Genomic DNA, 144,179 nt, shown 5'->3' with positions numbered 1-144,179 from the left:
TGGGCTGGAGCGTTCCCTAAAGTGTGCTCAGGTTTTGTCTTGGAGACAGTGAGTTGGTGGACCGAACCAGCCAGGAAGCAGCGTGAATGGCAGGGTAGATGTAGCCTTTATCTTTATGTAATAGAATATGCGTGATTATCGTCGTACTCAAGTGTTTTGGTGAATTAGGAGTTGCATGCATGTAGCAGTTCTGAATGCAAGTTCTATGTTAACTTTGGCTCATCCTGTTGGTTTGCAAGCAGCTGTTCCAGCTGAATACAGAGGTGGGGGGTAGGAAGGGATTTGAGTGCTTGAATAAAGATGAAGGCAATGAAGTGAATTACCTGAGTGAATTTCACCCTAGTGAAATAAATTATATATGCCAAACTCCAAAGTTACAAAGATAATATATTCTTTCCAGTGCTTTGTTATGTAAGAGCAACAAGTTGATTTGAAAGAGCATGATAAAAAGCAATTTATGAGAAGTGCTGTTACTGGAAGAAACAGCTACAAGAGAGTTCTGGCCAACAGTTAGGGTTTTGCCAATTGGCAGACCAATTTAACAATAAAAAGGCTCTTAAAAGTATACTGAAATAAATTGTACGATTATGTTATCAATTTGATAGGAAATTAAACTGATCTTACTGTATCACTGTTATAAGTTGAGATTTTGCAGTCTTTCCTGTTTTACCTTACAAAATGGTGCTAATCTGCAGTTACGAGTAAATGATGAACTTTAATTACTTTTCTACAGATAAAATGTACACTTTTATGTACAGTATATAAAATAACAGGTGCTGCAGTGATGCTAATCTGTTGCTATTAGCTTCACTTCATCACCAGTTCACGGAAATAAGGACTGCATATAGTGGCAAGCATAGCTGAATTTGCAGATGAGCAACATGTACTGTAAAATTAAAAGACTGTAAGGAAAATCCTCAGAAATTTTTGAAGCTCACTTTCAAAATTCACGATCCTACTTGGTCCTTGCTCACTTGAAAGTTCAACTCCACACAGGCATTACCATGGAAAAATAAGCAACCTCCTTCTCAACAAAACCTCAGATCTGTTTAAAATAGGGGTTTCGGGTAACAAAGAGTAAGAGAAGAAAGGAAGTGCTGTGACCAAAGGCTTTTCCTGCAGTGGAGGCTTGCTGTCAGCTGCTGTGACCTCTTCCAGCAGATGTCTGTTTAGAAGCTTGGGCATCTGTATGCCAAAGAGCACTGAAGTGTTTGGTCCTGAGGAGATAGAGGTACCTGGTGGGCCTTGAGTTAGGTTACTGAATGTTAGAAAGATGTGGTTAGGCTTTCCTAGTGGCTTGTTCAAGCTTTGCAAAGCACTGAGTGTTTTTCACTGATGATGCAGCAAACCGGGATAACTATATGGGTGGACTGGTCTGATCTGATGTGACTGGCTATATTATTTTGGAGAGCTAAATGCAAAACGTGATTTTTTGAAACCTAGGGAGCTTCTTTTGTTCCTAATGCTTCTTATTTTTTCTTCCATTTTTTCTTCAGCCCGACATATATAAATTAGTTCCTATTAAAATACCATTCCACTTGACTTAACTGGATTTAGCATTGCAGCTATATCAAGACATATCTGATGTATTTGTTGTAATTTAACAGTGAATGTAATTATTGGCCTCTATAAATATTTCAGGTTGTATAATATTTTTTCAGGCAAGGCAGTAACATAAAGACCTGTCATACAGGGGATAAGAAAGAAGGAAAAGTAGAGAGATAGATCATCTTGCTCTGAAGCTATTTGTACAAAGGTAAGATAAGTTTTTTCCCTCTAAATTTTACTTTCCCATGCTACCCAGGGGAAAAAAAAGCTACTGGCATTAACTTTCTGTCTCTTAAGTTTCTATCTTTCTATTCAGTTTCTATTAAGTACTGTCAGGGTAGTCATATGATGTGTTCTGCATTTACCTGCATTTCCATGTTTGTTTGAGTTAACAGTTTATGATTAATATAATTTTTAAAATGTCAGCTCAGCTTTTAACTGAAGGGCTCATATCAAATTTGTTAACTAGAAAAGCAGCTAAAAGTATTTCATAGCTTCACATAATTGAAGGTAGGCTTAATCATCTCTAATGTTCCTTGCTGGAGAGAACAGGGGGACAAGTCAACTAGTAAAAAAATGAGTTTGGAAAAATGGACTTAGCAGGAACTTGAGATATTTTTGTACCAAAAACCTAGAAGTTTTTTATTCTAGCATAGATCACAGATTTGGTGATGGGGAAATTCTCAGTTCTTCGCTCTCATGGTTTAGGTCCTAAGGTTCAAATGCCTGTTTTGGAAGTTTTGAAGTAAGCTTTGATTTTTCTTTTTTCAATCGTCCTCCAACCCCTCCCTGCTCTTGTATTTGAACTGCATAAATCTTTCAGCATAAGAACAGAGATAGCCTTACTTGAAGTCAGTAGTAGCTGCTGAATAGTCATCTGTGTTTTAATATCTAATTTTTTTTGAATGAAAAATCTGATTTGGGGGTCTTGAATACAGTATTGTATACAGTCTACTAGAACAGACCTTTTCTATCTTTTATAGTGCGTAGGTGTGGATAGCTGCACAGTGTTTTATCCCTCATTTATGTGTTCAAGCAGAGCATCTGAAAGCATCAATAATGTGTTTAAAACAGAGAAGGGAGGAGATGGGCACTGAAACGTTTTGACTTCTGAACTATATGCTGTTGGTGCTACTAAAAGTAACATTTAGTGCATCCTTTCCCTGCAAAGAAGAATTTTTTTTTTTTAATCTTTCAGGGATCTCTTCTGAAATGGTTCTTGTGTTAGTCACTCAAGAGTTAAATGTAGCTTTGGATAAAGAGGACTGTTACTGTAAGGTTTTTAAACTAGACTGCTCTGAAAAAAGATAACCATTGAAGACTCTGAAAGACTTTTTGGATGGTAACCAAGTTAAGGAAGCTCTAAGGTTCTTTGGCTTTGCTGCTGGCTGCTCTCGCTCACCAGGATCCTGGCACCCTATCACTGTGCCCTCATTGCCGCCATCGTTCCAGTTCTCCCGTCAGGGAATGCCACCATACAATAGGTCCCTGGGGCTACTTGGATAAGTGACAACCAGCCAGCTCCGAAGTGACAAGTGTTTGAATGTCTAATTGGGTCAGTGCACAGGTGCCTGCTCCTCATGAGTGAGATGTTCTAGCTTTTCTCTATGACGTTCTCTTGGTTCCTCTCATTTTTCCTACAGTTGTAAAACAAAACTGTCAATATGTGAATGCGAGAGAACAGGCATTACGAAAGAAGAAGGATGATTTCCCATTAGCCTGTTTTGGTTAAACTAGCTTTACCACTTGAGTACTGACTGGAGGGGAGGCAAAGAAATCCATTAAAGTGATGGATGTTTGCTGATTCAAATGGACATTGTAACAGACAATAAAGTGATTTATTTGACTGGTGAAAACAAATACATGTTCTTAATCTCTATGTTAGGTAGTTCTCATACTGGTTAGACCTAGAGGCTTGGGCATCAGGAAATGTATGGGAGAGAAAAAGAAATTGTTTTCTTGTGTGTGCACAATTAAGCTTTTCCTAAGTCTAATAAAAAACTTGCCTTCATAGAATGCAGTCAGGTATAGGCAATTGATGTGCGAGGGAGCTGTTTTATCTTATTGAAGGCTTGGTCTGTGCAGAGAAAACAACTGACTTTAAGTCCGTAGTCCGTATTACTCAGATGTAGTTGCTCTCTTTTTGTCTCTTCCTCAAAGAACCATGGAATACCTGAGGTTCGAAAGGGTGTCTGTAGATGGTCTAGTTCAACACCCTCACTGCTCAAAGCAGGGTCAGCTAGAGCAGCTTGCTATTTGGACAACTGATTCAAGTGCTTGAACGCCCTTACAGTAGAGCAGTGCTTTCTTTTGTTCAGATGGCATTTCATCTGTTTTAATTTGTGCTCATTGCCTCTTGCCCTGTCGTGGGGCACCACTGAGAAGTGTCGTTTACCCCTGCCTCCAGCAGGTATTTATACACATTGATAAGATCTCCCTGAGCCTTCTCTTCTCCAGGCTAGAGTCCCAGCTCTTTCAGTCTCACCACATATGTCAGATGCTCCAATCCCTTAATCATCTTTGCAGTCCTTCACTGGACTCACTCTAGGATGCTTTTGTTTTGCTTGTACTGGGGAGCCCACGAGTGCACACAGCACTCCAGATGTGTCTCACCAGTGTTGAGTAGAGGGGAAGGATCATCTCCCTTGACCTGCTGGCAACATTTTTCCCAATGCAGCCCAAGATGCTATTGGCCTTCCTTGCTGCAAGGGTGCACTGCTGGCTCATGGTCTACTTGGAGTCCACCAGGACCCCCAGGTGCTTTTCTGCAGAACTGCTTTCCAGCTAGTCGTCGCCCATCCTGTACTGGTGCCAGGGGTTATTCCTGCCCAGGTGCAGGACTTTGTATTTCCTTTTGTTGAACTTCATGAGATTCCTGTTAGTTTATTACTCAGCTTTTCGAGGTCCAAATGCAACCAGCTGGTGTATCAGCCACTCCTCCCAGTCTGTGTCATCAGCAAACTGGCTGAGGGTGCACTCTGTCCCATCATCCAGGTCATTAATGAAGTGGTTAAACGGTACTGGGCCCAGTATTGATCCCTGGGGTACACCAGCAGTGACTTTCCTCCATCTGGGCTTCGTGCTGATCACAACGCTTTGAGCCCAGTAGTTCAGCCAGATTTCAGCCCGTCTCGCTGTCCATTTGTCTAGTCTGTACTTCATCAGTTGGTCTATGGGGATTTTATGGGAGGCAGTGTCAAAAGCCATGCAAAAGTCAAGATAAACAACATCTGCTGCTCTCCTGTCATCCACTGAGCCAGCCATTAGCTGGTCTGTTCTGCTCAGAGTGTCTCAGTCCCAGCAGGTGCTGCTGGCAGGGTTGTTCCATGAAATCAATGTCTCCCCAGTTCAAGGTTTGTTTAAAACAATACTGTCAGTTCTGCTTTGGCTGACTTGCATGTGTGTTTCTAAAATAATGCTTTTTTAATGGTGTATATTTAAAAGTGTGAAGAGTAGTCATTTAAACATTGTCAAGTTTGAAAGTATTCTAAGTGGTGTGAAGTCAGCAACAAAGCTATTGTCAACATTGTTTATATAGCAACTGTTTGTTTCTACCTTGCTGTCCTTACTAATAAAAAGACCTGTTGACAGAGGTGAAAAATAAAGACAAAAAAAGGTTTGACACAGTGTCTTACAGCTGTTTGCTATAAGATAAACAGACTGAAGAAAAGAAACTTTTAATTGGTAGGAATCAAATAAATTATTTATAAGAATAAGAGTAACAGAAGTACAGTTTTTCAAATTTACATTATTCCTTGTAAAACTTTGATTGTGAAAAATGTCCTCATTCTAACAGAACTGGCATATCACCTAGTTAAGTTTAGGAAACTTGACAGGAGAAATCATCTGGAAAAGAGAAGCATATTTCAGTAATGTATAGTTTCTTAACATCAGCAAAGAGAGGATGAAAAGGGTTTCTTATTCAAGAATGTAAATGTAAGTATTTTTAAGTGCCAGAAATTCCCTCTAGAAATCAGAGACATTTTTAATGGATTGGAAAATGGAAGGCTGTAGAAAGGGAACAGTGCTAGTTTCTTTTGTGGAATGTAGTAAGTGTATGGTTTCTAGGGTAATTGTAGTGTTCATATAAAATGTTAGTTTTTGCCCAGCTTTTTTTCTCACTTCAAAATCTCTGATTTCCTCATATGTAAATTGGTTAAATTAAATGGACCTCTTTCTTCAGATGTTCCTTTTTTAGCTCTTTTGCAACGTGTTTTTTCAATATGCTATAAAAAGACAGCATGTAAGGAAAATATATAATCATCAGTTGCTCAGTTACTGATGCATAGAGTCGTTTCACAAGAACTTTTGGTGATGACTTAGTATCACTTTCGTGCTACATGCATTATTGCAAACTTGAGTCGGTTCCTGCAGTAATCATGAATACAACCAAAGATGCCATAAATAAACATTTTATAACTTTTTTTTAACATAATGTTAAAAGGGGAAGGGATGTAAAGAAAGAAAGGAAAAGAAACATTAAACCATTCTTTGTTCTATTTTTTTCTGTGTCTTTGAAAGCTTTTTGAGCTTTCAACTTCCTGCAAGAGAAGCAATGGTGAAAGATCTTGGGAATATATTTGAGTGCTGTATTTTTGTTCCTTGCTGCTTATGCATTCACTAATATCCTGGCTGACTGTGAAACATAGAAGGCAGCAACTACAGATATTAAGACATGGATTTATTCCACCTCATTTTAGGTGCTTGGATATCTCATTTAAATTAACAGCATAGTTGTTTAATCAATGGGAATTGATCCAATTAAAGAGGAACACAATTTTTGATAGGCAATTTTAATTCTTTTTTTAATTTACCTCATCTGCGTATCTGTATGTCCACTCAAAAGCGTGCAAGCACAAAAAAGAGTTGGTGCATAAGTGCTAATAAGGAGCAGGGAAGGCAGTAGTAAGTAGAAGTGAGGGGGGATAGGAGGTCAGTGAGCTGCTGCAGAAACGTTTGTGGAAGTTCACCCTATGAATTTTATGCCTCCTTTCAGCTGTTCTTTTTTTCCAATTCCTTTAATCAAGTTAGAATTATTATTCCTCCTTTGAAAATGTTGTTGCACCCATTCTCACTATTGTTGTCCGTTTTTAAATATACTGTTGCTAGTATAAAGTGGATAGCTTTAGGAGAAATATTTTTTGTTAGTGTTGCTTCTTGATATTGAAACTATTGAAAAAAGCCAAAACTCTTGGAAAATGAAGTTAACGTACCTTGCTGTTACCATACTGGATTCTTTTATCAGAATAAAGTATTTATATGCACCATTAAAATATTGAACACAGTTAGCTATATTTATTTCCAAATGTTTTGACTCTTGTAACAAAATGAATGGTTACAGGATCACAGAATGGTTGATATTGGAAGGCACCTCATGAGATCATCTGGTCCAATCCCCCTGCTCAAGCAGGGCTACCCTGGGCTGGTTGCCCAGGACCATGTCCAGACAGCTTTTGAACATCTCTTAAGGATGGAGACTCCACAGCCTCCCTGGGCAACCTGTGCCAGTGCTCGGTCACCCTCACAGTAAACAAGTCTTTCCTGACGTTCAGAGGGAACCTCCTGTGTTTCAGTTTGTTTGTGCCTGAGTGATCTTAGTATGCCCAAATGATCTCAAAGCTTTGCTTTCCAGAGATGCATGAGTGCACCTTTTCTATCTTTCAAAGCTAGCTTTTAGGAGTGCTTGTAGTTCAAGAGTTTTATTTTAAAATATTATACTGTTGAGTGTACAAACTGGGAAAGAAAACCACATACCAGATGTTCTTCTTGAATACTTGGGCCAGGCCCAGTAGTAAGAAAGCCTTCCTGAGCTCGGAAACACTTCACCACTCAAAATTTATTTATTGGAAACTTGGGAAGTATTCTTTTTCTGGATCAGTAAGAGGAGCAATTTAATCCATTTTAAATGTTGAAGTCAGTTACGTACTTTTAAATTGGTACAATCAAACATCTTCTGTTATGAGTATGTCACTAGATAGAAATAGAAACAAAAGCCAAGATAAGGCACTCTCTTTAACACAAATGCTATTTTCCTTTTTTAGTTGAAAGTTTCCCAATGGTTGACCGTACTCCCTGTAGCTGATCCTGCTTTAATTACAGAACTACTAGATTCCATCTAGTTTTCTCTCCGTTAATACATTAACACCAGCTTGTGCATATCTTTGTTTTATAAAGAAACATGGAGAGGGGGATAGGGGAGAGGTAATGAAACAGTAAAGGTTACCATAAACTGTTTTTACAAATCTGACAGGATAAACCAAATGCTTAAGTTGACCAACATTAAACAAAATTTTTAACCTCCAACTGAAGAATTTTTTTACATGGGTGCATATAACTTTCATTTGTGACTTAAGTCCTCTTGAAGTTTGGAAGACAGTGAGATTTATATAGTTTTGTTAATAACTTCCCCCCTAAAATAATGATGCCTCAGTGGAAGCTTAGATGAAACTTATACATATGCTTTTACTTATTGCAGCTACTCTGTATGGCAAATATGTATCATTTGATCTTTAAAGACTCTTCAATTTATGCAGTTAGTAGAATAATAAAATAATTTAGTTTTTGAGGGTTTTTGGTGGGCCTGGAAGTCATCCAGTCCAACCTCCTGTTCAAAGCAAGGCAAACTTTAGAGTCAGAGCAGACTGTTCAGGACTTTGTCCCATTCAGTTTTAAAAATCTCCAAGGGTGGAGATTCTACAGCCTCCTCGGGCAACTTAACTGCTCTCCTTAGAGAATTTTTTATTTAAGTCTGATTGAACTTCTCCTTGCTCTAACTTGTGACTACCGCCTCTTGGCTTTTTGTTGTGCACCTTGAAGAAGTCTGGCTGTGTGTTTTCTGCAACCCCCCCTTCCGCTGTGACTTTAGGGATTGATATTGGGAATGTACAAAAGCCTTAGCACCACCCTAACTCAATACTTTGTAAAATACTAAGACACTGTTGGGAAGCATTATACTTACTTGTTTAAAGTCGAATTTTACTAAATATTGTATGGAGCATGTTAACATGAGAAATGGGCAAAGAAACATAGTACTGAAAAAGACTGCAGCATTGTACCAAGACCTTTTGTAATGAAACCCCAGAATACATCTTTTTTCCCGGGGTCTGTCATGTGGAAGGCTTGGAAATGCTGAATTTTTTGTGAGTGGTTTGCCAGCATGTAAGCTTATGCTCGTATTTTCAGGAGTGTGTAGAAATAAACAAAGAAGCTGAAACAAAGGTCATAATGAATATTTCAGAAAAACTTGTGATAATGTGTATGACACAAAAGATGAGCTTACAAAGTCAGTTAGGAAAAGACCACTGGAATGGATTGCAGCAGGATATAAAGGACAAAGGATAACAGTTCAACATGGAGAGGGATGAATTGTTTTTAAGTCACTATTTTTTTATTACTGTCTATAATAAAAAGAGAAGAGAAGATGCAGTTTCTTGGGTTTATTATAAATTTATAGAAGAGTTAGTAAATGTAATGAAGAGACATAATATTACTGGATGATCTGGACAGATTTATGTATCAATGAAATGTAATGGATGTAATAAAGGCAGCAAATGTGGTGCATTTTAATATCTGGAGGGCTTCAGCCTTTGTTGAAGGCCAATGTCCTTTTGCAGAGGAGTATAGGTAACCCTTAATTATCTGAATATTTTTCTAGTGTTTTGCAACAGGAGTGTATTATGTCTAAATGCATATGAATATTTAAGTGACTGATACAGTGTAACTTTTTTCTAATATATGGGTGCCAGGTTTTTTATTAATTTTTTTTTAAAATGAAATACTCAGTTCTTTGACTATTTTTAAAAGTGTATTTTAGGAATCTGATTTTGTATCTCAAGAAATGCAATGTCTTTCATTTCTGACCCATGCTATGTTACATATGAGTTCTGCTATAGTATCTGGACCTGTAGATTTCAGATAAGCAAGAAGTGGTAATGTGTTCAATGTGTATGGTTCTGCTTTCCATTCAAGACAAGTCTAACACAGAGATCCTTCTTAATGAACTTTATGCCTGCAAGGCAGGGATAGATGCCAAAGTTTTTTCCTGCAAGAAAATTTGCAGTTTATTAAATCTCTTTGCTGTGAACAGCGCACATTTCACTGTGCATGTGTGTGTGAAAGAGAGAGAGAGATACAATCTTGAAACCACAAGATTTCTGTGAATATAAGATGGTTTCTCCCTTCTTCTATCAGTGGAAGACTGAAAACCCAATCAGTAATGGATCAGAGGACCTCCCTGACTTTCATGTTCTTTCTGTGTCTCTTCTTGTCTCTCTTTTCCTTCCTGACTGTCTTTACCAGACATAAGAGGTGCTGCTTGCTTTTGTAGGCCTACAGAGTGTCCTTTGGGCCAACAGATGCTATACATGTTTGATAATTCTCAGTGGATATCAGCCTGTCCTATTCCCGAAATGAGACCATTTCTGAGCCATTTTTTAATCCTGTTTGACCTTGGATATACACTTCCAAATATCATTGATTTCACATCATCAGACATGATCAAAAGCTTACCAAACCTTCCACCCTCTCACCCCTAATATTCTGTATCTGTTATACTCAAGAGATTCTTTCAGGCTGGTTCAACAGGACACAAGAGACCTCACCAACTTTGTAGGCAATACTGTGACTCAGGCATTGGGGCATTCATGGCGACCAGGAAATATCCGAGTAATGCCTTAAAAAAAAAAAAATGTACATGCTGTGTTAGGAAATTATTGTGAGAGAGGTACAGAGATAAATTTAGAGAACGCAAGAAAGGCCAAAGATGGTAATGAAGGAAGGAGCTATATTTTTCTGCACAAAGAATGGTTTTCTTTTTTTCAGAGGTATTAACTGAGGTTAAAATATAGAAACCATATAAGAAAACCAATTCTTTAAGTTTAACGGTTCTTGGAGGATAATTAAAAAATATGACTTCCAAACTTAAGTTGCATTGCTTAGTTTTACCCTCAGAAACCCAAGCAGACACTGTACAGAATCCCAGGATTAAAAGTGGATGTGTCCTAATGGGCTATTAGGTCATGTAGCTGTTATGTTAGTGTGAGTCCACTTCTGGGTGGCAGACTAAGTGAGAATTTGGTAATAATTTGAACTTTAAAATAAAAGTTAAAATACAATTGAATCCAGTATTTATTTGTTTTTAAAATACAGCTTTCAATAGTGTCATAATTTTTAAGGTAAATGATACTTTTTTTCAGGCTGTGACTTAAGAGACCTGTTCTTGATCTCTGTTCTCCTTCTTTATCCTACAAGTATACATATATTTCACTATTTTAAAAAATTATAGAGACTTCAGATACAAAGATCTGGGGAATATAGAGCTACACAGAGTGGAGCTTCCAAAATATTTTTCATTTCCATTGTTTCTCCTAAATAATTTACCCTCTTTACAAATCTTTTAATGTCTGCTGCTCATCTGCTGCTCTGTTTTTTTCTGTGCTTTTCTAGCTGCTGTGTTGCTAGGACATGCTCAAGTAAATGGAAGGGTTACAATGCACTTAATGGGAGAAGCTTCTCAGTGAAGTGGGAAAAGCAGTAGAAAATAAATTGTATGAAAATCCTGAAATAAAATATAAGAAATAATAGTTGAGCTGTTGAAGTAAATCTTTAGTATGAATTTGTATTCAAAAAGCTTATCTTTAATTAAAAATGAAATAATGCAGTTATTTCATATTTCAGAAGGTTAGCCCTTCGTGATAATGTATTCCAACACCCGTAACAGGCCTGAGTATCTAGTGTTTACAAATCTTGATCTTTCTGAATTGACAATTTTAGAAGTATTCACTAAAATATTCATAATAAAATGTGTCATGAGTGATTAACAGCCTGTATTCTAGCATAAACATGTTTTTTTGTAAAAGAGTTGTTTCCAAACAAAAAAAAAATAAATAGATTATTCATACCGTGCTAGGCATTACTGCAATTCAGTGTTACCTCAATTTACGTTTTCCTGATAGATAACAGAGTTTCCAGAACTGCATGAGATACATAGTTTACAGTATTGTGAAATGATGTCAGCACTTTTAGGATTTTTACTACAGTTATTTGGCATTTTCTTTAAAAAGAAATTACTCTGTTTTAATCTTTGTATATGCTGTCTTGCAAGAATTTTGAGTCCTTTTGCTTTATTATGGAAAATTACTTATTTTGAGAAGGTTCGAAACTGAGAATCTAAAATTGTTTCAGTTACTAAAAAATATTTTAGTAACTTAATGCTCCTCTCCGCTGTATTTCTTATGTTGTGTCATCATTTGAACCTTGCCAACTTGAAATATATGGTATGTAGCCAATTTGGAGGACCTGCCAAGAACGGAAGAACCGTGTAAGAGAGACTAAATAACTGTAGAAGTTTAAATTGTCTAAGAAACACGTTTCCAAATATGAAGCGTTTTCAAATATGAGTTGTAGTGCTTATGTAGCTAGATCCACTAATTATCTGAATAACTATCCCAGTTCTCAAAAGTGTCGCTCCAAGGGAACTTCAGATTGTGTTTGCTGCTACCTCCTGTATATGGCTGTATTTAGCTCAGTGAACTTCATCCAGTCAAAAATTGATTTTTATGGTTGGAGGCCTGTAGAGCAACTCTGCCTTTCTCACTGACTGTGGAAAGATGAATTAAGTTTTACAGGCTGTTCCCTCTAGAGTCTCTCAGGGCTGGTCTACAACTTGAAAGTTTTGTTGGCAATTTACTGGGCAATTAAATTCTCAGGGAGTACTTCAAAGGAAAATGGATGTTTGGCTGGCAGGAATGGATGTTTACCAGCCAGAGAAAAGAGAAAAATGTTGCAAGGAAGATTTAAACCCTGTAGGTATTTTTTAAATAACCTACCACCAACTGTCATATCTTCCTACTAGTTTAAGTTTGTTCAGACAAGTTTCTCCAGTCCTCTACAGGAAATAGTAGCTCTCAGGCCACACAGGTTTTGAAGGTAGTGAAGCTCCTTCATATCTAGAACAGCAGACTGCAGAAGGATAGCATGCTTCCACCCGTTAATGTCTTTCAAGCAGTTGTAAAATTCATGAGATAGAGCCGTATCTTGAATGGTGATATGGAATAACATACAGCAGCCATTCTTCCATGTTAGTCACATGCTTAAAGGACAGTATTAGATGCCTTGGACTGTTTGCAGCACCCTGGAGAATGAGACAACTTCAGCTCATGCAAAGTAAATGGATTAAGTTTCTTACAGTATATTTTAACATCTTTTTCACTGTACTTCTCCATGTCTCATTGATTCAGCTAGCACAGTATTTGCTGTTGAAAGAGTAAAGGCAGTATTTTGTTCTTTTGGGGCCTTTGGGATCTTTTCCAGACCAATGAGATGGGTGAGGAATGTAGAAAAGTATAAGCATTTTAGATGTAGCACTTGTGATCTTCGGTTAGTGAAATGTTCATGAATTCAATTAGTTGATATAAAACGCTGGAAAGACACAAAATATTCCTGCAGCCTGCAGACGTTAAATGTGGTTGTGGGATTTAATGGGAACCATAAAAGAGTTATTTTTCTACATTAACAATTGAATCTTGTTTCTTTCCTTACACAGTTCCCCCAAAACAGTATCTGGTGTGAAATACAATTGTGATTCTCAACGTTTTCACATGTATGCTGCTCTCAGTTTTTAACTTACTTTATAAGTAAGCTTTTTAAGATGAAACTTTTGAAAAATCAGTTTGCTCACTACAGAAGTGTGCTTTGTTTAGTCAGTTGAAAATTAACACAAGTTTAGAAGAGCTGATGGGGCATTTTGTTTGACTCATTTTTTGGCACCGATGCAGAGAAGTGATTAGTAACTCGTGCCTAAACTATAAGGAAACTGGATCCACACCTGTTCTGTTAAAAACCAAAGTAGTCCTTTCAATGTGTTTGATGCTTGTTCACTGGTATCCCAAAAGTAAGTTATGAAATGGATTTTGAGAGCTTGATTCTTCATACTGCTGTCACGAAAATCATGCGGGTAACCTGTATGAAGTTGCAGGAGTACTGGTAAGTAGGAAGTAAAACTGGGAAGGGTGTTTGGCCCATATATTCTATTGAAACAATCATATTAAAGGCTTACCACAAACAAATGTATTGTACTGACTGAAACAGTCATCACCATCCTTGTGTTTTCCCAGCATTACTGCAACATCTAGATAATGCATTTTGAAACTGAAATGAGATCCATTTATTAATTTAAAGCCATATCTTTGGAGGAGCATTTTGATATGAAGAGCTTTACTTTAGTACTTAAAAGGGGAAGAGCCACAAAAAAGCTTCCTTAAACCTCTGAATGTTTATTGTGCCGTATCAAACTGAATAAAGATATTTTTCATGGATGTAACTGTTTGTTTTACTTAAAGGTCCAAGGAGGATGCTTAGTTTTATTCTTCTCACAAACATGCTGTAACAAGGTCTACACTTTACCAAGCAGGACTGAGAACTCTTAAGGATCAGAAATAGCTTCCACAAAACAGCAACTAGTGTATCAGAGTATTGGGTTCCTATTAGAGGGCAGCCCTACACAAGAAGATACCTAGATTTTGGAAGATAGCATACTGCTATTACTTCTTTGCTCTATATGCTCCGTAGAAGCAGTTACTTATGTTTTCTTGACTGCACAGTGGCCCAGCTTCAGGAGTAATATAAACTGCTGTGAGTCTCGTGATTATGGCCTTTTGCTAGCTTAGACCTGAGCTGGAAAAAGCCTAGTGTACAGGTTTCCTCCTACTCCATAGTTGCATTACCACACTACTGTGCAAAGTGTTGCTGCATTCTTCTTCATACTCAAAGTCATGGTATGGTCTCATGACTGCACAACAGGTTTTCAGCTCTGATTTCTGGTTTCATGCTGATATAACAGTACTTCGAACTCTCGGGAAAGACAGAATTTAAAATTTTTCAGTAGTTTCTGTTGGCTGTGATAGGCGTTTCCTCACTGAGATTGCTAGTTATTGTGAATACTGTGCACAAACATCTGTCTCTTTTGTGTTCAATGTAGTAGGGAACATAGATGCCCAAACCAACAATGTGAATTCTTCTCTGGAGCTAGGTGCTTATGTCCTTATGGTGTTCAGTGCTGGGAAGCCTGTGTCTGTTGTTTCTGGTTTTGGTCCAAGGTGCTCAAGTAGGATCTTGTGGCTTGCGCATACAGCATTTGATATTCTCCGGTTGTTCATCATCGAGCTATTGAATATCCCCGAGTATGACCTAACCAGTCAAGAACAAGGTTTTCTTCCCTGGAACAATACAAATAAATACTACAAACACTGAGTTGCAGACTGTAACAGCAAATGTTCCTGCACCCATGATTCTTCTTGCAGCTGCAGCACAACATCTCCTCTTAAGTGGGGGCTATGCTGTAGGCTATAGATCTTGCCTTCAGGGCTGCAGAGAACCTACAAGAAGAAGAGATGTTGCACAGAGAAGTGAACATATGAGAGAAAGGTTACAGAGAACACAGGCTTAGGACACAGACTGGAAGGGCAATGTGTGATATATGCATTTGTACCTTGACAGGTGTCAGCACTTATCTCTCTTATGCATGCAGTTACCTTCCTTGTCTGTTTAGTACAATAACTGCCTGTGACATGTTGTGTCTGACAGTAGCTTCTCTGTGGAGCCTGTGAGATGTGGTTTGCACAGCACCTTTGCTCTCAGGTGCTCTGTTGCACCCTGCTCTCTTCTCACAGACCTCAGGAAAGCGGATTACTTGACCTGTACTCTTCTCCTGAATTTAAAGCACATTACTTCAGCGTAATCTCCATTTTGTTTCCAGGAGGCACCTGCTTTGTACCAGGGTGTGTAGCTCCTTTGGTACTTGTACTCAACCAGATAATAACCTTATTTGATTTGAGGAACATGTTTGGATGCAATCGTGTCTAATTGAACTTAGCAGCAGAATTCCTATTGACATTACTAAGTTAGGATATCATTCGTTATCATTGGGCATCTGTGATGAGATTGCATTCATAGTGGTATATGAAAACTGATGAAATTAGGTTCAGATTATTTAATTTAGTTTTCTAGTTGATTTTTGTCAAGCTCTTTTCATCTGTACTAGTCTACACAGGTAGGAAGATCCATACAAAGATATCTATGCTTTTTAAAACTTAATTAGTTTGAAAGAGAGCGGCCATGACAGGATATGAAAAGCTTTCTGTGACACAGTATGTGACATTTCATACAGCAATACACTTGGCCCTTATTTGGACATTATCACTAAACAGCAGTTACGAAGCCATTGCTTTTTATGATACCATAATTCTTCACCATTCATTCACAATAGGAAATGGCTGAAGGAGCACACCATCCTGTGTTGATATAATTTGCTTTCTAACATGGTGACTTCTCAACTTAGGATGTAGACAGATGGGTGTTCTTCAAACAACTGAGCCAGCAAAAGCTCTTCCAGCATATCAGCCTGCCTGCCTTTCTCCCTGCTGATGGGTATTGCCTTCCTATGAGAGCCAGCTAAATCACTCATTTGATATTTTACCTGTTTAAATCTTGTTAATTCATTTGTTAATTGAGCCAGCTGGAAGAGGACATTTGTCCATAACCTTAGAGAACCTGTCGTGTGCTAGTGATTAAATTAAATTGGGCACAGACCTATAGTGTTGGACTAGAAGCCAGTATAACTTGATGAGGAGTTAGGGATAGTGGCTCTGGTTTTGCCAGGTGGATTTTTGGAACCTAGTCTAGCATATATAAGCCTAAGGATAGAGAACTAAAAGTTTTGGCCCTAAACTTATTAGGCAGAGGTAGGAAGAATAACCTCAGTTTTGAACAGATCTGAGCTAAAATCTCACTGACCCTATAACGTGATCAGTAAAGTACTAGATTGGGCTGTGTGGGCACTATCATCAGAGGGGAAAAAATGCCTACAGTATCACTTTGCATTCAGTTGAGAACAGTATTAGAATAGTAAAATGTAGCGGGTGATTTCAGACTTCTAATTAAACACCAGGGATTGCATTCCCTCTGTTGCAAAAAGGTGATATCTAAAATTTGCGATATGAAAATTGTACAGTTATGCCTTTTTTGCAACCCTTGTAAGTCCTTTGTGAAATAGAAAAACTATTGCATTTGGAGTAGCATCTATGGAGCATCGACATTTTCAAGCTTTTATTAAATGATTAATCTATATAGGATTTGTGGAATCCAAAGCAGAAACATGGTTAAATAATGCATGCTGAAGAGTACGTAATCTCATATTTATTCCACAGATGCTTTTGGTTTTGTTTTGGGATTCATGAACTCTCATGGGTCTTCTAAAAATTAGTAGATGTGAGTACTGTAATAGCTCAGTAATGTCATCTGTCTGGCATCAGGAGCCCTCTTTTGCAGTAGCTAAGTGTCTTTTGATATGTGACGTGGTCCGGTAATGTTGTAAAGCTCTCTGGCTTCACTGAAGAGTAAATGACTGAGTATCAGCAGTTTGTAAAGCCTTTTAATGCTCTTGAAAGAACAGATAATGACAGTGTACAGTGCTAGAACAAAACAACAAAGACTGGATATACAAATGTTGATGGCCACTTAGTTTCTAAAATAATTACAGTTCATGTGGTTTTGGCTTTTACAACTTTGGAGTATAAATCCTTTTTGTTGAATTTCTATAAAGTGTTATTCAGGAAACACATTTCTGCAAGAAAACTGTCAAATGTTTAGCCACAGAAAGCAAAAACATTTCTTTGAAACCTGTCATCCAGTCATCTGTCCGTATATTCATTAGTTTTTGAAATGCCACCAAAGCAGCCATGAATTAAAAAGGAAAAAGTTGTTCTGAAAGAGGATATATCCTTCTCATGTTAAAATTTGTACTAGAGTTTTGTAAGTAAATTACTGACCTAATCTAGTGGCAAAATGACAGAAGAAATTAAATATTCTGCCTGGCAAAATACAATAAAAATTGAATCTGTGTCTTATTCACAAAATGCTTTTATCCCTGCCTTGTTTTGTAATTCGTTTAAAGCAGGTCATGACAGCCTGGAAAAAGGATGGACAGGCTCTCTGGGAACAGTAGAAAGTCCCTTTTGTGTCTACCTACTGCAGCACTCGATCTCAGTCAAGTGGCAAAAGGAAAGGCTCTACCTACTCTTACTACCAGAGGAGTGCATTCACCTCTGTTCAAAAAGTATACTTTCTTTCATCAAGAAAGATTAATGTGTTTTTCATTGCATTCTGTATTCAATAAGATCGTGTGTAAATTAATTATGAATTTGTGGGTAGAGCATCTTTAAAACTACAACTAGTTTAGTAGAAAACTTCTTGTGAAAGTTCTTGTGCCTATAAACATCCTTCTACGATTGTTAGTAACACAGTTGGTACTTCTTTTGTGTTTAAAGTACCTGACTACCTTTAGAGTACAAAATAAATGGTTATTTATTGCCATCAGATGAAGCTTCTTGATGCTGATAGACTTAGCTACTGCTGTTTGTTGTGACAAAGCTGAGCAGAGCTAAATGCCTTTCCACTCAAAAACATCTTTCCACTCAGAAAAGCCCAAACAAATAAAGGATTCCTAGAGATTTGAAAAAAGGATACTTTGCATGTGCGTGCTCACTCACACAGGTAAGAATGAAATCTGTGGAAGACAACAACATACTGAAAGGGAGGGAGAAGCTTGGACACAGCCTAAAAAGTGTCAGTGCATGGCCTGGGCAGAAGCGGAGGCAGTGAGCTGCTCGGTCAGGGTGCTGCCTGAAAAGGTTATGAAGCTTTAAGCACAAAACCAGCATCTGATTTATTTTTGAAAGAATGTCACGTTACTCTCATACATGAATGAAATGCATTTTTAAAATCTCCTTTTTGGAATAACCTACACACCGAGATGCCTCTTGGCCAGCATTCATAGCAAAAGCAGTATTTCTCTTATTTTACTGTATTGACAGTGCTTTGAGAATTTTTTTTCTTTTCCTAAAAGTATACCAACAGTTGAAATGAAATTAGTAGCCAGAACCTCTCACAAATCTTTATTCCCCTATGAGCTTTTCTTTAACGTGGCACACAGTTTAACTGATTATTTAGCAAAATAGATTTAAAATTCTGATATAGCTTGGTGTGTTTTGATGGAGAATCTTGGGTTAATTCTCCCTCTGTGTCACATTCCAGAGTATTATATTAACCTAACAAATGTTCTGTCAAGTACCTGTCTTTGTCTGCACCCCTCTTCTGTAAATACCTTAAATATGACTTTTCAGTTTCCTTTTTAATAGCTGCTTTGACTTTTAGATAACCTAATGATTTCTATATCATTTGCAAACTGGTGTGCAAACAGAAAAGCTCTGTTGTGCCAGACATGTATTTGAGATGCAAGTGAGCACAGGAACTGTACAGTCAGGGTGCTTTTTTAAAGGAGAGCACTCCTCAAAGCAACAGGTTCTGATTAAGTTGAGAAATTCAGTTCTAATTTGTCACAGGGCAGACTAAATATTGTTTTCATATGTGTATGTGTGTGTATGTGTATATATACACACGTATATATTGCTAATTATGTAACTCTATAATTTAAGTAATTATATAACTTAGGTATACAACTAATTTTCCTATCTTTAGAAATAAAAGCCTTCAAATATAGAATTTACACTATTTATAAAATACATCCTGGTAAATATATGTGAAGGATGGTACTATGTTAGAATTATTTTGCAGGAGGCTGCATACATTGATGTATGGTAGTTGCCTACGCTTTTTTGAACTATTTTATTCCTGGTAAACCAAATAAATCTTATTTGAATAAATTAGTGTAAAAGGTTGGTGGATATAAAACTCAGTCAGGAAAATCCAATAAAGGTTTGACATTCCTTTTTACATGACTTAGGGAGTTTGCAGAATATAGCGCTTCTCTTCAGAATTAAAAATTCACATATCTAACAGCCTACACTAGGAACAATGCTGCAACTCATTAGGAAGAAATACAAGGACATGTTTTGAATCATAAAGATAGTAAAAATGAAATGTCAGTGCCAGTTTTTTTAATGGAAATGTGCAGTGAAATTTATGAATGCATCTGTCATCTTGTGAAATGTGTCTGAGACATGGTGAAAGAAGAGGCAGTATGGGCTTTACAGGCTGCTGTGCTATTGCGGTACAAATGTGTCACAGGAAAGCATAAGAGGGCAGGAGGTGCATTTCTGTTCTCCTCTTCCCCATGTGCGTCAGGAGTAATTCCACTGAGGTTAGTGCAGCGGAAATGAGGTAAAAGAAGTAGAACTCGGTTCAAGTTAGTGTTCTTGTTAGCCAGATCGTTACATCTGGAATAAATTTTCTATGAGGTAGAAATTTTAGTGCAGGATTTCGAACGGTAGGAGGACTATAGGATTATTTGCTTATTGCATCCTGCAGTTGAATGTATTTAAACCTGAAAGTGTTACCATCTAGCAGGAAATAGGATATGTCCAAAGAGCTTCCCTTTATGAAGGAAATGGGGGAACAGTCCCAAAGCCTTTGAATGTTAAGGCCACATCTCCATTGGTGTTCATGAAAGAAGGCAAGAGGAATTCAAAGACGAGATGAGGTTTAAGATGAAGTAGATCAATTCTGAATTATTACTTACATGATCTGAAGCTATCAAAGCCTATTCTGGACCTAATTAAATGTCCAGTAGGTAGGGAGAAGTTGAGCATCCTTTCCCATTGTTAAGTTAATCTGTTGGTAGCTTGCTGCTTACAGTCTAACCCTGTGTCGTGTTCTATCCAACGTCTTGTCCTGAGCATGTGAAAAAAATGTTAAAGACTGTTTGTGTGTATTTTGAAGTTGCTGAACATGAGACAAGGATTCCAACAAGTTACCTCTAAATAAAATACATCTCTTGTTTTTCCATAACTATAAGCATTAAATGATTGAATGGTATAAGATTCTGTTAAAGTCAGCAAATGGCATGCTAAAGTGAAAAGTAGTTTAAAAAGAAAGTATGGCTGTGAATCACAGGGACATGAAGAAACTGGGTCTTTGCTGAAGGCCATGCAAAACAATGGTCATATTGAGCAACTGATAATCTGAATGAAAAAGCTAAGTATAAATGAGATTTGAAGACTGTGACAGCAACATGACAGAATTCCTTGGGAAATGCAGTAAGTCTGCAATTCTGAGAAGTTAATTCTTTCCCATAGCAAAGTAGGTGAAAAGAAAGCCTATTTGGGAGGCTGTCTTTGTATACCATATTCTAACCTTCATGGACTTTGTAGAGGTTTGAAAAATCATGATGGATGTTGTTGACTGAATCATTCATTGAGTCAAATAGAGTAAGTCAGAGATATTAGGATCTTTCTGTGATTTTTTTTCAATTATTTTTAAGAAAAACAACTGTGCATAAATACCTCTTTTCAGATGTTTGACTCTGCTCTGAAGTAATTTTCCTTGGCTTTGCAGAGTATTCCTCACCAGTGCTTCAGTAGGGAGGAGCAGAGTCAACTTAGAGTGAGGGGAATACTTCCCTATGGCATTCACCCAGCTCAGATCCATGAACACTTAGGCTGGGGGTACAGTTTCACATGATGCTTTACTTTGTTTAATTTCAGGCTGTCATCCAAAAGAGGTAGTTCCTTTTGGGAAATCTCTGTCATGTCAGAACCTAATCTTTTCTTGCATAGGTTTGTTTTCTCTTGGATCAATGAACTGATGTAGCTCTCTGGGGATACTAGAGTTCTTAAATGCAAGGAGAGAGGGCAGGAACTTGCAGTGAAGAACAGAAGAGCTCAGGACCTCTCCATATCTTCTTGATAGCTACTTGTCATTAGATCAGAGCAAGCCTAGTGTGAAAATCCACCCCTAAATAAAGTACCAACTTTTTCACTCAAGTGAAAGGCAACGTTGGAGAGAACTGTAAGGACCGCTCTTGCAAAAAAGGGAGTATGGCCAGTGAATGGATAGCCCTAATTCCACCGCCTTACCCCTGTCCTGGTGTCACCACGACAACCCCCCCTCAGCCAGGTTCTATTTTAATTTGTGGAAATTAGTTAGCTGCATAATTCCATGACTCTACCCAGCAAACCAAAGAAGAAAAGTGGTTGTTCTAGTGTCCATGAACCTCCTTTTTCATACCTGCAGTTGTTTAGGATAGATGGAAGATTAAGTACTGAAATGTATCTTCTAATAAAGTATTTCGACGATCAAGAGACTACAGTGATTGCTGGCAAAAAAGAGGAAACCACTTTTCTAATCTGGCCCTTAATGCTTTTATAGTAGCAAAAGCAATTGTACGGCTAACTTCATTTCTACTCAGCAGTCAAGTTAGTTCAGGTTTAATTGTATTTGTTTTCTCAACTCAGATTTCACTGGGTGCTTTTTTTGGTGCAGGTGCAGGTGCCTTGACCCAAATACATTAGAAGTGGTTCATTTTGTTTAAAACAATATTTTAACTATACTTCTGTCCTTTTTCAATCTTTGAGTCTTTCCTTCCTCTTTCTTTTTTCCCCATGACATTCAATATCTCTGCTAAACCAGTGCACTGACTTAGGTAAACTTTCTCTGATTAAACATGTGAGAAAGCATATGTGTGAAGTTCAGAGCATCTCAGTCATGCCAACTGTTGGCTTTATGTCTGGAAATTCTGGTTTTTGATATTAAACAAAAGGTGTATCACACTTTTCCCAGCATATACCGATGTGAATACATCTTACGATGTTAAAAATAGCCAAGATTGTCAGCCGTTGTGGAAAAAAGGAATGTGGTTTAATTAACCAGAAATTTTATTATCTTACTTGGCAACTACCCAGCAGCAAGCATTATATGTCAAAATGCATGTAATTTGTTGGACCCAGCCTAATGCTGGGAACCCACTATCAAGATTAAAGAAGAGTGAGAAAAGCTCTTACTTCATCTTTACCTCCTCCACAGTTTCATGGAGGATGCTTCCAGGCAACTCTTTTTTTACAGCAACGAGCTCCTGTTACAGAATGAATTATGAAGTTAAGAACGAGACATGGGTGTGAATGCAGAGATCCCTATGATGCACTGTGAAAAACTGTAACATTTTAAAATAAATAATAAGGGGTGCAAACAGGTTGGCTGCCTTTGTGTTCCACTCGGTTCAAATGTAAGAAAAACAAAACACCTTAAGATGTGAATCTTAAAGAAGACACAGACTTTTTCCCTTTTCTGCTATTCAGGGTTATAAGAAAAGTATTCCTATGCCCTGCTGACAAGCCTTAAATATGTTGATGCCTGTTTTCTGCTTTTCCTTCTGGAAGAGAACGCTTGCAAGGGTTTCCTTGGTCATTGTTGTCTGGTGACTGCTGGACAGGCAACCAACATGACACAACCCCTTTCATGAACTTGATCCAATTCCATCTAAAATATAGCGCAAAAAGCTTGCTCCAGGATCTCAAATGACAAAAAACCAAAAACAAACCCACAAAAACTAAAAATAAAAAAACAACAAAAAAACTCATCCTTGAGACTTTTACTATCTGTCTTGATATGAAAAATATTGTTAGAAAATGGTGAACTACTTACCAGAACTTTGCAGTGAAACAGCTTGAGTCAAGTTCCTGCTAAGGAAGGAAGGAATCAGGGCTGGGAGAGGGCTCCCCTAATTTTGCTGCCTGGTATTATCAGCCAATCTCAGCTATTGTAACTGCCCTCTGTGAGAGGGTATTATTAATTTAGTATGTTATTGTTCTGACAGTAGGAAAAGCCGTATGTCAAAGCCTCTACTTCAGTATGAGGTAGATTGTTCTTATTCAAAGTCTGGTTGAGTTTTTTTTCCTTGATGGACTTTATTTCCCATCACCGTCCTTACCTTCATAGATAGCTACTCTCTCAGCAGTATGGAGAACAGCTCTTCCACCAGTCTGGTGGTGCCTGGCTAGCTTACAGCTTTTAGGAACGAAGAAAAGGCAGCATCTGTCTGCGAGAAGGAAGGATGCTTAGGAGAGATAAGGGTGGGAGAGGGAGAGCTGTAGTACATTCACAACTGGTTGTCTAAGGTCCTACCTTGATTTCTTGCCTCTTTTTGTAAGGAGGCGCTCTAATTTTGTAGTGTGCGCACACAATGGCAACCCCATAAACATCATGAAACTACATGCTGGGTAGAGTTGCCTTTTCCTTTTGCTCCGTCCACATGCCCAGTGAAGCGTTTCCTAGGAGCCCTACTTTAGGCTTCAACTTCTTCCCGTAGACCATATGGAAAATTTGGTAAGATGTCCCTATTTCCACAAGTCTTGCTTTCCAGAAGTACTGCTTTGAGAGACTTTATTCTTCTGAGCAAATCTGTATTGGCAGTTGAAGCTGTGGAACCCTAGGGAATAATGCCTGAAGGGAAGTTAAAGGTGAGACTAAAAACCAGGCTGGTTTCAGAGTTCTAAGAACAGGAGATCAAAAATTAATTTCTTCCCAATGGTGCAGTAGCTTCTACCTGTCCTTACAGACCCAATTAAAATAACATTTGATTAAAATGAATGCAACAAAGCACAGTTTTAAGTGGTACTAAGTCTCTGGATAAATTGAAAAACCAGCAAGATTTAATTTTATATTAAAGATTAAAGAGTACTTTCTGGTCTTAGTTATATTGTGGTTTCTCTGGTGTATAAGCAGTAAAGCAATTTAATGTAAAATTAAAAATCCTTGGACCAACAGCATCTCTCTCAGTTCAAATTAGCATGGCTGAGAAAATAATTTTAGCCTTTAATGTTGATTTATAACAATTTTGCATTCTTTACATGTTGAAATCTGGAACAGTATTATGCTAATACGGCTGTATCACCTGCAGGTGTTGCTTGAGAGTCGAGTGAGCAGTCCTTTGTATTTTCTTTGAAGGATCAATATTTCAAGATGTGTAAAGGAGAGGGGTCTGACTGACAAGCTGCCTTGATACACTGTTATTCTAACTATGACTGGATTGACTGAAAATTGCCTCAAAGAGTAAGATAATTTATAAAAACTATAAAGCATAGCCAAGTGTTTGAAGTAATCAAAGCTAATTAGGAATATTATTTATTTTCACTTTTAAAATGTCTTGCCTTCATTTTTATAGTTTATTGAAGTTTTTCCTTCTGAAATTTTTGTATTTTGTACTGCATTTGCATGAAAAATACGCATGATATGTTACAAGTATGCAAAAATTAGAACTGGCAAAATTTACTGAAATAATTTCTAATAACTGTGCTGCGAGAAATTACTGTTGAGTGTACCCATATTATTGGAGAGAAATTTGGTTTTCATTTTTTCTGCATGTCTAGAAATGTAGCAAATAAACTGGCTTAAGATAAAAATAATGGTAGTTTTGGAAATAAAATGGATGCATAACTATAAAACAATGTCTTTTCATGAGAATAATAATTCAGTTGTGGGGTGAAATCATGCTGCCTTGTTTCTGTGCCTAGATGTATTGTCATAAAAAGCTGATGTTTCTTTGGATGCCTCATTGTGTGATACAAATATTATATATGTATATATGTTAATAAGCTATTTTTATTTTTGAATGATTAAATGTAGTCATTCTCTAGTGTGGATAAAATAATACGCTTATCAGTCTGCTAGTACCAACATACAATCTGGATTACAAGTTATGTAGTAAAGTGCTTTTGCAGTACTGTCAGCAGAATTTCAGAAGGTTTTTTTGTAGTTATTTTGGGGGTTTGTAATATGTTTTCCTCTTGCAGTGCTATTTTTTCCTTTACCTTGAAGAATCTTTCTTTAATTCAATATTTATTATTAATTTTGTGGGAGGATATCATATGTGCTTAGAATAGTATTCATATAATGAGAAAACAGACTATTTGAAAGAGTACATTGAATGGAAAAAAGTTTTTCCTCATCCATTGATGCAACTGTGCAGAACTGCACTGAGCTTAATTTAAACAGCAAAAAAAATTATTATTCTTGCAATGTGTGCATTTGAGATCTTGATTTAAAGGATAAATTAGTTGTAACAAGCCAAGGAAAACAGTAGTAAACATGGTAGTATGAAAGAAATTTCTTTTATCTCCTCGGTGGTAATGTGAATGTGAAATTCAAATGAATCTGTGGACAATGTAAATTTTTACATCAAAGTGTAATGTTTACTTACATAATAGATATGAAGTTTTGGGTAAGATTTTTTGTTTTATTAATGAATAGCATACACATGCAAAAAAATGCGGGGAAAGCTATTTCCCAGTTAGGGAACAAACTGGCTTAACTTCTTGATGAATAAATGATCTTTTTTTACCCTAAAGGTTTGAATTAATGATTTGTATAAAAAAGCTCACTCAGGCTGTAGTTATTGGCTTTGTCCTATTTGCTGCTTGCTTAAATTGCACCTAAAATTGTGTTATTTTAGTGGTGTTAAGTGCCTTCTCTGGTTCCTTTAAACAGAAAATTGAAAATATTCTTGACATATAAAATATATTTCAAAAGAAGGGGCAGCAGCATGGGAATGTAGGTTAGCACATCTCATTTAGAAGGTTTCAGTTTGATAATGGTGTTCTAAAACTCTATTAGCAGTGCGAGATTTATTGTGAGAATTAAGCTGTAGGGTTTTATTTTTGATAAATTAAAATAAAAAATACATTCAATTAAAAAGGCATATTAATCCTTTAACATCATAATAGCAGATAAATTTTCCATATTTACATAAATGTGAAACGCATAAAAATAAGCCCTTCGTTTATATTTTTGAATTACCTTTTTTTTTGGCCTTTGGTAATGCAGATACAAGGAAACGGCTGGGGAACAGAGCTTTAACAGAATCAGCTGCAAGAAAGATTATAGAACAAATCTTAAGAGTTTTAATCAAGCCAAGTTCAGATGAAGCCAGTGGCAGATTTGGTTGAATAACGTGAGCAAAATGAGGGATTAATCCTAAAAATATGAATGTTAGTACATTGTATCTGTTCTTTGAAGTTATCCCACTAAAATAACAACAACAACATTGGGTCTATCCATTTGTGTATTTGGACAGATGAGGTTTAACAGTCAATGGCAGTAAAACTGGCTAAAATCACATAGTTTGTTTAAAAGAAGAAGGAAAATATAGTAATAAATGGAGTGAATGTGGTAGTTGTGGATAACAGTAGACTCCAGCGAGGAGTAATAACAGGTGGAATGCTGGTTCATCCAAAAAGTCATCTTTGCTTCTGATGGTTTCATCCAAGGCGCTTTTCCTGCTCTGGACTAAAACCATTCACTTTTATGTCCGGCTGGCAATAGAATTGACTAAAGTAAAGGCTGCATGAGGAGGAGGATACCCATGATTTGTACTTCAGAGTGAGAGGTCAGGGTGGTGAGAGAGTCACAGCGGTCTGTGCTGAAATCTCTCTGTATACTTCAGATTTTCTGGAGTTTGCCTTACGATGCATCTGCAGTGGATCCACAATGTGTCTGAAGCCTTCAGGCCTTAGTGCTTTTAAATATTCCCTAATTACTGCAACATTGTTTTTTCACCTTTCCCTTGTTTCTTCCTGTGAAATATCTGTAATGCTCCTGTAGCCCTTGTTCAAAGGTGAAATCTATGCTGAAATAATCCATCACTGTGAATTCACTGTAGAAGGGGGCAGAGCTGTAGCAAATATTCATGTGCAAACCACTGGGCTGTTACAGGGTCTGTTTTTTCCCCATCAGCTTCCAGATTGTGGTTTTCAACACTGCTGGAAAATTACTTTTCTGTTTTCATGTTAATATCATGTTGAATACTTTCAATTTCTCTATATCTGACTTTATGTATATAAAATTTTGACATGTAATTCCAACCTTAATGCCTTTGAATATGCACACACTTTCTTTCCTTCTTGCCTTTCCTCTCCATCTAACAAAACCCAAAAGATACTGTTTATCTGCTGTCTTCTCAATCCCATCGCCGTGTTTTTCTTCAACAGGTGCCTGCCCCACTCCTTCAGGCTCTTCTCCCCTCAGCTCCCAAGCTGAGGCAAGCGCCTGCCCCGTCCTCTCTCTGGGTCAATCTGCCACCTAATGGAGGACTGACATTATTGTTAGTATTTGTAGGCAGAAGACAGTGCATCCACGCTGCTCTGTGCCTGCTCATGGATGGTGGGAGAAACCCTGGCAGTATTTACCCATGTCGTGGTGGTGAGCGCCCCGTGTGAGCTCTTGAGGGCAGACACCAAGTCTCCTTTGCTGTCTCAAGTGCCGACCGAATAAGTCAGCTCTTAATGATGGAGACAGGCAGTGAGGTTGTGTCATTCACAGCGCGGTGTTGTACAGATGCAGTGCACGTCCTGTCAGGCCTCGCCCTGTTGTATACTCCCACTTAAAGCTTCCACAGTGTCCCCAAGAGCCTATATATTCAGGGAGCTGGAAGCTCCACAAGTTAATATTAAAAAAAAAAAAAAGAAGAAAAAAAGAAAAAAAAAAAAAGGAAAAGCAAAGGCAGCAGGAAAAAAAGGAAACTTGAATGCCGCCTTCCCTGCTTTACTTTATCTGTAGCATTGAGGTGGCCAGCTGCAGCATGCAGGTTTTATGAAGGTGAGGAAGCTAGTTAGCACTTTACATGTTGCTATGAATTATTTGAGAGTGAGGGGGAACTAGAGATGCTCATATAGAGAAGTGATAAAGTCAGAAAATCTTAAAATTGGCAAGTTCTTTCTGACTGTTGTTAAGGCACTAGTCATCCCTGCACGTATGATCCTCAGTAGCATACCTGAGCATGGTGACCTGATTATGAAATGTAGCACAACACTGGTGATACCTGCAAACAAATTTTAAGGAGTTGGTTCGTTTGCTTAAGTCTCACATCATTCTGTTGGGAACAGCGGCAGCATGAATTAAGTGTTGTTTAAAGCGGGGACAGACCTGATTTGCACAGCTGTAATCATCGTGAACATTATCAGCACTTTTAGAGAGAAAGGCAGGGATATTTCTAAAGCGTAGAAGTGTTTGTATCTGAGCTCTTGGTTAATTTCATTTTTTAATGGTGGGCAGAGATTGCAAGCTAACAGATGTAACTCCTTTAACAGAATTAATTAAAATTTAACCAGCAAACATGCTAACTTTTGCCTGTTAAATAGATGTTACACGTAAGTGGCCAGTCCCCAACCCCCATCTCCAAAAAATCTACCCAAGGCAGCTAGCTGGAGTTTGTACAGTTTGTTCCCTCAGCACTGTTTACCCTCCTTTGTTCATGTACTTGTTAGGGTTTTATATCTGACAGAATGCCTTAGTCCTCGGTTTCTGGCACTGTCCCTATTCTGAGTGACCTCCTCCCTAGCGTAACTATTCTGGCATTCCATGCTAATATTAGTGGTTTCTGCTCTACTTCCCAAAGGGAGGAGTTTCCCTGTCTTTGAATCAGATTCTGCTCTTTTGCACAGTATGCTTTTCACAAGAATTTCTCCAGGATTGCAGGAATACTTCTGGACAGATAGTGCTTTTGGGGTTAGCTGTAGGGATGCAAAGAAGGTAATTAACCAGAGTAATACAGAATGTATTACCTTCTCCTAAGCGAGCTCTCTGAAGCCCCTGCTCTGAATTCTGGTGGGTTAAAAAAAATAAAAATAAGAAAAAAGAAAAAAATCCCTTTCATCATACCTCCTGGGTAAAGAAGTTAACATTTCAGGGAGCATTTCAGCTGAGCATCCCATTTGCATATTTACAAGGAACTAACTGTAGTCGTTGAATTGGGAGTCTTCACTCAGGATGATGGTGCATTTTCCTTCTGCCCACTCTGCAGTTTTCCTTCTGGTTCTGTTTGCACAGTACGGTATAGCTGTCATAGCAGTCTGATGATTCATAGATATTTTTCTCATAAGCACTGTTTTGCTCTATTGCAAAACCTTTCAGAGGGAAAGAGAAGGGCTACTTGAAAACCTTTGTCTTGTTGAAGTTCAGTATGAATTAGATCTTCTGAAAGTGGACTTAATGAGCATCTAGATCATTTGCATGCTTCTGAAAATGTCAAAGCATAGCCTGAAGAACTATCCTAACGATACCGTCATGTGGGTACCTGTTTTTAACATCCAGGTGCTGTAAAAATGTCTTTTCTTAATTTGTTTTCTCTCGCTCACTCTGAATGATTTCTAACTTACTGAGAAATTCAATAATCAAGCTGAATTCTTTACTCTCCTCGATCACCATATTTAGTGATTCCCTTCAAGCCAAACTACATCTCTCTCAACCTATGCAAGTTGTTTTTACTCCCTCCTGTGTAAACCCATAGTCTTCAGCAGATTTGCAAAGTTGCACTCAATTCAAGCACTTCAACCAAGTCTTTGAAAGACAGCAAAGTACGCATACATGCATAAGAGATGAAACATATTTGTTCAGGCTGTAATGACTCTAAAGAAATAAATGGCACTAAACCATTATTTTTATGCTCCATTCCATCTTCTGTTTTAAGTGAGGAGGTAAAAAAGGTGAAAAAGACTGAATGCAGTCAAGAATTTAGGACACCAGAAAGCACCCAAGCAAGATTGAGACGTCTAAGTTTAAATTTGCAACCCAAAAATGCTGTTGAGCTGCTGATTTGACTCTGGAGGCATCTAAACTTGCCAGGCTTACTAGGCTTACCTCCCTGTTTGAGGGCTATCCACAGCTTTGCTCTGCCACGTATGTAATCGCCCCAGCCAAAGCGGTTTATAATTTAATCTGAGCAGGATCTAGAAAGTAAGTGCTCTTCTGTTTAAATCCTCAGAAGGGCCAAATCCAGTATAGGTCCTCAGGGAATATGTAAGACAACTGTAAAAGGACCGATCAGCCCTGCTCCAGTCTTTTAAAAATCAACTCTTAAGTGGCTGCTCTCAAGAGAAGATTCAAGTCTGTGGATCATGACTGAGTTTACAGGCTTACCTGCAGCCCTTAATTAGACATTTGAACTCCGTGCTTAGTTGGTTTTTTTTTTTACCCTGCATTTTTGGGCGCTCCTAGCATGTGGCACTTGTACTTACAGAGCAGACAGTTGAAATAAGACTTTGCTGAGTGGAATTTTTAAGGACCTGTATCCCTGCTTTTTTAGCTGTATCCCAGTGCTCATAGTGATTTACCAATGAGGTGCAGTTAGCAGCTATAAAATTTTTTAGTGTTCAGGGAAGAATAACACTAAAGACTAACAAAAGAAAAAGGGAAAAATATTTGGAGAGAAGAAAGTTTTTTCAAAAAAACAGAAACAAGTCAACAAGACAAGATCCAGATTGCCTATGCCTTATCAACGTGGAAAGATCAAAGCTGACCTGCAACCCAGGGTTTTCCTCCTCAATGTCTCCCATTCAATGGGCAAGTGGCTGCTGGAGGGAGGATGTCTTACAGAACTACCCGAACAGACATACCTTCATTTATAGCCCCACCTGCCCTAGTAAAACACTGATGAAGGACTGATCTGGTGTTGACCGTGCTTAGGTAGACCCTGAGCATTCATGCCCTTGGAGGACCCTGCTCAGTCCTGGCTGGGCCAGAGGAGTCAACCTCATGCAAGGCTGCATCAGCTGGGTGGGTGTCAGATGACCTGGTACAAGTGCCGTTCAGTAGCGATGAAAAATGGGTGGATACTGAAGCTGGTTTACGTTGCTAGTTGAGTAGTTGATACTGAAGTTACACTAGAAGCGGTTAGATCTCGTTGTGCTGGGGCTGTGCAGATGCGCAGTCAGTACTGATACTTGTGTGAAAGAGCTTCTGTTCTCATGACAGATGTGTTGGCCATTGCCATGGAGGAGACAAGCAGACAAATATTTGGTTTATTTTTATAGGACCAAGTCTTAAGAACAGAAACAGGATTAGCACTGTTTTGTGAGCTACTTCACAATCATTTTTTTCTCTTGCTGTTGATTTATTATTGCAAGTAACATGATGAATTGGAAGAAAAAGTGTGATGCATCGTGTTAGGATGGAGAGCTTTTTTAGTCATGGTAACCATTAATAGATAGTGAATAACATGTGTTGAAGATACATATGTTTAGTCAGCAGGTCTAGGTGCAATGGGTCTACCTGTGAGTTCTAGAGGAGCCGGTGGGAGAGATTTCTGGTTCACAGGTTTTCATTTTTAGTACATTCCTTAAGGCTGGAAGAAAGCTGGTGTTCTGCCCAGATTCACAGTAGACAAGCAGATTGAGCAGGGTAAATATAGCTGATATAAATCACAGTGAACATATGGAAAAAGCTGATTGGGGATTCAGCTGATAGGGAATTAAAGGCCATGAGTAAAATTAATTCTACTCAACATAGTTTTATGGAAAGTAGGGCTTGTAAAAAAAAATGATTGACAAAAACTTGATTTTAATCTTTTAATATTTGATAAAATTACAAGTTTGATAAAATGATGCTGTCAATGTAATAGACTTTGAAAAGCATTTGACTTATTGCCATGTGAAACTGATTAATAAAAATATAAATTGAACTATATAATGAAACAGACCAGACTTTAATGAATAACAAACCAGCTAGCAGGTCTTAATATAGGATTATCAATAAAGGAGTTTCAAGGACTAAGTGGTTTTCCCATAGTGGAAAATAGAGGATGAGAGTGGAGAGACTGGAAATTGTGTCTGGGTGGTGGGAAGGAAGGAGACCAGTGTGAATGCTGAAGTACGGTCTTGGAGCCAAAAGAGTAATGCCATGTGTAGGGGGAGTCCAGGAGCGTGACCAGGCTGATGATTTTTCACTGTATATAGAACTGCTAAGAATGTTTAGAGCGTGGCGCACAGCTTTGCTGTCTGCCTTTGTCAAAAAAGCTTAAAAATGGCTGAAGTACATATAACCATCTAACACTAATAAGTACCTGCAGCATCTGAATTAGTGCTGAGGAGTTCTTTGTTAAGTTCAGGAGTTCTGTCTGCATAGTTTATTCTTGATCCAGTCTTCTTTACATGGATGTCCCCATAGCACATATGATGTAGCCAAAAACAAAGCAATGGGCTTCAGCTTCATAAACAGGAGGTCAGAGAAGGCAATTTAGTATTCCCTGATCACTTTAAATGATGTGTCTATAGTAGACTGTGACAAATTAATAATTTGGAGGAAAGCAGTGTGGTGTTTTCCAGAGTTCTAGAGGATTAGAAATAGTTCTAATTTGGTGTATTTTGGAAAGTTTTAAAAATAATTTCTTTTTGTGTACACCTGTATTCAGCCATCCCAGAGCTATGTGTCCTGTGGTAAGTAGATTAAGACCACCTACCTGTAACCAGACCATACCTTGCACAATTTACATCTAATAGGTAAGAGATGGATGGGGAAAGCAAACCAGTGGAGGTTGAATTGACTACATGATTATTCAAGAGCAGAATTTTGAATAGGACTCAGGTCTGTTGACACGTACATGGGTGTTTAGTCTATTAAGTCATGCTACCTCCATAAAAATAGCTAGAATAAAGGCAATATCTAAGTAGCATTATTGTTTCTATTAGTATAGTGTCCATGCCACTTAGGTAGTATAACACTAAGTGCATTGTTACCTGTTTCTATTTGAAAGATTTTAAATGAAATAATTGTTTCCAATCGGAGTTTTTAATGTTACCTATTACTGTAAATGCTAGATAAGCTAAAAAAGAAGTGTGAAATTTGAAACCAGTTGTTCAAAAATATTTTAAATCATCTTATTGATACTTGCGTAGTTAGCATAGTTGTATAAAATACATAAGCCCTATAAAGATCTGTCATTAAGTGATAAGGGTATTGCAGTTGTCCTCAAAAGCAAGCACTTTGTGCTTTTTATCTGTTAAAAATATAAAATAAAATATGTGTATTATCAACACTCTTTTTTATGTACACGACATTAAATCCATTTACCTCATTTGAAATTGCTTTTCATGTTTCTATGGAGCTTTATATAAGGCTGCTTTGAAACAGATTTCCTTGAAAACTGTTTATTTTTCCTATATTCTAATTACATCTGTCTTTCGCTGTGAGAAAAAATACAGGTATTAGACAAATGAAGCAGAGGAAGTTTTTTGCTCAGTAGTAATTTTCCTCTCATTTGCAGTGTCTGACTTGTTCTCCATTAATTTAATCATGACTATACAGAAGAGAATGCTTTTTTTTCCTAATGTGCATGAAATATTCCAGTTGTTCTTTCTTGCAGTTTTATAACCCTTTCTCTTTTCTAACATTGACCTTGATTTCAGTTCACATTCATAGAGATCTTTTTGTCTTAAAATAATGTAATTGAGTAGAAATGCATAATCAGTTGATGCATCAAAACTCTGTGGAACAATATTACGTTTAGAAAATACTTTCTTTAACTTGGCACTAGGCTGAATTTCAGTAAATACACTCCCTTACACCTCTTACATCCTATTAAAGAAATATTGCAGCTGCACTTACAAGGAAATCAAAGATGCCGTGTGCTTATGTTGAAGATAGCTAAAGGAAAAGCGTATTCCCTCTGTCAACTGGAGCCTTAATTGATTAAACTTTGAAATGTCCATTGAGAGTGTGTCTGTCTGTATTAATATCCCATTAGGAATCAGTAATACTCAGTACTAGTATAGTATAGTAAAATATACCATACTGTGTGCATTCCAAAATCATGTATGCTGTTCAATTTTTAACACTATCACTGGCAGATTTTGACCTGAGCCAACCATAATTCTCCCAGATGATGCCTGGACATGATTCAGGGAGCAGCACAGTGCATAGGTAGTATGGAGACTTCCTTCAGAGGGACAGGATGTAAGCCATGATGTGTCAGTTTCTTCTCCCAAGTAGCAAGTGATAGGACGAGAGGAAGTGGCCTCAAGTTGCTCCAGGGAGGTTTAGATTGGATGTTAGGAAAAATGTCTTCACTGAAAGGGTTGTCAAGCATTGGAACAGGCTGCCCAGGGAAGTAGTTGAGTCACCATCCCTGGAGGTATTTAAAAGACATGTAGACGTGGCGCTTAGGGACACGGTTTAGTGGTGGACTTGGCAGTGTTAGGTTTACGGTTGGACTCGATGATCTTAAGGGTCTTTTCCAACCTAAATGATTCTATGATTCTATGATTCATTTGCTCTTAAGCTCTTAAAATCAAGGAGGAGGTCCCTGTCCCATTTGATTTATAGTATGAAAAGGAATCTTGGATTCTGCCTCCCAAATGATTCCTTCCATATGCATGCTGTTTTTCCTAGCTCTTTCAGTGTTTTCAAAGTATCTGTTTTTGTTGTTTATGGCCAAAAGTGTCCAGACATGTGAGTCACAGTGAAGAGATCACTGGCACCGAACTGTGTTGTGCTCCTGCCAGGTATTCTACCTCGGGCTTACTGGTGCTTTCATTCTTCCAGTCATGTCTTTCTGTAGCTCGTCTGTAAAAAGTAGTAATATATTTTTTTAAAAAAAAGTGGGGAAAAAAAGTGCATGTCTCTCACTTGATTCTTGTTCTTTTGTCATACATAAAAGACCTCCCTTTGAAATCTGATATTATACTTTGTGATAAAATATTATTATACTTTGCTTATGCATTCATATTTACCTTGACTCCTGTTTGCTACGCCATAGCTTCAACCTTTAGTCCATGTTTTTACTCACAATCAGCATCTCAGCAAGAAGCACAAAAGATATAACAAGTGATACTTTGTTATGTACATAAGAGGTATGTAGGTATAGAGAATCTTATTTTGTACAAATCAGTGAATAGACTCCTGAATGAGCTGTCACAATATATGTATTTTCCTGTGAAAAGGGTAGGACAAAATGTCTGAGTTATGAGAGATCTTAAATAAATTATCTGGAGGAAAAGGCAATCTGCTGTATAAATATTTCAAGTTTTGAAATTGAAGCCTTTACATTGATCTGCGCTTAGAGGCCTGGCCTTATTTTGTGGCAAATAATATTATGTCAAAGCAATGTTTAGTTCTACTCCGCAGCTGTTGTATTCATACTAAATTATGTCATATTTAATTTTGAATATATTCAGCAAGAGCACCCAGTTGTGCTGACAAACCTAAAATCATTTTCAGTTAAATATGTTCTATCACAAACCATTTGGGCACATTGCCTCTCTGAAGAATGACAAAGTCAGTGTGCAAGCTCAGCTTTATAATTGTCGCTGCCTGCTGAATTCCCATATTATATCCAAACATCCCAGCAGTAGACTCAGTAGGTATCCTACTGGAACGTTGCAGTAGCAGAGGTAGACAATGCGAGGCATTTTCTCAAGGGTATGACTTTCACAGTCATTTTAATTGCACATGCCTGATTCACCACTGCTTGCGTATTCATTTGTACTTGCTCAAAGGGAATGCAATTTAATTTTAAAATAATCTCAAATCACTACAATACTCATTTTACACAGTGAAAGAACAAGACAATAAAGTGGATAATGAGGTTCTCAGAGTTTCGTAAGGAGAACTGAAATTTTGCTTGGAGAAGAAACAATAAAAGTAAAGGTTCACTTGTAGAATACTTCAAAGAGTATCCTGTAAATCCTGGGTCGAACACATTGTACAGAGAGGGCACCTCATTATTTGCAGTGATGCTGTAATGAGGAGATGACATAAAGATCAGGAGAACAGTGTGTGAGAACCTAGTTTAACTGGAGAAGAGCAGACAGCTGTAGTCGATGGAACAAAATCAGCTCTTCTGGAGAGCACTTCATCGCAGGAAACATGCTGGAGTGCTCTCAGGCACTCTCAAGAGAAGCCGTTCTCCTTCCCCTTACTCACTGCAGCGGGAGCATAGGAAACTATATGTGCCAAAAGTGGGATGGAAGAAACACTTCTCCCCTTCCCCAGCTAAAGCCCCAGCACTTTAGGGTGCTCATTTAAAATGTAGGAAAGTTCCGTTTATTTTTGTAGGAAAGTCTGAGTACTTGTCATGCTTCCCTGCTGTATGCCTTAACCACTTTCTGGGTATTTTGGAGTTAGGCTTGCCACCTCATCTGCTTCTGCAGGTCCAGTTTGTATAAATAATTATACAAAGGCTAGAACTCAAGTGTACTCTCTTCTTATGAGTTTTTGTAATCTTTCTAATCTGCCAAGACAAATATTTAGTTGTTTTGTTATGGTGTGCAGTACTGTAGATAATTTTGGATGTGAATAAGCAATTTGCCCTCTCACATGATGCCCCAGTCAGCAGTTCCCAAGAGCTCCAAGGAGTAGTACGTCTCTAGGAGTTTAACCTGCTGGGATATTTTGATTTTGAAACAAACATTTGTGTTATAGATAGTGGCAGTAAGAATCAGGGAGTTTGATGTGCTAGGTTAGGATGAGAGGTTGAGCTCTACACCTCAGTTCTGGTTTCCAATTCCAGTCTCTGCTCAGAAGACTATACAAAAAGACCATTTACAGCAGCAATTAAGAGACATCATTTCTTCTGTAACCTGAAGATTGAGGGAAATTCGTAGCAGAGACTGGTTTAAGTAACTTCAGGAAGCACAAATAACTCTTTATTTAATATTTGTAAGGCAGCTGCTTCTTTGCAACTTTAACTCCTTGTGGACTTGATAGCATTGTGTTTCACATCTGTAGGCATAGCTGAGGAAGTGCTCTCTTCGAGGTAAATTAATGCTGATCACTGTGAACTTTCTGATCAGTCTGGCATCTGGGAAGTACTTTCTCAGCTGATGTCCATTTACTGAGAATGCATTGTGTAAGCACCATTTGGATTTCTAAGGCTGTATTCTTATAGCTCTTTGTAGGTCAGTGGTCATGATGATAGGGCTTGCAGGCAGCTAGTTTTTACTCCTTCACCATTCTTCTAAGTTAGAGCTTGGTCCTGAATGCAGTAAAAATAAGGAGGGAGCCAGAATCATTCTACCATGGCTAATATGATCTCTCATGCTTGGTCGAGGGGGAAAATCTAGCACATTTCAAAGAACAAATTTCCCTTAAGTTTCATTTCTGCCACCTCTTCACATAGGAAAGGAGGAGAAGAGAGTTTGATAGTGTGCTGCCAGTTAATTAGATTTTGGTTTCAAGCTAGAAATGACAAAGTATTTCGATGTTATGTATTTTGGATGGAATCAGAAATCCGGGAATAGAAGCCTAGGTTCTTGTACAGTACATAAGCTAGCACCTCAGCGTGGCAATCCATGAAGTCTTCTGTATTCAGTCTACAGCTGTCTACCAGAAAGAGTTCCAAAGCGGGAAGAAGCTAAGATACCTAACTCAAAGCTGCAGGAAGATCCCACAGTTTACTTAGCACACTTGTGACCAGACATGTTTTCATTGGAGTAGATGCCTAAAATAACCCTTTCCAAGAATTGTGCAGGATGTTTGAAAGAGAGACTAGGTGGGTATTCAGAGCTTTAATCTCCTAAATCTACTTCAGAGGACTATTATCTTCAGTATATACTGGTTTTTAACTAGCAGGACTGATGCTTTATCCTTCTTAGGAGAGACATTTGTATTTCCATTCAACAAGGTTATAGGAGTTGTTCACTAGCTTCCTTAGGAAAGTGTTATGATCTAGGTGTCCTAAGAACTTCTGGATCTCTGCTTGGATTTCATTGGAGCACATGGTGTAACTGTTACCCCTGGATATAGTATGTAGACTGCTGGTATTTCATAATATTAAGATGTGATCATTCAACTCTGCATAGTATCTACATATTGTTACTCTCTTATTTTTATTTACCAGGTTTCTTGTCTATATTTACATAACTATTCCAAGCTACCTAGTCTGATGAAGTTGAACTTCATTCTTCAAGTGTGATTTACTCAATACAGCCTACAATCATGATGAAAAAGAAGAGCATATCTGCAAGCAAAGCTTCCTTGGTCCTCTTTCTGTGCCAAATGATTTCTGCATTGGATGTACCTCTTGACTGTAAGTATTAACCTGCTAAATAAGTGCAGAATAATGGAAGATGAGTTAAATAATTTCTGTATAGGAAGATGAAGATAACTCCAACATGGAGCTAAACATGGAGTGTGTTTGCTCACTTCAGTCAGGACATTATGATTATGAATATTTACACTAATGGTTACACATGGTTAATTTAGTAAGTTTACTGAAGATTTTCAAAAACTGTGCATATAAAATGACTTACGTTGTTCACCTGAGAAGGATTAACGTAGGATTCTCACGAATACTGACACTTCAGCGTGCCTTTACTGAACACTTTATTTGATTAAAATGAAGAAGGGCAGAGAAGGCCAGTTAAATGCTAATTATTTGTGAGATTAAGATCATATTGACAGTTTGCTGAAAACCCCAGGACAATTCCTAGTTGCTGTAGACAATCACTCTTATCTTCATATAAGAGGTTTCCAGGAGCTGATACGAGATCTAGTGAAAGATTCAAATACCTAAAATTCAGACACTGGAAGCATCTTCCTTTTTGATCCAGAAGAGTAAGTCAGGCTCTTAGATTTCCTAAGCAGTGCCTGAAAACAGTTAAGTACCTGACTTCAAGTTAAAAGCATGTGTGCTGAGCAGGGCACTCTAGCATTAACCAGTAAGGAAACATCTAGAAGAGGGGAAATCCCAAGATGTGAAATTCTTGTCTAATATAAGACTGTGTTAGGGGGGAACCTCAAAGGTAGCACTCCATGCTGAAAAGGAAGCAATGGTAGCTGCTGCGGTTTATAGCCCTAATAGCTAATTTTATGAAATTATTCATGCTTCAGGTTGTTATTTTCTTCTTCAGATAAGCATGATCACATTTTCAGAATTCAGTGAACCATGTTGCACCTCACAGTGACTATTCATTTGTTAAACTAATTACCAGAGAAGAGAACATTAGGTCTGGTGTTAAACTGATGGATTAATACATCAGTAAATTGCCTATGATTCTAATCCGCATGGCTTTCTTTACCCCCATGTTTTTGATACCTTCCTACCTTTCATAAATGCATGTTTTTCTTTAATAATCATTGACATAAATCGCAAGTTCTTTGATGTTTTTTTGTCCATGCATATTTACAAGCCTCTCAAACCAATGACCTGTATTTCTGTAACAAGATCGATATATCTGAATGACATCAGACTTGTTGTGCTGTGAATGCCTTTAGAGCAATAAACTGTGGCTTAAAGAGGCCTTTAAAAGTTTGATGAATGAATGTCTTATGTTCTAAATTTAATTTTTCTCCCTAAATATTTTTGCAGGCTAGAAATAGTGTTTTAAACCCATCTTGTAGTTTAGGAACTAATATAAATTGTGCACCACTCATATACAAATATCTTTTGTATAGAGCAACACTTTAGGTTAAATTAACCAGAAATGCATCAATAGACAAAAATGAGTAGCCCTTTTAGAGGTATCATGTTAACTCTCAATTAACTTGTTCCCTACTACATAACGTTTAATAACTTTGTTAGGTTTGATAAAGTCATATACTTGATTTTTTAGCCAAAAATCATATTAACCAAAATTACACCTATAATGATGTTATTGCTTTCATAAATGATGATTAGAATGGGCTCTGGGAGAGCACCACAAGGGAAGGACTTAAATTTTCTGTGGGTCTTCCCTGCATACCCACCACAGAGACCTGGTGGTGAGAACATACTTGATTAGTTGAACCTTTAGGTTTCATCCAGGTTAGCGATTCCTATGTTCATCAGTGTCTTAAAGTAGGCAAGGGATGACTGAGAATGTAGTTGACCAAAAGCAGTTTGACTTGCTCTAAAACATTATCGATGAGGAGACGTGTGCAAAATATTTGAAGTAAGCAATAAAGATGCGACAACTAAGATGATTTTTTTTTTTGTTTAGTTATTTTTCAAACTAAAAGGGATTGCATGTCTGTTGAGTAGAATTAGGTGCTTTCGTCTTTGTAAGAGTAATTTTAGCCTGAAGCATTCTCTTTGTTCTTCCATATGATCATATGGGTGGATTGATTTTGACTGCAGCATGAGGGCAGTGCACTCCATTAATTCTGATTTGCTGTCTCCTCAGTATCAATGTTTTGTGTCCTTGCAAGGCCAAAATCACATACCACGGTTGCCCTTAAAAAGTCAACACTTCAGAAAACTTTCTCATACCATGAACTTTGAGATAAATGTAGTAATATCTGACACAATGGATTTCAGGCATTGCTGCATGGGTTACAGTGCTAAAGGTTTTAAATGTTTTCTTTTTAATGGTGACCAATGTACTTGTCAGAGATACTTATCTTCCCTCTCAAAAATGCTAATTTTCTTTTAACTAACAAATGTTTCTCTTTAATCTCCATTTGTCCATTCAACTGCTGATTCTGATGGGGGAATAAAAGCAAAACTTCTAGAAGAATGTAAGTTCCTGTCCACAAAAACTAGGCTGTGTGCTGCTGAAAATTAGTACTGATTTTGTTGCAAATTGAATTTGAAGTCCAAAAATGTGTGATTCTGACATTTTGTTGATAATTTGATTTGCTGTAGCTAGATGTTTTGTGCATGCAGTGTTCAGAAAATACTACTGTATGTAAATCAGTGTTCTCATATTTTGAACAAATTAATGGTGTGATTTTTGATTGTGTGCTATCTGAACATTAAAATCTTTACTCAATATCAGCATGAGCAATGTTGTATTACTACTTTCAGGAGTAAATATATTTGAAAAAAAATAAATTCATTGGAATATATGTACTTGTATACTATTTTACATGTCCGAGTTGGTGATACTTTTATATCCTTAAAAGCCAGTGGATACAGTTATTTAAGTAGACTTCGTCTTTTATGGGATCTCCTAACTCAGGTCTAGTGTCATGGTTAATTTAGTAAGTTTTAAGTGTAGTGCATAGCACAGTCGTGGAGACTTCAGGTCTTTGATGTGCATCAGATGGAATATCCTGTATGCTGGGCAGTGTTCATGTCATGTCCTTTTCAGGGTGTGTTTGCTTTTCCCAAGTAAGCATCTGACGTGTACTGACCCCGAGAACTGCCTCTGAGAGGGAGAAGGACTGTCTTCAAAGTGCCTCTCTAAAGAAATATACAAAAAGTCGTCATCACGTAGAAATGTCGCCTTCCTCTTTTAAGCACTCTTCTCTCTGCAGTGAGGAAGAGGAGCAAAACCCAGCTCAGCATGGCCTGTTCTGTTCTGCTTAGCTGCTATATCTCATTATGATTCCGTGATCTGATATTTTTTTCCTGGCTGTTTCTTGTGGGTAGGGCTTTACAGATGGCTGCCTCTTTCTGCGCAACAGAGTACTTAATGTATAATGGTAGGGAAGACTTAAAATAAAAATCCCAGTTTTACAATTTTAACTGGCTAGAGTGAGGCATGAGAACACAGCTAACTCTAATGATTGAAATATTTTGCTAAAATGGCTAGATGTCCCCAAAGTACTAGCAAAGTGTATTGCTGGCGAGACAGCAGTTTTTGTAATTTTTTACAGTCTTTTACTTATAACACATTTTTTACTCCTGAGAAGTAGCTCCTAAAAGCATGCTTTGTAGATTAATTCAATATGTTGAGCACAATAAATGTGTGAAAAGTTTACACCTGTAGAGAATTTGGAAACACATAAAATGTTCAGAAATACAAAGCAATGTATTTTTTTTCCTTCTGTGTGGTAAAAACATTTTGTGGGGGTATATGTCTCACAACTCTTCCTTCAGGATATGTTGGACTTAGAATTCAAATGTCCTTTGGTTTTGTGAAAATCTGTTGAAATCTGTCATATAGAAATGATATTCATTAAACTTTTTGGCCAAGATCTTCATCCATGGTAAATCAGCATAGCTTAGTTGGAAGTTAGTATAGCTACACTGATTTACAAGTGTAGAGGGCTTCAGCCTCCTAATACAAAGCATACTTTAATCCCACTATTCTGTCGATAATTTGGTTGCTAATTGCAATTCTGCTTTCTCTGCTTACAAAACTGTCTCGCTGTTACTTTGAAAATATTGTTAAATTCCTTTCTGTTTCTTATATTCCATAATGAAGTGTCGCAACCTCCTACGATAACTCAGCAATCTCCAAAAGATTACATTGTTGACCCTCGAGAGAATATTGTAATACAGTGTGAAGCAAAAGGAAAGCCACCTCCTAGGTTAGTAGCATTTTGTTTTGCTTTTGTTGGCCTAACAGCGTAGGAAAACTAGGAGAAAATAATGTACCTTTTGTAAACTAACAACTATGTGCATATGTATGTGCTTGCACACGCAGAAACATGCCTTTGTAATTTAAACAGCTACCAGATAGTGGCATAAATTTGACTCTTCTCATACTTGACATGTAAACTTTTCTATAGTCATCAAGCAACTGTAGTATTTTTTTTCTCCTCAAAGCTCTAGCAATAAAATAATACTCAATTATTACAAGAGCAGATAGGTAAATGTCCGTGGAAAGCACTAAGAGGCATGCCATACTATGAACTGGATCACATTCCAGATTTAGGCATAGTGTCTAAGAAGAATGGCCGTTGAATAAATTCAGAGCAACACTAATAAATTCAAATTTAATGTTTTGTAAATCATTCTGTTTCACGAGGCTCATCTTGAAATACATAAGCATTTTGTCGGAAGTTAAGTAATGTGTATCAGTTTTAATGATCAGTAGCCTTGATTTACCAAGTGTATTTAATAGCCTTAAGTTTTGGTTTTGGCAGAAATGGTAACCCTGTGTATAGATCAGTTCCTGATCATCTTCCATTTTAAGGCCCTGTTTCAGTACCTTGAAATATTTGAAAACTACTCATTTCAAGATACTGAGTACCTGCACTGCAAACAGCAGTAGTCGTGATGCATTCTGGCATTGCTAGTAACTGCTTCTGATTTCAGAGACTATGAAGAGAAATGTGCGTCTCTCTGCTCTCAGTAGTGTTGTGCTACAACTTACTAGCAAGGTCAGTCTATAATTGTTCATTCAGACACACACAGAGCTCATTAAATGTACTTCTTCTGAATAACCAGGGTTTTTTCTACGTTATTCCTTCTGGTTGCCTTGGGATCATGGTCATTATCATGCTGGGCAGCAGAATGGAGAAGGTGGTGATTATCTGTGATTCTGTCACCCTTTCTAGTGTTCTGTTCATGGTAGGAGTGCCATAAAGCTGCTGTGTTTACCAGCATTTTAATTTAGCAGGCACAATGCCATTCTCAAGAGTCTGGGTGTTGACCTGGAGGATCAGATGATTATTGTGTGCTTTGGGACAACTGTACTGCCTCTGCAGATGTTTCCCTTGAACGCCTTTTTTGGGTTGGATTTACCTGAGAGAACAAGAGCACTGTCCATGAGTCATGTGCCAGGGCTCTCTGCTGTACAGCCTCACCTTCCCCATCAAACCTGTGTCTCACCTTGTTCCCCTGCTACAGAGGAAGTGACAGGATTTAAGTGCAGAATTTTCTAATGAGTTTTGTAAGCTCGTGCTTAGTTTTGCTTATTTTTAAAGATACGACATCCAAATAATTTCTTTCAGTAGTTAGTCTGGTCCATCAGTCTTGATGACCTGCAAATGTATATTGGAACTTGAGCTGCCTCAGAGCTCTGAAGTTGAAGATGAACTTCCTCAGCCCGCAGTGTGAATTGTTTGTTAAAACAGGGTAACTTCTTATTGGTGAGAGCAGTTGGCATAAAAGTTTATGGATGTGCTGCTACCTATAACTTGAGCAGCAAAGATTCTGACGTTCATGTATCTCAAATTCAGGGTTTTGTACCGCATTTGCCACCTCTCCTTTGAAGCTACATTACAGTTCCCTGTATCCTTCAGTGTTCTTGGTAGCAGAGGATTACAGAAACCCCACATTCTGCAGCTTCACCTGCAAGGTCGTAAGAAACAGGTTGACTATTGGTTCACTATGCATGCTAGTCCTCCCAAAAACACTGCAGTGTGGTGCAGTGCTGCTGGTCAGGTCCAGTTCTTCTGCTCTCCCCCACCGCAAAGTGCAAATAGCGTGTCCAGTCTTGCCCTCCTACTGCAGAAGGTCAGAGCACAATTTAAATCACTTAAAATTTGAGCTTTTCTAGTACTATGTATGTTTATACTTTTAGGAAGCATTCTAAACAGTAAGTGTATATAGTGTTTGTGCTTAAGTTTATGAAGCTGAAATGTAACAAGTGCGAAAATTGCTGTTCACAACATTTGAACCTGTGAGTGCTCAGCACTTCACAGGCGTTGGTCTTGCTCTCTGCAACTATACTTTTGGCCATTAACAAAGGATAAGTAAGAAATTGATGTTTACGGTAGTGTAAGTCGCAGACTGTGAATCTCTGCTTTTTTACCTTTTTTTTATAAGTTCTAATAGTCTTCATTTTTAGTGACTACTTTTCAAAACATCTCTTGCTTTGAGTAACACCAGGATAAATTTACTAGATTAATTATGGGCTATCAGACTGCAAATTTCATTTAAAGAATCATGGTTGTTTGCGTTAGAGTAGTGAAAAGGAGTCAAACTCACCACACAGTCTTTAATTCACTTGCATAACTTTAAAATAGCCAAACAAATTAAAAGAAATGGTCTCCTGCTGGGACCTGAGATGACACATTTCAGCCCAGAGCAAGTTTTTAAAGGCAGGTTTATAAACCCTTTCAACAATAGGTTTTGTAATGGAAATGCTAATGCAGCTTTAGCAATATCAGTTCTCGCAGATGTTACTGTATCATCTTTAGTAGAAAGAAAATCAGTTCTTTTCCATATACGATTAACTTCAGAATCCTTTAATGTAATTTTTTAAAAAATATTGACTTTGAAATGGCTCCTGTTAACAAGTTCAGTCAAGCCTTTTATCTTAAATTATTGCTAGATTTCTTATATTAAAAAGTGCTTATTACTTTATTAGTTAATTTAGTTTGGGAACAAGTCTTACTTATCTGCTAAAGAAAAAATACAATGTATTATTGAAAATTACTTTTTTCTTCTTTCCCTCCATACAATCTACAAAAGGCAACTGAAGAAGAAACTTTTCTTTTTGTTTTTATTATTTTAGCTTCTCCTGGACACGCAATGGAACTCATTTTGATATAGATAAAGATGCACAGGTAACGATGAAACCAAATTCAGGGACCCTTGTCATAAATATTATGAATGGTGGGAAGGCAGAAGCATATGAAGGAGTATACCAGTGTACAGCAAGGAATGAACGAGGAGCAGCCATTTCCAACAATATTGTTATAAGGCCTTCTAGTAAGTGAAGCTCTTAATATTCATAAAATGTGAAACATTTCGGTTTGCTTATTTTCTTATGAATGTTTTGCTTTTTTCCCCCATCTTAAAAATTTAATCATCAAAGTGATCATGTTAGAAGGTATTGTATAGTTTCTGATATTCAGATTTAATAATGTATTACATGTTCTCTCCAATATTCCTTAGAAAATTTAATAACCAAAATGCTTTCCTAATTTTTTTTTATATGTCTGGATCACCTATCATGTTTAAAATTGGGTTGTATATATGACGCTACAATTAGAGTAAAATGTTTACATCCTTAATGCACATCATTGATGAGGACAATTTTTATTCTCTGATGCATGTATTCCATAGTTTTCATAATAGCTTTAATACAGAACAGATTGGGACCAAAAAGAAGATAAAGCTAAAAAATTTTAATTAATGGTAGACTGTTTCTACAGCTTTTTATGTGATTTTTATCTCAGATCAGTTTTTCAAGCTTCTCAGCTTAAAATGTGCTGTTCTCACATGTTTCAATAAAACTGTGTGTGTATAATACTGTTTCAGGAAGGTCTACCTTTTCTTCTAATTCAGTGCATCCCTTTTTTTTTTTTTTATTATCATAGTTAAAACTTTCCAAGATACTGTTATAGAACCTTTAGTGAGTAGCCAAAATAATTTGAATCAGTTGATTATACTTTCAGCAAATCATTGCTGTACAAAATGTTTTAAAGAAAACCTACTTTTCTTCCAAGAAAACATAAAAAAGAATAAAAATTAAATCTTTAGTAAACATGATAGGACTTAACATTCTGATGCATGTAGTTCTTCTGTTTTTCTGGAATATTATGTGCATTTCTTCCTTAAATTCTGGAATTTTTGTCAATCCATAGTTTGTGTGTTAAAATTACTTTCTATAGGATCCCCTTTGTGGACGAAAGAAAAACTAGAACCAAATCAGGTTCGAGAAGGTGATTCACTGGTACTACACTGCAGACCTCCTGTTGGCTTACCACCACCTATAATATTTTGGATGGATAACGGTGAGTTTGTTTTTTATGCAGAATTAGTTTACTTTTTGCAGCTTTTCTATGTAGCTGATTATTGCTTACCAAGACCACAGATGGTGGAATTTCCCTCTAAGTTAAAATTCAAAGAATTTCCAATTCTGTAGAAAGGAAGAAACAAGCAGACATGCAGCCCAAAAGCAGAAGCCAAAAGCAGCTGGAGATCTTAATGTAAGTTGTAGATTAACCCACTTGGGAAGAATGGGAAGACAAGGGAGCTCAAGAGGAGACTTAGAAAGGTCTATCTATTTACAAACCCACAAACAGCGTAACCGAGTGAATGTGGAGTCTGCAGATCATAATAATGGAGTGTGTATTATAATTGAGATAAATGTGTTCTTGTTTTCCCTTAGCTTTCCAAAGGCTGCCTCAAAGTGAAAGAGTTTCCCAAGGTCTAAACGGAGACCTTTATTTTTCTAATGTACAACCAGAAGACACCCGGGAGGACTATATCTGCTATGCAAGATTTAATCATACACAAACTATACAGCAGAAACAACCCATTTCTGTAAAAGTCTTTTCAAGTAGGTATTGCATTACCTGATTACATACTTACATAGTATTTATCCAGAATTCTAAAGTTATTTGCCAAAGTTAAGTAGTGTTATGCTAGGGAATTTTGTCATTTTAATTCTGACACATTCCTGTATAAACTTAAAATGTAATCTCCTGTTTTCCTGACATATAATTCATTTTAAAAGCTGTCATTTTTCCCCTTTGTAAGGCTTTGTCTTTTGAAAAAATGTTTTGTAAGATTGGAAATATTGAAAAAATACAGTGTAAAAATTAATAATTTTCAGATGGTTTTCATGTCCAGGAATATCATGTTATTATTGTAACTATTGAAACAAATTAATCAATCATTTGATTAACTCGCCGTGGCCATATCATCACCTTTTGATTCCCAGTACTTTGATTTATCCCTCTTGTATGCATTCTTCATGATATTCTGTTTATTTCAGTGGATTCATTGAATGACACTATAGCTGCTAATTTGAGTGACACTGATATTTATGGTGGTGAGTTACACTGGTCCCCACTGATACTCCCTGTTTCACAGTAGCATTTAGTTAACTAACTTCACCTCCATGGCTACTTAACCTTTTGCTCCCTTTTCAGTTTCTAATAAAGGTATCTATTAGTGCTGGTGATAATACATACTTTAGAAAGGGACTGCACAGTGTGATCCTTTCAAATATTTACTGTTTCAATGTTATTGTAACATATGGCTCCATAAAAAATATAAAATCTTATAATAAATGAGTCCTTTCACACTGGGGCAGATTTTAAAAATTGTCTATTTGATTGCTTCTATACTGTGTTGCTTTTTTATATTTTTCCTCCAGTTTACCTAGTAGTTTGATATGTTCATTATCACTAGGACTATTCAATATCACATGCTGCATAATAAATAACAACAATTAAGCATTTAACAGATGCACTTCACATTTAATAGCTTATTGAATATACCATTCATTTTTAACATATTTCATAAGTGTAAAACTGGAATTAATTAAAATCTAAACACTTTAATACTATCTGTATAAATAACTTTGTAGGGGAAAGATGAGTTTTGTTTGTCTGGTGTTTAAGCTGATCTTTATATTAACCTATGTTGAATGGTCTTTTGTATATTGTGAATTAAGTCCTCCTGAATAGGTGTATGTCTGTTTAGCGAGGCTGACGTTGGAGCAACACTGATACTGTAACACTTGAGGTTTTAGACTCTCCACTTGATATTATGTGAGACAGATAGAAAATACATTATATTTATTCTATTTTTGTCTTCTTCCTTGTCGAATGAGGCTTTGTACATATTAAACCATAACTTATGGGAATCTAAAATAAAACAGGGGCACAGAATATTTTAATTCTCTGCATAAAATTAAGATGTCATTCAGGAACAAACAAGAAATATGTACCTGAACACAGGATGATATATTAGCTACAGTTAGTGAGGAAAACACCATTCGGTTGGCTCACAACTCAGAAATACCAGAGGTAATTCTTCTGAATTTTCATAGTCTTGCAAAATGATTCAGCAGTCCTTAGCAGTGCCGAAACTGGGTGGATTAGTTATTGCCTGTGACTGTCAACTGCATTCTTGACTCTAGGCCGCCCTTTTCTCCCAACTTTAAGTTGTTTGCGTACTAGCTTTTAAGGAATTCATAGCACGTACTGTATTAAATTTAAGTGTTCTATTTATATTAATCTATCAGTAAATCCTGTACCCTAATAAACAAGAGTTTATTACGTTTCTGCTCACATTTTAAAAAAATACAATAATATACTGTAATGATTCAGACTGCTACTGCACTTTAGAGCAATTTAATCCTATATTTTAAAATTGCTATAAAAGAACATTCGAGTATTTACAGAAAGCATTCTGTTATTACAGAAAGCACTCTTATTCTGACTTCCATGAAGGCACATGAAATACCATAATACTTCAAAAGCCAACAGAGTATAATGTCAGAAATGGGGCTTATATTTATAGCTGTCTGTTTACTGTGGTTATTTCTTGCAAGTTAATCAATGGTTCTTTATTACCAGACTGGGGAACAGCTTGAATTAAAGTTAAATATATAGTAAGAGGAGAATACAAAGCTTAACTTTTGAAAAGACGCCTCACATTGTCTAGAAAATATTGAACAAAGCATATTGCAAAGTGGAGTGTACCTTTTATCCCCTTGGTTTATATTTCTGAATACAATAACTTTGCTTTATTTGTGTTTTGATGGAAGCCTAGAAATTTTTGGTAACTTTCAGTCTTGCACTATGACTCACATCAGTGACCTCTTACTCCCCGTAATAGTTCTGCTGAAGTGAATAGGGGCTGCTTAGGATTCAGGCTCAGCATCCATCCATCAGGCTGGAGAGCTGCCTGTGTAAAAACTACGTATCAATTGCTCCCATCTTTAATAATAACATTTTTCATGTCTGTGTTCAAAATTGTAGCATTTAACAGGTTGAGATATGTTATGTCTGTCAAAAACCTAATTTGTTGAGCTGTGTAGTTGTGTAACACGATGATTTTTAATTAAATGGCCAATGTGGAGCAAAATCTCTGTCCAAAATGTGAGAATGGATGTATGCATTTGATCAGTATTAAAATAAAATTTAGATATTAATTATTTTTTTTCTTGTTCCAGCAAAGCCAGTTACAGAGAGGCAGCCAATTCTTCTAACACCAACAGGTAGCACAAGTACCAAAGTGGAACTCAGAGGAAATGTGCTTTTGTTGGAGTGCATTGCAGCAGGATTGTGAGTTACTTTTTAGTGTTTTTCTAAATAAAAATACAGAAACAGAGGGAAACATTTCAGAGATGCTTAAAATGTTACCACTGTATAAACTTAGGTGTTTCAAAGAAACAGAAATGTAAAATGGAAAGAGCTCTTTGAAGGAGGTCCACCATTTACGTGGGCATCAGCAGATTTTAAAACTGACTATGAATGTAAGTATAGCCTCTGCCTTCTCATATCCCCAAACCCTATGCACAGGATTCAGGTTGTACCATTGTTTTTTTAAAGGACACAAGCAAGAAATGCCATAGGGTAAACTTGGGCACACATCTGCAGAATTGCAGTCAGGAATCAAGCCTCTGTGTTTTTTTTCCTGAAGTTACAATCATTAGGCTCTCAAATTATATAAAAATAGATAAGAATCTGCTGGTCTAATCTGAAAAAGCTGCTTACATATGCTAATAATTACTTAGTAGATCAGCTAGGTGGGAGTTGTTAGAACATATCTTCAGCTCCTTACATCCAATTTCTCATTGTAATTGAGTTTAATTGGTACTTGTTTCTTCGATGTAATGCAAGTTTGCTTCTGCTGGTTATTGTGCAAGTAGAAGGTGACTAAAGAGCAATTTAACTTCATGAATTAGTTTGATCTCAAATCAGTTTCGTTCTCAGGAAGAAATCTGAGAATAGATCGGTTAGTGCAGAAATGGAAAATTTTTAGTACCTATTTCAGGAACTGTAAACGTGTTTACAGTGCACAAAAGCATATAATGCAGAGTGCTCTGAGGTAACCATGAGGAAAGCCAATAATTGCAAATGATGCAGTACAGCATCATGCACGTGTGTTAACTTGTGTAAGCTCCATAGGGCATGCTCGTGCACAGCTTGACACAGCTTGATACAAGCATCAGTGCAGTGTTTCTGTCTCAGCTGTGGTCTGCTCAGGTATCTGCATCAACACCACTAGCAAAATCACACCTATGAGTGGGAGTAGCATCAGTTCAGGTAATCTTCATCTGCAATATAGTTACATGCTTTTTGACAACCCTGCAATAAAAGTATTCAGCGATCCAAACTCCAGTAAAATGACTGGATAAAAACAGGGAAGAAAATAGAATATTATACATTATATGGCTTTGTGTCTTTAGCTGTCATGTAATTTTTTAAAAAAACAATTCGATGAGGGAAGCTTACATAGTTGTCCACAAAGGGCCAGATTCAGATTTTGTTTAAAACAACTGTTCCTAATTACTGATACCATAAGTCAACTTTGCTGGGTGTCTCTGTTATAAAATATGTGATGTTAGACTGCTAAGGGAATATTTGCCTTGAGTCATTACTATTTGAGAGAGGACATTCTACTTAGTAAGCAACACCTTGTAATTTCCTGTAATTTTAAAAGTATATCTCCATGTGTTTGGACAACTTTCAACTTCAGTGGACAATATGGGGCATAGCCAAGATTTAGACATGGTGCAGTGACAAGTAGCTATATGTGACTCAGCACTGATGTTTTTTTCTTGATTTTTCATAGGAAATATTTCTGTCTCCTTACAGCTCGGCTGTAAAATTTATGATGTTCATGAAGCATTAGGATATTGCTCACACGAAGGACAATTATAAACTTGTCATTATCTAGAAGCTACCTTTTAAAGCACCATGAGCATCACTTTAATAGTATAAGTGCAATAAGATTTGAAATACACTTGTATTCATTTATTAATCATCAGCGTTTTTAGATTAATCAGCAGGCAAATGTAATCTATAATTATTAAGCCTACGAACAGATGGCCATTGACAGTGTTAGTGAGGCTTGTCATTTCCTAGAAACAAATGCTGGCATATTTTGCACATTTGCTGGACGTGTCCCAGAATCTGGGTAAAGGCTCTTAAAATAATTATTTGTAAAATATATGTTCAAAAAATTAATGCATTGAACTCTCATCTTCCTTTTCTCCAGTCCCTAAATTCGATCTGTGCTTTTGCTTCTCCAGACCCACACCGGTAATCCGCTGGATTAAAGAGGGTGGGGAACTGCCAGCCAACAGAACATTTTTTGAAAACTTTAAGAAAACTCTCAAGATTGTAGATGTTTCTGAAGCTGACTCTGGGAACTACAAATGTATAGCAAGAAATATATTAGGTTCTGCTCATCATGTCATTTCAGTAACTGTGAAAGGTAATACTAAAATAATCCTTAATGTAATATTGTCAGTGTCCAGAATGCAAGATTCAAGTAAGCTTTCTGGGATAAAATATAGCTGAAAGGATGAATGATAATTGTGAAAAAAAACCCTGAGGAAATGATCATTAAACCGAGTGAATTCTACCACTGGAAGGACTTACTATCTCTAATCTCTTTTTCTTTTTTTAATATATTATTTTGTAAAGCATCAGGCTAAATTGAGATTGTACTAACAGTAGTAAAGTAATTTCTTAGCTTGTACCAGTGCTACATTTATTTTAGATACTTCGATTATCTGTCATTAGACTGCTTCTTTCCCTTGTTTTTGTATCTTCCTCCCGTCTCTCTTTTTCATCTCCTTCTTATTTTCTCCATCTTTTCTGCTCTCCGTTCATATAGCCCAGATTCCTTCTCTTCTGTATTTTACTGTTGTCTTATGGTGTTACATTCTTCTTCCTCTTTCTCTCTTAATTGACATTTCTGGTTTTCTGTCTTCTTCATGTTTTTTACCCAAGATGATGTCTTACTAGTTCTAAAAACACTTACAGTATGTTTGTCCAAATAGGAATTTGAAGTATGTTTTGAATACCATGAAAAAACCAAACTGGAATGACAGCTAATTAGTCATTGAAATAATCAACTGTAGTGCTTACTTTGCATGCTAAATAGCCATTTATTTTGTTGTAGACCAGCATCATTTTATGATCACATTCAACCTCCTCTTTAAGAGCAGAAGTTTAATTTTCTGTTTGCATCTGTCCATCAGTCCAAAATCTGAAATTTAATTGCAAGATGTGATAACATATGCTATTTGTGGTTATTTATTGTAAAAGAGATGGAGACATAGATTAATATCTTTTGGTAAGGACAGTGTTCCATCCATTTTGATCTCTGTGTGTTTTCAGCTGTCTCAGGTAAACATCTCGCCCCACTGCAATCACCCAGTGAATTCAGTGAGACCGAGGATGTTGCCATTTCTAGATTTCACCCTTGACATGAAATCTTTTTATGTAATCAAACCTAAATTCATTTCTAACAGCCTAACTACTGTCAGCATGGATATCTGAAATTAATCAAAAGACCACTCTAGTCTCTGCAGATGCCATACTCAGATAAATTTTGCTTTCTTTAGGAAAGGCAAATTAGATTCAAAGCAGGCAACCCTAAATGAAACAAAGAACCTCTTGTTGCTTATCTCAGAATTTTAATGCAGCAGGTAGCCAATAGCTCAGTTTAGCCAAAGTATAATCTACCAGTTAATCATTGAGTATCACATAGATATATATAAAAAAATTAACAGTGTAAGTGTAAGTCTATATCTATACATACCTTGTTTGAATTATCTTCTGGTTACCATGACTGTGCCTTATGATTTTTTGTATATATAATTTTGGAAACCAATTGCTATGTTTCTCTTCCTAACCCCAGCTGCCCCATACTGGATAACAGCACCCAGAAACTTGGTCTTATCTCCTGGAGAAGATGGGACGTTGATCTGCAGAGCTAACGGCAACCCAAAGCCTAATATAAGCTGGTTAGCAAATGGCGTTCCCATAGCAAGTAAGATTCTTAATTACCTTACGGGAGGATGAGTAAGAGAATATGAGGAATATCAGAGTGTTTTTTTCAAATATACATGAAGACCATGTATTTGAGTAGTTTTTGCCTGACAGGTGATACTAAATTATGAATGAGGTGATAAAAATACTGTGGTTCATAAAAGTGGAACAACAAAATGTGCCTCTAATGTGCTTGAGAGCACTAAAATTTGTGACCGTACTCCTGGTTATTCTGTCTGGTGTTCTGCTGGTAGTATCCTTGTGGAGATGAGGCCGTAGTAACAAAGCTACACCATACCCCTTTTACAGGGGTATTGCTGGGGTGTAATTTTTACCATTGTGTTGCTGTGGCAGTCGTGTTTGCTAGATCTCTCCTTTGCCACCCCATTGCAATACTAATTTTGTTTAGGAATCGTAAAGGTGACATAAAAAGTCAAGTCCTCACATCTGTGGATGTACAGAGCACTTTTGCAGGATTTGCAGCTCAGAGTATGTTTGAGCATTCCAGGCTTCAGCGCTAAAAAGCAGCAGCAGCAGCAAAACTGACTGAATGCGTCAGCAAGTGCCTGGCAAACAGCTTGTGCCAAGTAGGTGTCAAAGAAAAGGAACCCCTAAGGCAGTGAAACAGCTGTTTCTGTGTGCATGGGTAAGAAAAGCAACCCTGAATTGGTGATTGAGTCACTTAATTGTTGCAGTGTTACGACTGGCAATGCTGTATGACAGACACAAGATAGCTGGTGTACATAGCACAACTTTACTTGGGAAGGACTTGCTGGAGGACACTGCAGTGTCTGTCAGTTGGGTTTGCACTCAGCATAGCCTGTACTGTAAAATCACACTTGGTTCTTCTACCTTTGTCCTTCCTCTTTCACAAAACGGTATTATAAAAACAGACAATCTATCCTGTTGACTCATGAGAGATGATGTGCTCTAAAATATTGGTCTGTGCTGACCTATTGGAAGTATGACAGTATAACTTTCAGGAGTTTCAGGAGATTTTTAAGTCTGTTGATGAAGTAAATGTCATGGAGTTTGGGACATGGAAGAGGATTCTCTACAGTGAGAATCTAGGAAATTGCAACAGGTAGATGAGAACCCTCATTAGATATATTCAAAATATTTGGGATAAAAGAGAGATTAAACTGAACTGGAGGGAAAAATATGCAACTTTGGGGGGAAAAGTAAGGGTATATATTGAAACAGAGAGAAATATTTAGCAAAGAACCTGTTTCAGGAATCCTAATTAAATGTAAGTTGAGATCTCTAGCCTGAGATTTAAAATGAGAGGTTTCCATTGTTTAAGTAAGTTATGTAAGCTGACATTAACCATCTCATGAAACAGTGGTATTACAGGAAAACAGGAAAATATCAACGTAATTTTGTATTGTATATATTGTATGTAAATATATTATAATGCATGCCTCATAATCAAAGTTTGGTACCTGTCCTGCTCTTTCCTTTCTGGGTTTTCAGTGGTCTCGTCTTCCTTACTATTTTCTATATAGTTACCATTAACTTTTTTTGGTTTGTTTTGAGGAGATTTTTATCCTGCTGTCCTGATAGTTTAACTCTTCTTTTCAGGCCTCCTGACTAGTAAAATCTTTTTCACAGGGCTATGAGATTCACCTTTGCCTCACACTGCTTTCTTGTCAAAGCTGTAGGACATGCTGTTCAAATGACAGACAAGTACATTTTCCAGAAAAGCAATGATGTGTTCTGCATTCTTGCAGGATAGCAGTAAACCATTAAGAAACAGAGTTTTCAGAAGCAGCTGCCGGATGCCACCGAATTTCCCAAATACGAGGGCAGCATATATTGGCTGGCTGGCCTTGAGGAATCAGTACACAGAGTCTTATTGAAGGGAACTCAGTAAAAATTAAGAGACTTTAATTAAATTACCCACTCAACCTCAGTAGGGAAAAAAAAAAGAACACAGGAAATAAATAACTGGGTAGCTCAGCCTTATGTTAAAGGTCACTTTCACTGCTGAGAAAAGCTGAAGTTTTATCTACCTTAAATATTTAAGTGCAAGTTGATTAGATGCTCCAGTTCGTGGAGTCTGTCAGGACATCTAAGGAAGAGAAGCATCATGATCACAGAAAGTGCAGTTCTTAAGATTCTTGTGATTTTGTATTATTCTGAGTTATCAAAAGCTGGTCTGGAAACTACCAAGTACAGTGTGCCCTTTTGTTCACTTGTTACTAAATTACAGAATTGAGCCCGTCTTCTTCCAACTGAATGATTAGTAAATCACTGTAAAAGGAAACTAAAGCAGCTGTTTCGGCTTCAGGGCAGTGCTGAGAGAGCTACACCCATGGCAGGATTTCAAAGAAAAAGAGCTACATTTGAATTTCAAAGCCCTGCTGTCATCATATATCCCACAATGTGCCTCCTGTGGCCCAGTAATCTGTTTGCAATACTTTAATTTTCTATTGGAAAGCACAACTGGGAGATGCTTAATTCTTCCGGTTTTGTTTTTCCATAATAGAGTCAGACAAGGAAGGGGAGAGTGTTGAAGAAAGAACTATTCGTCCATATCTCAGTCAAAGGGTGAGGCTTAAATACCAATAGGGAAAAGGGAAGAATAAAGAAAGATGTAGTGTGTCTTAAGCACCTATGGAAGAAAAAATGCAGTGGTGTAAATTTTGTTCCAGATTATATTAATCAGAGTAAAAAGATATTTTTAAAGGAAGATTTTAGGTTTATTTGAAATATTTTAATTAATTTTGTTCAACAATAACGCTTAAAAGAAAAACTCCAGCATGTCTGAAAAGAAAGCTGCTTCAGACATGCTGGAGTGATAAGGACCTAACCTCCTAACGTTTACTCAGAGGAGTAACTTGAACTCACATGCACAGTCCCGTTGAGGTCAATTAGAATTACTTTGGCGAGAGGCAATTGAAAGTTCAGGCCATGACTCTGCCTTGCCTTGTGCTTCAATTAACACTCAAGATCTGCATTATTTATACCGCTGCATAATCCGTTGTGTTTTACTGCTTAGATATTCAGCATGGTTTTACAAAAGGGAAACCATGCATAAAGTATCTCAACTTTCAAGAAAGTAACAACCCAGATTAATTGGGAAGGGGAAGCACTTTCATAATTGGACTTCAGAAAGGCATTGCAAATACCGCACAAAAGACTAATTTATTGGTTCAGTGGTTTATAGTTCATGATGAGCTATTAAATATTAAATACACACACTTAGATTTATACAAAGTAGTGCACTGAAAGGCGGTGTTTATCTTCTTTCAACATGTGCTTCACTTGTTTATATCACATTTCACATTGAATCTTAGGTTTTAGTTAGTCTCCATTAGTAACCACATTGAATTTAAGGGAGAAACATTAGCCCTTAGATTTCCTTCGTGAAAGGCCTTGATAATCCCTGGCTCAGAGGTTCGTCACCCATCATGTTCTCTGTGAGTACACACACAAGCTGTTCACTGCAGCCGTGGGAGGGTGGGGGAAAATCGACTGGACTCTGATGCCCCGAGGAGTTCAGTCTTGGAGAGGAGAGGACTGCCAGGGCAGACATTTATCCACTGCTTCTGCTGTCATTGTGTTGGAACTGTGCATCTGCCCTAGGAACTGCAGCAGATATGAAAACCTTTGATAATCGTTTTTTTTTATTCTGGACAAGATAGTCAAAGGACGGCTGTGGCTAGTGCAGGTAGTAACCTGTTGTCCCTTTGGAGGCAATAGTACTATCAGAATCAGAAGTTTGGAACAAGGATTTCGGTGATCACAGGAAAATACTTTGCTGGGGAGCAAGTGAGATTGTTAAGAAAAGGAAAAGGGCATTTTCTTCTATGTCCCATCTCTTCCAGAATTAAGTCTTTTGTCAGTTCACTGTAAGGAGTAGAGTAAGGCAAAACTGGATTACTTAAGTTTCTTCTTTTTCTTGCTTAGTTTCAGTCGTGGTTTGACCCTACGGGTTCTCAAGTGTCTGATGCACTATACTGCCCACCCTTACTATTTCACTACCAGTTTTGTGTTCAACTCCGTAAGCTTAGCTTCCAGCTCCCCCCCAAAGAAATAAAAAAGATTCTAGTCACATAACATTCTCTAAATACATAATATGGTATTTAGGCAATATGATCAGAGACGTGAGAGAACAGGTCTGTCTTGCATAATAGCCCCTGATTTGGGCTTTCAAATGTTATGAGGAAAGTCAGCTACAGCCAGAGGAATGTCAACAGGATGCTCATTCACAGACCGTATGGTTTATGACCTACAGAAAACCAGGAGGTCCCTCCATAAGGGACCTATCTTTTTATCAAGCCACCTCGATGAGTACACACTGAATGTTCCTCCCAGTTTTCTTGGCTGGTTGGTTGATAATGTTAAGTCCTGGTTCTATCACATTCTCCTGTTGTTGTAGCTAATCTATCTGAAAACAGATGTCCAAAATTATACAAATAATTCTTAAAAAAATCCCATTTCAGTCATTCAATTGTAGTTAGTTTTAACCACAGAAAGACCTTTCTAGTTTTGAAAATGGTTACTATATTCATAAATTACTCATGAATGTGTGTTTTTGGAAGAATAAGCAGGTCAAGAAGAAGGATAGGTTACTTCTAGCAACAGTTACTATAATGCAAGTGATCCTGTGATCCTGTCAGAACTTGAAAAGCATACATGAGCATCACTATACAAGGACCATATGTTTCTACATTCGTATCAGAAAAAAAGCACCTAACCTTCTGTCTTTGCTTTCTTCATGTATTTCCACAATAATAGGGTCTTCAAAGCTATCTCTGAAGTTAGAGTTGTTGAAAATTATGGCTTAAGAGCCAGTACTGATCTCATGTTCCCATTTACATTCACTATTATTTGTTGTCCTGGTTTTGGCTGGGACAGAGTTAACTCTCTTCTTAGTAGCTGGTACAGTGCTGGGTTTTCAATTTAGTGTGAGAATAATGTTGATAACACTTTGATGTTTTAGTTGTTGCTAAGTAGCACTTCTCCTAAGTCAAGGATTTTTTCAGTTTCCCATGCTCTGCCAGCAAGCAGGTGTGCAAGAAGCTGGGAGGGAGCAGAGCCGGGGCAGCTGACCTGAACTAGCCAAAGGGTATTCCATACCATGGAACGTCATGCCCAGTATATAAACAGGGGGGAGTTGGCCGGGAGGGGTGGATCACAGCTCTGGCATCAGTCAGCGGGTGGTGAGCAATTGCATTGTGCATCACTGGCTTTTTTCCTTCCCCCCTCCCTTCTTTTTTTTGTTATATTCCTTTTCATTACTATTATTATAATATTTCATTATTATTATAGTTAGTATTATATTTTACTTTAGTTATTAAACTGTCTTTATCTCAACCCATGAGTTTTACCTTTTTTCCCGATTCTCCTCCCCATCCCACTGGGAGCATAGGGGGAGTGAGGGATCGGCTGCGTGGTGCTTGGGTGCTGACTGGGGTTAAACCACGACATTTGTGCATAAACTTAAGGACAGAATTATAGTAACAGTAAAACTACAACAACAAATGTTCAGTATAAAAATCTGTCGCAAGAGAAGAGTCAGAGATCACTCAGATCTGATCTGATCTAGTAGTTAATTTATTGAGTTCTAATCAGTAAACTTAGGTATGTAAAATATTTAACAAGTACAGAGGGATTGGAGGTCAATACTCTACTATTTACTACAATTAAAGTTAGTACAGGATACAAAGATTATCACATAAGCATACTGTAAGTATCTTAAATGTTACATGCATGCAAAAAAATGTCACTTACCAACCCATTGATGTCTGGTGTCAGGTAAGGGATCTCTCAGCCTCGAGGGGTAACCTTGAGAGGCATCCCTACTCAAGGGGAGATCACTGCCGTGCAGCCAGCTGCTATGGAGGGAGAGATCAACGGGCCCTGATGGCTGCAGATATTTATAGCGTAAAGTGGTTGATATGTAGTCAGATTTTCTGCTGTGTTAATGCTGTTTCTGCCACTTATCAGCCCAGCCTCCAGCCAAACCGTTTTTTTGGGTTTGGTGCTGAGTCCTCACTGATAGCCTCACAGAATAGGATTAACTTTGATTAGGCCTCCTTGCTGAGCATCTGCCTGGACCAAAGTTCAGTTAGTTCAAACAGGAGGAGTGCATCCGTCACAAAATCTAAATCAAATAATTGCCTCAGCTTCTCTGAGAAACTAATATTCTGCTATTAATGCAAAATGATAGCTCAGCTTTACTAAAGAAATGAGTGACTAAGCACTGTAACACTTAAACAACAGACTTTATGTTACTACATTCGTTTTCCAACAATCATATATAGTCACTGTGAATGCAGAGCAGGACTGATTACTTTTGATTCATAACTTTGATTTGCTAAAGAAGATGCAGGCATCTAAAGACAGTAATGAATATTTCTGCTCTTTTCTAAAGAGAAATTATTCTCTGCTTTCACTGTGGTTTTTTGGTGACATTTTACTGGTCTAGGTAAGATTAGCTCTTACACATGCCGAAGATATATGTGTTCTCATTGACACAGGGAAAAGCAGTCAAGTCATTTTGTCCCTTTCTTTTCCAGCCTGTTTGCAGCCAGAAGGAATCTCTAGTACAACGTCTGAGGATGACATCAGCATTTTCACTATAGAATAGAAACAGTTAGTACTCACATATCCTACAAACTATGATTGTAATCCACAACGTGCTTCTGGAAAAAAATATATTCTACCTTAGGTTACATCATACTTCTCAGGCAACAAAAGACACCCTAGTTCAGTGCCCTCTGGGACCTGGAGTCTAAGTTAGCAGAGCTGAGAACTTCTGATGTCAGCTGGATCTCATACTCGCTTTATTGTATTTCAGAATGTGGTAACAATATAAGGAACTCTGATTTCAGGAATGATGATTTTCACATTATTAGCTTTTTTAAACAATAGCAAATTACAGAATCACAAACAAAGGTATATACGTCCTTCCCAGTGAATTATTTTCAATCTACGTTGTTTTTTAGGTTATTTTAAAACCACAGTATCACAGCATAGTTGAGGGTGAAAGGAACATCTAGTCCAACCTGCCTGCTCGAAGCAGGGTGTTACCTGCATCTGGTTGGTCAGGACTGTGTCCAGACAGACTTTGGTTATCTCCAAGGCCAGAGACTCCATCACCTCCTTGGGCATCCTGTTTCAGGGTCTGACCACCCTCACAATAAAAACTTTAAGTTAAAAAAACCCAGAAGTCCAAGCAATGGATTTTTTTTCCCAATTTTACACAGAGCTTAAAGATCTGAGCTAAAGAATTTAAAGTCAGTAGACCAATTTCATGTCTTAATAATTTTCTGGCCAAAATACACGCCTTTCTTACAGATCAGCCTGAAGTTTGTATCATTTATTTGGACTGATAACATTATATTATATACTGCATCGTCAGTTGACAGTTGTTCTGTTCTTCATTGTGTTTAGCTTCCTGAATTTGCATAAATGCACATGGACCAGCAATTAAAATTGATCAGGAAAATAAAATATTTCAACAGAAGAGGGTAAAACATCTCAACAAAATCTGGATTTTTTCCTTCCAGTTTTAAGCATAATAGTGCATTTTAACTGCTTCTGTTCAGAGAGCACATTTCATTCTGTCTTTTTTTTCCAGGAAAAAAAGTAATAATGGTGCCATGGTGATTATTTAAACATACTAACAAAAGTAATTGCTTGGGCCGTCTGAAGTTTTTGAAACAGATGGAAGTATGCATTCAGATGAACAGAAGACATTCAGGGTGCTGATGACTAACTATGACAAAAGTATCTGATGGAGGCTATACCTTCTCTGTACAGGAATATGCGGTACATGGCTATAGAGTCAAGAAGCTGTCTTATCATACAAAGCGATGGAAAAATTAGGTGAAACCAGGCAATCAGGTCTTTGTCCAGAAAGGACATAAACATGTTCATAAGCTGAGACTCGATGTTACTGGGAGTAAATGTTGGCTGTTACAGGGCGCATGTTCAACTGTCTGTTACAGCAGCAGAACTCCTATAGCAAATCCTCATCATTCATTGTCCCAATTGTACAAACCCATTTTAAGTATTATGTAATTCTTTTCTATTTGCCAATCAATCAGTGCCAAATTCAGATTTGTCAAACACGTCAAAAGCATTTTCTCCTTTTCATGCAGCTATCCTGTAATGTGACCACAGTCCTCGTAACGGCACACAAGCAGTGCTTGAGTGGCCCTGCCATCACTCTTTCCCCAGAAAAAGAAAAAAAAGGACATGGAAAGGGCTGATGTACTGCATGCCTTCTTTGCCTCAGTCTTTACTGGCAAGACTGACCTTCAGGAATCCCAGGTCCCAGAGACCAGGGGAAAGGCTGGAACGAGATGTACCCTTGGTGGAAGAGGATCAGGTCAGGGAATACTTAAGCAAACTGGACATACATAAGTCCTGGGCCCTGATGGGATGCACCCACAAGTGCTGAGGGAGCTGGCAGATGTCATTGCAAGGCCACTCTCGATAATCTTTGATTGATCATGGTAACTGGGAGAAGTGCCCCAAGACTAGAGGTAAGCAAATATTACTCCTATTTTTAAGGAGAGCAAGAAGGAGAACCCAGGGAACTACCAGCTGGTCAGCCTCACCTTGATCCCTGGGAAGGTGATGGAGCAGCTAATTCTGGAAACCATTTCCAGGCACATTAAGGACAAGAAAACCATCAGGAGTAGTTAGCGTGGCTTCACCAAGGTGAAGTCATGCTTGACCACCTTGATACGTTTCTATGATGAAATGACTGGCCTGCTAGATGAGGGGAAGAGTAGTGGTTGTTGTCTGCCTGGACTTCAGTGAGGCCTTTGACACTGTCTCCCATAAGATCCTCATAGACAAGCTGTTGACGTATGGGCTGGATAACCAGACAGTGAGGCGGACAGAAAAATGGCTGAACGGCCAGGCCCAGAAAGTGGTGATCAGTGGCACAAAGTCCAGTTGGAGGCCAGTAACTAGCAGTGTACCCCAGGGGTCAGTCCTGTTTAACATCTTCATTAATGATCTGGATGATGGGGCAGAGTGTACCCTTAGCAAGTTTGCTGATGATGCAAAACTGGGAGGAGTGGCTGATACACCAGAGGGTCATGCTGTCATCCAGAGGGATCTTGACAGGCGGGAGAAATGGGCTGACAAGAACCTTGTGAAGTTCAACAAGGAGAAGTGCAAAGTCCTGCACCTGGGGAGGAACAACCCCATGTACCAGTACACGCTGGGGGCCACCCAGCTGGATAGTAGCTTAACAGAAAAGGAGTTGGGCATCCTGGTGGACACCAAGTTGACCATGAGCCAGCAATGTGCCCTTCTGGCAAAGAGGCTAATGTTACCCTGGGCTACATTAGACAAAAGTATTGCCAGCAGGGCAAGGCAAGGGATCCTTCCCCCGTCTGGATACAGTCCTGGGCAACTGGCTCTAAGTGGTCCTGCTTGAGCAGGGGGTTGGACCAGATGACCTCCAGAGGTCCCTTCCAGGCTCAATGATTCTGTGTGTGTGAGTGCAGCAGTGCGTGCTTAAGATCATTAAAGCAGCTGGATGATACAGCATCTAACTTTTAGGGCCTGGCCCTGCAAAACACAGTGTAGTACATGGGCAAAGACGTGTAGGTTCTGTTGGTGTTGCATGGGAGGATGAGGCGTGACAGAAGACAGACTGTTGAATAGACACCAGTCTCAACAGGGAGCTTTCTAAAATCGGTGCCCTTCAGCATCCAAGTGGCTAGACCAGTCAAAAGGAAGCACTGACTAACCCGACACTTTCCTCAGTTTGTTTTTTTTCCTCTTGGGACCCACAGCTTGAAGCCCTTTTCTGAGAACAGGCACCTACCTCCTTTCCTTCAAATAACTGAAGAGGGATATCTCTTTTTTTCCTTAAATACAGCAGTGGGAAGGGAAGATGCTACCGTTCTTTTTATATGATAGTTTAATGGTTAGATCATTCTTTTAAGATCCAGTTCCTTCTTCAGTTATAAAGGATTGAACTAATGGCTTCCATCTCTCTGAAGGGGCCCTACCATCAGCCTATAAGGTATTATGTATGGGAGTGTGTGTGAGCGGGGGGACTCTGTGCACCCATTAAAGATCTGTCTGTGTGCAGAAAATGCTGCAGGATGCAGAGGGCCTGAGTGGAGGGAAGCCCAGAGCTGAGGGCAGGAAGTAGCTGTGATTGGAATGGCCGTGGGCAGATCTCCGACCTCCTGGGAGGGCAGCTGTGCATATTTCCCATTTAACGGTAATTTATATGCAGAAACAGACCACTTCTTACAGCTGACTGGCCTGCCTGCTGGGCTACTCACCTGCTCCGTCTATTTTCAGCCCATGAATCTTTTAATGAAAATGCCATTTACATAGAATAGGAAGCAATGTGAAACATGGAACACAGTAGGAAGTAAAGCAAAAGAGGAGAAAAATAAGTGCCAGCAATCCAGAAGTCCAGGAATTCCAGTAGTACCTTTTTCTTCCTTTCTGAAATTTTTGAATTTGTGATACTGATTTGAACTCAGAGTGATCGAAGATGAGAGTTAAAAACGGAGCTGAAAACTATTCCTGAGGCATCTGTTTGGAAATTGATGTAATTACTTTACATGCAAAATAGCCTTAGAGTTCACCCAAGATGGAAATACCCTTAAGCAGGGGCACGGAACTGTGGTCCCCTTCCTCTGGTTTCTTCTCTCAGAGAATTCAGTAATAGATACTTCAGTAGATTTGAGAAAATGTAGGAGAAATGTCTCCATTTTCTTTACTGATGAGTACGGAGGTATTGCCTGAATCAGAATGTTGTCACTTACAGAAAATTGATGTTAATTTAGTTAATTGATCTTTTCTGTGAATCCAAAGAAATGAGAAATGATTTTATATGAAAATGTCTTCCACAAATATTTTCTCAAGCTCCAATAAAATATAAGGCTGTCAGTTTTGATGATGCAACCAAACTATGATGCATTTATTTATGCATATATGCATTTATTTTTCATATTAGTATATCAATAATTTTACCATTACGTTTCAATATAAACAATATATTGATCTCTTTTTATTTAATATTTTCTTAAAATATTAAACTATGGTTTGTGCATTTTTATGCAGTGCACTGTTACAAGCTAAGTTTTTTCTCCATTGTACCTCTCTAATTCCATCCAGTTGTATCATAACTGACAGCTATTATTCTTCAGTAATATCTTAGAATTTTGTTTTTGGTTATATTCTCGATTCTTCTGGGATGCACGAGCTTTTTGACAGCTCAGGCTGCTACAGAACAGTTGAGGAAATGGCACTGTATAATTCTTACATAAGGGAAAGAGTGCCACCTACTGAATTACTATCACTGCTCTTGTGAAGACTGTTTCGTGATTTTGTGTGAAAGAATTGCTTATGCTTTACTCTGAGATAGTTTTCAACTGAGTAAGACCATATTTGTATTTGGAGAATTATTTATGGTATAACAATCGATTTGAAAAGCTGAAACTTTTAAGTCACAGAGGACTGTCATTCTAACAGCGTTTTCTTTTGACATTCAGAAATATTTCCTTATTTTTCTAGGTATTGTCTGTATTTGCCTGAATCTTGTCATATCAGTATTTTTCTTCTGTATTGCATGCAAAATATGATCTCAGCTTCACTTTGTCGAAAAACAAACAAAAAAGCCCCTCCAAAAATGGGAACTCTACCATCCTGAGTTAAATATTTGTAGAATTGGAAGAACTTCCCTAATCATATTGAAATTCACCTCTTAACCAGTGAACGGTCACCTAGGAAAATAGAAGAAAGGGCATGTTGGTCTTTCAAATTGTTTCTTCTTTTCAGAAGCATGAAACATATCATCCAACAGCGCTTTAGGAAAAGCAATTATTTTTTTTGTCTTTATACCAACAGTTGCCCCAGAAGATCCTAGCAGAAAGGTTGATGGCGATACCATTATTTTCTCACATGTGCAAGAAAGGTCAAGTGCTGTCTATCAGTGCAATGCTTCTAATGAATATGGATACTTGCTAGCAAACGCTTTTGTGAATGTTCTGGGTAAGAAACAGATTTTAATATTTTTCAGTTTTCTTGGGTGTTCCGTTGTCTCCTGCTACTACACAGATTGCATGCTCAAGCCTTGCTTGAGGTCTTCAGTGGGAATGGATGTATTTCCTGAGCCTTGTAAAAGGCAAGGGTATACATACCTTGTTTTTTGTAGGATATTCCTTTCACTATTCCTAAGTAAGAAGGATAGTTGTGAAAGCTGGAGAAAACTTGGAAGAAATTTAGCTCTTTTTTTTGTTTATGTAAATCAAGCAAACAGAAGCATAACAAAAAAGGCAGGAATTAATATCCTTAAGTTAGTATGTTTCAGTACACTTTCATTGATTGTGGATGTTTTGGACCAGTTAAATAGATGATCTCTAAATTGCTCTTGCAAGGGGACATGATTATGCATTTGTCTTGAAGGCTTCCCAAGAACGTGTCTCTAGTTACAAGATGTTGTGGCCTCTCTAATTCTTCTTGCTGGATTTAACAAAGCTAGTAGCAAAATTCTAGGCACAATGGCCTCTAAAGACTCTTCTGCAGGAACTGGCAGATCTTTTGATTGAGAGACACTGTCTTTTAAATGAAAGAAAATGTAGGTGTTTCACCAAAAATACATCTTAGCTTCTTTCTGCCTGCAAGTTTGTTCAGAATTATGTAGTTCAGCCTGTTCCCAGGAGTTTCTCTTCTTGAAGTATATTCTGATTTGAATTTTCCAATTGAAATCATTGCCTTTGGTGCCCATCCCTATTGCTTGTAAACAGGGAAGAAGCATTTGTTTTTCACAAGATAGTTCTCTTACATTAATGTTTCCTCAGGCTACTGGCAGTAGAACGTATTTGGACCTAGACTGAGACCAGAAATCACTTCAGAGAAAGATTTTTCCTTAGGCCGTTCTTGATGTCTTAGTATTTTGTATTTGCATCTTTGTATCTATGTCCAGATATCTTTGTCTTTTCAGCTGAGCCACCAAGAATTCTGACTCCTGCTAATAAACTGTATCAAGTCATCGCAGATAGTCCCGCATTGCTAGACTGTGCTTATTTTGGTTCACCTAAGCCTGAAATTGAATGGTAAGCTATAGTCGTTGTGCTTAAGTTATGTAAAAAGAGCCAGTTATATCTATGGAAACAAAAATTTAAAGCTTTAAAACTATTTTTACTCTATTTACAATTTTAAAATAGCGTATTTTTAAATATATGCTGATTACAATGCAGTAATACAATATTACATATACTTAATGTAACAACAGTTAAGTTATCACTACAGAGTCAAGTTTAAATTTCATTGTGTGATTCTGTCTGTATTTTCTAATGTGGCAGTCCCAAGTTTGCATTTTCTGATAATAAAATACAACAAAGTTTAACTATGATGTTGGATAATGATATTACTTTTTATATAAAGGTTTAAGGGAGTGAAAGGTAGCATCTTGAGTGGAAGTGAATACGTTTTCCATGATAATGGAACCTTGGAAATTCCAGTGGCTCAGAAGGATAGTACTGGTACATACACATGTGTAGCAAGGAATGAATTAGGAAAGATACAAAATGAGGTGCAATTGGAAGTTAAAGGTAAGAAATGAATCATTCTTTCATCACAGGTTAGTATAGAATTTCAGACTTTCTAAATATCTAATAGTCATTTTAAATTTCAGATCCAACAATGATAATTAAACAGCCAGAATACAAAGTGATTCAGAGATATGGCCAAGTTTCATTTGAGTGTATAATAAAACATGATTCTACCTTATTACCAACAGTTATATGGTTGAAGGACAATGATGAACTGCCAGATGATGAAAGGTATGGACAAAATAATTTTCCTTTGTTTTTAATTTTCTAGTTTCTTTTATCTGCTCCTTTTCCTGATCTTTGAAAGGAACATATTGACCTATTGACATTTTCCAAAGAAGACTGATAAATATTATCACTATCCCATATTTGGTGACTAAAGGACTTACCTAGTGTGGTGAAAATATTAAGATAGAATTCAAAATAAAATGAGATGTAAAAATTTTTAATTGTGCACATTGACTGTGTGTATCAATTGTAAGGAGAACATAATTGGCATAAGAAGCCAACCAGATAATGGAAGACTATTTTGCTCTAGATCACAGATAATTAAAAGTTGTTTGAGTATATTTGGAAATAAAAGCATGTTAGGATAGACAGTTACTGTGGAAGATGGTCAAAAGCAATGTAGAAAAGGCTGACATAGTCCCATAGCTTACATTGCTGTCTAGGTATTTGCTGAAATACACAAGTATATGGGATTTCGTAATGTCTTATGCAAGTTTCTTATAACAGTACCAGTTATTGAAAAATCAGTGGCTGAATCTATTGTATTTACAGGTTTCTAGTTGGTAAAGACAACTTGACCATTATGAATGTAACTGATAAAGATGATGGAACATACACTTGCATAGTTAATACTACTCTGGACAGTGTTTCAGCAAGTGCTGTGCTTACTGTTGTTGGTAAGAATACTCTCAAACTTTATGATAGCAGAACTGTGTTTAATTACTGTTAAGTATGAAAACAGCATTAGATTTAAAATGAAAAGCCCACACATAGTTTTGGTTTCTAGGACAGGACAAAGGAAATGCACCTATTTGTAAATGTGTTTCAGTTTTTTAAAAATATAGTCTTACCCCAAAGTTTGCCTTTGAATCAGCTACTTACAAAAGGGTCCAGTAGCTACAGGACACATTCAGTTTCATGCTGTATAGGTTTTTATTTGGATCACATCTGAGCTAACACAGTAGATTACATATTGCAGAGTATTTGAACATAAGCATGTTGTCTCAGGATTCTCTTTTGCAGCTAAACTATGCTTCAGAAAGACTGAGCATGCTTGGTTGTGTGACTTTTCAAGGATTTTCTTTTTAAATTAGTTTTCTCTGTTAAGTTTCTATGATTGCAGGTAGTTGTAAAAATATTGCTTTGCCCCTTCTCCCAATTTGTAAGAAAGTTTTAAGTAGATGTCCTGAATGATTCTTACCTGAGTTCAAGCTGAGATCGAAAGACAAGTATGCTTGTGTTTTAAAGTTGCGTTGTGATCTTATGCCTATCCAGGAATGACATATGCCAAACATCTAGTACTTATGTAAAAGTTTTTATGAGATTGCTTACTTTATTTATTTTCTTGATCTATCCTTATTAAAAAAATGGATAAAATAATCAAGAATACTTTTATAACTTTTCAGTGAAAAATTATCAATGTATTATTTAAAATCAACCATTTACTCTAAATAAGTTAACTTTTCTTTGTCTCTAATAATTATAGTCTTTAACTGTCTACAGTATTGTTTCTTTGGCTACTAACTGATTAAATCCTTTATATTAATGTTCTTTTCAGCTGCTCCCCCAACTCCAGCTATCATTTACGGTAAACTAATATGAAGTTCTCTTTCTACATCATCTGCCAGATATTTCTCATTTGCCTATTGCAAAGTGCAGCATCTTTTCTTTTTTTCCCTTTTTCCTTTCTGTGTGTGTGTGTGTGGTTTCATCCTGTTTTACCAACTGCTTCATTACTGGCGTACTGGACTTTGGAATTTTACAGTGCAGGCTGCTTTGTATTTTAGGGAATAAATGATTTTCAGAGATAAATTATTTTTAATTAAGGTTGGTTACAGTGATGTTTTTCTCATAGAGTACACTGTAATGCAAATTAGTTATATAATAAGTGAAAGATCTAAAAGATAAATCCAGCTGTTCGTTGAAAGCTAATTCACTATCAAAGAACTTACACCAACCAAATTATGGTATGTTTTTACATTGCTTTTGATTACAGCTTTGTAGGCCTGGTGTACTTTATTTCATAGTTTATCTTCATTTTACTTTACTCATAAAATGGGTAGGACCATATTGACCAGTTTGGTTTATGACTGATGAAATTGCTAATAAGGATTTTAAAATTGAAGCTGAAATGCCAAAAAAAATCTGTCAGTCAGGTACAGTCTTAAATTTGACAGTATACGGCCTTTAATTTGGTAGCATTTTTTCTGAATTTTAAAATGCAATATAATATGCCTAAAACACTTTTAAGTATGAGCGTCTTAAGCACTTTTATGTAAAACCTATCACATTCAGTGAAAATGCTTATATATTCTTAAATTAACCTACTCATTAGTCTTGATTTTTGTGTAACAAATCATGTAATGAATTATTTTCAGCAATTTGGAATGGACAATTACATCTTTATGCATTATAAGGATGTATATCAACAGCTTGCATGGTATTTCAGGATTTTTTAAAAGTACAGCAAAAAGTAAATTACTTAGTAACTTGCAATTAGTTTCTATTTGAACTATACTTGTTTTGAATTCACATGCAAAATATTTGTAGTGATTTTAGAAAAGCTTCTTTGATGTGAATGCTTCTTTATTTTCCATGTTTTATTAAATATTTCTAGTTACAATAGATAACCACCCATAATCATTCAAAGATAAACTAAACATGCATTTCATAATTCTTTGCATCTCATTACATTTTTCTATCACAGTGCAATCAGATGTAGATAAAAGCAAATATAGATTCTTGTTAATATATAGAAGTTTCCAGATACATCAGTTCTCTGTTTTATCTCTGTTTTGTAACAATTGCATGCTAATGGTCATTAATTCATGCTTACGTAAGTGAGTAGATCTGCCCTGCTGTATTTGTGGAATTCTTTTGATTGGAATGTAAGGATTTTTTCAAAGGTGAAACTACGTATTCTGGTGTGATTATTTACTTTGTGTTCATTTGATTTACAGCTCGGCCAAATCCACCCTTTGACTTGGAATTAACAGGTCAGCTAGAAAGAAGCGTTGAACTCTCATGGATACCAGGAGACGAAAATAACAGTCCCATTACAAGTATGTTTGTTTGTATCTATTGCATTACGTTAACAGCATTACGTTAGCTGTTCTCAGATTCCGAAGAGTTCTGAGATGAATTTTGTGTGCAACATGGAAGAATGGTAAATTCATTCACTACAGTTGCTATTTATTTACATAACAAAAATTCACTGAATGTTCTCTACTGTACAGCCAAGCAAAAAGACTTATTTACTGCCCTAAAGAGCTGGGCTTTTGATCCAAAAACCTGTGCTAGTTAACATAGAAGTTGATACTGATACAAGCTCTGTCTGACAAGGTCCAGTCTTATGCATATGTAGAGAGTAGACTTGTTTGTTAGTTGCATGCTTCTGAAGGAGAGAGCTACTAACATCTTGCATTAACTCTTTTGTAATTCCCATGAATTTGAATTAGCATCAGTACCAATATCTTTAGGGATTATCCATCACTACTGATACAGAAGCTTATTCTTCGTGAAAATATAAGGCAGATAATTTTTCTGGTTTTTTCTAGTCCAGACAGTTGAAGGAATAAAGCATGTCCATAAGACAGAGAAAATAAACATCTATAAACTTTTGAGATAGGAAATTAGTCTTGAATGCTGTTATTCCTCCCAGTAAAACATAATGAAAGATACTCTTGCTTATATTGAGCAGAGAGGATGGAGGGGGAATTTGAGAGAAAGGAAGAAGGATGTTACTGTTTGTTTTCCAAAAAATAATAGGATCAGAAAGATTTGTTGGGGTAACTTTTTCATTATGAGCAACTTAATGTAATTATTTAATTATTTATGCAGTGTATTTTTAGTTAATAACTGCCACAAGTTACCAAGACCAGTGCACATGTTATATTCGGAATGAATGAGTTAGAGTGATTTACTGAGTATTGCTCTCCAGGGTCTGATGCTGGTCAGTATCAACACTGAACACAAACCATAAGGATCAAGCATCTGGAAAGGAAGTTTTATAAAAACAGAATTTCACAAATTTCAGAACACATCAAAGATTTCGATTGCGTTTTAATGAAACACCAAGGGATTTTGCTTAAGTTTTACACTGTCAGACCTGTCTAATGTATAGGAACTAGTAATATACTTTTAAAAATATAATATATAGAAGTTTAATGTAAATAGTTGAATTGTATTTAAGTTATGGCTTATTCATATACTCTTGTATCAGTATTTTCATTTTTTTCCAGACCAGAAGACACAAGTCTTGACTTTCTGTAGGAACGAGATCACACTGTTTCAAAAGAGATGATACTAGGTGGTGTTGGCTCTTGTCAGAGTTTTTCTAGAAGTGAGATATTGCATGCACTCTGATATTGGAAATTGAACTCTTCTGACTAAATAAAGCTGGTTTTAATTATGATACAATTTATATTGCCGTGTGGTCCCCGAGAGCCTGCAAAATAAGGCATTTGCTTCGTAAGTAAGCCTATTATTGCTGCTGCTGCTGCTATCACTTCAAAGTGCAGATCAAGACTGAAGGATAGCACTTAATTATGAGCGATCCCTTTACACAAGTAATATGATTGACATGCTAGAATCTCTCTGAAAGCTCAAATAGAATTTTTTTCCTTGAAGTCTCCTATAAATTGTTCTACTAGGTAGAATGCTAGTTACTAGGGAAGCAAAAAGCAGTAGTGAAAATGGTGTTTGGTTTTGGTTTTTTTTTTTTTTAGCATGTAATATTCTCACGTTTTTAACAAAGACTTTGGTCCAGAAAACATCCCATCCCAAGACCTTTATCTCTGAGCACAGAACACCAGCTATAACTCAGGCAGTAATTTGGGGCCAGTTCTCCCACTCTCTTATTACTCAGGTCAGGATGAAATCTGCAAGCCTAAGTCCAGAAGGCTATGATTAGTACTACTATCTATTTTACTTCTTGAACATCTTGGCTCCTCAAACTGTTGTGCATTATTTCTATGTGGTACTGTAAGTATTCTTCTAAATGCAATTTCTAGATGCCCCTCAGAATTTCTTTAGTAGTGCAAACAGGATGTATTCTGAGTCATATTCTGGCTTCTTGTCCCCACCTGTATATGAGATAATACGGGAAAATTTTTGTTACACAACACACCAACATTTGATGCTCATGTAAATTTCGTATATCTAAACTTCAGGTTCCATGAAATGTACTCAGACTACGCATTCTTCTCCCATTTATTTACTGTATCCTAACAATTCCTCTTAAGCGTTTCAAAATTTATATCTCATACCTAAGAGCAGGAAGCTTTTTTGGCTGTTTCACAGCTCAAAAAAAATGTCCTTTTGTCTTTGATAATGAATATGATTTTCTTTTTGGAGTTCTACAAACCTATTTATCCCTGAGGTTATATACTCTGTAGGGTCTTAACAGTAATCATGGTAATGTTCACACAGAGAACTCTCAAGAAATTTAGCTTCTGAACATACATTTCTTGACTTAATTTGAAGATACTGAAAAGTGCTCTCAAAAACCTTCCTCAAGTATTGGTTCTTGACTTTAAATAATTCTTCACTAAGCCAGTCTTGTTGGGGAAAATGGAATATTCAGAGAGTTTTAATATTGTACAGGTACTACTTACTGTCAGCTTGGTGTAACTAAGACCAATGTATTTGTCAGCCAAATATTACTTTTACATCAAAATTCCAATCTTGTCCCACTTTCTTGCTGTGATAGTTCAAGAGTTCCTGTTACATTAAAATCCAGTACCTGAGAGAGAGCTCTTGTAATAATGTGTTACCTGACAGGTAGCTGCATTAGTGAGAACGCCAAATAATAAAAGTAAGAGTGTTTCTATTATATTTCTACGTAGGCAGTACTTTTGAGATCCACATTATAGATCTGTGTTCTGTTTTATGTACTTATATTTCAATTTCCATGATTTTTAAAAACGTTGATTGGTTCACTCCCTTCTGATTAGCTCATTCAGAAATGCCTACACTGGTCTAGGAAGGTGGTGCAAGTTTTGACATAAAGTTGGATTCAATTTCTGTTTACAGACTTTGTGATTGAATATGAAGATGGGCTGCATGAACCAGGGGTATGGCATTACCAGACGGAAGTTCCTGGAACTCAGACAACAGTACAGTTGAAGCTGTCTCCGTACGTCAACTACTCATTCCGTGTGATAGCTGTCAATGAGATTGGCAGAAGTCAGCCAAGTGAACCATCTGAGCAGTACCTGACAAAATCTGCAAGTAAATAACTATTCCCGCTTACCAGTCATTGATTTATACTATCAATGGCATTGAATTTGCTTGGAGTGCAAACAGCAGTCATTCTTGTTCACGTGTAAATATTTTATTTTTAGACCCTGATGAAAATCCTTCTAATGTACAAGGGATAGGCTCAGAACCTGATAATTTGGTAATAACATGGGAGGTAAGTTTGGTTTTTTGAGGTTTCATTTATTTGTTTTCAGGTCTATGAGTAGCATTTTTTTTGAGAAATAGTAATGATCTAACTGTGAACATACTATGAGAGCACCCAATGCGTTGCTTGCTTAAAACATTCTTGAAAAAGAGTAAAATCCAGACACTTCCCCATCTTCATTTTCAGGGAAAAGCTGCATGCATTATGAAAAAAATAAAATTTTAAGGTGCCATATTTTCATTGAGTGATTTCTCAAGATAAGGCATTAATTTGGTAATACAGGATGTTTTGCTGCCAATTTAGGAAAACGTAAATATGTAAATTGAGGTTTATCTCAAGTAGAGTCTTATTTTTAGAATGAATTCTAATGTAAATCCTAATTCTACCCTCAACTTTTGTGATAAACTAAACTATCGTGGACTCTTCCACTAAAAAACTTTCGTGGAAAAGTTTTCTCTGTCGTGCCTTTACAGTCATGACAGGCGCTCAAGGAGAGCCATGTAAAACCAATTTCCCATTCCAGGCAAGAAACATTGTCTAGGGAACACTGTTTATAGGGAGTTGGTGTAAGTCTTTTTTCCCTCTTCCACTTCTTAAGAAATACTTGAAAACAAAATATGTATACAGAAATCACAATGTATGATTGCATGAGAATTAGCCAGGATCACCATTCAATGTGATTTTTACTAATGAATGAAAAGCAACTGAACTGACCTCCTGTAAGAGCTAAATTGCATAGCTTGGAAACTTCAGCAGTGCTTCTCTGTCACAGAACACAGTGGTAAATTTTCAGTAAAATTCTAAAGAAGAATCAGTATATTTCCTTTGTGACTTTGGATTTTTCAGATGCTTCAGAATATTTTTAAAAATATTTCCTTTCATTTCAGTCTTTAAAAGGTTTTCAGTCTAATGGACCAGGGCTTCAGTACAAAGTCAGCTGGCGTCAGAAAGATGTTGATGATGAATGGACATCTGTTATAGTTGCAAATGTATCTAAATATATTGTGTCTGGTACACCAACTTTTGTTCCCTATGAAATAAAAGTACAAGCTTTAAATGACCTGGGATATGCACCAGAGCCATCAGAGGTGATTGGACATTCAGGGGAAGACTGTAAGTTTCGTAGTTTGACTCAATTGTACTAATTAAAAGCAACTAAATGTGTAACTTAAATGGGTATTTAAAATACTAAAATATTGAAAAAGGGGGATAGTAGTTATTTTTTTGATTAAAATGAAGTAATTTGGAGATAATAAGGCTTCATAATACTCTGTAGTATTAATCCCAAAGTCAGCTTTTTAACATAGGAACATTTTAACCTATTCTTTGAATGCAATGCAGGCACTCATTCTGAAAAAGTATGTTCGTGTGGTTTCTCATTCTAACTAGGTACTTGTTGCATCCTTTCCACACAGTGCCAATGGTTGCTCCAGGCAATGTGCAGGTTCATGTTATTAACAGCACATTAGCAAAGGTGCATTGGGACCCAGTTCCACTAAAAACTGTCCGAGGACACCTTCAAGGGTACAAAGTGAGTACAGTCAAAAGCGTTCTGTTTCTCATTTATTAAAATAGATCTCTCCTCCTATATGAGATTGTGTCCAGATTGAAGTAACTGACATGTAAGAGGACTCTTGCTTTTCAGGGAGCTCACAAGTTTTGCTGACAAGAGCAACAGCATTGACACAATTCATTTAAAGTTCAGCAATGTTCCAGCCTTGTAGCACTAGCCTCCTGTGACATTGTCCTTGAAGAAAAATGGGATATGTTTGCAATTAAGTTTGCACACATTATATAGATTAAAAAAATGATAGTAGTTTTACAGATCTTATTCCAAAAGGATATTTAGAGGATGAGGAGAAATAGTTTCTGTAGGAGTCTCTTCTAGGTCTAATGCTAAGATTACTCATCTTCTGCCATAATATGATTAATCACATCTTTAATTCTGAGTAACTGGCCACTTGCTAGCTTATGCTGGGTGCTGTATCTTTTTGGAGGCCAGGAAAAAGCTCAGTTTAAAAGCTCAATTTAAGGAGATAGGAAATGGCAGAAGATTTGGAGTGTACATATAATTGAAGGAAGCTTAGTGTAAGATAATGTGCTGGCTTTGATGATAACTGAGAAGGCTGCAATTAATAGAGATTGGAGGCAGAAGAACTTCAGAGTTAGAAACTGGGGGAACTGGTGTCCCTGGAGGACTTTGATGGCAAAAGTTGCTTCAGAGGTTGCACTAGAAGCCCATCAGAAGAAACTCAAGAGTGGAAATTGCAGAAGCATGGTAGACTGATTGTGGAGGGAAGAGTGGAATGAGAGGATATACTGACTTCCTATGCGACAACAGATGAAAATAAAAAATAATTACTTCTTTGCTCCTCTGCAAGTATACTAATAAATATGTTCTAACAAAACAGACTAGTTACACAGCCCGAACTAGGTTACTTCATAAGACAGACTAATTTGAACTACTTCTGTTTAAATGAAAAGAGGAAAAAGAAATATTTGAAAAATGAAAACAGTAAAGAATATTTGGAGGAGAATAAATGTACATCATATTTATAAATTGAAGGACTAGCATTCAAGAGCATTGAAACTGAACTTCAGTGCGTTACAGCTGGTTACCACATGAATGTAAGTTCCTGGTATGTGGATATCACTTACCTGGCACAAAATACCACCATCCAGAGAGACTTAAGCTAGTTCTGTATGAACTAGCATAAGTATTTGTAGTTACTGTGGTGCTTTGCCCTAGATAATAAACTTGGCTGAGAAACAGGACTTATTAGTCTGTTAAATGTTTATCTGTTAGATGACAGTCTCATATCAACCTGGTATTTCACACACAAATGGGCAACCAAAAGAAAACGTTCATTATGTGAGGATTAAAGACTTAGAATTTAGTGAAGTTAATGCTTATTATTAATCGAGTTACAGCAACACTAATGCTCATAATCCAAATCACCAAATTTCTGTTAAAGATCATTAATAATACAAAAAAATCCATAGACACAAATGTCTACCCATACATCAGGTATTAAGTTCTCACCCTTCAAAGGCATGGTTACAGTGAGTTGTCATCATCCCAAGTTTAGATGGAGATTTCTTTTTCCTCAGACTTGGAGTCTCTGAGGGTTATTTTCTGTCCTGTATTTACTAATGGGTTGCACACTTTCCTCTCCAGTTGGTCTAAGGGGTTAGTCATGCCATGATTACTTCTGTTTAGTGTGTTAGTCTTTCTCTGTATACAGTATGATTTTTTTTCTGTAGGGAGAACCACACAATTACACAAAGTTAAGCAAAACTGAAGCTAAAATAAGTTAGTCAATAATTATAAATAAAACAAGCTCAAGACCAAGGATTGACAACAGACCTGACCACTGAGAGTTTTGCTGTTATGGCTAGGACAAATGTGACAATGATATATCCTTGAATAAGTTGCAGATGCAGCAAAAGTTTCTTAAATAATTTTTGCAGATACAGCTAAATCAAGCTAAAATAGGTTAAAAACTAGACAAGGCATGACAAGTCCTAAGACCTGGTAGATAGTTACTGTTATAAAGTTTTCGCTGAATACAAGCTGAAAACTTTTCATGGATGCAGAGTATGCTTTAAGTGTCTTAGTTGTTGACATAGCTTACAAAGCACTTGACTGTCTGTTTTTAAACACATCAGCAAAATCCTACTAGCAAACTCAGGGTTTCCTAATTAATAAAATTATTTCAGACAGTAGCCCAATATGCAGTGTTGCATTAGGGACACATTTCTTAATAAAGAGAGGGGTATTTCTCTAAAGAGTCATGTCGTGAAGACAAATGTGTGAACAAAGCAGGAAGACATGTAACTAGCAGCAGTCTACAGCACATCTCTCATATTTTGCTCTTGTATTGATCTAGCTATTACTCGATATACTGTGGTACTATAAAGCATTTCAGACCTAAGAAGAAATTTTAAAAAGAATTCTTTTCACTGTTACTGCTGCCATTTTTTCCTGCTGTTCTTACAAATTCAGTGGTTATTCAGTACAGTGTGTGAAAAATGTGATGCAGTCTCTTTTACTGTCATATTCCTCTTCCAAATCACTGCTTATCAAACCCAGCTTATTAAACCTCTCGTTTAATTTCAGCCTGGCTAGTGACAAGTGATGTCCCAACTATCATAATGTGCTTTGTGAAGTGTTACTGGCTAACAATTCTTAAAATACTATAAACTATACCCTATGAGTTTCAATACTAATAGTACCAACACTTCAAGCTTTTGTTAGCTTGTAAATGGCTTTCTACACTAGTTGGTAGGAGGAGAGCTACAGGATGACAGCTGGCGGTGTTGAAAATCATTAACTCAAGCCATGTAAAACACAGTGGCATTTAACAGTGATTAAAGTGAAATGGTATGTTGTTAGCAATAGAAAGCTGGTGTTAGTGTAACATTGCTTTACAAGCTATCTAGCTGGGCTTTGTAAGTCTTAACAGTTCCCTTTTTTGAATTCATATGTGAAATCCCAGCTTCCTTAATTAAAGAAGTGTTTTGCAGTTGGCCTAAACAGAATCAGAATTTTACCCATTTACATTGCTTTATCAGTTTTAGTGTGTGATCATATATACATGAAAATTATGCTGTGAAAAATGAACAATGATGCATTTGAAGGTGACAATCCTAGGAGTAACACAAGTCTTTGTAGGGGCAACTGTTAATATCTTTCCAGATATCATGGTAGAGAGACTGTGTAGTAAAGAGAGTGCAGTCAAGGTAATTACCTCTGAGGCTCATCTGTAGTTTCTTAGAAACTCAATCAGCAAAATGGACACGAGAATCAGCTTTGTGGTCTGATCTAATTGTCACATAAATGGAGGAATAGTCTTCCTGTCCCTAGGTGGAGATCATTCCATGACTGTAACCTCAGAGTCCTTTCAGAACTTGTGTGTTTTTCCAGCACAGACAAATCTTTTGGTTTCTTTCCCATTTAAAAATATCTACTCGGCTTCCACATCACAGGGAATAGCATGGTCAGGTGTGTGACATAACAAGGTGGCAAAGTGCAAGTCTGCTTTGGAAGCTGTGTAGATATCTTACTGGAAGAATGGATTGTGTGAATGAGTCCTGCCTCTCAGATGGACTTGCTAACATGAGAACCATCCCATACTAATGCAGCTCCAAACCAGAACTTGTGTTAAACTGGCTTTGAGCATTAGCAGAACTGGCAGGTGATAGTCTTCACGCTGTTGTGTAGACATGACTGTTTCTGGACAAGGTCTGTTTCTGGAGCAGGAAAGCTCTATGCTGTGTCTCACCTGAGCTTATGAAAATGGCAGTTATTCCTACCTATAATTCATGGATACTCATGGAAAAGCTTAGAGTTTGTAAAATCAGAACACCTAAACACTCACTGTAGATTTTCTTTTGTCTTTAGGTTTACTACTGGAAAGTGCAGAGTCTATCCAGAAGGAGTAGACGGCATGTAGAAAAAAAGATCTTGACTTTCAGGGGAAACAAGACTTTTGGAATGTTGCCGGGGCTGGAGCCCTATAGTTCTTACAAGCTGAATGTTAGAGTTGTTAATGGTAAAGGAGAAGGACCAGCAAGCCCAGACAAAGTATTTAAGACCCCTGAAGGAGGTATGAAATGAGAAAGCTAGAGAATAAACTTAAATGTGGTATATGCAGAAATAGAACGCTAAGGGTGTAATTGCTGAATTTGCATCTTGAACATCATAAAATAATAATCTGGCTTAACACAGTAATATTCTTAAGAATTAATAATTCACAAGCTGTTTTAAGTTAATTACTTTGTATTTACTGTGTATTCTTCTTAAAAGTTCCTAGCTCACCCTCCTTTTTGAAGATTACTAACCCAACATTGGACTCTCTGACTCTGGAGTGGGGTTCACCTACCCATCCAAATGGTGTTTTGACATCATATATACTGAAGTTTCAGCCAAGTGAGTTAATTATGAATATATGACTCTGACTTAGACAACATGTCTACCAAATAGCAATCCATTTAGTAAGAAAAAAATTATGTTAAATTTATAATGTACAAAAGATATGATTGCATTGTAGATGTCAAGTTTGAAAAAGGCTAATGTATTTTGACAATATAGATGACTCTATTTGGAAAACTTCACTTGCTCAAGTACAAGGTTAGCATTTTTCCATTACTTTTATTTCTTCAAACCATGCTTCACAGAAAAATGGAGGTGAAGTCCTACATATAATTGACAGCCACATTAGAAGCAAGATACTACCACCTACAAATCCTATATTCTGACTGCAGAGAAAATATCATTAGAAGTAGATCAAAATACATCCAGTTATATTGTTGTCTGTTTCTTCAGTTTTAATGGTATTACAATTTTAAAATGAAAAATTCATAAATGTGCCATTTACTCATATCAGAGCTTTAAATCACTTCCTTAGGATCCCCATGCCACTGCTTACTTGCCCAGAAATTTGTCAGCAGTGACACTGGAAATTTAAGAGTTTCATGTGCATGGAACAGATTAAGAAAGTTTGTTTTCTTCCACTTACCAGCTTCCACTGTTCCTTGGCATTAGATACAAGTCACTTCAGTATTTTTTTTCCTAAGCATACTGAATTTATTATGAGGTGGCTAGTTTAGAGTTTCAGAATTTTTTAATGATTGGTGTTTCAAATATGTGTAAGTTCAGATGATTTGATGTGGACTCAGTTGCCTTGGATTCAGATACTTACAAGAATGGAACTTGAATTAAAAAACTTGTAGGTGTTTCCTGTCTCCCTGTTGAGTTTTGGCCCCTTGCATAGATCCTTTTTACACAAAGGTGACTTTCTTTTGAAACTGTAGATTATCATTCATATAACCTGAAATGAGCAATGCAGCAGACAAACAAAACAAATAAATACAAACGAAAAAAGCCTGTTTTAACACAATGATAAAGTAGGCAATTTTCCTAACTAGCTCTTTTTTTTTTTTTTTTTTTTTTGTAACAACAGTTAACAACACACATGAATTGGGTCCCTTGGTAGAGATAAGAATTCCTGCCAACGAGAGCAGCTTGATATTAAAAAATTTAAATTACAGCACACGGTACAAGTTTTACTTTAACGCACAAACTTCAGTTGGATCAGGAAGTCAGATAACTGAGGAAGCAGTAACAATTATGGATGAAGGTAAGATGGGTATGTATAAAGAAAACCCATTGAGTTTAAAAACCACTACAAATTTTATTAAAAATATTGCTACTACTTCCTTCCATTAAGGAAATAGCCCCTGGTAAATTTTTTTCTAGAGCTTTCTTAACTGTATTATACACTAATAAAAGATTTTAAATAGTTTGTAAGAAAAGATGTGCAAAGATTTTCTACTGTAGTGCAAGCCCCAAAAGAGGTGTAAATCCCATCCTTTTGATAGAAACTTACAAGTTCTAAGATTTTGGCTTTTCTGGGCTTCAAAATTTCATGTAACTTTATGTTTTAAGTGGTTTTCCTCCATTCACCTATTCTGTTCTCTGGTCACAGAGAACAGTACTGAAATGATGCAGCTTTATGGCTAGAGGAAATTATTTCTCTTTTGAAGTATGCAACAGCTTCTGTGAGGTCTAAACTTTTTTCACAGAGCTGGCAAAAACTGTAACTTCAAAAAAGCTGCAGAAATAAATTTGTCATCTGTGGCCCAAAGTAACTGGTGACATTGTATAATATTTAAAGACTCTTAAGTATATTGTTCAATCCTGTCACTATTGATTTTTACGTTTATAGCCATTCTAGATCTCTGATTTTGGCAGTCCTTTTGTTGAAGATGTTATTTATTTAAATATGAAAGCTTAATAAAATAAGAGTAATTTAAAGCAAAGAGGAAATTTGGGGGGAAAGTCTGTTTTGATTTTGCACATCTTAATATTAAAAGTCTGTTTTGATACCATCTTTTCACATATTTTTATGCTTAGTAAAATTATAGTTTATTGGAATTGCCGTAGATGAGTTGGTATGCAATGCAATTTCTCTAATAGTGTATTAAGATTGCATATGAGCTACATTTATTTTGAATTGTGAATCTTAACAAGCATGAGCAATAAAATTTTGTAAATGCATGTATATTAATTTTTGTCTTGTAATAGTCTGTCAGTGCTCAGCATAAGTGGATTGTTTCTAATTTATTTGAATTAATACATTTTATCTAGTCTGCATGCTTTTCTGGTTTATAATGAAATTATATATGTATGTTCCCTTTGGTGTTGTATCTAATTATATAGTGTTCCTATTCTTGTTTTCCTCCATTAAAGCTGGTATTCTCCGTCCTGCTGTAGGTGCAGGCAAAGGTAAAATGAAACTGCATGATTTGTTAATGTGTGGATTTTGCAGTGTTGCAAATGGGGAAATTGCAGTGGTAAGGACAGAAGAACTTGGACTACACATTGCTATACAAAGTATTAATCAGTGCTGGAAGAAAATATTTGTGGGTTTTGTTGTTTGTTTTTTTTTAGAAAAGAAATCCAGACCGCTTATTAATACCTTTCATCTGTTTATTTTGCCACACAGTTCCAGGGGAGTTCATTAGCTTTGCTTCAGCAAAGTCTAATTATTTCTGAACATTTAACAGATGTATGTCACTGTCATAAATATTCAGGATCCAGGTGCACTAGCACTGATTAGCTGAAGTAGAAAAAACAGCAGTTTTGCAAAGATTTTTTTTACTGCCTGTGCCAGATGCATTTTTTATTTTAAAAAAGTAGGTGCATTCTTGTTCTCACTGCTGATTAATGCTACCCATTTGACCACATTTATTTCATTTGCAAGCCAACTGTGCATAGGACACAGATGACTGACAATACCCTCTGTATACTTATCAGTTCGAATATCAGATGGAATATACAGGCAAATGGCTTCCTGCTGTCTTAGGTTCAGAGATCTTGTGAGTGAGTACTTGAGGATATTTCAGTGAGTGGATCCTATTATCATCCTTATTCTTGAATTCAGTAATATTTAGTTCTTTGTGATGCAGGTCTTCTGTCAAAAAAGGTGTTCACATTTTTGCACACAGTTTTTATGAATTTTGATTCTGAAGTGATACCTTCACTGTCAGAAGCAAAGATTGTCCTGAGGACTGTTAAGTAGCTCTAAGTCAGAAAGGTGTCTCTATACGTATGTGCCATTTTATCACAGAGGTGTCATTAACACTAATGAACATCTGTGCTTCAGATTCTCAGATGATAAACATCCCAAATCAAAGCCTGTACATGAAATACCCAACATTTTTTACAAACTTGGAAGAGACAGCATAAATCGTTTTACATATATTTTCTTTCCACTTGATGATCACATGTTTTGAATGATAATAGCCATAAAAAAGAACTTCATTCACTCAGTCTGGTATAAATCAGGCTATAAATATATGCATGCATTTGTGCACATATTTTTTATAGATATATATAAGTGTATTCTAGTATCAGATGCATTTCTGGTAAGTGTATGGAGTTGTGGATTTATTTTAATGATAAGTCTGTCTTACTGTTTTTTAGTCTAGTTGTAGCTGAGAAGTCAGCACAGATGGGAACAATCAAACTGGCTTGTAGTCCTGGACATTAACAGCAGAAATGTAAATTAAGTTCTCATTATTTATAGCTGACTATAAAAACTCATGCAAGGAAAAATGGATTCTCTGTGTGAAACTGAGGTCTAATTATAGCTGTATCACAGTCTGTGGCTAGCAGAAAGCATCTTATTTGTAAGATCAGCTGGAGCAGCTCACATTTCAGAGCTGTCATCTCAGATTCTCTGAAAACTAAGCAGATGTCTTCGTTTGGTTCCATGCCATTTATGGTTTCAAAGTTTTCACATATTCCTGTAGCATCTAGCTCTTACAATTGCAAAGAAAACTTTGGGCCTGCAAACAGGATGGAACTAAAGCCATGACATCTGTTAGGACATCTGAGTTGCTGCAGGTCTGAGATGAATGTTCTCAGTGGTTACTTACATTAAAGTGATTAACTGTTTTGCTACTGATCAGGGACTATGAGGAAGGAAAAGGAGGATCGTATTATCAAGATCAAGTGCCAAATTATTTGGTCTCATGCGTGGGTGGATTTGGAAGATAGAAATACTCAGCCCACTCAAGAAGAAGCCATACCCAGCAGTGAATTTTTAGCCCTCCGTTAAGTGCAGGAGGGCCTACACGTATATACAGTTCTTACTAATGTGGACCCAAAGCCAAACCAAGGAGAAGGTGAAATGTAGATATTCTCAACTTTTTTGTGATCTATCAAAAACATCTCAGTTTTTCGTTTTGAAGGGCAGAACTTACCAGAAGAATGTAATTATCCTTTCTCTTTCAATTTGAGCACATTCATCTTGGAAGTTAAGAAGACAATAGGTCCCAGATTCAGCCAGCCTAAATTGCACTGAAATTTTCTGTACTTGGTGTTTTCTACTGGCTAACTGTCCCTGAAGACCTGCAGCTTGGCCAGTCAGAAACATTAGACACAAGGTCCTGGAGGAATTCAAATCATCTAAACCTGGATGAGCTGTGCAACTTGGGACATATTTCACTTCTCAGAGTAAAACTATATATTAAAGTGCAGAGGGAAATATTGCTACAGTAAATCTAAGGATCTTAGAGTGTCTCAATATTTTTATTGTAGTTCTGAAATACATTCCCTGTCTCTTGGTACCATGTGTCTTTTGCCATCTTTTTAGGCAGGCGTGGGCCCTTCATTGTCTTTTATTACTTTAAAAAGAATGGAAGTAACCACAGTCTGCTTACTGCTGCACTTGACACTTTTAATATTTGTCTCAACTGAGTTTGATTATAATGACTGTACTGGCATTAAGTAAAGATATCCAGTATATTCTAGACCAATAGGAGAGAAGCAAGTTTTGTGCATTTTTCCCATAAGGTAAAATAACCGTTTTAGATGAAAACATGAAATATGAGGTCGAGGCTAAGGGATTTAGATAAAGGAATCATTTTTTTCTGTAGCTTGAATAGAACTTAGAAGCTCTATTCAAATGGGGGGCAATATAAGGAGGAAATTAGTGTCTCCCTGTAATATGGGCACCATCCTAATAAAAAAGTTCTTTAGACAAGCAGTGCCATTGCATCAAATAGCAGAAATGCAATGGATCTTGGCAAATTACAAGAATTGAGAGTGTTTTTCTTCTCTGAGGGAAACTTAACAGAGGAGATCCATGTCATTCTCTCACAAGCCCACATGAGTAAATCATGAGACACATTATTTTACTTGATGGGCAAGCTGTCCTGTTATAGTTGATACTCCTACTTGACTTGCACTATCTTTTTTCCTTTCTAATACTGTGAAGTTATGAATGACTTAAATTTGATCAAATTATGGCACTACGAAGAAAAAATAATTGGTTTTCTTCTTAGCAGCCTGTATTCTAAATGTGTCTGAAAACTGCGTATGTAAAACATAACGTATTATACCCAGTATTAGATAAGCAATATGCGTTGATATTGCCATTTATGTATTGACATCTAACGACAGGCATGAGGTAACAGAGGTGTGAGAAAAATCGGGGAATAAGAACCTGATTACATGTAAAATGATTATAGTAGCAGCTGGAAAGTGACTTCAGGTGATCACTGGAGTCAAGTCTTTTCTACCCTTTTCCATTAGAAGTTTTAAATAACTGGTCTCTAGAGGAAGGAAGAGAATACAGATTTGACCAGTGGCAGAAATGAAGGTTGCTGATTAAAATAAACAGTCACAGGGGCTCATTACAGTGTTTGTTGTAAGCTGAAGTGTAGGGAGTCACGGCATGACCTGTCAGTCTCATTTCACAAGTCTTCTTGTTTCACTTTTCAGTTTCTTTTTGATTTAGTCAACATTTATTTGAAAGCAAGGTCTTGTAGTCTGCATGCACGCAGACACTGGTAACTGGCAGTCCTGAACTGCAATTAAAATACGGTTGTGAGATCACAGTTACCTTTAATTGAAGCTAACGCTTCCTGTCGATGCGGTACTCAGTCTGGTCTGCCTTCTTCACGTGAACTTCACATCTCAAGTATTATTGACAGAAATATTTTTGTCGCAAGGGAGAAAAACAAGTAGTCTAGCCTCTGGGATTGAAAGTATTCTTTTTTTCTGACTGAATCTCCAATATGTAGCTCTACACTGTAGGCTAGAAATCATTTTCAGCTGAGTTCATATCTCTGATCTCTCCGTAGAAGATATGATCATCTCAGTTTTCTTTGTTCCGTACAAAATGCTGTTCTTTAAATCATTTTGCCTGCCCACCATCTGTTTTCCCTCCCTCTTTGAATCATTTCACATAATGTCTCCATATTTTTTGCTAACAAGTTCAAGCTGCTTTTTCTTTTCAAGTTGATTATAGTATTTTTGTACTGCTCCTTCAGCCACTCTCTCGCTGTGGACTTCTCCATGATACATCTATGTGATTCTTTCAGTACAGCCTGCTACGCAGAACCACTGTTTTGTCCTCTTAAGTCTACTGGGAACAATGATGATGCTTTGCATGCTAGCCTAGAGAAAATGATGATTATTGCAATGCAAAAATTCCTGCAAATACCTTTTGCTTTGTAGATGTCACAAAATCCATGCCCTGCTAAATGCTTATCAGTGAAACGATTTCTTGCATTTCTTCTTTGTCTTCTGTATTTCTTGCACTACAAGAATGCTCTTGCAATGGCCTAAATAATCTTAGAAGTGACTAATGCCCATCTCTCACTGCCAGAAATGGAATTCACTCCTGCTGTTACACTAAGGCTTGAATTTCATACTGTAAAAATTGTGAGTTAAAAAGCAAACAAAAGCAAAACCCTTCTCTGTGTCTTACAGGCTCTGGCAGGATCTATTACCTTTTTCCTTCATCTTGTCTTGTGCGTGGGTCTGGGTTTTTTTCCTTTGAATTTATTTTTCTCTTTATATATGCATTTTAAGTACTTGTCTATGATACATTGCTTTGCGGGTTTTTTTCCATTTGACACCAATCTTCAAATGTGTGCTTGTCACTTTACCTGCCATTTTTTCCTGGAGATCAGGTGAATCCCATGAAAATTCCTAAAGTTTAATCACTTTGGGGATTATTTAATTTATTGTTCTGCTGAACTAAATCTTGAGAGAGAGTTCCTATTCTGTTGTTAAAATCTGTTCATATCTCATGTCATGTCTTATTCAATTCTATTGAATCTGCAGCCCAAGTGTAACTGTGTTATTTGGAGGAACTATATTCCTGAAAGGCTGGAAGATTAAATACAACTCTACAAAAAATTCCACTAAAAAAGCACTGGAATTAATTTGAAAAGAAAAGAAAAAGTTACTTTGAGCCTAGGTCTCTTTCTCAACAGTTGGTAAATGCTTTTATACCATATCTCGCTACAGGAATGAAACCATACTCAGAAGTGCCAGCTAAATTTTGCATTGTATCATAGCGTGAATAAAAGAGCTTAATTTACTGGAGGTAGCTGAATAAGAGTCAGTCTGTATAAAAACTGTAACTATTAACAATCCATTCCCATCAGTTTTTGAGTGACGCTTTTGTCAGCGCTGCTGCACAGCGTCGTGCATGGTTACAGATCAAGAGAGCACAGTGTTCCGCTACTGAAAACTCCTGCTCCCTGAGACAAAGCTTTCTGCCCACCCTTTTTACCAACTGGCGTAAGCACACGCTAAGCGTTTCTGCCAACTGACAGTTACACATTTTGCATTTGTGAACAGTGCTGGGAAACATATTGAAGAACTAAGAGGTTAATTATAATTAGAGGTGTGCTGATTGAGAAGACAAGAGTCTGGGTAGATTGGAGACAAGCTTTAAATGTAACCACTTCGACTCTAGGCTTTCATCACCTCAGGATCCATCATCCATCTTTTATCTTCTTATGTGTGTATTCATGTTGCAAATATGGCACATTTAACAGACTTAACTAAAACTTTCCAGGCCTGCTGGAAAATTAGATCAAGCAGTAGTGAAAAAGAGGAAGAATTACAAAAATAATTATTTTGAAAAGAAATGTGCTACTGAACAAATTTCTTCGTGCACTGTATTCAATAGGAAAAAAACAGAACTTAAATCTGTTATTTAGTATACAAATGTATACAAAAGTATACAGATGGATCAATCTATACAAACAGCTATTGGTAAGAATCAGATAAGAGTACATCTGAGAAATGTAAGCATAAATCAGTCACTTGAGAGGATTTAGAAACTAAGACACCAAGGAAATGAACGTAATTTTCAGAGCCAACTTAATTGTTATATACAATTGTATGAACAGAAAGACATTTACCAGATACCAGGTCTTTAATCTAGCAGGCAACTCTTTAATCAGAGCAGAAACTGGAAATTAGAGATGGAGAAAAAACCTGAAACGCAAGATAAGATGGAGGTTTTACAGGGAAGGTGATTATCGAATTTGCTTAGTGTTACAGAATCTGTCTGTCATCTGGAGTCTTTCACACAAGATGAGACCGTTTCCTTCATCCCCAAGTGCTCGGGCATGAGGAGGGAGAAGTTAGGTGTAATTCTGTGGCATCTATTTGCAAGAATTTGAAACAGATTATTATTAATAGTTTCTTCTGTCTTTAACTTTGGTGACAAATATCAGTCATACAGTTGTGCTGCTAATTAGACATCTTTTGTGGAAGAGCAAAATCCAGGAAATTATGGGTTTGAGAAAATACGATTTAATGAAACAAAACAAAGTCGTATTTAGAAAACAAACCAGTTGTTTTCTTGGCACAGAACAAATGCTTAGAAGCTGATTGTAACAAACACCTGTTCCTATGTGCAAACGAGGAAGGAAGTTTATATATCCTGTCTGCAATCTCAGGCTCTGCACCTTTCTAAATTTAGAGCCTGCTATTCTTTCCTCTTGCTACCTTCAAGTGGCACAGAGAAGCAGAATCTAATCTCCTTGCATTACCATAGCGTATATGGTTACATGCTAGATTTCCCATAGACAGCTCTGGCTTTGGTATTTCTTAGGGGTTTTGTTGTTGACTTAGTAACATAGATCGCTTTTTTTAAAATCTAGTGCTTTCTGTTTGATTTTGTTCAGATGGTTTTAGCCAAGAAATAAATATATTCTTTATTATTTAAATAATATATTCCTCATTATTTTTGGTTGGTGAAAGAAATGATATGTAAAATATATAAGCACAACTTACCTAGAAAGACATCAACTGTGGGAGTAATTAGTTTAGTACAGATTGAAGAGTGGAATGAGTACTACTGGAATAGAGTTAAGAAGAAAAATTTGATGCAAGTATGGGAATAAAAAGTCTGATATTGTGAAATTTTGTAATCATGAGAATACATTTTCAGAATTGATGGAACTTGCATAATTTAGGTATTTTTTAGAAAGACTCAGAAACTATAGTTTTCTAGACATGGTACTCATATTATTTAGTCTGTGCTAGGGGCTTGTGTACAAGTTTGTTTATTTTACTATGCCAAAGTAAGCCATTTTCCCTTTGAATCTAATTTGGAACTTCTTCCAGTCAGCCATATGGACAAGCCATCCTGTTCTGAGGAGAAAATAATTTAAGTACGTAGATGAAATCTGTGCAGCACCTCTTGCCTTGAGAACAGGCTTTTGCCCATTTTATTTTCTGGTGTAGGTGAAGCCATTGGAATTCTGCCATTTGTCTTTACTGAGACTAGGTTTTTACCTCTGCTGTTTCATGGCCCTTTGGGAAGCATTTTTGATGTTGTTTCTAACAGAAAAGATATTTTTAGCAGGATAGAAAAGTCAGTGGCAAATTGAGGCATTTTCATTAAAAACTAATTTCATGCCTTTGAGGAGCATCCTCTTTGTGTCTGCACTATTACACTATTAGAACTATTAAAATCTATTTTTCATTAATATTAGGCAAAGAAAAATACTGAAATATATGTCCATTTATAACAACTATAATTGGAGAACAAAGAATTAAGGTATGAGCAAAGAAGTGGCTAATTACAGGATGCTGAAGAGAGAAGCACTTCTTTTCATAGATGTGGGCATTATGCATATCTGTGAAAAGTACTGTTATCTAACAAGAACGTCCGCAGGAAGACACAGTACCTTAAAATGAACAGCTTCTTGCATTCCAGTGATTTGTGTCCTTCACACCAGAGTATTTTGATATTGGCTTTCCAATATCTGATGTCTAATGTTCCAATGTCTAAAGGTGCTGTGAATCCATAATGTTAATGAAGCTGATTTCAGAAATGTTCTGTGAAAGTAAAGGTGTCAGTGCACACATACTTCAGTTTGTTTTCAAATACATGTGTATCACTTAGCTGTTTCATATTTTAACAAGTAAAACTAATTGAATCCTGCATGAACTTAGTGTGCATGTTCTATTCATTTAACAGGTAAGGTTTTACTGTATTATTTAAATGCTACTTTTCAATGCAAAGTGTTTTTACTCTTTATTTTTTCTTTCCTACTATCTCTGATGGTGAAGGATATTCAGAAACTCTTTTTGCAACCTCCCCAGTCATGCACACTGTCCGTCCAACATTCTATAAGGGTATTGTCTTCCTTTTTTATCATTATCAATGCAGTAGAGACAAAATCCTATAAGGGCTTGCAGTTGAGGCATTTGCAGTCCATTCAGTGACACGTGGTGTAAGGGGAGGTGTGTACCACCTTCTTAACTCCGTTCTCTCCTACCATTTCCCATCACCCTGACAATGTTCTCACTTTCCAGCTGTCAGCATTTTACTTCTAGATGAATAGAAATAATGTTTTCCAGAATTTTGACAATTAGGTATTTTTAAGTATTCGGCAGTTTTTGTGACACAGGCCATGCTCCGTAGAGTACATAGATTTTACTTTATAATTTCATAGTGTAGTAACTGCCTAGGATTCAATTACCAAATATGCTACTTCAGTCACTAATTTCCAGTAATGGAAACAATGACAAATGTACTATACTTTCCCTCTATATGGTCTAAATTAACATAGTAACTTCTTAAAATATTTTTTTTTAATGTATGAAGTCACAATTTTGTGTTCTGCTTTGTTTTTCTATTGTGTATTCAGTGCAACCACTTTATCCAAGGATCAGAAATGTTACAACAGCTGCCGCTGAGACCTATGCCAATATCAGTTGGGAGTATGAGGGACCAGATCATGCGAACTTTTATGTTGAATATGGTGTAGCAGGCAGTAAGAAGTCATTTCATTAAATTTTGCTAAAGTGTTCAGATATATTTTCAAATATTTTTGTAGTAAATGTGGTCCTAAATTGACCCAGTGTTAATGATAGCTCTTAAATGTCTAGAAGAATTATTTTTTAATTTGATTGGGAAGGTCAAATAATTTTCATTAAACATCAATGTGTAGCAGGTATTTGATGCTTAGATAGAACATCAGCCTTTGTTCCTTTGTATTATTTTATAAATTCTTTTGAATGTGAACTTCTAAAAATGTAGTTTGCATGAAGTTATTTATCATGCAGTGATTGCATGTGTAAAAATATGATTACTTGCATTAAAATAGGATATAACAGTTTTCCTAAATTATGCCCAGTTCAGGGAAAAAAAAGAATTAAATAAGAGAGCCACTCAAAACAATATTCTTTGTTAAATTAAACTTTAAAATAAGATACCAACCAACTTACGTACTTTTATTGGCATAAAAACAGGTTTTAATCTTTGATAATACCAGTAATAATTAAAACATAAGTAGCTAATAAAACCAAGATACCTCTATTCAAATATTCTGTCCTTCTAAAGTTATGACTAAAGATGACCAATCTGAAAATTGGAATAGAAATGCATTTTTCTGGATATTGGTCAAAGAAGCAGCTGAGACTGTTCTAGAAAAAGATATGAGAGAGACAGGTTCAGATTTCAAAGTAGAACTTCTCGACTAAAGTAAATACTGACTGAAACTACAGAAGTGTAATTTAGTTAAATGATTAAAATCTATTTTAATGTATTTTATAATTGCAAGTTCAATAAGCCTTTTAAAAAAATAAATGAAACTAGTATTTCTCTAGTACAATGGAACAAATGTTTGAAATAATAGTTTCATAATTCATGTACAATGTCTTCTTCAGTATATTGCATGCAATATATTATTTGAAGTCATAATTTTATATGATTTTATTATTTTTTTAAGAAAATAGTTGTTTTTTTCAGCCAATCCATAGTTTAGTCAAGTAACTGTTGATAGTATTCTGTCTAGAAACTTTCAGTAATACAGAGAAAATTAAAATTCCAATATGTTGTTTTCCTAAAATTTTTGTAGGCAAAGAAGATTGGAAAAAAGAAATTGTAAATGGTTCTCGAAGCTTCTTTGTGTTAAAGGGTTTAACACCAGGAACAGCATATAAAGTCCGGGTTGGTGCTGAGGGCCTGTCTGGTTTTAGGAGTTCAGAGGATGTGTTTGAGACAGGTCCAGGTGAGGCACACCGTACCAGTTCTGTATCATAGTCAGAATTGTGGTAGACCAAGCGCTGAATCGTTGAACTGCTTCTAGCTAAGAGATGTTGTAGCTAGCATCTTTGCATGTTCTTTTATTAGAGCAATGTTGAATTATTTTATAAACTCCTAAATAATGGCAGCACATTTATTATGTAGATTATGAATGTTTTCATCCTTTCAGTTCACTCTACTTGTCTGATGTTTGTATTAGGGGCAAGATACTCACTGCTCACACTCCATCTGTGTGCTCTGCACTGAAGATGACCTATTGCATTTATTTCTAATTAATATAATTAGATGGCTGTATTTAAATAATGCATACTTTAATAGAGCCAAGTTTATATTTTGAAAGCTAACAATCTGTCTATGATCAGTTTTAATACAAAAAGTCTGAGCTAAAATGTTTACATAATCAGAAGTGCAGATTCAATTTGATGTCTCATGTAATCTATTTATACCAGTGTTAAGAGATTCCTACTTGTAAATGTTTCTTTTCCTGTTGTATACTGGTTTTGTATAGATTTTGATGTCACAACTATATCCTGTGAATCAGTAAGGCTGTTTAAGTTCCTTATGTACATATTTCAGTCATAATTCTTCATAAGCAAATCAGTAATGCTTGTTCATTTAACTCAGAGAAAGGGCTTTATTGGAAGTTTTTTGATGTTATGCTGAATATGTCCTTGCCATCACAGCATGTTCTTGATCAGCTGTTATTATTTGTAGTGTATTTGCTAGCCACTTCTGCTCATTCCAAGCATTTTGGTCAGTGCAGTTATTTAGCAGTTGCCTCACCAACTCCAGAATGTTATGATTTAAGAAAGTAGTTTAAATACGAAAATATTTTTGAACAATATGTAATAATTATCAGACAACAAAGTAAATAATCAATATGCCAGTTTGAAAGTGAGCCCTTTCTAAAATCATAATTTTTTGCTTTATTTTGTTCCATTTCTGTTCACAGTTTATCGTGTTGCAGGAAAGCTTTGAAAACATGGTGCTGAATAACAGTGCCAAGCAAATATGTATGGGCTAAACACAGAGGTTATTTATGCCAGAGACAGCTAGCGGTATAAAAGCAGATCTGTAAAATTTTATGCAAATACACATCCAAAGCCTAAAGCAGCAGTAAAGCAAGGATCAAGACTATAGTATAATTCAAAACAAGCTGAATGGAAACCTTTCCAAAAGCATCTATCTGCACAAAAAATACTGACCCAGTAGATAAGGAATCCTGTACATACCCAGTCACCTTGGCTCATGTCCTTGAGTAGTTAAGGAAGAAGGGAATTTAAAGACACTCTTTTCTGCTTCTTGATAAGGGAAAGGTTCAGTGTCCAGTATCAAATTATATACATAGTATATTTCTTACAGAAAAATGTTGTGTCACACTGTCTTCAGCCTAGATAAAAGCTTTTAAACACTGCAAAAAATGAAGTGGACAAAGAGGAAAATATTGGAATATGGAATATGTCCTTAATTAAGAATGAAACTGCAATATTTCATATATGAGGCTTTTGCCACATTTTTTTCTTTGACAAGCATTCCTATAGAGCATCTTCATCGTGTGCGGGTTTATCTTTTTGAGCATACCAGTACAGTGTATTGCATTGACTCCTGCATTAGCAGTTCACCAAGAGTGAATGTCTTTCTGCCTGAAGCAGATAACTTGCTTCGCGTAAGCAGGAAACGTTGTGCCATTTTTAAAGTTGCACTGAGATCTAGAAATCCTTTCCTACTGGATATGCAATAAGTTAAAGAATACAGGAAGCTGTATAAGTAAGTTTTCATCTTTACTCTTTCCCATCTGTCTTGCATATTTTTATGCATGAGTTGTTTTGCTTGATGCTGTTCCGTACTACATTTGAATGTTAAATGTGCTTTTGCATTTTGTCACAGTATGTATTATACAACCTTTAATGCCTTATTATGAATGCATATGTGCAAAACTCAATATTAACCTTAATGTGGAAGCAAAATTTTATTTTAATTTGATTTATAATTCAGAGGAAGATTGCCTTTGTGATTTTGTTTTTTAAGACTGTCACTTATATATATGTATATTTATATATTTATATGTGGTATATAAGGTATAAATATATATGTATATAAGCTATATATTTATGTAACATATAGACATTTTTATGCAAAAATAGTTTAAATTATTGTGCATATAAGAAAGAGTCAGTTTCTAAATTATCAGAAAGCATATTCTTAAGCAAAGGCTGAGAAATCTCCTAATCGTAACTCCACAATAACCAGGCACATTAATTCATTGATCTGTTTAAGTGAAAATCAAGTCATAACTTTGCCCAGTAAGACCAAAAAGAGGCAGCAAAATAAAGAGTTAATTTTAGCCTAGTACTTCTAAAGTGGAATACACATCGGTCTTCCGTATGGAATGGAGGGTAGATACTGTCTCCAGACATCAGAGGTATTTTGAGTTTTCATACAGTCCATGGAAAACCCTCAGGAATCTGGGACCATTGATAGCTGATGTTTCCAAGCTAGCTGTCTCAGCCTCTGTCTTAACTAGTAAATAACATTGAGACATGGGCTTGAATTCTGGCCTATAACTGAATATTGTTACATTTTATTGTTAGTGTGCTTGCCAGCCCAGTCCAGTCTCTGTCAGCTAGCTGTCTGCCAAGCAAGGCTCAGGTATTGTTCAAGGGACAGCACCAGCACAGGGCTGTTCCCAGTTGTCATCCAACATGTTTTATAAGGAGAAGAGTTTATGCTGTATCACCTGGAACTGTAGCTAGAGAACAGTCAATGCTCCATTGAAAACAGGTTCTCTCTGATGTGTGTTTATGAGCCTTCCCTTAAAAGCATATCTTCTCTAAGGAGAGGTGGAAATCTTTATGGGGCTCTGGGACTTTCACATTTCTGTGTGTAAAGCTATTAATGCATTGTGTCCTCCACTTCAGTGGAAGCAAGTCTATGGACCTTCCCTAGCAGATATGGATGAAACATATGTGCCGTGAGAGCTGATGTACTCACAGCATCCGAACAAAGAGACTGACTGAAGGTCTCAAATATAATCTGGTCCTAGTGCAAAGTGTCTACTAAGCTGAGGTCTGAAGTACTATTGATCCTTACTAAAATCCTAGGTAATGTACTGGCTGTGAATAATCCGATACCTTATCTCATGAAGCCAGAAAAAACAACAAATGCTGAACCAAAATGCCATATGAGTTATGCATAGGAACTGTTTTGCATGTCACTTTCCTTATTCATGTGGGAAGGTGATCTTTGTCTCTATTTCCCAAATAGAGAGAGGTCTATTGGGCAACTCTTCATAGAGTTTCAAACTCTTGGGGTTTGGGGCTGGAGGAGAAGGTAAAGAATGAACAAGATAGGTTTGGATGGATGTCCATCTTCCTCCACTTCATGTCTTGTTCTGTCTGTAGCATGCATCCCTAACTCCTCTCACCCTTCCCACTTTCTCCCAACAGCAAATCCTAAGGCCAGTTGCCTGTAGTGTGTTTCCAAACAGGAGAGTAGAAAATAAGCTTCACCAGGAAAATCCTTCTACTGTGTTGGAGACCAGTAGGAGGGATCCAGCCCCCAGACCGCACAGATAATTCCTGTCCTTATTAGTGACTGTAGTGTTTCCTGTGTAGTTTGCTACATTATCTTCCAGCTAGAGTCAGCATTTGGAGAGAAACAGTGCCAAGGAAAGGCTTCCCAATTGCATTGTGTTAAGTCCTCACTAATGCTAAATCATGGCAATCATCATAAATTGTAGGATGAGGTACGGGTTTGAGGAGAGGAAGAAAACATGATGCTTAATAAGGCTTTAAAGGATGCTTCATTGTTGATTTTTAGTTGAAATTGAATGTTAGGGCCTTCAATGACCCATCTGTTTCCCCATTTCAGACTGATGGGAGTGCGTTACCTAATGAGTATTGGCTTTTTATTCATTTTGAGAATGCAATCGACGTGTTGTGTGAATTATAATTTGCAATTTCATTTCAGTAGTTTAATTAATGTAAAATTGTTGAGAATAGTTTTGAGGTTTGTGGAAAGCAATATAGTATGTGCACAGATTTTGCAAAGTAGTTGCTAAGTTTAAATGTTGGCAGAATTCTTACATACTCAAGAGTAAGTTCTATGCACATGTACTTGGAAACATTTTGAATAATGAAAATATTCACAAAATACAGTATCACTGTTTTTCTTAATACTAATTTTCACAGTGAATATTATTCCTTAATTCATGAGCAATGTATACTGGCTATTATTTATCTGAATTAGCATAGCATTTAAATGCAGCAAAACATCTCATTTTTCTTTTATTCTCTAGCAATGGCAAGTCGGCAGGTAGACATCGCTACTCAAGGATGGTTCATTGGTCTTATGTGTGCTGTTGCTCTTCTGATCTTGATTTTACTCATTGTTTGCTTCATAAGGAGGAATAAGGGTGGCAAATATCCAGGTATGATATATAACAATGAGAGTAAAAATAATCTACTGGCAATCCATTAAGACAGATCTCAGGTTTACTGGAGAAATTACATTTGCTGCTGGTTTACATTTACGTTGTGTAGATGGTAAATCAGTCTTATCATTTGGTAGGCTTGTCAGGAGCAATCTGCCTATTGGTAGAAAACCTCAATCCATTTAAGCATAAGAAAAGTATCTCCTTCATTCCTGGAGGGTCATGTTACTACATTACCTCTCTAGAGAGCGTTGAGCTTTGTTTGAGATACTTGGTCCTCCCACCAGTACTGCACACTCCACCTTCTGAAGTCTAATGCAGATGGGTTTAACCCACTAAAATGAGCTGAGTTAGAATATATCTGGTCAGAAAGCGTGGAAACATATACCAGATCATAGCCACCATGTTACTTTAAAGTACTGGGAATGCATTTCATAGGACAAATCCCTTCATACGTTATTTTGTCTCAAATACATTACCCTCCTTCTCAGAATCTGTGTTATCTTCAGCCTCTGCATTTTTGCAGCTAAATTTGAAGTTCCCATCCTTCAGTTAGGCTGTTTTTTCTTCTATAAGTTTTTTCTTTACAACAGTGTTTCTTTTTAGTTTTGGGGTTTTTTTATTTAGTATTAGGGCTAGGAATGGCCAAGTATATTTTATAATTTGCAATTAAAAATTAGAACTATACAGTGTACGTCTTCTTTCAAAACTCTCATTCCTCTGGGTGTACATACTAGAAAAGGCATATATGTGTGTATGTATGTATGTGTGCATATTCCCCAGTCTTACATTTCTGTTTATGTAGTAAGTCCATAGACTAAAGCTCTCTCGAAAAGGGTAGTGACAACCAGTTTGCATAGTACTGCCTGATAGGATGTCAGAGCAGCTGTTGAGGTATGACTGGATGTGCATGAACTTCAAGTGGGCATCAAAGGATAATTTGATTTTTCTTTTTCCTCTTCTAGGTACAATAGAAAGTACAGTTGCTAAGTTTCATGTAAAATCTTGATTGCATGACAAAATTCTGTTCTATATTACAGACTCCAAAAGTTTGGAAATTATATAAATATCCAGACTCTAGAATGCTTATTTAAAGTCAACTGAAGCTTCTTGAAGTTCATATTGTTAATTTGGACATGACAAAAGATGGATGCACTTACAAAAGTATAAAAAGAAAAAATACTCCATACTGTGTTTTAATTTCTCCCGCTTGTTTTGATCAGTGCACTTCTGAAAACTAGTGTCAGTGAACTAAAAACTTTTCCTCTTCATAGGCAAATCTTTTATAGCTGAACTTAGCATAGCAGATTATTTTTATAAGAAGATAAAATCACCATATTAAGTACAAGAATCCTACTCTGCCCAATCTGTTTAATTGTTTTAGGGAGAGAGCAAAGATTTGTAGTGACAGCAAAAATTAAGTAAGAGAAGCTTCTGTCCCAACCACCTATGCCCATGAAGAAAAGACTGATGATTAAGGAACACAGTGTTATATAGAGTTGAATGACAGGCTGAAGACATCGTCTGAGGTTTTTTCCTAATATTTCGATTTTTTAAAGAGAAAATGAAATTACAGAGGTTATAGGAAGAGTGACTCTTAGTGGAGAGAATTGAGAAAAGAGAAGGAAAATTAAGAGAATGAAACAAGTGAAGTGATGAAACTGCGAAGAGTGGGGAGGGCTTGGAGTGAGCCACCATCTAGAAGAGGGTAAAACACAGTTTGAGTAAAAGCATAGAAGGCAGTTGGATGCTAAGGTTGTCATTACTTTGTGGAGATCCTTGCTATGCCCTTCTTTTCTCTGCTTCTGCAGAATTACTAGATGTATGAATTTTTTAATGCACACATACATATGCATATACACACACATATATATAAAGGTAGACCTTGACTGTATACAAGATTTCCAGATTCAGTATGTACTCTTGTTTATAGCAGTGACTCTAAAGCTAATTGTATCTCTTGTGTCATTGCAAATGTACTGTTCCACAGATAGTGACAAATGCAAAGCACAAAGTTATTAACTCTTTTTTGACGTCATTTTAGCATGTCATCTTGAGATTGCCTATGGTTTGAAAAAAGTAATAAATTATTTCAGCATGAAATTATAGCAGCCAGATACATTTCAAGGTGTTATGCATTATTGTAATTATAGACTTAGAAAATACTGTCAGGAATGATTCATATCATCTTAAATAACAGCAAATAAACTAATGATGTACAAATTAAGTGTGGAAATTACCAGAGTAAAAGAGAAGAGATTGTATATTGGATTATATAACTGTATCTGCTTAACAACGGAAAGATTTGAGCAGTAGCCAGAAAAACAGAAATTAAAAGGCAAAGGGAAGAACTATAAAGATAATTCTAGAAGTCAGTATATTATTTGACTCTGTCAACAATCTTAACTTATAGGAATATATGTCTTCTATAAACATCTGTCTTCTCAGGTGCTAGCGGGTTTCTGTGTCAAAGGACACAGTGCTACATAGTTTTTTTATAGGGACAAGTTACATGCATGGGTTTATTCCCACCAGTGAATGATGCCTAAACCTATAACAAAGACGTGCAAGAGATACAATTCTGTTAAATATAGGTTGCAGTGTAGGTGGTTTTGCTTTGCTTTTGATCATGTTATAGAAAAGAAGAAATTAACAGACCATGCCTATTTTTTCCAATATTAATAATTCTTAAAATACTATTTAAAATTCCCTGGAGTCTTAGTGCATGAAATGAAAGCAGAAAGTGTGCAAACCGACAGTGAACACAAGTGAATCTGATTCAGTTTTATCAATCAGTATGAGAGGAATATCAAGAGGAAATACAGAGCATGGAAAGTAAAGCTAAATTATTCAGATTTCAATAAACAATACCTCTATTAATAACATAAGTAAAGAAAGTATTTTAGTAGGATTTTTAACAAACTTTCTCTTTAGTGCTAGAAATGAAAGGAAAAAAGTTTTACTAATGCAGAATGACATACAGTATTTTGTACTTGAATGAAAATAAAATTCTATAATTCTGTAATTCTGTAATTAACAGATCTTTTCCTTCAAAAGAAAAAATGTAACAGCCTAAGGCCCCAGTTCAAAAAATTATTTTTATTCAAACCACGTTCCTGCCAAATGTGATCAGTTTGAGAAATTAAGGTCTTAGGGTTTCTTGTCTTGTAGTTTCATGATAAAAATTACTATTTCAAATATTTTAGTGAAGGAAAAGGAGGATGCACATGCTGATCCAGAAATACAACCTATGAAGGAAGATGATGGAACATTTGGTGAATACAGGTGAGGAACTGATGTGGTTTGTCATGTTCACTGTTCATATCACACATGTACTGTATATAATATCACATTTATTAATTCAAAACTAACAACTTTTTTCCATGTTGATGAAGATTCTGTATTCAGTGTTGTATAGAACTATGGATAGCATTTCAACCACACCATTAGAAAAAAAATTAAACATCCGAGCTTAGAATAAGCCATTCACTAATGCAAGGTGAAATCCAGCTTCACACACAATTGTTTCAAAGTGAGGAATCTTTATTTACAAACCCATTTTTCAGATAGTTAAAATACCAGATACAGTGTCCTTTCAGTTAGGGCACATTTAGCATTATGGTTTTTGAAAATACATTTCTAATTGAAGCCTAATAAAGACAATCTTGTGTTACGTTGACTGGAAAAAAAATGCATTTAAAATGTCTGCCAGTACTAACACCTAATCCAGTAACAAGGAAGTGATGTTATACACAGAGGTGAAGGAATGTCCTACAAGAAAAAACAAATCTCCCTTTCATGTATTTCAGTACAAGATACATAGCAAGCAGCTTCAAAGCATGCAACACAGCTCTCATTCCTTTATTGTAAATGTAGGCTAGCTGAATCTCCTGGCATCACAAAAAGCATGCCTTGGCAAGTCTGTTCATATAACAATTATGAGTATAGCTTATTAAATAAGCAACATTTTATTTGTCATTTTTTGATTAGTACAGGAAATAATGTTATTATTTTCTAAATATGTCAATACCATTATATTTTACATGGGTGTTATAAAGATTTTGTAGTGCATTCCTGTGTCAAAAGCATTGTAAAAGTCCTTCATTATTCTGAAGATGTGACATTTACAAATGTACATAGAAAAATCAGTTTTTTCAAGAAGGATCTACTCTGTTGCCATAGCTTCTTCATATAAGGGAAATGTGCGTCTTGATCTGACTGGAATAGATTTACAGTTCTGAATGCCAAAGAGCAGTTTCTGTTTATTCTTCCTCGATTTAAAAAAAATAAAATATTCTGCTCTTAGGTTAATGAGTTCAGAATAGTATTTTATTGAAGCATTAAGTGCATATGGATTAATTACATTCAGCTGATAAAAAGGGAAGTGTGAAGCAATGTTTGGAAGCAGAGGTAAATAAGTACTGTACAAGTTTTCCTAGGCAGTCCAGTTTGCATTCTCCTTTATTGCTCCTCTGTTTTTCACTACTTGGAACTTTCAGCAGCAGAAACTGACCTTCATACAGAATTATGCAAATGATATGACCTCAATACATGTTTTCTCAGGCCTAGAATAAGACTATTCAAGTCTGCTTTCATGTGTGACCTGTAGCAAGATTTGAATTTATGTCTCCATAATTAAGTGGCTTGAGTTAATCTACAGAATCATCTAGTGCTTTACTAAATTATTTTATAATGCATTTATCCACCTCATGTCTGGTGAATATGGACAGATGCATGCCAAGCTTTCAGACTTGTTTACACGAAAGAGCTCATCCTATTTACCATGCAAAAACTCCTTTCTCAAATGTATTTCTGTGTAATTAGTCTATATTGGGCTTTCCTCTTTTTTCCTTAGAGACAGGGCAGCAGCAGCAACCAGTCAGATTACAGAAGATATCTTGGCACCCTCTCTGCAGCCCAGCATCATTGCAGTCAATCAGTTCCCAGTTTGTCTGCCTCACATGGCACTGGTCATGATGCAGTGCTTCTTTGAGGAAAAAGGGTATAGGGTTTCCTCTGAAAAAAAAAGTAATTTTTGAAAGATCTAGGAATTCGAGTATTTTGAACTTTTTTCATCACTTCAGGTCCATGTCTGCTTGGACAGGAAAGAAACTGGACAAGGAAAAGAAAAGAAAAGGTAGCTGTGCCAATTCTCCTGAAGCAGACCCTGTCTTTACAAAAGCAAAGTGTGTGAGATCTGACAGATCCAACTTCTTCAGAAGGTCAGGGGATCAATACTCCAGCACCAGATCAGAGACCTCCTACACCAGGAGGAGGGCTAGGCAGTCTTCAGAGCTTACAAGGGTTAGTTCTGTCTCTGCTTCCCTCTGCCAAGAGGAAAAGAGGTCAGACGAATGGAAGTACAGGCATGGCTCTAGACATCATGCTTCCGAGCAACAGATAATGGGGTCGGAGGAGGGCTCAGATTCTCAGGCAGGACAGCCATCCCCTTTCCAGCAACCCCTCAGCTGCAACTCAATGCGTGGCTCACTGGCAAGGCAGCATCTTCTCTCCAGCACTGGTTCAGCCAGACCCCAGACTACAACTCAGATTCAGAAGACACTCAGAGCTCCTACCACAGGAAGGTAAGACCTTCTACTGCTACTCACTTCTCTGAATCTGAAAAGAATTCATTAATGAAATCTGTAATTTTGCCTGAGCTAGCTACTGTCTTAAAGGATGCTTTGACAGCAGCCAGACAAAGTATAACGTCTGTGGCACACGCTAGGTCCCATTCAGTAAAGCATCCCAGGGTACCAGTTACAGAAGTTCCAGTAGTTCCTCTAGAAGCAACTGGGAGCAGTTCCCAAACTTTTGAGCCTGACCATATGGACAGTTTAAAAGATCAGACAGCTTCTGAGAAGGAGAAATCTGAGGCTGACAAGGCCTTGGACGTTGAGTCATCCCCTGAAGATGGGGAGGTGTCATCTGAATGCCCCACAGAAGACCAAGAAGGACCAGATCCTCTGCGTAAGTTTGACATGGAGAATCAGAATTATCTGTTCAAGCACATAAAGAGAGTGTTAATGCTAAAATCTTCCAAATCTGAATGTGCTTCAGAAGAACTGCCTGCCGCCTCTGAAGAAGGCAAGGTAGATAATGCACTTCCTATCCATTCAGCAGTGGAAGATCTTGTCTGTAGAATTTGGCGTAATCCTGAGGCAAAGCATGAAGCCCCAGCAGTCCTACGTAAGCTCTATCCTTTTCCAGTGGATAAAGCTGCTTTGTGGGGGACCTTGCCTCAGGTAGACAGAGCATTGGTTACTGGTGATTCTGTACTATCAGTGCCTGCTAAGATGGATGCTCTTCCTAAAGATCCTACTGATAGAAAGGTTGAGGAAGCAATTAAAAGATCTTTCAAGCTAGTTGCAGCCCAGCTTGGAGTGTCTATCTACTGCACTTATGCTTCTAGAGCATTACTAATATGGTTAGAGGAAGAACGAGCCAGATTCAAAAAGAAATGGGTCCCATCTGGTGCCATGCAGAGGAAACGCAGGCTGTGTAAAATTGCAGCTAATTTTATCCATGATGCAGCTGAGGATTCTCTTAGACTCACTGTTAAAAGTATAGCATGCCTCACTGTAGCCTGGAGAGCTATATGGCTACGTCCTTGGACCTCATCGCTAGATCTAAAATGTAAACTGCTGTCTTTACCATACACAGGTGGCAAGCTATTTGGTGAATCCTTGGTCCAGATCATGAAGGATTTCTCAGAACACAAACACTCCTTACATCAGCTGAAAAAAAAGAGCTCTGTTGGAAGCTCTTCATTTTCTTATCCTCACAAGTGTCTGAGCTCCTTTCGTTCTCCTCCGAAGTTTAAAGGAGGGAAGGGAAAGTATAAGGTCTCTCAATCATTTCATGCCAAGTACAAAAAGACATCACACTTTCAGAGAGAGACCAGACCTTCAAGAGGAACTTTCTAAGAACATAGACTTGCTTCCTCCTTTCTCAGGAACTAGGAAGAGTGAAAGACTTGGAAATTTATACTGAACAGACTTGAATATTTCTGGACAAGTAAGCCCAATGCTTAGAAAATTAGTTGGTTCAAAATAAGATTTAAATTATTAAATTACTTAAATCTTAATGACTAATTAAGATATTCTAGAGAAGTCATAGCTCTCAATTTTAGGGGAGATTTTTGTCACATTCAACTTCTAGGCTTCCCAGTATTCTTGGGATGGCTTGGACTTGTTTGAAGTTTTGCACTCTTCAACTTCATCTAAGAGCATACTTTCTGCAGAACCAGCCAACATCGGATTTTCCTGCCGTATCGATCTAAGGAAGGAAGTAATGCTTTAGGAAACGCAGGTGTTTCAGGAACCACAGAATGACTGGGTACACTACGTTCCTGTGACTGGAGGCATACCGGCACTTTTACATAATAAGGGAAAACAGTGCCTCTCTAGCAAACTGCACTACAATCCCAGTGGTTTCCTGAGTTGTAGGAGACTGAGATAGTAAATTGTGGACAGTCAATGCTTACACCAAGGAACTGCAAGAAATACAAGAAGTATCACAAATGTATGTTTATTTAAATTAAAATTAAAGACTATCTAGAGCTCCTGTTCAGGTCAGTGTAGATGTATAAATCAGCCTAAATTTCCATCCTGGGCCGTAAATCAAGAGAAATTAAGAAGTTATGGTATCTACAGACCTGTGGATTCATGGGTAGGGAGAGACTGCAAGCATGCATTTCTTCGTTAACTATACAGGAAGTAGGAAAGTCTAGCATCTCATTGCAGTCTGCAGAATGTTCTTAGGAAGATCAAACAGGACAAGGCAACTACAGTAGTAGGACTGCTAGTGTGGTAACGCAGGATGTTTGCACATTTTGTTGAATTATTTTGCCTCTTTTCTTCAACATTTTGACACACACGATATTTTTCCTAGAAATTCTTGGATATGCTATGAGAGACTTTCTGGAAATGGTTGGTGGAGAGTTCTGAGATTGCTAGATAATATATTACTCTTCCTTCTTGTTCTGGGTTGATTAACAATGAGAATATAGTTTGTAACTATAATAGTATTTTTTTCTCCTGTAGTTATTCAAGTTTTATTGCAGCTTAGGTGTGTTTCCAGGGGGACCTAGCAATGATTTGTGCCTCAGCACCGTAATTCTAAGCTTAGTCCCTTCTAGCACAAGAGATGATGTCAGTGGACTGCCTGAAGAATTCTTGTCTTTGAATAGTCCGATTAGATTTGGCAGTGGTCTTATAGTGTCCTCATTTACGCATACGTGCTTTCTTTGATGGTTCTTATTTTAATTCTTGAACATGTGTCACTACTTTTTAAATCAGTGCTTTGATTTCCCTTTGTATAATTTTCCACCAGAAATAGCAAAGGTGGAAAGTCGGTTGAATTTCTGTCAAGCAGATTTTTCTTTAGAATTTTCACAAGGAGTGAGTCAGGTTCTTTGACTAACAACAGTTTTTTCAACCCATTGCCATTTAAAGCCAGAGCTTAATCTCCCAGTTTTTCCAGCTTCTGCCAGGATTGAAGATTGAGTATTACAGAGATGCTAAAGAAAAACTACTCAGAAAACTAATACAGATGTGCTTATGTCTTAGCTAGGTAAGAGACAGTAAAATGTTTTGAAGTCTGGATTGATACAGGTACGTAAGTGTCTAGGGAAAGCATTTTTCGTCTGCACAGTCCTATCAGTTTAGTAGCATGAGCAGAAACCTGTTAGGTATTGGGGCAGAGGTTTTCCTGGAGCATGCAGGGAAGCCATAGTATAAGGTACTCGTGTGGCTTTACGTCACTGCTTATACTTAAACATTTCTGGGCTGTTGACCTGAGGGCACAGGAGAAGGAATTTACTGCCAACAGTTTTCATCTTCTGCATCCGATAGCCCAGAATGCTTTACCCATTTTGTTTGTTTTGTGTTGCCTTTCATCTGACAGTTGTGTTATGAGGAAAAGTAGTACATTGCTAACCATATATTGAGTCTTTTTGCATGTCCATGAATGTGGCAAAGTTTAGTGGGAACTAGTTGCCTGCTGGACTGCAGAGGCATCGTAAAACTGTCTTCCCCATTCTGACTGGTTGCTGCATGTACCCATATCTAAGGAAGAAAAATTGAAAAGTTGAAAGAAGAAAGGAGATTTCAAGGTACATATTTCTTTCGATAACTGATGAGCTTGTGAAATGGAAGTACTTTTTTTTAAAAAATAAATTTGTACTTTGCACTTACACATGTTATTGTCACCTCCGTACTTCTTAATCATTAGCTGCAAGTTAGATATGTGTTTCATTAAACTAAGAAGAACAAGAAACATGTATTCATATATTAGCAATCATTCATGAAAAATATTTAAATCATGCTTTTAGAGTATGCTTTAATATTAAACACTGTTCTTACTAAAAGGGCAAGAAATGTGTGTGGTACATGTCAGTACTTATCAAAATGACTGGTACATATCAGTCTTCATTGAGAAACTTTTGTCCTTAAAAAACTACTACTATGGAATTGATTTATAAGACAACAAATAGTAAAGGTATCACTACACTTAACTTTCATGGCTATCTGATCTAAATACACAATTCATACCCATTCTCACCTCTTGTTTTGTTCCCTCCCAGGTCTCACTATTAATTGTATGCATTGCATACATGACACTTTTCCAAAACTTCTTCAGTTTTCCACTGTAATTTTAGTCAACTCTGTTTGCACTTTATTTTTTATTTCACAATATTACACTAGTTAAGTATAAAAGTCAGCAAGCAAAACCACAAATAAAAACTAAAAGAAATTATTATATATCCTGGTTGCATTTTGGAATAGTTTTATGAACAATCGTAAGCAAGATTAGCAAATCTTGCAGATACTGTACCAAAATCTATGGCTTTAGCATGTTTTTGCAATATAATATTATATATTCTACAGCCTAAAGTGTTCTATAGCTCTTTGGGCATCCATATTCACAGTGCAATTCAGCGGCTTTTGCAGTTTGTTTCTTGGCAGGAAACAGCAAATACATTCATTTCCCCAGAGCCCCAGGGTCCCTTCTCTCTTTTGCTCCCCGAGGTTAACAAAAGTGCTTTCCAAAACATTGATTTCTTCACTTTTTTCCCCTCTCTCTCCTGCTTGGTTTTTTTTTCCTCTTTCTTCCTCGATTTCTTTCCCTTCCATCCAAAACATTGTATTCATCTAATACAAGAGCCATAATCCAGTTTGATAAAGAGTAAGTGGTACCATGGCATATGTTTCCTTTTCCTGAACAAGGAGTGGAAAGCACCCTGGATAATCCCACTTGTTTTTTCCACTGCCAGAGTCTTGGCAGAACCTCTTTCTGGACTTGTATAGCGCAAAAAGGGAGGGAATCCCCAGGTTCAGATTTGATTTTTGCATCTGCTGTAACTGTGCTCTCACGCCAGCGCCCACCTCTGTGCAGGTACACTCCTGGGTAAATCTGCAGTTTTGTTTGTTTGTTTTTAATTACACAGACAGTAGAATCCGCATCCTTACTAAAATATAGAAAAACCACAGGCACAATGCAACCAACTGTGTAAGTATTTCTTCATTGTTTGGCTTATAAATAAACTTTGTTTACAAAAATACAAACAAGAAAACCCTACGCGCAACACAAAGCAGAAGTTCCCATACCCAGATTTATCTAACTTACAAACGAAAATCGAGCTTTTTATTGGATTAAACACAAAAATGTGGATATTTTATATGCATATAATAATACAGTGATGGTGTATTATTTACTTACTCTATATTCCAGCCTAGTGAATTACACTGGATAGGGTCACACTTCAGAATATTTGCACAGTTTCTTGACCAGTTGGAATATGGTACAAATGCAATTTTAATTTATTTTCATTCCTACATATTACGGTGTAAGCAATTATGAAGTTATTCACCTAAAATTAAACAGCAAACCACATGCGCAGTGTTCTTTACTAAATGGTATTACCCAGAAGGCATTAGCCACTGCAGGTAATCCTTTGGGAGTAGGACCGGTTACTACTTCAAAGTGAGGGTCTGGTCTTCATTTGGCTTGAACAGCCTGTTTTAATGACTCTAACGCTCTCTGATGAGGGCAATGGAGAAACTACATTGTGTGTGATTTTTAAATACTCAATTCTGTCTTCAACCTTTCGAATACAGGGTCCTTCCAAAATGAATTCTCTTCAGTAAAATCTTTGTAATCTGCTTGTGTTTGCAGTGTTATAAACATTTGCGCTTTGCTGCTGGATGCTTGATGTTTTGGAGTAGCATTCTTTTAAATGTTACTAGCCTATATGTTTGCAGTATCAGTGAGCACAGAAGATCGATGATACGATATTTATCCTCATGCCATGTACACAGCAATAACTAAAAACAAAGTCAAGACTGATGCAGTCAAGTTTAGAGTTTTTGCCTTTGTGTATTTTAAACATGAAGGTTTTCTTACATGTTAATAAGATAGATATTCCTACCACTTCTCTCTTGTGTATGCATAGAAGGATAAAATCTCTGGTATGCTTTTTCTGTAAGTGTATGCATATTAGAGGTGTACTTGTTTTAGAATGTGATAACTTAGAGTCTTCCAAAGCCAAAAAAGGTGATGAGATGAGGAAAAGCAGCTTGATGGAAAATTGGTATAATGGTTTTCTAGCAATAGTGAAATGTTTCTCAACAGGGCATTTGTTAGCTAACGATATAATCTGTGTGACCTTGTATATGCTCTATATATATGGTTTCTCTGAGTGTTCAAAGATACTAATTAGAAAAAAAATAGAAAATATAATTATTGAAAGAACTAAGGTATTTATTTTTAGGAATTACACAGTTAAAATAATTTGCTGAATATATATTCAGCCTAATATTGTGGATATTGTAAATATTTTTTATTTCCTTGATATTCTATACATGTTTCTTTATATTTTCCATAAGCTGGGAGTCTTTAAATAAAAAAACAAGACCCACTTACTCTTTTGTACCCTATATGCAAATAAAGTCACATGTTCTGTTTAAGACAAGGTAAATAATTGCACCCAAAAGTGCAGCTGGCAATAGTGGGTTTTAACTGGAAATGCGTTAGAGCTGCTGCCGAAATCTTCATCTTGAAACTGAAGTGCAGTGTAAAGGATTCTGAAAAGAGCCCAACTACATCTATTTCATGAAATACAAGCTTACCACAGCTGCACATTTATTTGGGGATGCTGATGGTGCTGCAGCTTTTCCACTGACAAGGGAAAGACCACAGTGCTTTCCTACAGGGATCTGTCCTCCCTGCCTTTCTTTCCTTTCCTGTTTCTGTTGTCCTCCAAATCACCATCATCACTGTCAGAACATGTTATCAGTTATGGATTAGGATAAGGACATTGATCTGATAAGTAATGAAAAAAAACTAAGCATGCTCTTAACTGCTCAACTGTAGCTACTGTAAGCTAAATTGTTGCTTTACCTGTATACAGTAAATGTTTTAGCAATTTTAAGAGCAAATTATTATTGATAAAATACTGATCACTATCAGGATATGGACTTTGCTTTTCTTCTTAGGCTATTTTCATTTGTTTCTTCTGCACCCTTTTAATGGAATATGTAGGTCTCTTGAAAGGTAAGGTTGAAAATTGCAAGTCTGGCCTGCATTATGTAACAAATTATTTGAAATGCAGCACTTTTATTTTCTTTATACTAGTAAAGAAAATCAGTATATTTCATTTAACCAAATTCATTCTCCATTCATGTTCAAGGAGTCAAAGAAATTAAGAAGTTTAACAGACTAACTTCACAGCACATCATAAGCTTGTTACTTTGGAGAACAAATAAATTTTTTTTTTCCATAACTTTACAACCCACTTTTTAATGCTTGCAGTGGCATCTAAATTGCTTCCAAGCCAAGGGCAAAGGTCTTATCATTGAAAAGTCATGCACGATGGGGGGAAAAAAGAAAAAAAAAAGAAAAAGAAACCACAAATCCCCTCCCTCCACTGAAGACATTCTCTGTTTAAACCATTCCTACACCATGTATTCATGTCAACTGCATCATGTTGATTTGTCTCTACAATGTGATGTGGGTTTACTAAAGGATTATAGGGCTGCACACATGCTTTTTTTAAACTCTGCATGCATGGCTGATTTTGTCTTAGTATATAATACATCAGTTAATTCCTTTTGTTTGTTTGTTTGTGTCTCCAGTGATGCAGAGGACCATAAACCTCTAAAAAAAGGAAGCCGGACACCTTCAGACAGAACTGTGAAAAAAGAAGACAGTGATGATAGTTTAGTTGACTATGGAGAAGGTGTAAACGGTCAGTTCAATGAGGATGGCTCCTTTATTGGACAATATAGTGGTAAAAAAGAGAAAGAACCTGCAGAAGGAAATGAAAGCTCTGAGGCTCCTTCTCCTGTAAATGCCATGAATTCATTTGTGTAACCACAGAACTCGATCCCCTTGTCTCTTCAGTTTGTTTAAAGCACTTGTACATCCTCCTTCTCATACTATGAACATGCAGGTAACGGAGCTCCTCACCACAAGATGTTTATGCTATGAGAATATGCAGGTCAATACAGTTATACAGCATAATGACACATTAAGTGGTATGTTAGTATGAAATTTTGTTCAAAACTTGGGTATTTTTACTTTTTTTAAAAGGAACTGACACAAACAATAACATCGACTTGTAATTTTGTTTCCTGTTGAAAATACAGTATAATGCATGGAAAAAAAATGCTACACAATTCACAGATAATCTCGTGTACACTATAAAACCATGGTTTGACAATTTGTTATGCAGTCCTCAGCTGAATCCCTGGATATGAATTCCGTTTTCATTGTCAGAGTGTTATAGTAGTATTATATAGAACTTCAATGTCTTTGTGGACATTGTTGTGAAATTGGTGACTTAATGTCTAGCTATCATATGTCTTTTTGCAAGACAGTTAGGAACAGTATGTACAGTATATAATTGCTAAATGATTTAAGTATGACACTTGCATTTGCTGATGCTTAATGAGACCCTATTATCTGCTCTTTGCTCCTATTACTTTATAGCCTTTTTAATCTATCAAGTATTACAGCAGTACAGTGTTCTATTTTTACATCAAAACACATTGAATTGATTTTAGGGCATAAAAGATACGCATTGCAATGCATTTTGGAATTTGTACAGTCACTGAAAGAAAAACTTTAAAAATGAGAGAAAATATTCCAGAAAACACAGGGCAAAATACATTCAGTGCCTTTATACAATATGCATTCCATAATGCGCTGTACTACTAAATCAGTTGGTGCAGTAAACTGTGATTAGCGGACTACTATCATTGCCAAATAAAGTGAAAATGTGAAGAAAAAAAAGTGTTATGAAACTGTTGTGCTAAAAATGGAAGGTTTTAAATATTTTAAATTACACAAAGAAGAGTATGATTTCTTTTCCTTTAAAAATAAAACAAATGCTTTCTAGGCAGTTACAGCACAACATGTTTTCATGGCCTTAGAAGATTAAAAAAAAACCCCAAACCAAAACACAACCAGAATTAAATTCTTTACGAACACAGCAAGGTGTAAGCTCTTGTAAAATAAATCGTTAAAACACCAAACCAGCCGACTACACCAGCGAGAGTGCGTTTCCCTCTGTGTCCCGGCCTGATCGGTGTGGCAGCTTTGTAATTACCTACACCCTGAAGCAGTGCGGGGGTTACCGCTTGGAACCACAGAACTCAATCTGACAAGTGCTAATACGGTTTAGTGGTAAAGGATTACCATTATCGGTTACAAAATTATTTTCTCGCATACTATATCAATCAAATGTTTACCTCCAGATATAAATTTTTATAACAACCTATGGTTGAAGGAATGCTCAGTTTCATTTGCCAATAAATTGGTTTTTCATAACTTGCATCAAGTTTAATTTTAAGTAAGCTTTTTATATGTAGATACTTTGTTGAATTTGTAAATACACTTAAAGCGTAGATGCTATATGCTTCTAGGTGTTACAGACAAATAAAACAAGAAAGCTTATGTTGTACTGTATAAGAAGTACTATAGCCAATGGTGTGCATGGTATTTTAAAGCATCTACTTAAATATATTTTTTTTTTGCAGTGAAAACGAAATAGTGAACTATTTACTGCAGATTCCTAATTGAACCATTCAGAGCTTTTGCCAGTGCATTACATTAGACCATAGTACGCCTCGCAGCTTTCATGTATATATTGTAGGTAAAGCACAACTGAAGTAATCACAAATGTAAGCTAGCTGTTATAAGCTTCTTCCGCACCTTTGAGCTTTCCATTGATCAGTTTTCTTAATGGGAACCGAAATAAGAGATGAATTCTACAAACACTTGATTACAAAGCACAAAGAGAACATTTCTTAATAAGATTTGCCAATGGTTTTGGTAAAAGAGAAATATAATTTTACTCTTATTTAATTGTAGATGCTGAATTATCTGTGCATGTGGGGGTAAACATACAGGCTCACTTCTGTAATAGTGCAACAGATTTTGTATTAAAAATAAATGTGGTTTTAAAATTTCACTGTTTGTTCTGTTTACACTAGCAGTAAAAATCACATGTGATTCACCATGTAATTAAGAATTCAAAGTAGAAAAAAGCGTGAAACAACTTTGGCAGAAGTTGTTCCCATGATGTTATAGGACTTTATGTACTGCAGTCGAATTATTTACAGAAAGTTGCATATCTTTACATGCTACCATTTGAAAAAATGTGAATTTGTCTAACCATTTCCCATTGAAATCTTCTGCTATTTACATTTTACTTCCATGGATGCTTTATGTAGTCATATTTCTGCAAAGAAAAAAAACCGAAACAGTCATGTTCCATGCCTGCAAGAGTGAGTAAGAGAAAATAAGAATGTTTATTCAAAATTAAGAGCCCTCAGATAGGATCCCAAATCAGGATTTTGTGTCCTAAAGGAATTGTCTGACATAGAAAATTCTGGGCGTCTTGTTTTTAAACAGTACATGAAGTGAGGAAATACTAAATAACATCTTTTACAGTACACAAAATCCATTGCAATGCTCTTTTCCTATCTTGTCTATTCTGTGTATGAATGGAAACAGACTGGGCAGGAGGGCAGCCGCTCTGCAGAGAAGACTGCAGGAGAGCCGTGGATTCCAAGAGATACAGGTGCTTCAGGAGATACACCAGAAAGTTGATGTTTGGCCATGATGCTTGAAAGAGGGATTTTATCACTGAGTCAGAAGCCGTTCGGTCAGCCCTCCTGTGTGTAATTGGAAAGCCCTGGCTATTCCAGCTTCTGTCATCTGCATAGTCTCAGTTCTGGCACCTTCAGATATTGGGCTGCCTGTTTTTCTGTACAGGTATCTGTTGATTTTTCCAGCAATGTGCATTGACTGGGAGATATGAAATACAACTGTTTCTGTTTTGATTAAAGAATAATTCCTGAAAAGAGGGGTCTGAGTTCCCTAGGCTTTGTTGGGACAAAAGATTTCATACGATAACCATTTTTGGAGACACACGTACGTTCTTTGTGCATGTTCCCCAAAGTGTACTAATACGTATAGTTGCTACATTTTCCTTTTAGTGATATACCTTTGCTTTTGGTTTTATTCTCACTGAAGTGATTGTATAAATCCGGAGGGAATTAAAGAGGATACCCCAATGGTAATTTTTCTTGTAATCTTCTATTCTCACATTGTTCCTAGGAAAATACAGTTTCCTTGTGACTCCACATAGCAGAGGTAAAGTGGCAAAAGATTTGGGAACCAAATTCTCTTCATATGCTGCCTGGCCCATTCTAAGACAGAACCTATAGAAATAATATACCAAGAAATATTGTCTACAGTATGGAAGTGTTCTCTGAAAGAAGAATTAGGGAGAAAAGCAGGAAAGGGATGAGATTTCAGTAATTTCTGAAAAGTAATCGTCCTTTGTTGTGTTTCTGTCCCCCTCCCTCTCTCAGTCTTCTCCCTTCTACTACCTTAAGAAAGAACGTTTCAGGGAGCTGGCAGAAGCAGCAAGTGGTATCGTGGGAAGATGGAAATAACTGAATGTGCTACTTGTAGGAATCTGCCCCCAAACAATGCCCCCTGGGGTACAAATAAGTCCAACTGGCCATCATTTTTTAATCTCAGAAGGGATCTCTCGCTGCTCTTTGTACACATGAAGTGGAAACTTTCGACGAAACTGTCAAGATAGGTACATGTCAACAGGACTTTGACAGACAGTAGATGTGATCCGTCGTGACTGTAAGCAAGCAGGAAAATTGTGATCCTTGTGATCTCATGACTTTTGGCAACGAAAATATACACAAAGTTCCTTACTGTGCTCACATGTAGATGAGCTGATAAAAAATTCAGATCATGTTCAGTATCTGAAAGATGGATCCTTCATTTGGGGTTGGAGAACTTTTCCCAACTGAATTTGGCACCATTGGCTTTGTTCCCTGGGGAAGCCCCAGGGGATAAAATTGAAGCCAGCTTGAAAGTAATGGGTTTGCATATGGTACGAGTTGGAGAGTGAGGCAGGGCAGGAGACAGCTCCTGTCACTGGGAGCCGGCCAGCCTTTCAACCCTGAGGTGCTCAGGTAAAATAAAGTTTAGAAGATAATGTGGTTTCCCCGTCAGCTGAAAAAAAAAAAAAAACATGGCATGATGTCAAAAATCTAAGCTGCTACTGTAAATTGGATTTAATTCTGCCTGGCTTTCTATTACGTCTTGGATACAAGTGAAGAGGAGGAAAAATACCTGGTGCCCAGCCTGCCATGTTGTACAAATATGCGTGCCCAGGGTTTCAGACCTGAGCCTTCAAACAGGGAAAGTTTAGACAGTCTAATTCTGGTGCCTAACTTCTTAAAAATTGCTAGGTCTCGTGCTGCGTTAAGGAATGAACTACATTTACCTCTGATAATAAACTATACTTGATAGGTATCTTCCAGAGGGTGCTGCCCTATTTCCCAGTCCAAAGGCCATCAGAGGGATGCTTTGGTCTTGAAACCCAGCATCTTATCTGACAGAGGATAGCAGCCCACTCCATACATTGCTCTGCCTTGCGTTTGCAAAGATCTCGAGGGCTTCAAGACTTCATAGGACTAAGAGGACAAATTAAGTTTTCTAAATGGCAGTATTCAGAATATATTCCAAGTAGATGGTCTGCAATATATGTGCTGTAGTGAGAGAGGCCCTACAGGCACGCTGGCATGAAAAGTTAGCCTGTCCGGCACGGTAAGAAGAAGCAAAAATGAAATTGTTGGGACAGAGAAAATGAAAGAACAAAGGTATAATATTTGAGGCTTCTTGTAAAGATATGAGAAACAGCCAGTAAGATAGCTGGCCTGAAGGGGAAAAGGAGAAAGGCAGCCAGAAGCTACTTTACCCGCATGGGAGAGGCAGCAGGAGCCCTTGCTAGCCTAGTGCAGCACAACCCGCTGGGTGTGGACCAGACTCTCTGTTGTCGACAAACAACATATAATAGATTAATAGTACGCCATTCTCCTTCCAGAGAATTTTATGTTTGGGGTTTTTTTCTATTTATCCAGCTATTGTTTCAAGAGACTTAGAAGGACTTACTAATCTTAGAAACTTCTGTCAAACTTAATTGAAAATTGCCAATAAGCTTGTAGGTTTGGGGTAGGGCAAATAGCTGGACGAAGAAACACACGAAGCAGTTCCTTTAATTTCCTTACTTTCTGAAGCAAGCTAAAACTATCTCCTGGGAAGCAACTGCTTTCTGCAAGTATAGGTCAAGGCCAGCTGAAGAGACCCTTTTCCCTTTGCTTGGGAATTTGACTAGTGGTGTTCCAGTAATTTGAGGAAAGTGGGCGTTTTCCAAGCTGTTGCGATAAGGAAGATACAAGGGAGCCATACAAACTGCTTGGTAAATGAAGAACCTACACAATGAGGACTCCAAACCTGGAATACCAAAATCAATGTGTGTTGAAGTTTCTTCAGGAAAAAAATTGGGGGGTGGCGGGGGAAGGCAGCTAATTGAAACAGTTTCTGGCCAAGTCAGAGGACAGATGAATGGAAAAAAAGCTGACATGGACTGGAATAGTTTGATTTCCAGTAAGGAGAGGAAAAGTGTCCTTTGCTAGGCCATCTGAAGGTCTCTAGACACAAACAGTACATGAGGAAGCACTAGAAAAGTGGTTACACTGCCTACAAGTGAATGCTATAGCTTTAATTTTGTAGTGGTCCACAAGCCACGGTTTGTAGGTGTAATTATATAACTTGAACAATTAGTGAGCCAGTTTGCCAGCAAGAACTTTTATTTAGCTGACATTATTTTTTCTTCCTGGCTTTTTCCCAACAGATGCTTGATTGACAATTTTTGCTTTAATAAGAAACCAGCCTCTGCTGTTCTACTAAAATTAGGCAATGACCATAAACTATCAAAAGGGAAGCTCGTTTATATTTTTCTAAAACAAACTGATTTTGTTTTTTAAATTGAGAAGCAGCCCAGGCTTTAATCATCAGCGTTTAAAAATAACAACTGACCACTAGAGGGAAGTCACAGTTGTTGGTTAGCAGAAGCCTAGGGAAAACTGCTACCCAAAGCAGTGCATCTAAGTTCACATCCCATGTGAATGCAAACACACACACACACATATATATAAAGTGCCACTATAAAACAGTGGCTAATAAGAATAAGACACAAGTTCATAATGATTTGCTTGTTTTGCAAAAAGCAATAATGCTATTTGTGTAAGCAATAATATTAATGGCCTTATTCTAATTCGCCCACTTGTTATCATGATCATAAATTACAGGGACATTTTGGGCAGAATTGCTGTTTGAAAAGTAAATTGGCAAGAACTACAGGACAGGGATGCTTGGGCTGAAATTCAGCAGCCAGCCCTGTCCCAAAGGCGCACGGAAATAGCACTTTCTGGAGGCAGAGGCAGAATCAGAAACCAGCCGAATGCCTTGCTGCGTTGTCGGTTCCCAGATCAGTGTTTGTAGGTACCAACCTGGGCTTGGCAGCTGTACAATAATAAAGGTTAAAAAAACAGCGTTGCCCTGGTTGGTTTGTAGCCAATTAGATCAGCTTTGGGGATTCACGTAAAGCCTCCACCGCTCAGAATGGCTTCAGAAAAGGGAGATGTGCTCCCCGCTGCTGAACCCGCAAAACCATCGGGGACGGGTTCCCCTGAGGAGCCCAGGAGTCCAGCCTGCGCCAGGTAATTTGTAGGCCAGTAGTTCATCTCGCCGAAGGACCGTACTTGATCTGGTTTTGAATTGGTCAGGATTGCCCTTAATCTCTGTGTCAAAGAAGAAAGGCTTAAGGTCTTGACGCATGAAGATGGGAATAGCTGTCACACAGCAGATGACTGCGCTCAGGCGGGGCGGGTGTCGCAGCAGCGGGAGCAAAGCTCGGCGCCGTGCCTGCTCTGCCTGCCCCCCTGCTCTGACACTCTTTAAGTCGCTCCTTTTAAAGCGTGTCCAGGACGGTGACCACTGTTAACCCTCTTGATCAGGACAGGCAACACATAGCACGTTTTCAGTATCACACCACCAGAAGCCCCGTTGGTCTGAAATGAGATGAAGAAACGCTGAATTGATTCGCGTTGTCAGACAGCATCATCTTCAGAGCGACTCTGCCTGCAGGAACCATCTCAGCACGTCAGGGCCCATTCATGTGAGGCGGACAGAGGCTCTGCCCTTCGGGATTGGCATCGCATCATCCCTGCGGTAGCAGCAAGGGGTGGAAGGGGGAGACATTCGCAGGGTGCGCACGGCTTTGTAGCAGGAGACTTGTTGCATGGATCGAGGCAGTAGAATAAAATAAGAGAGCCTAAGGGGTTAAGAAAACAAAGTTTTCAAAACACTACTACAGAAAAATCATCATGTGTCAGCATCATACAAAATACATACGTACAAGACGTTGGAGGTTAGAGATGGGAACGCAGCCACAGGTTAACGATGAACAATGAAGAAAATTTGGCAAATTGTTTCTTTTTGCTGGTGATGAGAGCAGAGATGCTGAAAACTGGAACCCAGGACAGATGTTTCAGACAGAGCAGGCAGTCACCGCCCTGCCAAAGCCATTGAAGCTGCGTTCATTTACACCAGCTGAGACTTCTGCTTGTGGCATTTGAGGCAGGTCTTCAGGCAGAGGTTTGCATAATGAATATTTTTTTAGTGAATAACTGTCTAATAGAGTGTCAGGCTTTCTCCGCTAATGACAGCAGCCTTCAGCAGGGACATCACAGCCACAGCCGCAGCCATTCTACATGCTGGAGACAGCCACATGGCAGAACTGCGGATCTTTCTTTGCTAAATCATGTATTTCAGACTACAACTGAAAAACATTCTACTACAAATATTAAAAAAGCGAAACACTTTAATTATGTAGCTAATTTTGGTGAGATTATTGCTCATCAGTTGTTCACTAAAGATTTGTAATAATAAAAAGAATGTAACAGGACCATTGCAGAGGCATAGTCCATGTTTTTAAGAGGCTCGCTCTCAGAGTGTACATTTTAGTTCTACACACAAAAGCTTGGGGAGAATCATTGCAACATCCTTCTTAATTGTAGATAAAATTTGCTATTTTTAATGGCTGGAATTTGATGTTCCATGTAAAAGACAACAGAAGAAACAGGATGAATTTCCCTGTCACTCATCTCAAGCTTTTCTGCAGGTTTTGTTCTGGTTTTGGTTGCCTGTCAGGCATTTATTTTTTTTAATACATCTAGTAGGATAGGTTTCAAGAGTGATTTACATCCATTCATCACTGGATGACGATGTTTTCAGTAAGATGTTCACAGAAAAATTGCTGTATACCATAAGACTATGTCTGTCAAAAATCAATGTGACAATCAATGCAGCCTAGTCCTGCATTTAGCAAAAGTCTTTCCCTGTAACTTAGATTTTAATTTCAAATAAGCTTTCCATGTGAGACTCGAATTGATGTAAAAGTACGCAGATATTGAATCTGAAAAGTTCAGCTACGTCAGTTGACAAAATAAAAGCTAATGTGTGAAACATACGGATTGCTCTAGTTCAAGACAAATGAAAAGACAGTAAATTCTGGGGGGTTGGTTTCTATTGAAGATAATGTAAAGTGAAAGCTATTGGAGCAGAAATGATAGCCTTGCTAAAAATTTTGTCATTAATTTATGTCTCGGCCTCACATCAAGAGTTATGTTTCCTCTTCCTTGTGCACAGCCTTGAGGAGCCAGCTCCGCTCTGTGGCTGCCCGGTGCCGCAGGGCTCTCTGCAGCGGCACGGTCTCACCCAGGGCCAGATCCCACCACTGCTCCAAAGAGGAAGAGTTACGGGGGGGAAGGTCACGAAAGCAAGGTTAATGCTTAAAGGACATTTGGTTTTCCACCCCTTCAAAGTGCTAGGTGAACCTCTTGCACCGTAACCAGGCACGCACTGGAGATGGTTCCTACAAACAGAGCGGCTGCAGCCACTTGATTTAACTTTGTCTTAACAAATATTTCATTACACATTTTGAATAACTGAGTATAAAGAACTGACTCATCTGGAGTTATTTCTACAAACAGGTGAAGGAAGAGAGAGTAAACCAAGGCTCCACACACCTTTTACTCAGGCCAGCAAATACAAATAGACCAGTGTGTTACTCGATAGCAGGTCAAAGACACGTGAAGACGCCCACCTAAGTCAGCAGGATCACCCCCTTTCCCTACACAGGGCAGAGATTTGCACCAACACAGACGTGAATATTTACCAAGGTTAGGAGAGACCAGTCTGCCCACTGTCATGAGGCTCCTCATCACGGGAACGGCCCCGCACAGCCACTTTCACACACTCAAAGGAAGTGCTGCATTTATTTCCAATGAATTAGTTGATGTGTTTCCTTTGCCAGCACGGGAAGAGCCTGCCTGATCAGAAAAAAGAGGGAACCACTGGCACCCGGTGCCCAGGTCCTTCTGGGCTGGTGTGATGCTGGCGCTGGCAATCAAGCTTTTACTATAGCAAGCGTCCAGTCACTCTGGTCCAGGGCAAAAAAGGAGATGGCCAAAGCAGGACTTGCCTAGAGCTAGGTGCCTAAACCCCTACTGAATTACTCTTTGCCTGGAATGACTGATCACAAGTGAACTGTGCTAATGACAAAAGAGGGCGACAGGGACAGCCATGGCCCCATGGCTGCCTAGGCAGGACATGCTCTGGTGGGTAGAGCCATGTGTCATTCTCAGGATCTCTTTTGCATTGCCATAGTGGTTGGCCCCTCAAATGAGGTCCGACTTATGTAAAAGTCAGTCACCAGATATACTGTACTTTTCTGTTAATTTACGTTGTTGTGTGTAATAAATGCTTGATACGGTAGCTGCTGGTAGGACAGACAATCAAACTAAGTACTGAAAATGAACCCTTGAATATATTGTGCCACCATCCATTAGTACTCGTTACTGACCTCGTGATAAACAGAAGATTTTACAGCGTGTTACGTTGTTGTGCTGCTACCTCACATGCTGGTCAACAGCACACTTAAACTGCAGCGGCACACTTAAACTATTCTGTTGACTTTTGGCTGTTTTAGTTCTGAGAGAGACACTTGAGACATATATGAAGGAGCAGGAATTTAGATATCAGCATGGATTTCTTAAGCACGTTAACGTTACAGTATATCTTCACCTGCAAAACACCCTTCAGAAATGAGTACACCATTATGTTTGTCCTGGTTTCAGCTGGGACATAGTTAACTTTCTTCTTAGTAGCTGGTACAGTGCTGGTTTTGGATTTAGTGTGAGAATGATGTTGATAACACTCTGATGTTTTAGTTGTTGCTAAGTAGCGCTTATCTTAAGCCAAGGACTTTCCAGTTTCCCATGCTCTGCCAGCAAGCAGGTGTGCAAGAAGCTGGGAGGGAGCAGAGCCGGGGCAGCTGACCTGAACTAGCCAAAGGGGTATTCCATACCATGGAACGTCATGCCCAGTATATAAGCAGGGGGAGTTGGCCAGGACGGGCGGATCGTGGCTCGGGAACTAACTGGGCATTGGTCAGCAGGTGGTGAGCAATTGCATTGTGCATCACTGGGTTTTTTTCCCTTTTTCCTCTTTTTTTTTTTTTTTATTCCTTTTCATTACTATTATTATTATTATTATATTTCTTTATTATTATTGTTAATATTATATTTTACTTTAGTTATTAAACTGTTCTTATCTCAACCCATGAGTTCTATCTTCTTTCCCGATTCTCCTCCCCATCCCACTGGGAGCGGGGGGGAGGAGTGAGGGAGTGGCTGCCTGGTGCTTGGCTGCTGACTGGGGTTAAACCACGACAATGTTATATGAAACAAAAAAGCACGTGGGATTATTTTGTCCTCACTGCATAAAACACTCATAGAGCTAAATCCTGAGAAAGCTTGTGTCATACAAAACGAGTATATTCCTGAGCTGCTGCAGGCTAGCCACAGCCATGTGCTGTGAATCACACGGTGCGGCTCAGGAGTGATCTGTAAATCTCTCCGTGTTTCATTGCTCCTAACAACAACAGGCAACAAACTGAAAATGCATTGGTGCAACTCTTCTAAAACTGAGATGTTTTTTATATAGTTTGGCTGGATAAATATGTTCATTGAAAGGTTATTGTCCAGATTGAATAGCTCCAGGAATTCTGCTTCAGTTTTGGTATGGGTCCATGCATCATCCTTTCAGGAAGGGTTGTCAACTTCATTAATCTATGCACTACTGATTTTTTTCACCTTCTAAGATCCTAATAAGCTGCACACATGCCTAACCTTGAAGTGATAGCCCAAATCATATTTAAGGAGCTGTGTTCTGGAATAAAACCACAGACGAAATTGAAATATAAACTGATTAAAATAAATGGCACATAGCCTAGCTGCATGTGACCAAGTGATAGTAATGCGATATTGTAATTACTGATTGCACCCTACCTTTTCAACAGGTGTGCTCAAACCACATCCAGAATGTATATATATTTCCGCTAAAATATACATATACCCAGATATTTTCACTCATAATTTCTCAGAAAGCTCAAACAACTGCTGAAGCCTCTCCATGGTTCCTGTCTAAGGTTCAATGTAACTTTGAAACGTGTTGGTTTGCCTCATTCTGCGTTTGGGCAAACAACTGAAGTTGAGTCCTAATGCAAACACGCATTTGGAGCGTTGTTGACTCTGCCCTGGCCTCAGCGGGTTTGTCTCTGCTGTTAATTAGAGGCATGCCTGGGCCAGGCTCACCGCTGGAGCCCCGACCAGCCCCACAGCATCGCCATTAGCTCATTACCGGGCTCTGTTTTGAAGGGCTCTGCGAGGGCTCCGTAGGGCCTCGGAGGTACCCGCTCCCGAAAGGCAAGAGGGATGGGACTACATGAGCTCTGGCTCCCTTCAGTGTTGTCTCAGCACGCTCCGTACGCCGAACGGCCAGGATACACCACATTCATGCCATAGGAAGAGCGGGCTCCCATACCGCTACCGTAGCTTTAGACCTGGGGAGGGAGAAGGGTCAGGCTGAGCCTTGGCGGGTGCAGCTCATCCCCTGCAGAGCGGGGTCTATGCAGGGAGGTCACAAACAGGTCTGTGCTCCTTGGCCTTGGGGCCACCAACTCATCCTATGCCCTCTTTTATTCGAGGGCATGCATATAGCTGCACTGCCGTGGTCCTGTTCATTGACTGTCTGTGACAACTGTGCCACCCTGAAAAGGGAGGGAGGAAGAGAGAGAGGGGGCCCCTCAAACAATAATTACTTTTAAAAAAATAGCCCAAAGTGACCCAATCATATTTTCTGGCCATGTTGAGAAAAGAGTTAGTTTAGAAAACCCATCTCTGCATGTTTCTTATTGCAAGCAGAGTGGTGACCATGCCCACCAGAAAGCGAGATGGGACATCCCACAGAGTTCACCCCAGTGTGAGATAAAATCACAAGTGGTGACCAGAGAGAATACTCCACTTTTCTCTGAGGTGTTGGAGACTCTCCCCAGCTAAAGACAGGATACGGGGAGGTCCTCATGGCATTAATTGATCTCATGTGGCTGATGTGTCCTATTGCTGTGCTCAGCTTTTGCTCTGTTTGTGATCACCAATGAGTTTTACCTCAGGTTAGCTTGTCAGAGATGATTGCTTTCTTCTCCTTTCTCTCTTGTATGGCATGATCTATTTCTTAAGACAATATGCAATTGAATTCCTTTACTTGCTTGAGACACAAGAAATCGCCACTATTAAATATGTATATTTAAAGTGTGTTTTTCAAAGAGATCATGAACATCTGTGCAATCATACTGAGAAGGGATACTGCAGGTAAACAAAATATTTTAATTTTCAAAGACATGAACTAACAGCGACAATGAACAGGAAAAAGTGCATAGGTCAGAGGACATGAATGTATCGTATGCACATAGGGTGGCTGGCTTATATGATGTAGGTGTACCAGACGTAAGGTATGTTTCATGTACACATTCATTCAAGCACAAACGCCTCAACAGAATTCAGGGGTAAGCACCAAAGAAGGTGGCACAGGAGGAATGAGGACGGTGAGTAAATAGGTAAGCAACAGATCGGAGAGAAAAGGCAGAGATAAGGAAAGCGTAATTGACCAAGACAAGACTTCTACCACAGATGGATTTACTTCTACAGCTTTGAAAGAAATGAATCTGTAAGATCTTCACATTGGGTTTCTATGCATAGGCAAGAATAAATCCATCTAAAAAAACTTTATTGCCACTAAAACATGATGAAAGAAGGATTAACCTTGAGGAAACAAAAAGCAGAGATGAATGGCTGATTGCCCAAACCTAAAAGGAGACTTCCTGCCCACTGCCGCATGTACACTTGTGTGATGCCTTAAAATGTTTTTGTTGGAGGGAAAAAAACAATTTTAGAGCCAAGTAATTGCCACTCTTTTATTGAATAGTAGTTAATAAGACATCCGGGGAGAATTGGGTTGATTTAAATACTTTATTCTAAAGGGTATTCAGGAATCATGTTCTGACTAAATGGATAATCAAATAAGTCACACTCTGCATTTAAAAATGCGGTCATTGTTAATGGACCTAATATCTGAGCACACAGTTTTGTCACTGAATCCAGACACGGGCACAGTTAAAAGCACAGTCCCTTCGGGGGCCCACACCACTCTGAAAACAGCTCTGAGCACCAAAGAAGCCGAGACAATTCTACTTATGTTTTGGATAGTCAAACTACAGGTGGTAGGCTATAGACACGTATGCTATCAGCTTCAAAACGAGTAACTTCCTGTGGTTAATAATCTTAAGGGTAAATTGAAATTTATGGGTCAGTGAAGTTAATGGAAAGAAGATCAGATTTGCACTGTTCTTACCATATACTTTGCTATTTTTTTTTCCAGTGGGTTCAGCTTTTTGTTGTGGTGCCTGTACCCTTCCAGTAGTGAAAGAGAATGGACTTGATCTTCGGCTAGTCCATATCAACCTGCTCCCACTGAGCTGAGTAGGACTAAACTGGTTTGAAATAGCCAGGTCTAAACACTTTGTTAAAATGAGAAACCTGGACTGTCAGAATCCAGGCAACTTGGAAAAGAGATCTCAGCATAATTAAATATGTCTCTTTTTCCTACTCTTTTACATCTGTGATTTTCTTCCGTGAGATTGGATCCATCACCAGAAGGAATCAGTCGTTGTGGTTGTTGTTATTTATGTTACAACAGCACAAGGAGGCTCTTGGAGATCCCAGTGTGTTAAGTGATACTAAAAATGAGATAGGGCCCATCCCATCTAATTTAAGTTGCTTAAAAACCCAACTTAGGCGTTGTCTTTATGTTCATCTTTATTGTCTCACAAGAGACACTGATAAGCCGTTCCCCTTATTTTTGTCAATTCTCTTGAGTGGCAGCCAACCATTAGACTCAGGCCCATCTCTTAAATCCTTCTGCCAAGAGTAAAAAGGCACATTACAGACTGGGAGAGGAAACGGAGAGACAGTGGGACCTGCGTGACTTGCAACTATCCACTTACTTGTCTGAGATGTTTCTTCTGATCAGCCCCTGTCAGCAGGAGGAACCAGCCTTACTTTTTTCTATATGTCCCCAAGAACTGAAAGGGTGTTGCTCAAGGGGCAGACTTTTATATAAAAAATACTCAGCTCCAGCTAAAAGCAGAAGTTAAGGTACCCAACTTGCTTCAGTAACACTGTTTATAGACCCCTGAGCAAGCTGACAGAGCAATATAGCTACCACTGCAGGACCTGTCTGTGGGGCTGTGTGCAGGGTGGTGGAGAAGAGGAATCCTGGGAGGCTTTTGGCGGGCATGGAGAGGCTCTCGTTTTCTTCTTCTGCCACCATCCTCAGATCTCCTCTTCCCCAACCCCAGGAAGTGCCGAGCTCTGTCGTAGGCATTGTATTCAATGGTAAAGCTGAAAGCTTTTTGAATACTAGTTCATTGCTGCAATTTTACTGCTTAATCTCAGGGGAATTTAATTTGTTAGTTTAGAAATGGGGGTGCCCCTTCAGTATATTTTGAGCATACAGCCACAGTGTTAACTTGGTGAAGGCTGGGTACAGTATGTATTTGTCCTGTGACTGCTGTTAAGCTCTTGGCCCTAGAAGATCTAACTTCTTTGTACATCAATAAAGTTCAGGAACTGGTTTAACACAACTTATTCTATACTGAACATTAGATTTAAAAGTAAGCAGATGAATTAGCAGCTCAGGTTAGCAAACTAAGAAGTCACAGTCGAGAAAATTAATGCAGGAAAACAGGAATTCAACAACAAATTCTGGGTGGTTTAGATTTTGAATAAGAACAGAAATCAATGGGATTTACAGGTTGTAAACCCTCACAGAGTCTGGCTGTAGGTACCAATAATTAGCAATTTGGCATCAGGAAACTCAGAATGTGGGCAAGTTCATCAAAACCGGAGGATAAATGGGAAAATGCACAAAAACCAACACTTGTTTTTAAATCACAGATTCTATAGGAAATCAAATCTCTGTCCTTGAAGAAAGTGAGACAGTCTGTTAAATCCTGGCAAGGGCAATTTGAATCAGTCGTGTCAGAAGTATAGTCATCCTGTTGGAAGAACTCCAGAAAACAGATTAGCGGTTGTTCAAGCAGGAAGTAATAAAAGCAATTCAGCCTCCTCCAGGGAAAGGTAATACCACAACAACATGATGTTCCTGGTATAATGGAGCATTAGGATGGTGAGTGAGTTGATATCATTGATAAAAGATAGACTGGAAACCGTGATTACTCCAGTGAAATAAGTTTCACTCTAAGAGAAAGGGCATAAATCATGATATGTACCTGAAAAATAGCCTGACAGTACACCCAAGAAGATAAAATGGCTACAAACACACCTGGGTATAATACAAAAATGTTAAAGATTATATTGATAGTGATATTCCATCATCTAGTATTTTAGTTATCAACTGTGAACCTCTAGGTCCCATCCAAAATCAATGAATTATGGACAGCAAATAACTTTTCATAAAACTTCTAGTTTTGCCCACACAACTGCGGAACAAAAAGCTGAATCCTGACCCTTTGGCTCCCTCGTAGCCCAGTTCTGTTGTGCATTGATGCCCCTAAGAGGTGAGGTCCCCTAGCCCTCTCCCACACTGGGTCCATAACTATTAGTGATACGATTTCATGGTGGTGTACTTTGATGAATGGCTGTAGAATATGAGCAAGTAAGCACCCTAGTCTGCAGCTGGACATGCCACTTAAAAAAGGTATTATTTCAAACAAATGCATGATACATTTTTTAATTATCATTCCTAAAAGAACACAGAACACAAAAAGAAACTGAGCCAGTGGGACACGAAGATAAATACAAACTAAGGGTAAAAGCACTGATGGCAATTTGGCAACCTAAGGAGTACTGGAGAGACCGAGGAGGGATGATAATGAATAGGAACTGTTTTTCCAGGCACTGAATACAGCTACTGTGGTTCAGATTTGGAAGCTGTACAAAGTTCTGAGAAGAGTAGGAAAAAAACATTATTGAGACTCTAGTTCTGAGCAGATCCTACATAACCCCACGGGTCAGAGCTTGTGCTATGATAACACGTCTGACTGCTTAACTGGAATGTTTGCACAATATATAAAACGATTTCTAGGAAGACGGACCTGCAGCTGAACCATTTATCACTGTTTATGGACTGGCTGGGTGCAGACCATGTCTTATGGGCAAAGGTGCTTCCCGTGGCTCTAACTTCAAATCGTACATATTAGCTTTACTCCACGACTGGCACTCTTTTCCTCTGCTTTGGAAACTAAACAAATCTGGATTCTGCAGTGGCACAGGATCCCTTAATGCCCTTACTGGTCCAAAATATTCCCTTTCCAATTTCATGGGCTCTACATTACCAAGTGTGGAAAATATATGGGTAAAACACCTCAAAAGAACTCCAGTTACTGTAATAAAGATAACTTTCCTTTCCCAGAAAGAGAGAGACACCAACAGAAAGATTTGACAGAAGAACTACTAATATTTAGACAGAGAGAAAAATAGGAAGAAAAATCAAATATGACTGCCAAATAATGGAAAAGATAGGGAGAGTACAGTAAAGTTTTGAATTGTGCCAAGGAAAGGAGATCATGGGGAGAGTCTGGAAAGATCATAGAGATGCTGGAAGGTCTGTAGCTGGAACTCTGTCCCAGACAAGTGAGAGAGACAGGCTGAGACACAAGTCTGAACAGAGAGGCAACAAGCAAGGGGTTAGATCTGGAAGGTGTCAGGCTGGAAGCTCAGACTGACTCCAACCAACTAGGTAAACTAAGTAGGCACAGGAAGAAAACAGAGCTGAAGAGTAGGAGAAAGGCGGATGAGTCACAAAGGAGAGGGAGCTCTTAAAGAGGGGTCAGACAAAAACTCACATAGGACAGGGTATCAAGAAAAAACACGTTGGCTGATGTGCTGAAAGCAGAAGAGACATTGAGTTGGATGACGCAATATTTCTTCCTCCGAAAATGCCGTAAAAGCTCTGTGCAGAGAAGTTTCAAAAGGGAGGCTGAATCAATCCCAAAGCAAGGAAAGAGCTGGGCAGACAAGCTCTACGTAGCAGCCGTAGATGGCTCATTTGGTAGAAATATAAAGGTAAGGATAAAAGGGGAGATACACGGAACAGGCTGAGAACTGCTCTTTTGGAACGGAGAAATTAGATACCAAAATGGTATTTATACCTTGGTATTTCTATTGCATACATATACAACGAAAACTCTTTATGAGTTTATATGATAAGACTGGCAAAATCCATTCAAAAATGAGATAACCGATCTATTTCTGAATTATTCACTTAATAAGAGTTTCTGCATTTTGCAAGTACGAAGGCTGCAATGTAATTAAATGGGTATATAAACCGAGTAGATATCATGGTCAAACAGACATAACCTATTGCAGGGAAATGCAATTGAACTTGCCCCATATAATTAACAACCAATCATCAGCTTGCTCAGCCCCTGCAGAGATGTGCCTTCATTAGCCTGAGCCGGTTATTGATAGCTTCCCGTATTTCCATCATCCCCTGGAGCACGAGGCAGCCTCTCACGCATGTCTGTATGCAGGACTGGTTGGTCAGACGTGGGGAAAGAATGCTAGGGGCCAGCCAGGATAATGATTTTTAACAGCTGAACTACAGAATCCAAGGCGATTATATAAAATGAATTCAGTTTGTGAATCCAATTAAAAATGTGTTTCAGTACCATAAGAAAGCAAAGCTTTTTACTGCAATTATAGAAATATGCTTATGCTAATTACTTTTCTCACCAGAATGCAAAACAACGTTTGAGGAATACAGTTCTGTACTATCAGCAGTTTACAAATATTGTAGAAGTTGTGCAGGTTTGAAAGCTCAGCCCTGGTCAAGTAAGAAATGAAGCAAGTCTGAGCAAGTTCCCACACAAAGCTAGGAATTGGATCAGGCTTTTGATTTAATGGCACCAGGAGCTACCGAAGGTCTGTAGCCAGAGAGATTCTCACAACTGAAGAAGCAGTTCCTTGTTTAATAATTTTAGGCTGCCCATTTACACTGGCTCGTGGCCACAAGTTCGAAAGTAAATGAGTGCAGCTTTTGTGCGAGTGCAGAAGTAGCTCCCAGTGACTGTGTCATTACTGGGTTTTGGCATTCATCTGATAAACACGAGCAGATATTCTAATCTAGCATGTTAATGTTATAGAAATGTGATGAAATAAGTGTTTAGTAGTCCACCGGTGTAATTATTTTTTCTCTTGTTATTGTATGTGATATTGCATATCTTTCATGTTATCAACATGGCACCGCAAAGAAAATAAATCAAAAACCTTTACAATAATCTCATTCAAAATTGCTATGAAATATTCCATTTCCTAAATTCTATAGGAATGAGTAAAAATTTATCATCCAAGTCCATAGACAACCTTGGCGATCTCAATTTACATGTCTTTCTCTTCAAGTGTAAGGATAAGGGTTTCAGGATGAGAGATTCCCCAGAAACAAGATATATCTTATTTTCAGATAGTGTGAGCGATATACACTGGCACTGACCTGCTTTTCTTGAGGTGAAGGGGTGACTACTCTACCTAGGCAGAAAAGAGATAATAATTGAAGTATGGCTGTGCACTTTCCAGTGTTGGGACTAATTAGATGATTAAGGCACATCCGAAAAGATCCAGGTACTCTCTGTGGTATTTAATTCACAATCTTTATTCATCTGATGAGATTTCTGGCTCTTGCTGCCTGACTCAGCACAGCCACAGTTGCTATACACAGGATACTGCGTAGGTGGAGAACCCACATAGCCGTGGTTCCTCATCTTCATTAACTCTTCTCTTCCTCCAGATGTATCTTTAATGTTGGCCTTTCCATAATCACTCAAAATGTTGTATTACATCTCAATACCTTCCAGGTCTTTTTCGCTGTGTCCTCATAGTCCTTATCAACCTTGACAGCCTTGACCCAGTACTTACCCTACAAGACTCAAACTGCTTCCAGCCAGGGAATACAGAAAATGTTTGACAAAGTGTTGTGAAGCACTTGGTGGCTGGAAAAGGACGGACCCATAGGAAGGCTTGAGGAACGTGACACTTCTTTGGGAGGTTCGTTGCATGGGTTGTACACTAATCCTGAAAACTGAAGTAGTCAAACCCCTGCTATTTACTTTTTTATGCAGCTGTCTAAGACTGGAACTTGAGGTTAGCAGAAGGACTTGCTTTTCTCTCAGGTGTTTTCAGAGCGTGTTGTGCTCTCCTGTGCCCAGGAGCCACTGGGGAGTTTTGCCTCTGGGACCCCTGGAGATAGGAGCAGAGCAGATGGAAGGAATCTAACATCTGTATGTGGGCTGCCCTCAGCTTTGTTGGACTTGGTGAAAAAGGTGGTGGCAGCTCAACTCTTCCAGATCTGCCTGATTTCAGCCCTACTCTTTTTCCAGTGCGCTGCAGTAAATATCAAATGACGAGAAAATCTCTATGAGCCTGCCTTCCCCGAGCAGCAAGGCTGCGGGGTTCAGATGAGTCTTGGCCATCTCCCAGCGCAGGGCTGTGAGCCCAGCCACCGATGAATGAACCTCTTCTGCCATATAGGCGCAAGACGCGTTTCTTTTGAAGGGAACTGCTGTGAAGCGAGACATTCAGAGTTTCTCAAAAGACAGTAATCGAACCAGGTGTCCTTGCGTTTAGTAAGCTAAGATAATGCCCTCATGTTTTAAGGAGGACGAGCTATGGAGATAGATAGTAGACTTGTATGAGATGGGTGTTTCTTTAAAGAGAGGAATTTTGGAAGCTCGAGGAAAGCGGAGCTGCTTATCTCTCCCGTCTAAAGTAAACTAATAAAAACCACAAACCCCATAGTTATTTCACTTTCCTACCTCTTTACTGCCTGTTAAAAGCACTCGGCAGCCCTCTTGACAAGCATTGTGCCAATGACAATGAGGGGTCTATGGGACATAAGGGGTGCCCACGTAGTGCCTAAATATCTCCTTCCAAATGGTGGACAACATTCCTCCTACTCCACTCATTTAAATGAGCTGAACCCACGACAGGGGCAACCCAGGGAGGGATAAACATGCAAATGAATTGTTGGCTTGGTTTGCATTTCCCCACCCTTTTTTCTCTATATGGAAATATATATGTATACAGATATATGTATGGAATATCAAACATACTGCCATCTACGGCATTTCCTGTGGCTGGCAGAGGGTGAAAGTGCCAATTGCTTTGAATCCTGGTGTAGACACCTGAGCCTTCCTCATATTTGGATTGGACTTTTTGGGCACGCAGTAGAGTCAGTTCTGACTCTGGATCCTGCCATCTAAGCGCTGTAGCGCTGCGTGCCACCGTGTCCCAAGCCCTATGTTGAATGTCTGTCCTCTTCTGGCTTTATTAAGTGGAAAGCTAAGACTAGGTCAGTCTGGTGAGATAAGGGAATACCTAGTTATATGTCTCACTGGCATTTAGGGGTTACAGAGATGGCAGAGAAGCTCATTTATGTAATACCGTCTACACAATTCAATGTGCTCCAAGGGGAGATATTTGCTGGAGAGCACTGCCAGAAATACGTGCTTAAAAAATTTAGTAGCTTTGGGGAATAAAAATTGGACTTGAGCAGCTATAAGGATGATTAGCTCCTTAAATCTCTTCTGTGTATCGTATTAAATTCAACTTCCACAGCCTGAAGAGCTTCTGTCCTCTCCCGCTGCCAGCTCCCTAGATAAAGGGAATGTGTTGTGCCGGACAAAATATTACTCTAATAGAAGGCTTCTCTCTTAAGAAAAACTGGAAAAACACTCATCAGATCCCTGAATTACATGGGATTCAGTTCTATGTGCAGACACCTTTCTTGACCTGTCTTTGAGCCAGTTTTGTCTCCCCTTTACTGACCTGCAGAGCTGTTCATGAATACTTGATGGCTATTGACCTTCCTACACAACTTCAGAAGCAACCAAGGAGAATGTTTAGAACCACTCTATTTCCAGATATTTCTTTGTTGTTGTGTCTTTGTGTGGAAACAAAGAAAACTAGAGCCTAAACTTATTCTTTTTTTTGGACTTAAAAATATTGCAATACTGTATAATGGTGCAGATGGTGAGAGATAGGGCCTGTTGCTGAGAATATCTGTTCCCTTTCATAAAAGCTGTGAATTCACTGTGACCCCATCATCCTGCCTATGTTTAGCTGAGCTATCTGGACCCAAGAGAGCGTGGAGTCTGGACTGTCTCCAAGATGCCCACATGCACAGTCAGCTTGTCCTTGTAGGCAACCTGAAATCAGAGACGCAGTTTCTCCCCGTCCTTGTACAACCCTGAACATGCAGTGCGTATTAACCCTCTGACCTCCCATCGGTCTGCCCCTGCAGAGACTTTGCACATTCATTTTGATAAAAAGGATAGACACGTAAGAGTTTAGGGCCCAGATTTTAAGAGGCACTGAAGTGCTTAGCAATGCACATAAACAGGTATGTATGGCCCAGGCCACATCGGAGAGGATATGGAGAGCTGGGACAGGAAGGTGGTGAACAGCACCTGGATAAGGGCCTTGTGGAGTTGAAAAATCAATCATCTCCTGAAAAAAAGGACAGACACTTCAGAGCAAAAAAATCTCTGTTTTTAATGTGGGACTGACACTTTGAAAAGAAATCTCTTTTTAAGGTAGCTATAATTTGTTTGAATGGTTATCAGTTGTATTACTAATATCTGATATTTATTGGGAGCATTCCTCACAAATAGTCATGCAATACCACACAGTTTGTCTAATTGCTTCCTTAGTGAGCATGTGGTCACAGTTCATTTTGAATTTTAATCTCAGTTGTGGCCATTTTTTTTCCATCCTTGAACCAAGCATACTTCCCCAAGCCCAGTACTTGCAGTGTACGAACCCAAGCATCACGCTTTGTGTTTGACTGCCAGCCAAACCCACGTTAGCCTGCTGACTATTTCAATCACATACTGACCAACATGTCCAAAAGGTTCAAGGAAAATAAAGGTCAGGAGAGGGTGGTCCTGTCTGCTAGTGATGTAAACCTGTGTCCTCACAGTGGCGCTGCGATTTCATCACTGCATCTGACTCTAAAGTACACCAACGAGTATGTGGAGTCCTGGAGAATCTACAGTGTGTTCTTGGGAGATAAGGGAACTTTTTTTATTATGAGGGAAGCATCTGGATTTGCCTCATGATACGCGCATGGATAATGCATTTCTTATGGAACTGGTCGCTTGCATTTTAAGACACTGAAATAATTACCGAATGCCAGATGTGACAAAAAATGTAATCATCCTGATTTTGACCCCGTTTTTAATCTTGTGTTAGCTTTTTGTTTAATATACACTTACAACTGATGCCAAACAATAAGGGGGTTTTATACCATCGTGACCGAATGAGTACATATTGTGCCTCCAAATCTCATAACTGCAATAAGGGATCTGATGAATAAATACAATTTAAGGTAAGCTCTGTATGAAAAGGTTGTCTCCTTTTAAGTCTCCTCATCTGACCTATTATCTGTGAATATCTCATATGTTCCTACTGCAAAGCAAAGGCTAGATTATATTAATTAGTTTATACTACATTTGATTTAATTAATATTTAAAAGAGGTCCAAATCTCATTTGTATTTCTGAGCACATTAGAGGTCATCACTTGTATTTCCATATCTAAAACTTGGTGAAGTTTTGAACTAACTTGACACAGCTTCCCTACCAAAGAAGCAGGAAAGGCTGTTGGAGGACTGCCTCCTTTGTGGATAAAACCAACACTGACTTTCTCAGGTTTGAATTTGCACAGATGCTGATACATAAGCCAACACAAGAGTTCAAGTGACCTATCTGAAGGCAATTCATTACAACTCAAAGTACCCCATAGAACCAATGAGTCCTTAATTTTACCATCAGACAGACTGTTTTGTCAAATTCCTCCACTATGTCTGGAACCAAATATAGAATATCTGCTCTGATTCCTACTGGAGAGCTCTCAGATGTGAGCATTGGGTATGTTTGTAATTAACTATAGCCTGTCTTTGTTCTAAACTCATTTTTCAATATTAAAGCAATATGCTGTTCAGCAGCTCATTACTACAGCTATAAGTTGGTAACATTTGCAGGTACAAACAAAGCAACGCAACAGTACATGTGTCATCCTCCCAGAGTTCTGCTTGAAGGATAGTCTATGGCAATTTTATCTGAAACAAACAAGCAAAAGTGTTTAAACTGTTTAACTGCAAATATTGTTAGCTAAATTTTCAATTTCTAAATCGCATTTCCTACAGTGTTTTGGCTTAGCCATAGTACCCAGGATGTTCATGGCATCCCTGTACAGAGAAAGGATAAATACATATTCATGCATTTTATCTTAAATGACAAATGAGCCAGAAAATCTGTTTTAAAAGTACATTATTGATGTTGGAAAGACAAACACTAAAAAGCTACAAGGCAGTAAAATCAAACTTTTCTGCTCAAGCTTAATTTCCCCTTTTAATGCATGGATTATAGTAATCCTTGACAATATGACCACAGATTATTTTCTCCACCAAGATGGTGTCTCAGAGAGCATATGCTACGTAGCATGCAGAGTAGCATCATTGAGCTACTCTGGGGTTGCGTTGGCACTATTTAATAGGGAATGCTACTCACAGGGCCTCAACCAGTTGGGTCCACCTGATGCTGTTTCCCCTGCCCAGGCACTCCCAATCTCTCCAGCAGCTCTAAGTGGTGGTTCTCCAATGTCTTCCTTTGCCCTGCCTGGTCCAGTACCCCCCTGCTCAGCACACCAAACCTAGCGGGTATCAAGTCAGGCTGCTTCTAGCACAATGCCAGGACCCCAAAGTGAAGAGAAGGGTTTCCTAAGGTTAGGCAAAAGAAGCAGTTTCAAGGAAAGTTTGGCTTGCCGCTGGTAATTCTGGGCCAACATACATGCTCTGTATGTTGTTCATGCTACTCAAGCTTGTTTAGGAGCAGCGAGAGTATGAAGCACGTTTGTATGTGAGGATGACACATGGGATCGGGAGCTCTGAGGTCAAAGTAAATTAAACAGTCTCAAGCACTGACACTCACCTGTCTGTACTCTGAGGTGATGGCACAGTTTTGACCGGGGCCAACAAGCACCCTGACAAACAATTCACTGGCACCATTTGGAAATGAGCCCAGCCAGGGACCTTTCCCTGCAGGCGGTGGCAATGAGGCCCCCCTGCTGTAAGGAGAAAGAGAATATAATGATGCTATGGGCAATGCCAGGCCAGCTGGTCTCTGTACCAGAGATCAGGCATATTTAAGTTTTTTCACCTGAATATACTCTGAGAGTCTCAGTCATGCTTATTGCATCCTGACTCATTACACCTTTAACCTGTAAAACAGCAGCAGTCTTTACTCACTTGAGCAGTCCGTTTGCTTGAGTTTGAGCCAAAATTACAGAAGTAACAGTACAAAAACTACCACCCTGTCAAATGCCAAGTCCTTGTCCAAAGGATAAAGTCCTGGGGTTTCCTAAGGAGAAACATCAGTATCTTAGGAATTCACTAAAGGCTATACTCTGGGTATTTGGGCATGGAAAATGTCAAGTCATATGCCTGAAAAAAAACTAGTTTGGAAAAACTATATGCAAGTTGAACAAAATTTCCTAATGCAAAGTATAAGGCAACACTGATAATAAAGTCACTCCATTAGTGACACCTGTAAAAAGCTCCTTTGCATAAGGAGCAGTAATGCTGCAGAGATCAGATTTACTTTTCTTAGTTCCATCAGCAGAGCAATATAGAGCTCATCAGCTTCAGCGATGTTTAACCTGTGGTGCGATCAGACCATCTGTTCTCTCCAGCAGACTGCTGGTTAGTAATTTCTATTTGGGATACATTAAAGCCTTAAACAATTTTCAGTGGTTTTACCTTCCTCCTACCAAGCAGGAAATATTGCATTCCTTCCCCAGTATCTCTCTTAAAGGTCAGCTCGCCAAGTGTGGCCTTTGGAAGCTGCAGGAATAGCATGTGGGCTGCCACAGAAGGTGTGCACAGCTGGGGTTTAGCAGCTGTGAGATGAAAATCAGTATAGAGCTCAAAAAAGACTGCTGCCAGACTGCTAGCTTGTCGGATTTTTTTAATTTTTTTTTTTTTTTCATTACCTAACAGTGGCTTTTTCTGGTCTTGGCTTTTTGCTTTCTTTATACATGGCATTAAAATTCTCATTTGCTATGCAGTCATTACTGGCAATTCCATCTTTTATGCTTTACTGATGTCAGGTTTGTACATGGAAGGAGCCTTTCTGGCGTACAGCTGCAGCGTTTTGCAGAGATTACTGGGTCTGTCGGAAAGTATCACTTAATGGCATGATGGTGTCACTGCTGACGTCTGAAACCTATCCTCATGCGTTTAAAAGCCCTTAATGCAGTTGGACTTTACTGGACAGCTGATTTTCAGATTCTGCTTGAAAACAGAAACTGGATGGAAAAACAACACGTGATCTCACTCGTCACCCATGGCCCTGATCTATGGCTGCTTTAGGGCCAGTTGCATGGTGTGTTAGAGTTCTCCACCACCGGTACTGCTGCCAAAGGCCAGACCAGGAGCAGCCTGGCCGCAGCCAGAAGCGATCTTCAGCATCTGCTTCCAAGGCGGTCCTTGCTTACCCACACGTGAACAATTTGCATGTTGCTCTAACCTAAGCCAGACACAGTGCCTTTTGCATTCCCTTCTGATTTGCACTCAATCTATTCTCTGATCCTTTATTTGTTTGGTTTGTATTTCGACTGCGTTATGGAATATCTCACAGATATTTGGGTTCTCTACCTTGGAGCACCTGCTTCTTTTTAGAAGACAATTTAAATCATAGTAAGGGGATACATCGTCATTCTCAGTGTTAACTCCAGAGAGCAATAACCGTGCGGCATTCTGGAATCTGCTTATTTACCTACCTGTGCATTTGGCTTTTCATGTCAATATTGTTTATTTATAATGCAATTTCAAGTGACTGCAGTCTGGAACACACCAGTTATTTGGAGGTCACTGGAAAATAAGTAAATATGCACATAAAATATTGATGAATCATTTTTCCTATGGTATTTAAAATGCTAAGCAGAAAATTAAGAGCTTGATCCAGCAGACTTCACCATGTAGGTAGTTTCATTGACCTCATCAGCGATGGCAGGCCTTTGTGTGTGAGGGTCTTTTCAATCTTTGTGCGTGACAGTGACATGAAAGTGATTTAGAAATGAATAAATTTCTCTAGGAATGTCTGAATTTCAGTGCTTAGCAGTTTACTTTAGGGAAACATAACAGCTTTATTTGTGAGGCATTTCAGCGAAGCCGCATTCAGTGTATTACTGTTTAAAATAAGCTGTCAATGTTTAGTGAATACAGGCATGTAATGGTCGAGTCACAATGCAAGTCTCACATGCCATATTTACAAACACTCCACAATGCAAAAAAATGTTTAATATTTTTTACAAGGCAGAGTAGTTTCATTTTTTCCCCCCCCTTAAGCAAGATTATGGGGTTTTACCTTGGAAGATCCATGGAAACTTGTTGGGGATTAAAAATTTCATGGTCAAGAACAAGAAAGTTTTGTAGCTGTTACAAAAGGAGTGGAATTAGTTAATAACTCTTTCTCCACACAGTCTTTTTCCATCTCAACATGAGTCCCACGGAGCTATCTAAAAACATGTTTATAATGAAGCTCTAGGGACTGCTGCATAACCCCTTGTTCAGAGAAAGGTTCTTCAGCCTGATTTTTCAGGGCTCCAGTGTATCTGAGTAACATACATTGACTTCTCAGAAGTCTTCTTGCAATCCCTAGTTACTCTATCAGGCACTTATTCTGTTTTATATGCAAACTATTTCCTGCAAAGCTTGATGGATTTTTTTAGAAGGCTTAAAGAAATACAGTCCAATGCTGTGTATATTTTCAGGAGTCTCTAGGGCAAATGTCTAGTCGATGGTCTTTGTCCATCTTGATTGGCTTCTGTATTCTGGATCCTCAGGCAATCAAACAACAATTAATTCTCTATGCACTTGAGAAAACATTGTCTCTAGTAGCCCCAGAGCTAAAAGGTTCCTTCTATTTTTCTCCTGCAAGTGACTTTCTTAGAGTGACTCCAGCACTGTGCAAAGCAATATTCAGAATGGAACTTGGCAATTAAATGCTTCTGCTAACTGGGTACACACACTGTGGCCATTAGCATGGGATCTGACTGTCACAGGCAATCCCAGAACAGAACACTATAATAAATATAAAGAGAGAGAAATATATTGGGGGAAAATGCCGAAAAGGGAGGAGTTGAGAAGAGGAAAGAAGGGCGAGGTGGAAGAGCCAGGGATTATGGAACCAGTCAGGATACCTGGCCCTTCAAGGGAGGCACTGGTGAAAACCTGTATATTTGGTAAGATTTCAATTTTATTTTATTTGACACAGTTGTTGAGTCCAGAGGAAAAGAAAACCATCTGATCTTGTAGAGGAAGGCAGGGTTAAAGACTCAAAGACTGAGTCTAAAGAGTGCATTCTGCTCTTTTCTCAATTATAAAATACTGTTTTACTGAAATAGGAAAGGCAGCCATTTTCCAGCAAAAATCTTAGGGCTAGAAGTGAGGTGAAGTGCTCCTCCCTTTTAAATGATTTTTTTTTAATTATTGAAAATATAATAATCTGATAATGAATATATAATTCCAGACATAGCATGAACCTGACCTTAACACTTCATCTGGAGGGCCCAAGGGAAGAAATGCTATGCTTTTCAATATAAGTGGTTGTTCTAATTAAAAATAAACACCAGTGCACTGCAGTTCTGTGCACAGCAGTTTTAATCAATAGACTCTTCAGCTGAAAGATATTGGCCCTGATTTTACGTATTAATTCTCTGGTTTTAACATAATTTGCATGATCACACTCCTTTCTTATGGGGTCAGTCATTTCACGTTGTTTATAATCTCTACCTTCTAGCTCTATCTGCTGTTAACAGCTGTAGGAGTTAACTGAGAGGTGGAGTGAGGTCTTGTCTCTATTACCTTCTCTTTCAAACAGCTGCTAGTCAGCACTGTTGTGTATCTAATATTGTTATGTGGGTACTGTTGGACTCTGAAATCGACACACCAGATAGAATTTGTCTTAGAAAAGGAGGATATTTGCCATGCAGATTTCCCCATCTGAGCTATTCATCTAGTCTGCATCTAGTCAATGGAGAAAAACAAGCACTTCTGTTCATCTCACCCTAATATAGACATCTAAAATAAGTCAAATGAATTGCGTCCTAAAACTGCCTAGTTTTCTCTGTTCACCACGAATGGAGATTAGCATGAGTGGTGCAGTTGTAGACATTGATACTGTAGACGTAAGAAGGTAGGTGAGATGAATCTGGCCACTGCCTTGGCATTTTCAGCAGTTCTCTCTGTTTCATAATTGACAGGTTATGCTACGGCTGAGCAGGTCCCAGGCAGGGCAATAAATGAAGTAACCACTGCCTGTGTTGCAATATCTTCTTACGAAAAGCAGCAGGTGTTCCCATCATCATTCAGTTAATGCAGAGTAATAGGGGCAAAATAATCTTTTACAGCTTCAGAATACAATATTGCTACAGCCTGGATAATCTAAAAAAGGTACTGAAGATATTCACGACTCAGTTTTGCTATTGCTTGAGGCTTTTGCTACAGGAAAACAGTCTAGTTGAGATTTAGACATCAATAAGACAATCAATCACAGGGCTGAAGGAGCTTTAAAGAGATCACCTAGTACAGCCAAATTCCTGAGGCAAGATCATCCTTAGTGAGATTATTCTTGCTTTTACAAAGCTCCCAAGTTGGAGACTTCAAACCACTAGCATCTAAGCTGGTGCTTCCTTGTTGTAATTTACAGCCATTACTTCTTGTCTTCTCTACTATGGGCTTGAACAACAGGTGAACCTCCTTCTCTTCCACCTTTTACTCAATAGACTGCTGTCATGTCACCACCTAGTCCCCCATTCTCTAGGCTAAACAATCTCGTTTTGTCCAGTTTTTCCATATGGCACAGTGACTCTTCTCAGCATGTCTCAGTTCTGTCCAACTGCTCCACATCCATTTGCTGTCGCGTCCAAAACTGGACATGGTACTGTAAGACCTTGCCAGACCTGAGTAAGGTGGAAGGACCGGCTCACACGTTCTGCAGCTTCACGTTGCTGTTTGTAAGTCCCAGCCTGATGTTTGATTTTCTTGCAGCAGTATGATGCTATTTGCCTGTGCTCAGGAATCATCTTGGATAATCCACTGATCCTTTCCTACAGTGCACTACTTTTTTCAGATCGAATCTCCACTTGTCAAGACTCCATTTTGAACTCAAACCTGTCCTCTGGCAAGCTAGCTCCCTTCCATCTAGACCATCTTTGAATTTAGTAAGCCATGTAGTCTCTTCTATCACTCTTCTCAAAAATGCAAATATTAAACAATAACATGCCAGGACAGGCCCTTGACAAACATCTCTCAGCACACCTCTCCATTTTGACTCCGAGTCAGTGCTAATTACCCTGAATAGGCTTTTCCAGCTGGTTTTGTAGCCAGGCAGTAGCATTTTTATCTAAACCATCTTCTCCAATTTGCTCAGAGTCTATTATGAGAAACCTTAAAAAATTCCTAGTATTTGACATCTACTGCCTTTTATCTGTCCACAAGATCAGTTAGGCTGTTGCATGAGGAGATTAGACTGATCTGATAGAATTTGGTTGTGACATATCTGCAGAGAAGCAGACAGGTAAGTTAACAAAAGGACTTAAGTGCCACCTAACTGTCATTTCAGATATCTAAGACCCATATCCTCCAAACTCATAGCTTCTAATAATCTAAATTCCCTGGCTTTTACGTTTCTTCTAGGAAGTGTGTATTTTCCCAAATGCAGTCTGCACCACAGTAACATTTAGTTCTTAAATCCCAGCAGGATTAAGAGTCTCTAACTGAAGCTATGCGGAAGATAAATGAAGATTTAATGGGAGAGATATGAAGAAGAAGAAATTATGTCATTCATCCAGGACAGAGACATTCAAGTTCTGGTTGCTGTTCAGAACAGTGTCTGTATTTTCCATTAGTGTGTCACTGGATGAAAAAACAGACGGATATTAGGCTGAACTTAAATTTCTCTTTCTAAACTATCCTTTTAACAGAGGAATTGTGTGTACTGCAGTGTAATGATGCAGCTTGTTGTGATTAGTCACTAAAATGTTAGGAACTACAGAGGCATTAATTGTAAACTGTAATTGTTGGGGGTTTTTTTCCCCCTGAGGTATAGCATCTGCTAAACACAAAAAGCACCAAACCACCAAGAAACAAATACTAGCCTCACTGGAGCTGTAATTTCTGACTTCACTTATTTTTATAGCCTTGTTGACATTAAATGAAATGTTTTATGAATAATACTGCATTTCTCTTTTAGAATTTTTATTTCTGTTGTGTTTATTGGCTTTTGTCTGTCACTGTTAACTGTTAATCAAGAAGAACAGCATGCAAACACCAATGTGTAAGCACAAAATCAGGTAGTAGTGGAGCAAATCTCAGACACTAATTCAGCATGGTTTATGTACCAAGCAGACTGGACTGTCTAAAACTAGGCTGTTTCCCTGTGTTTTGCTCTATGAAAAATCTCAGTTTTGAATTAGTACTGCACTAATCCTACAGCGCTGGAGACAGATTTTTCTTGTGGATAAATTTAACGGGTTATCCTCGGAGCAGTTTATGTTGAATTTGGGACTTCTATAGGGACGCTCTGTCTCATGCAGATTTTATGATCTTTAATGGAATGCCGCTTTTCCTTAAATCAAGCCATTTACAAAGTATTTCTACTCTGCCCTGCCTTCACTAAATGTGTAAGAATTTAGCTCTGACACTTCAGTACTTCAAATTTGGCCAACCGGTTCAGACCTCTTCAAATGGTCACATGGACAGTGTGATGGAAATATGTACAGTGTAAGTATAAAACATCAATTCTATCAAAAGTTATTAAAAAGTTGAGAGGTAGATAAACAAGGCTGACATTGTCATTCCTACAGCCCCTGGAAGGATTTACCTTAAGGAAAGAAATTTTACCAGTCTAAAATGAAAAATATTGACTTTTACTCTGAATCCTAAAGAATGGAGGTAAGAAACCACCACTCTGAAAACTTGATGTGCCTATAATCCATGTTGCCTAACTTTATGAGATCATTAATCCATGTTAATGATCTTCCATTCAGAAGATGAGACTCAGATAGTTTTTACATTTAGCAAGTACCATGTTAGCAGAAAGTAAAGACTTCTAGAAGGAACATGAGACTGTAAGAGAGCACATGGATCAGCTCCACTCCTTCTGAATGGCAGAACACTAGAAAGTTTATGTCTACTTTGAAATGGTCCATATAGCATCCAGTCATGCCACCATATGCAGCAAACCACAAAACACTTCCTAATATATACATTCAGTGAACGATGAAAAGATTCAAGCGCCATGTACCCTGCAAAAAGAAAGGGGAAGATCAAGAACATGACTAATGCCTAGGCACTTGAAATAGTGCGTGTGGTGGTTGTGTGCATAAATATATTATTTTTCTGCTTGCTTCGGAAATTTATTGTGCACTTTTTATAGCTTAGAGTTGCTTTTCATAACATATTCCACTCAGAAAAGAGGGTGTATTTCAGAGAAGGATTATGTAATGCAATCTGTAGAAATATTACAGTATCTATAATGAATGCATTATAATACCTAAAAGAAATTAAAATCCTCAATTCCACAAATACTTATGGATGCATTTAACCTATATCAAATCTTTGTTCCTTTCGAAAAATAAGGAATGTCTTTGATGTTTCATTATATTATACATACACATATGTGTACACATGCATATATTTATTTTAAAATGTCACTGTGTTAAGAAAAACTTCTAAAGTGTATCTATATTGAATGTACTCTATGAACCACGTCTTGGAATTACATGGAAAAGTCATGTGTCCTGAATACGTAGAGACTGCAAAATTGTATTCATTATATTTTAAAAGTTGGAATTTTCTGCATAAAAACACATACAGGACAATATCCTGATCACAGAATCACAGAACCCGTGAGGTTGGAAAGGATTTCTGGAAGTCATCTGGTCCAACCACCATGCTCAAGCAGGATCAGCTAGGGAAGGTTGCTGAGGGACATGTCCTGGCAGCTTTTAAGTATCTCCAAGGATGGAGCCTCCACAGCCTCTCTGGACAACCTGTCCCAGTGTTTGACTACCCTCACAGTAAAAAAGGTTTTCTAATGCTTAAATGGAATTACTTGTATTTTAACGTGTGCCCATTGCTTCTCATCCTGTCACTGGGCTCCACCGAGAAGAGCCTGGCTCTGCCTTCCTTACTCAGCCCCCCTCAGATATTTATACATATTTATAAGACTCACCTGAGCCTTCTCTTCTCCAGGCTAAAACATCCCAGCCCTTGGAGCTAGAGAGAGCGAGCCCTCTCTTAGGTCAAATGCTTTGGTCCCTTAATCATCTTTGTGGTCCTTCACTAAACTTGCTCCAGTATGGCCATGTCTCTCTTGTACTGGAGAGCCCTGCACTGGGCCCAGCACTCCAGACGTATCTCACCAGTGCTGAGGAGAGGGGAAGGATCACCTCCCTCAACCTGCTGGCAACGCTCTTCCTAATGCAGCCCCGGACGCTGTTGGCCCTCTTTGCTGCAAGGGCGCGCTGCTGGCTGCTGACAGTTGTGTCAGGTTTCCTGGTGGAAATCCTGACAGCTCCATCTTCTACTGCTGGAAATGGGAAAATATTTTAACGCATTTCCTAACATTAAAACATTTGAAACACATTATGCAAAGTACACCACAATAATTAGGACTGTAGTTTTGCAAAGAACTTTATGAATGTCAATTAAACTTTCACATAATAGAAGGTTTAAGAAATGGGTTTTTTCAGTATCTTTCTCATTGGTAATCTCTTCTAATCCACAGCTAACATTCATTAAAAGAAATTTGGCAACATTAATTGTAAAATGTATTAAAATATTACTTTAAAATATATAAACCTTTTAAAGTATGCATTTTGTTACATCTCCCCTTTCTTTATTTCTTTACTTTTATATCCTTTTAGAAGGAAAATACCTTGCTTGAAAAAGCAAGAGTGAAAAGAGTATAACCTTTTGAAGTGGAAGTTTCTAGTCTTTGTAGTTTAAAGATTAGCCTTTTATTAGATGATCTCAACTGCTGAGCAACCAATTTGTGTCAGTCCCATGAGAATTCCTTAAATTAAGTTTAGCCATACATTGCTGAGAAGATTAAAGACTTTTTGGAGCTCTAAAAGAAAAGACTGTATCGGATGAAAATTAGGACGTAGTCCTTTTCATTATTTTCTTCCTGATGAAAACTGTTCTAAATTCATTTGTACATATGGCATGCACACATGTATGTATCTATACCTGTATCTATATGTATATGTATATGTATATGTATATCTACCTATATGCACACACAGTCAAGGCAAGGTGAACAAACTGATTTCAGATATGGAGGTTTCAGGGTTTTAGCCTTGTCATTAGCACTAGTAGGTATGTGACAAATTCCCACGTCACGTTGTAGCTGTAGGACTCGAGCAGGCTTTGGAGCACGTACGTTGCTCACGTACAAGCTCGCCACGGCATTCACACAACGTACAATCTTATCAGGACAGAAGGAAAGAAAAACTGTACTAGATGTAGCACAGCTGATGAACCTGATAAAGCTGGGGTTAGGCCACCTAAGACAGAATAGCAAGAAAACAAAGATACAGAGAGAATGTGATGCTTAAGCAGGGTTGTTCTGCTCACAAAATAAGAATTAAAACTAAGCGATGATGACGGTAGCCTTTAGGGATGCATTTTGATGCTGTTCCAAATTCCTTACCACCAGTACATCATTTTGATACACCTTATCTCCTGTACTGAAGATCATCAGGCAAATATGTTAGGGTTGTGCTGGCAAGCCGTAAACTTGGCCTCGCCTTTACCACCAAGCTGATGTTGTGGTTGTTTTGTTTAAGCAGTTTGAATGGTGAGATCTTC

At 37.8% G+C, this 144,179-nt stretch overlaps 1 protein-coding gene across 27 annotated transcripts; it reads left to right on the top strand.

Annotated features, from left to right (window-relative positions):
* Positions 1-37,958: 37,958 nt before the first annotated feature.
* Positions 37,959-112,095, top strand: NRCAM (neuronal cell adhesion molecule). 27 transcript variants are annotated; one of them, XM_050911613.1, is made up of 28 exons: positions 37,959-38,128; positions 42,171-42,276; positions 45,153-45,349; positions 46,255-46,377; positions 46,755-46,925; positions 49,554-49,665; positions 51,639-51,823; positions 53,258-53,389; positions 65,236-65,379; positions 66,332-66,443; positions 66,775-66,941; positions 67,025-67,172; positions 67,722-67,846; positions 68,728-68,757; positions 70,130-70,231; positions 73,203-73,400; positions 73,514-73,584; positions 74,463-74,688; positions 74,991-75,106; positions 78,980-79,184; positions 79,385-79,507; positions 80,541-80,717; positions 81,830-81,865; positions 90,556-90,681; positions 91,768-91,920; positions 96,253-96,384; positions 99,594-99,672; positions 109,524-112,095. In XM_050911613.1, exons 1-28 carry the CDS (start codon positions 38,038-38,040, stop codon positions 109,759-109,761), a joined length of 3,825 nt encoding a protein of 1,274 aa, XP_050767570.1. In that variant the 5' UTR covers positions 37,959-38,037; the 3' UTR covers positions 109,762-112,095. The 27 variants fall into 27 exon arrangements, with proteins under 27 accessions (XP_050767570.1, XP_050767736.1, XP_050768872.1 ...); XM_050911998.1 differs by lacking the exon at positions 37,959-38,128 and adding an exon at positions 47,364-47,420 and having other exon boundaries at positions 42,196-42,276; XM_050911855.1 differs by lacking the exon at positions 37,959-38,128 and adding an exon at positions 47,364-47,420 and having other exon boundaries at positions 42,196-42,276; positions 80,541-80,726.
* The last annotated feature ends 32,084 nt before the right edge of the window (positions 112,096-144,179 follow it).

The sequence above is a fragment of the Gymnogyps californianus genome, chromosome 1 (genome assembly GCF_018139145.2).
Source record: "Gymnogyps californianus isolate 813 chromosome 1, ASM1813914v2, whole genome shotgun sequence".
Classification (NCBI taxonomy): domain Eukaryota; kingdom Metazoa; phylum Chordata; class Aves; order Accipitriformes; family Cathartidae; genus Gymnogyps; species Gymnogyps californianus.
Note: the sequence above shows the minus strand (reverse complement) of the source record. Positions and strands in the feature narration are given on the sequence as shown.

What these genes read in the sequence shown, in the direction of transcription:
- NRCAM (XM_050911613.1), top strand. Translation starts at nt 38,038, where the DNA reads ATGATGAAAAAGAAGAGCATATCTGCAAGCAAAGCTTCCTTGGTCCTC. An exon ending in GAACTGCCAGATGATGAAAG is followed by an intron (nt 67,173 to 67,721) that starts GTATGGACAAAA and finishes TTGTATTTACAG; the next exon opens with GTTTCTAGTTGGTAAAGACA. An exon ending in TGGACATTCAGGGGAAGACT is followed by an intron (nt 74,689 to 74,990) that starts GTAAGTTTCGTA and finishes CTTTCCACACAG; the next exon opens with TGCCAATGGTTGCTCCAGGC.